General features: G+C 45.9%; 2 protein-coding genes across 7 annotated transcripts; one reads left to right on the top strand and one right to left on the bottom strand.

Annotated features, from left to right (window-relative positions):
• Positions 1–48056: 48056 nt before the first annotated feature.
• RIDA (reactive intermediate imine deaminase A homolog) lies at positions 48057–78058 on the bottom strand. Of its 3 annotated transcripts, none has more exons than XM_040434310.1 (6): positions 71937–72093; positions 63680–63785; positions 58303–58357; positions 52145–52213; positions 50424–50479; positions 48057–48299 (listed from the first exon to the last, which is right to left on the bottom strand). In XM_040434310.1, the coding sequence occupies exons 1-6, from the start codon at positions 72029–72031 to the stop codon at positions 48231–48233; spliced, it is 450 nt and encodes a 149-aa protein (XP_040290244.1). In that variant the 5' UTR covers positions 72032–72093; the 3' UTR covers positions 48057–48230. The 3 variants fall into 3 exon arrangements, with proteins under 3 accessions (XP_040290244.1, XP_040290245.1, XP_040290246.1); XM_040434311.1 differs by lacking the exon at positions 71937–72093 and adding an exon at positions 77900–78058 and having other exon boundaries at positions 48162–48299; XM_040434312.1 differs by lacking the exon at positions 71937–72093 and adding an exon at positions 67075–67208 and having other exon boundaries at positions 48162–48299.
• A 136-nt stretch (positions 78059–78194) lies between these two features.
• On the top strand, positions 78195–134362 carry POP1 (POP1 homolog, ribonuclease P/MRP subunit). Of its 4 annotated transcripts, none has more exons than XM_040432843.1 (16): positions 78195–78295; positions 84240–84389; positions 96192–96314; positions 96916–97091; positions 97425–97673; positions 98303–98390; positions 98765–98952; positions 106364–106617; positions 108723–108816; positions 111599–111704; positions 112759–112878; positions 113266–113381; positions 114678–114869; positions 114971–115125; positions 116507–116749; positions 132850–134362. In XM_040432843.1, exons 2-16 carry the CDS (start codon positions 84251–84253, stop codon positions 133478–133480), a joined length of 2874 nt encoding a protein of 957 aa, XP_040288777.1. In that variant the 5' UTR covers positions 78195–78295; positions 84240–84250; the 3' UTR covers positions 133481–134362. The 4 variants fall into 4 exon arrangements, with proteins under 4 accessions (XP_040288777.1, XP_040288779.1, XP_040288778.1 ...); XM_040432845.1 differs by having other exon boundaries at positions 78221–78300; XM_040432844.1 differs by having other exon boundaries at positions 78221–78364.
• The last annotated feature ends 9817 nt before the right edge of the window (positions 134363–144179 follow it).

Below are 144179 nucleotides of genomic sequence, written 5' to 3'. Positions count from 1 at the left end.
CACTTACCTTTGGGTGTTCATACTGGTATTCAGTCAGGATTTTGGTTAGGGTTTTCACTAGGAGGTGTCCATCTTCCTTCCCTAGTTCTCAGGCCTCCCACACCGAAGTGTGACATTATAAACCGCCAAAACCGTCATTTTTGTTTGTTTGTGTGCAGCCATGGATCCTAGGGCTGTCTTTGGAGGTAGCTGACCTCCGCACGACCGTCCTGCAGATGCAGAGATCACAGGCTGTTGGTCCTGGTGGTAGTGGTGGAGACCGGGCCTATCTGGAGCCTAAAGTTGCCCTCCCAGACAGATTCTCTGACACTTTGGGTGAAGCTAGTCCTGGGTTTATGTATGAGGACGAACCCATGCAATTAGGGAGAGCTACTCCTGGATACGCTTTTAAGCATACTGGTAATAGGAAGGGAGTGTGTTTTTTCTGCGGACAGAAGGGACATTTTATCAGAGTATGTCCATACATTTAACAGCAAAAAGAAAAAAAAGGGACATTTAATTCCCATCTGACTCTTGGAGGGGTGAGAGGAGAGTCAGAAAATGTGCATTTGTCTTTGACTGGTAGTACCCGATTTCTCCTGACTGCTGAGGTGGAGCTAGAGTCAAAAACTGTGGGGATTGAGGAGTTTATCCACAGCGGGGCCAGGGTGAACTTGATTGATGCTCAGTTCGTCCGTATGCACGGGTTCTCACCGAGTGCATTAAAAAAAAAAACATTTACATTTTTGCTATTGATTCTGCACCTCTAGCTCAGAAGTGTTTATCTCAAGTGGCGCATGATATCAGATTTAGGCCTCTTGCACACTACCGTATGCCCTCCGAGACATACGGTCTGTGAGCGGGCCATATGTCCCAGAGCAGCATTGATCGTGCGCACGGGAGTACACAGCATCGTAGATTACAATGATGCTGTGCACGTCGGGCCGCCCGCGGGACTATTGTCCCTCACTCATATGATCTTATGAGTGCGGGACAATAGTCCCGCGGGCAGCCCAACGTCCACAGCATCATTGTAATCTATGATGCTGTGTGCTCCCGTGCGCACAATCAATGCTGCTCCGGGACATATGGCCCACTCACAGACCGTATGTCTCGGAGGGCATACGATCGTTTGCAAGGGCCCTAAGAGTGGGTTTCAACAATAATTTATCTTGTGTTTTGGAGGGTCTCCCTGCTCCGGTTGTTCTGGGCTTACCGTGGTTAAGCAAGCACAATCCAACCATCGATGGCAAGCTAGACCGATTCTGGATTGGGGTGATTATTGCATTGACAATTGTCTGAATACATATTTTTCAGTTTTAACTACTAAGACATTACCCTCTTTTATATCTGATTTTGCTGATGTATTTTCTGAGAGTGGATGCCAGGATTTACCTCCGCATTGGGAATATAATTGTCCTATCAACCTTATTCCCAGAGCTAAATTGCCAAAATCTCGATTTTCTGGACCTGAAAGACTGGCCATGAGAGAGTATATTGCCAAGAGTTTGGCTAATGGACACATAAGACCTTCCAAGTCTTCAGTGACAGCAGGGTTCTTTATTGTTAAAAAAAAAGGACGGAGGTCTTCGGCCATGTCTGGATTTCCGTGAACTCAATCGGATTACTATCCGTGATCCTTACCCTCTTCCTTTGATTCCCGATTTGTTTAACCAGATTGTTGGTGCCAAGGTGTTCTCCAAGTTGGACTTAAGGGGGGCATATAATCTGGTTAGGATCAAGGAAGGGGATGAATGGGCACTTTGAGAACCTGGTCATGCCTTTTGGGTTGACCAATGCTCCTGCTTTTTTCCAGCATTTTTTGAATGACATTTTTCATCACCTTGTGGGGAGGTTTGTAGTCGTGTATTTGGATGACATTCTAATTTATTCTCCAGACGTGGAGACACATCAGGATCATGTTAGACAGGTGTTACAGATCCTAAGAGATAATAAATTGTACACAAAATTAGAGAAGTGTGTTTTTGCTGTCCACGAGGTGCAGCTTTTGGGCTACCTGCTGTCATCTTTGGGTTTTCGAATGGATCCAGAGAAAGTCTGTGCTGTATTGGACTGTGATCGACTCGAAAATCTGAAGGCTCTTATGCGGTTTTTGGGGTTCACCAACTATTACCGATAATTTATTCAGAACTATTGGACAATAGTAAAACCCTTAACTGACATGACTAAGAAAGAGACAGATGTTTCAGCGTGGTCTGATTCGGCGTTGCGATCCTTTTCTGCGATTAACCCCTTAAGGACCTCCGCCGTACTTAACCAATAAAAAAAATAAACATCATGGGCATCACCACGTGCGAAAATGCCCATACAATTAAAAAATAACAATATTAATGGCATACGGAAAATGGCGTAACAGGAAAAAAAATGAAAACAGCCAATTTTTTGTCACTTCAACTACCCAATAATTTTTTTATAAAAAGGGATCAAAAAGTCGCACACACTTCTAAGACCTCATGCACACGACCGTTGTGTGCATCCGTGTTCGTTGTTCCGTTTTCCGTGATTTTCTGCGGACCCATTGACTTTCAATGGGTCCGTTGAAAACTCGGAAAAATGCACCGTTGTACATCCGCGTCCGTGATCCGTGTTTCCTGTCCGTCAAAAAAATAAGACCTGTCCTATTTTTTTGACGGACAACGGTTCACGGACCTATTCAAGTCAATGGGTCCGTGAAAAAACACGGATGCACACAAGATTGTCACCCGCGTCCGTCATCCGTGTCCGTAGGCTACTTTCACACAGACGGATCCGCTGATCCGTCTGCATAAAAGCTTTTTAGATCTGAGTTTTCACTTCGTGAAAACTCAGATCCGACAGTATATTCTAACACAGAGGCGTTCCCATAGTGATGGGGACGCTTCAAGTTAGAATATACTACAACTGTGTACATGACTGCCCCCTGCTGCCTGGCAGCACCCGATCTCTTACAGGGGGCTGTGATCCGCACAATTAACCCCTCAGTTCCCTCCCTAGTTTTAAATTCATTGGTGGCCAGTACGGCCCCCCTCCCTCCCCTGTATTTAACTAATTGGTGGCCAGTGCGGCCCCCCTCCCTCCCTCCCCAGTATTATATTCATTGGTGGCCAGTGCGGCCTCCCCTCCCCCCCCCCTAATTAAAATCACCTTCCCCCATCATTGGTGGGCAGTGCGGCCTCTCTCCCCCCCTCTAATTAAAATCACCTTCCCCCATCATTGGGGGCCAGTGCGGCCTCCCCCCCCCCCCCCCCTAATTAAAATCACCTTCCCCCATCATTGGTGGCCAGTGCGGCCTCCCCTCTCCCCCCCCCCTAATTAAAATCACCTTCCTCTATCATTGGTGGCAGCGGAGAGTTCCGATCGGAGTCCCAGTTTAATCGCTGGGGCTCCGATCGGTTACCATGGCAGCCAAGACGCTACTGCAGTCCTGGCTGCCATGGTTACTTAGCAATAGAAGCATTATACTTACCTGCGATGTCTGTGACCGGCCGGGCGCTCCTCCTACTGGTAAGTGACAGGTTTGTGCTATAAGCAATGCGCCGCACAGACCTGTCACTTACCAGTAGGAGGAGCGCCCGGCCGGTCACAGAGGGGTTAATTGTGCAGATCACAGCCCCCTGTAAGAGATCGGGTGCTGCCAGGCAGCAGGGGGCAGTTATTACACAGTTCTCAGTATATTCTAACTTGAAGCGTCCCCATCACTATGGGAACGCCTCTCTGTTAGAATATACTGTCGGATCTGAGTTTCACGATCTAACTCAAATCCGATGGTATATTCTAACATAGAGGCGTTCCCATGGTGATGGGGACGCTTCTAGTTAAAATATACCATCGGATTGGAGAAAACTCTGATCCGATGGTATAATAGGGACTCCTGACTTTACATTGAAAGTCAATGGGGGACGGATCCGTTTGCAATTGCACCATATTGTGTCAACGTCAAACGGATCCGTCCCCATTGACTTGCATTGTAGGTCAGGATGGATCCGTTTGGCTCCGCACGGCCAGGCAGACACCAAAATGACTTTTTCCTTCATGTCCGTGGATCCTCCAAAAATCAAGGAAGACCCACGGAAGAAAAAACGGTCACAGATCACGGAACAACGGAAATCCGTTTTGCGGACCGCAAAAAAAAAACGGTCGTGTGCATGAGGCCAAATTGGTATCATTGAAAAGAACAGATTGTCCCGCAAAAATTAGCCCTCACAAAGCCCTGTACACATAACTACAAAAAAATTATAGGGGTCGGAATATGTTTTTTTTTCCCCTCAAAGATTTTAAGTTTTTTTTCAGTATTAAAACGCAAGAAAAACTATACAAGTGTGGTATCCTTGTAACCGTACTGACCTGGAGAATAAATACAACACGTCAATTTTACCGCATAGTGTACAGTGTAAAAAAAATTCAAATAAAAACCTTTATCAGAATTGCGTTTTTTCACAATTTTACCCCACTTACAATTTTTTTTCCGCTTCCTACTACATGGTATGCAACCGTAAATGGTGCCATTAGGAAGTACAACTTGTCCCACAAAAAATAAGCCCTCATAAGGCTATGTGAATGGAAAAATAAAAAAGTTAAGACTATGCGAAGGCTCGGAGTGAAAAACTAAAACGCAAAAATGGAAAATCCCCCGGTCCTTCAAGGGCTAAGGAATGCTTCTTTTCTGCCCCTATATTGGTGCAGCCGGATGTATCACAGCCTTTCATTGTGGAAGTGGACGCGTCCGAGGTGGGGGTAGGAGCAGTTTTATCGCAGGGCCCGTCACTTGGTAAATGGCGTCCATGTGGCCTTTTCTCTAAAAAAAACTCTCTTCCGCAGAGAGAAATTATGATGTGGGTAACAGAGAGTTACTGGCCATTAAGTTGGCTTTTGAGGAATGGTGTCATTGGTTGAAAGGGGCAATTCATCCGATCACGGTGTTTACTCATCACAAAAACATGGCTTACCTGGAGTCGGCTAAACAACTGAACCTGAGGCAGCTCAGATGGTCTTTGTTTTTCACCAGATTCATTTCCACTGTCACCTATCGTCCTGTGGTTAAGAATGTCAAGGCAGATGCCTTGTCACGTAGTTTTCCTGGAGGTGGTGATTTTCAAATATCCGAGTCCTATACTGTCGGAGGGGGTGGTGATATCCGCTCTATAACCTGACATAGAGGTGAAGGTGATAGAGGCTCAGGGAGACGCACCGGAGTCTTGTCCCTCTGGGTAACTGTTTGTGCCATTGGAATTGCGTCACAAGGTGTTTGAGGAACATCACTGTACGGTTCTTACCGGACACCCTGGGAGCAGATCCACTGCCGACCTCATCTCTTGTAGATTCTGGTGGCCGGGGTTGCGTAAGTGTGTTTAGGACTATGTGTCAGCCTTTAGTACCTGTACGCGCTCTAAGGTGACACATACTCAGCCTTCCGGATCTCTACTTCCGTTACCTATCCTGTCCAGACCATGGACTCACTTATCCATGGATTTTATCACTGATCTACCTAATTCTTCAGGAAAGACAGTTATTCTGGTGGTAGTTGATCGCTTTAGTAAAATGGTGCACTTTATAGCGTTGCCGGGCCTACCTAATGCTAAAACACTTGTGCAAGTGTTTGTTGACAACATTGTGAAACTCCATGGCATTCCCTCTGACGTGGTCTTGGATCATGGGACTCAGTTTGTTTCCAGATTCTGGAAGGCGTGCTGTACTCGGCTGGGGGTACAACAGTCTTTTTCTTCGGCTTTTCATCCTCAGTCTAACGGACAGACGGAGCACACTAATCAGAGTCTGGAGACTTATTTCCCCCCTTGTGCCATCAGCTCCACTATCCCCCAGTGCCATCAGCTCCACCCCGTGTCATCAGCTCCATTCCCCCAGTGCCATCAGCTCTCCCCCACCCCAGTGCCATCAGCTTCACTCCCCCTTGTGCCATCATCTCTCTCCCTTGTGCTGTATATAATCACTTATAGACTCTGCACATACATTGTATGTATTCACCTATAGACTGTGTTTAATCCGCTATAGGCAGTGGACTTGTGGATTGCCCTTCATACCAGGTGGTGTATACGGGCTTGGGGCAGAGTACACAGGGGACTCGGTACATCCCGGGCTGCAGCTAGTCATATGCACTCCCGGTTCCGTCCATTTCCGGTCCACTGATATCCTGGCCTTACCTGATGGTCTCCTTGGCTGGAAGTTGCTGTGACTCGGCCTCTGCTGCCCGGCAACAGTCTTCAGGCGACCAGCGTGCGTGGGCCCGACTGTCAGAACTGCGCGTGCGCTCACAAGTCACGCGATAGTGCCTGAGGAGCGCCTATATCGGTTGTCTGAACTCCATGCACAGAAAGGACCTTGTGTGGTTTGAAGCCGACTCCAGGTATAGAAGCGGGGTAATACAGTCAGGTCCAGAAATATTGGTACATCGACACAATTGTAACATTTTTGGCTCTATACGCCACCACAATGGATTTGAAATGAAACAAACAAGATGTGCTTTAGGGCTCTTTCACACTTGCGTTCTTTTCTTCCGGCATAGAGTTCCGTCGTCGGGGCTCTATGCCGGAAGAATCCTGATCAGTTTTATCCTAATGCATTCTGAATGGAGAGAAATCCGTTCAGGATGCATCAGGATGTCTTCAGTTCCGGACCGGAACGTTTTTTGGCCGGAGAAAATACCGCAGCATGCTGCGCTTTTTGCTCCGGCCAAAAATCCTGAACACTTGCTGCAAGGCTGGATCCGGAATTAATGCCCATTGAAAGGCATTAATCCGGATCCGGCCTTAAGCTAAACGTCGTTTCGGTGCATTGCCGGATCCGACGTTTAGCTTTTTCTGAATGGTTACCATGGCTGCCGGGACGCTAAAGTCCTGGCAGCCATGGTAAAGTGTAGTGGGGAGCGGGGGAGCAGTATACTTACCGTCCGTGCGGCTCCCCGGGCGCTTCAGAGTGACGTCAGGGTGCCCCACGCGCATGGGTGACGTGATCGCATGGACACGTCATCCATGCGCATGGGGCGCTCTGACGTCATTCTGGAGCGCCCCGGGAGCCGCACGGACTGTAAGTATACTGCTCCCCCGCTCCCCACTACTACTATGGCAACCAGGACTTTAATAGCGTCCTGGGTGCCATAGTAACACTGAACGCATTTTGAAGACGGATCCGTCTTCAAATGCTTTCAGTTCACTTGCGTTTTTCCGGATCCGGCGTGTAATTCCGGCAAATGGAGTACACGCCGGATCCGGACAACGCAAGTGTGAAAGAGCCCTTAACTGCAGACTGTCAGCTTTAATTTGAGGGTATTTACATCCAAATCATGTGAACGGTGTAGGAATTACAACAGTTTGCATATGTGCCTTCCACTTGTTAAGGGACCAAAAGTAATGGGACAATTGGCTTCTCCGCTGTTCCATGGCCAGGTGTGTGTTATTCTCTCATTATCCCAATTACAATGAGCAGATAAAAGGTCCAGAGTTCATTTCAAGTGTGCTATTTGCATTTGGAATCTGTTGCTGTCAGGGGCGTAGCTAGAAATGACTGGGCCCCATAGCAAAAAAAAAATTTGTGGGCCCCGCCCCTCGCGGATCTCCCACCCCCACACACCTCTCGGACCTCGCCGCCACATCCGCAGCTCCACATGCACTTGCGACGGTTACGCGTAGGACTGAGCACAGACAGTTGGTCACTGGCAACGTATTTGTGCCAGTGTAGGAAATGTATGAATCTAAATGTCTGTGTATTAAAGAAGATTGTTAAATTGTACAGGGGTCTGTAACATAGGAAGGTAAAAGTACATATTGTGGGGTGTGTATGTGTATTAGACAGAAGGTAGGGATATGTATCTTGTGTAGTTTGGGTATTAGGGAGAGTAAGGGGTATATATCTAGTGCTGATACACGTGTAGGTGAAGAGCGGCTCTGTATCAGCACTAGATATATACCCCTTGCTCTCCCTAATAGCCAAACTACACAAGATATATATCCCTACCTTCTGTCTAATATACATACACACCCCACGATATGTACTTTCACCTTCTTGTGTTACAGACCCCTCAGATAGGATTAGGGGGCTGTGTCTTCGCCAAAATGCCACTAACCATTACCACACTATTAAATAATGCAGCTGCGCCTCCCAGGCTTGAGCAGGTATATGTGTGAATAGGGATTAGGGAAGATGCTGAGATCCGGCTGTACCTCACTGTGAGGTACAGCCGGATCTCAGCATCTTCCCTATTCACACATATACCTGCTCAAGCCTGGCAGGCGCAGCTGCATTATTTAATAGTGTGGTAATGGTTAATGGCATTTTGGAGAAGACACAGCCCCCTAATCCTATTTGAGGGGTCTGTAATACTTGTCCACTCTAGTCTCCAGTTACAGTACTCCACGTCTGACTCCACTCACTGACTGACGCTGCCGCCTGCCGCTTTGGTCCGACACACATCGCAACAGGGACAGACTCAGTCCCACTCCCCAGCCAGCCCTCACCTCAGCCACTTGAACCGACCGACACGGTGAAGCCAAACCGTACCGCACTGCGCGTGCCGCCAAGCCAGCCACCCACACTCCAGCAGCTCGCCTCGCAGCTTCCTTGTACGTGCCGCTTCCTCCTCCTCCACTTCCGGCGAACCACCGCCCAGACTGCCTCTCTGCCTCCCGCTCCGAGTCCGACCGTCCCCTATCACAGCGCCACGCCCGGGCCTGGCCCACTCGCCACATGAATTTTTTTTTTTAAATCCTCAGTCGGCAGCAGGCCCCCAGTGGCGTAGGGCCCATAGCCATTGCTATGGCTGCTATGGTGATCCCTACGCCACTGGTTGCTGTCAACTCTCAAGATGAGATCCTAAGAGCTGTCACTATCAGTGAAGCAAGCCTTTGTGGTCCCCAATGCACATAACGGCCGTGTGCATGAGGCCTTATACTGACTGCTCGGGGCTATATTCAGAAGTCAGCATACCACTCATACAGCGCCTGTACTGTTAGAGGAACCGTTCCCCAGGTATTAGCTATTAGTCTAATTGGCTTCCATGTAAATACATAGCTCTTATGTGGTAGACACAACGCTTAATGTAGAGTTATTTTTGGTCAAGCTGATGCAATAATCTTCAGTTGCCAATACAAGCAGTGTGTTATGTAGAGATTCCTTTAATTAGACATGATGATTAAGTAATATTAGCTGCACTGGCACTGAGCAGACTAAAGGATGTGACAAGGACCCTAATCTACAACATGCTGTAGTTGGCTTGAATTTGTTCTGGATCTAGCTCAGATTTCTTTGAATTAGGCCTCATGCACATGACGGTATTTTGTGTCCGTATCTGATCCGTGGACCAGATGAGGACCCATTCATTTTTATAGTGCCACAAGAAAGTGCAGGACGCACACAGCCGGGATCCTTTTTTTGCTAATCTGCAACACAATCCAAGACCACATAGATTATGGTGCTGCTTTAATGATATTTCTACTGATGGACATTCAGTAGTTACATAGTTAATGAGATTGCAAAAAGACACAGATCCATCAGGTCTGCCCTTTATTACTACTGTGCTGATCCATTGAAAGACAAAACCCCCTATGAGATGGTCACCAATTACTGCATATTAAAGGAGAAATTCCTTCCCAACTCCAAATCAGAATAAATCCATGGATCAAAGTCTCCAGAAATCTAGTAACTAGTATCTGGTAAGAAAGGCAACAAGGACCTTCGTGAATTTGTACAGTGAGTGAACCATCACAAGATCCTGTGGGTGAGAGTTCCATAATCTCACTGCTCTTACAGTAAAGGATCCCCATCTACGTCGGTGGTGAAACCTTCTTTCCTGTAGACGTAGAGGATGTCCTCTAGTCATGGTTACAGGCCTAGGTATAAACAAGTTCATTAGAAAGATCTCTATAATGTCCACTTATATATTTTTACATTGTAAATAGGTTGCCCCTAAGCTAAAATAGCATGTCTTGGTTCTGCAGACCACACTTAATTACCTTGCCCGGTCTCCTCTGCACTTACTGTAGTTCAGCTATGTCCTTCTTATTCACAGCTGCCATTATTGTACACAATATTCCACGCATGGTGACTTGTATGGAGGTAAAATTATGTTCCTGTTAGGAGCATGTAGGACTCTAAGTTTTCATGCATCCCATGATTTTATTTTTGGCTTGGCAGCAGCTACCTGGCACTGGCTGCTGATGTTACTCTTAGGCCCCTTTCACACGGGCGAGTATTCCGCGCAGATGCCATGCGTGAGTTGAACGCATTGCACCCGCACTGAATATCGACCCATTCATTTCTATGGGGCTGTTCACATGAGCGGTGATTTTCACGCATCACTTGTGCGTTGCGTGAAAATCGCATGTTCTATATTATGCGTTTTTCACGCAACGCAGGCCCCATAGAAGTGAATAGGGCTGCGTGAAAATCGCAAGCATCCGCAAGCAAGTGCGGATGCGGTGCGATTTTCACGCACGGTTGCTAGGAGACGATCGGGATGGAGACCCGATCATTATTATTTTCCCTTATAACATGGTTATAAGGGAAAATAATAGCATTCTGAATACAGACTGCATAGTAAAATAGCGCTGGAGGGGTTAAAAAAATAAATAAAAAATTTAACTCACCTTAATCCACTTGCTGGCGCTGCCGGCATCTCTTCTGTCTCCTTCTTTGCTGAACAGGACCTGTGGTGAGCATTCATTCCAGAACCTGTGGTGACGTCACTCCGGTCATCACATGATCCATCACATGATCTTTTACCATGGTGATGGGTCATGTGATGGATCATGTGATGACCGGAGTGACGTCACCACAGGTTCTGGAATGAATGCTCACCACAGGTCCTGTTCAGCAAAGAAGGAGACAGACGAGATGCCGGCAGCACCAGCAAGTGGATTAAGGTGAGTTAAATATATTTTTTATATTTTTTTAACCCCTCCAGCGCTATTGTACTATACATTCTGTATTCAGAATGCTATTATTTTCCCTTATAACCATGTTATAAGGGAAAATAATACAATCTACAGAACACCGATCCCAAACCCGAACTTCTGTGAAGAAGTTCGGGTACCAAACATGCACGATTTTTCTCACGCGAGTGCAAAACGCATTACAATGTTTTGCACTCGCGCGGAAAAATCGCGGGTGTTCCCGTAATGCACCCGCACATTTGCACCCGCAACGCCCGTCTGAAAGATATCCTTAAGTCTTTGCAGTGGCACATACTGCTTGGGGGCATAACACAGCTAAGGCTAGTCATTGGCTGCAGCGGTACAAGTGACCCCATCCGGAAGTTAACAGGAAGGGGACAGGAAGATCCCTGAAGGGATCGGGAAGCAGGTGAGTATGAGTTTTTCAACTGAAAAAACATGGTGCAGGGGTCTATTAAAAAGTCCCCAAATCTGGACTACCCCTTTAATGACCTGTAGGGGGAAATATAAGGTAAAGAAATAGGTATATAGAAAAATACCGGTAAGGCTACTTTCACGCTGGCGTTTTGGCTTTCCGTTTGTGAGATCCGTTCAGGGCTCTCACAAGCGGTCCATAACGAATCAGTTTTACCCTAACAGCCGGTTCAGACCTGAGCGTTTTACAGCTCGTTCCTACGCGCTGTAAAACGCTCAACAAGGAGAAACCAATGCTTCCCTATCGGCATGGTTCTCACCTGGGCGTTTTACAGCGCGTACGATCGCGCTGTAAAATGCCTGACGCCCCAAGAAGTTCAGGAGCTTCTTTTGGGCGTAGTGTCGCGTGTTCCCATACATAGACTTCCGGGAACGCGCGACAATGGTCGTTCGCATACTTACGGAGCCGCATATGTCAGACGCCCGGAGAATCGCGCATACAGAGCGCTCAGGTCAGTACGCTCAGGTCTGAACCGGCTGTAATGCATTCTGAATGGAAAAGGATCTGCTCAGAATGCATCAGTTTGCCTCTGTTCCATCTCCATTCCGCTTTGGAGGCGGACACAGCGTTTTGGTGTCCGTCTGACGAAACTGAGCCAAACGGATCCGTCCTGACACACAATGTAAGTCAATTGGGACGGATCCGTTTTCACTGACACAATCTGGCACAATGGAAAACGGATCTGTCCTCCATTGACTTTCAATGGTGTTCAAGACTGATCCGTCTTAGCTATGTTAAAGATAATACAAACGGAACGTGAGTGTGAAAGTAGCCTAAGTAAAAATAAAATTCTAATAAAGTAAAAAGTCTAAATACTGCCACTGTCAAACCAAATAGTTGCAATAGCCCATTCCCCAACATATGTATCAAAAAACGCAGACTATAAATCTGAAAAATGCATTTTTTTTTACTTTTTGTACAATTTCTCCCTATTAAAAGAACAAAATAATATTGCTATAAAGGTTTGAGAAAAAGCAAAAAGTATTGCTAAACAACATGCGGAACACAGAAGGGATGGTGGGGGTGGTGTGTGTTGGGGGGCTTCAGGAGTAGGGCTGCAGTAAACGATTATTTGAGAAATCGAGTATTCTAGCAACTATTTTTATGATTAATCGAGTACTCTAATAAGAAAAAATTAATTATTAGACTGTTTTCCTTTATAAAAACTCATCAGAGCCCCTGCCATCAGTCCCCAACACCCTTCGTCCCCCCCTGTGTGATCAGCCGAAGTGCTTCAGTTCCCCCCAGTGCCATCGGCTCCACTATCACCCAGTGACAGCAGCTCTCCCCTCCTTGTGCCAGCAGCTCTCCTCCCCTTGTGCCAGCAGCTCTCCCCCCTTGTGCCAGCAGGTCTCCCCCCTCCTTGTGCCAGCAGGTCTCCCCCCTTGTGCCAGCAGCTCCCCCCCTTGTGCCAGCAGCTCCCCTCCCCTTGTGCCAGCAGCTCCTCCCCCCTTGTGCCAGCAGCTCCCCTCCCCTTGTGCCAGCAGCTCCTCCCCCTTGTGCCAGCAGCTCTCCCATCCCCCCGTCCCCCCCCTGACATTGGTTGCTATGACGCTGTGCACTCCGGGCGCCCGGCCTTAGTTGCACCAACTTACATTTCCAGCAGGGGCGCCGCCGACACTCCATCGTTACGCGCTGCTCTGCGTCTGCGTCAGGTCACGGCGTGCGTACGTCAGGAGGTCAGTGCAGCGCGGGACCATGGATGTGCTGTGGAGTGTCCGGAGACCCCCTACTGGAAAGGTCAGTATTGCGGGCCAGCGGGAGACCACGGAGTGGGAGTAATAGCAAGCGCTTCACTCCTGCTCCGTGGTCACGTGACACAAATCAAATTTTTTTGCATCGAGGATTTTTTTGTGTCGAATTACTCGATTCAATCGAGTAATCGTTTCAGCCATATTCGGGAAAGATGTAAAGGAGGATGTAGCTCGGAAGGGAGAACACTCAACTTCATGCATGGTCTAGCAGCCTCAGTGATAGGATCTGATTGGCGGGCAAGCTTTCTGTACAAGTACCTGTGTGCTGGGTGAGGTTTCTCAGAGCTTTTAGGTTTATGCTGCTTGGTCAGCATCTTTGCACTATTGTGGTGTGGAGAAGCCGGGGCCACTAACCAAGGCACTCTTTGTGTTGGAAGTTTCAGTGGTTCAAAAGACTCCTTGTCTGGGTCAGTTTTCCCCCTACCCTCCATGCTCACAGCACCTGGAGCACATGTCCGTCTGCCCCCCTACCCCATCTCAGCCCTGGGATAAGTGGTGTTAGGACCCATGCACACTGCCGTTGCTCGGTCGTTCCGTGCATTGGGGACTGCAATTTGAGGTCACAAGTGAACGGGCAACATCCGTGCAGATTCCGCAGACTGATCCAGACCCATTCAACTTGAATGGGTCCGTGATCCGTCCGCACTGCAAAAAAATAGAACATGTTCTACTTTTTTTGCGGTGCGGAGGCACGGAGAGAAACCCCAGGGAAGCTCTCAGTGGTGTTTCTATGGGGATCCGTGCCTCCATTCCGCACCGCACCTTCCGGATTGCGGACCCGTTCAAGTGATCGAGTACACATTCGTGCAGCGGTGAGCACAATGCCGGTGCCCGCATATTGCAGACCCGCTGTTTGAGGGCCGCAATACGGGCATGGCCAGACAATGGCCACTTGCATGACCCCTTAGTCTGAGAATCCCTTTAAAGTCTAGGGCACATTGGTATATGTTAAGAGATTTTCCTGCCGTATACTCTGACGGTGCACTGCAGATGGGGTGTGAATTTAGACTAACCTGTAGTGAGGTCGCTGTTATATTTTGATTTAAAACATGCTGCACGCATTTCCAATTGTCTGTCAGGCATAAGCTTTATGAAAAGCGAAAAATAACAGGTGCTAATGGTGCAGCCCATTTTGGAACTGGTCCGGCTCCTTCCTCAGACACACCTAATCAACTTTTTAAAAATTGTGACCTCCGATGACTGCAGAGATAACTGTTCTACTGTTTGTTAGTTATCAGACATGGTTAGATCGTCATAGTGCTATAATGCTGTATACATTATTACAGATATTATTGCAGGACAAGAGATCGTGCAGTAGTTAGCAGTTTTATGTTTCAGTCTAGCGAGAAAAATGGCTGTTGAAAATATTATTAAAAAAAAAGCTCAAAAACTTGTGTAAAATAAAAAAGGTAAAAAAGCATGGTGTTTTTTTTACTTCTTAGGAAAAAAAAACTATGTCTGGGAATCCTAACATAAGATTTCCTTGTCATTGCATAAGGCCTGTTTCACACTTGCGTTGTTGTTTTCCAGTATTGAGATCCAGCAGAGGATCTAAATCTAGATCCAGCAGAGGATCCATTCAGGATACATCAGGATGTCTTCCGATCCGGCAGCATTCCATTCTGTGACTGGACACAAAACCAAAGCAAGCTGTGTTTTTGTGTCCGCTCATAGAAACAGAACAAACCGGATCCGTCACTAAAAACAATGTTAGTCGGTGGTGACCGATCAGGTTTATTAGGTTACTAAAAAACCAGATCCGTTACCCATTGTCTTTCAATGTATTTAGTGACGGTTTGTTCCACTTTGATTTCACACAACCGCATCCTAACGGAACGGATGCATCCTCATGTGAAAAATCTAAAAAGATCAATTTTTTCCCGATTTTGAGATCCTCTGCCGGATCTCAAAAACGGGATTAACAACGGAAGTGTGAAATAGAATAAACTTTGCAGTGATCTTGAGAAGACTCAAATAAGGCTAGTTTCACACCTGTGGTAAGGTATCCGGCAGGCTGTTTCTGCAGTGGAATAGCTTGCGGGAGTTTACCGTATCTGGCCTAGCATTCACCACCGGTGCTTATTGACTTTAATGGGATGCAGCAGGGATTTGGCCAGTTTCAGCCGGACAAAAAACCGTGCATCCATCAGTTTTTGTCTGGCCAAAACCTGGCGCTCATGCTGGAAACTGGCTGGATACTGTTACAGTCAATGGAGTCCGGCGGTGCATACGGTGAACTCCAGCAGGCTGTTCCTCTGCCAGAACATCCTGCCAGATACCTTACCGCAGGTGTGCAAGTAGCCTTAGGCCGCGTTCACATATGCGATGTGAAGGTGGAGGAACAGACTGCCAGAATTCACTGAATCTGGATATATGCCAGAAAGCGGCCACAGAAAAATTACTATATGCAGCATTTTTTGTCCACAGGTGCATGGTGGTACCCGGCTGTGCCTGATACAGTGAACTCCGGCAGTCTGTTCCTCCGCCAGAACAGACTGCTGGAATTCACAGCACATAACCCAGCCTAAGGGCTCCTGCACACGAACGTTGTTTTGGTCCCCATCAGTGCCGCATTTTTTGCGGCTCGGATGCGGACCCATTCACTTCAATGGGGCCGCAAAAGATGCGGCACATGTGTTGTCCGCATCCGTTGCTCTGTTCTGTAGCCCCGCAAAAAAAAATAGAACATGTCCTATTCTTGTCTGTTTTGTGGACAAGAATAGGCATTTCTATTATGGGTGCCCGTTCCGTTTCGCAAATTGCGGAACGCACACGGGTGCCATCCGTGTTTTGCGGATCCGCAATTTGCATACCGCAAAACACAGCAGGATCGTGTGCATGAGGCCTAAGTCAGTGGGTTCCTTCGTCTGGGATCTGTCATATGAGTGATCCAACACAGTGACTATGACACCAGGACGGGCTTTTCTGCAGATTTCATCTTATCCATGGTTTGGTCAGCTTGATACTATTGGGTTAAGTATAAAGTAGAGGGTTGAGTAATCCGATTCAACATCTCTCTTGTAAATGTTTAATGAGTTGTCCAAGGCTAACAAGAAATCTCTCCTGTGCACAGTGGAATCTCGTTTAACAAGCATTGTCTCCCACCGGTCAGATCTTTGTAAATGTTTAACATAGGAAGTTAGACATCAGATAATGGCCTATAGTTTTAATCATGTTTTTACGCTAAAAACATATGTTAAGATTTGTTGCTGGTTTTGTTTTATGATTAATCGTTTTTATTAATTTTGCATAGCATATGTTTACAGACAGTGTCCATTATGCAGAAGGGTATTTATAGAGAGAACAATTGGTATTCTACCAGTAACATTGTAGTACAATACAGTTGAGGGAGAGGCACAAACCCTCTATTTGCCTCATAAAAATAACAGAAAATCAGGAAACAATACAAGTATTCAATTGTCATTGAACTTAAAATCCTTTGACAGAAAAACTGAATTCTGAGTTCTTCACTTTAGCAAGAAAATAAAATAAAATTGAGACTGTAAAATATAAGGTCTATTGAGCAGTGCAACAGCCATTCTAGAAGAGGATAAGTAATTCATGGTGCATAATAGGGACTCAACATCCAGGGGGACCAGGTCTTTTTCTTTAAAGTCTGGCTTAACATTGAGTCTGGGAGAAGACTCTCAAGTCTACACGTGGTATTTATAGTTTGGATTACTTCAGAGATTGCTGGCGGATTTACTGCTTTCCAATGTCTAGTGATAACCAATTTAGCACTGAGTAGGATATGTCCTATAACACGTCTGTCATCAAACGGTAGATCATCTATATTGAGGAATAGAAGAGCTAACGTCGGGGAAGGAGACAACCGTACACCAGTGGTTTGAGCTATTAGATCAAATATCGAGCCCCAAAAGGGAGTGAGTTTAGGACACGCCCAAAGTATGTGAAGAAGAGAACCGGTATTACCACATTCACGCCAGCAACAAGCCGAAGTACCAGGATAAATGATGCTCAGGCGATGAGGCGTATAGTACCACCTTAGAAGGGTTTTAATCCCGGCTTCATAATGTGTAACGCATTTAAATGTAATCCCAATAAAACGAACTGCCGCAGCCCATCTCTCCTCCGAAAATGACAATTTTAGTTCACTTTTCCACTTCAATAAGGGAGGAGATTTGCTAAAATTAGCCTTATCATTTAGTATATTATATAAATGATGAGTGGTATGATGCCTGAATAGAGAAGGTGACTGGAAAATCCTCATCACCTCTGGGTGAGATCTAGGAGGGGAGAGAAGGAAATTGCTGAGGCAGTGGTCTATTCTCATATAAGAGAGAAATTTGGAGGAAGGTAAGCAGTATAATTGGCGTAATTTATCAAAGGAAATCATGGCTGAATTCTCCACCAATTGAGCAGTGGACAAAATTCCAGCTGTGGTCCAGGCTGAGAGATCAATATTGTTTATACACAAACTTAGGGTATTCATCGATACATGCAGTAAAATGTTGAGATTGGTTGTGCCTTGTGATAAGTGGAACTTGGACCACAGTACAATAGCCTGTTTCACCATAATCAGAGGATGATCTATTCTCTTAGGTTTTAATAGAGATAGATAGAGTAAATCCTTCAACGATCCATTAGGGGTAAGTATGGATTCCATCTTAATCCACGGTTTTGTTGAAAGTGGATTCCACCACTCTCTAGTAAAAGAAAGATTAATAGATAGAAAGTAATCCTTAATGGAGGGAAGGCCCAGTCCACCCACTTGTCTCCTTCTAAACATAATAGATTGGGCCACTCTAGGACGGCTAGATTTCCATATATAGCTATTAATAATCTTTTGAGCGTCTCTGAAGAAGGAATCAGGAACTGGAACAGGTAGCGCCCGGAAAATATAGATCAGTTTGGGTAAAGTCGTCATTTGAAAAGACGCTATCCTGCCAACCCAAGAAATCTCCTGCATGCTAAAAGAAGCGAAATCCTTAGCCATAGTGGTGAGTAGTGGAACATAATTGTGTTGGTATGCGAGTGAACAAGGGTAGGACAATTTGATTCCCAAGTAAGGGAGATGTGATGTTTGCCAGTCTAGCGGAAACATATTTTTTAGGACTCTTAGCTCTGTCAGTGGGATGTTAATAGGGAGCACTTGAGATTTAGAGTTATTAATTTTATAATATGAAAGACCGCCATAATGAGAAATAATGGAAAACGCGTGAGTTAATGATTGGGTAGGATTCGTCATTGTCAGGATAATATCATCAGCATATAATGATATAACATGGGACTTTGAACCTATTCATAATCCGTGTATATCGGGCAAGAGACAAATGTGTTGAGCAAGGGGTTCTAAGACCAGGATAAATAAAAGGGGGGAAAGAGGACAATCCTGCCGGGAACCGTTAGTGATATGAAAGCTTTGTGAAAGTACTCCGTTGACAAAAATCTTCGCTATAGGGTCTGAATATAAACCACGGATTGCATGAATAATAGGGCCAGTAAAACCCATGGATTCAAGAACAGAAAAAGCATAATGCCAGTGGAGGCGATCAAACGCCTTTTCTGCGTCCAGGGTAACCGCAACCATAGGAGTGTTGCGTGATTCCGCAACATTAATAATGTTGAATAAGCGTCTAGTATTATCAGATGCCTGTCTGCCTTTCACAAAGCCTGATTGGTCATCACCTATTAATTTGGGAAGGATTATGGCAAGCCTGGAAGCAATCAGTTTAGCGAAGATTTTTATAACAGAGTTTAGAAGGGATATTGGCCTAAAATTTTGGGGCGAGTCCGGGGTTTTACCAGGTTTGGGTAAAGTGACAATTAGTGCCATCAGCATGTCTGAGGGGAAGGAAGAGCCAGACATCGTTTTTTGAAACAGTGGGAGAAGGAAAGGGGCTAGAGTAGGATAATAGTGTTTATAATATTCATTTGATAGCCCATCTGGGCCTGGAGATTTTCCCAGAGGGAGGGAGGAAACTAACTTATTTAATTCAAGATCTGTAATTGGGGCGTTTAGTTGTAATAGGTGAGACTGGGATAGTTTGGGCAGTTTAGCTTTGTCTTTAATCCCTGTTCAAGGGATTCATAATCAGTTGGGAGGAACAAGCTATCCTTAAGATTATATAAGTCATTGTAGTAAAGGCGGAATTGCTCTGCTATATCTCTTGGGTCAATAACTTTCGATTTAGTTGCGGGATGTAAGAGGAAGGGGATTCTAGATTTTGCTTGCTGGTGTTTAAGTTTTGAGGCTAGAAGTGTTCCTGCTTTGTTTCCCTGGGTGTAATATCTGGCCTTAGTGCGCATGAGGGATTTAGTAAAGTCATTGTTAAGGAGACACATTAATTTATCCCTTTCACTACGCAGGTCAGCAGTTGTCTCAACAGTTGGAAGTCGCTTATTTCTAGATTCTAGAGTCGAGATCCTTGCTAGAGTATCTATTAGTTCTTTTTCCCTTTTTTTCTTTTCAATGTGGTTTATTTGTATCAAGATGCCTCTTATAAATGCCTTGTGCGCCTGCCAAACTACGTACAGGTCAGGAACTGAGTTCGCATTCAACTGGAAGTATTCCTGTAGGGCTTTTGCAATCTCAAGTTTGTGTTTGGGGTGAGAAAGGATAAATGGATTATTCCTCCATACTGGAGGAGGAGAAGATTGCAATTGTTTCGCCAATTGGAGTAAAATAGGAGCGTGATCAGACCATTTGATAATACCAATGGATGAGTTTAAAGTGTGGAAAAGGGTTGTTTGGTCTACTAGAAACATGTCTATTCTAGAGTAAGAGAGGTGCGAGGAGGATAAGAAGGTGTAGTCCCTTTCCTGGCCGTGCTGAGCCCTCCAGACGTCTATAAGGCCTTCGGAGTGAAGAAAAGCTGCTAAGCCTATAAGAGAGCGTCTGGAGGGATTAGTTGAGTCAAGAGAGGGATCCACTATTGAGTTGAAATCACCACAGATGATTAGTTTACCTTGCTTAATTTTGTGGACTTTCTTCATAACTCTATGTAGGAAAGAAATCTGGTGTTCGTTTGGCGCGTAAATATTAACCAATGTATATTTGATATTGTTCACCACACATACCAAGACTACGTATCTGCCCCAGGGATCTATCACCTGTGAGAGTAGAGAAAAGGACACTGAGTTTTTAACAGCGATAAATACTCCTCTGTTTTTCTGTGCATTGTGAGAGTGAATTATAGTTGGAAACAAGCGGTGTCTAATCCTGTATGCATTCTTCTGTAACAGGTGAGATTCCTGAATACACAGTACATCAGCTTTGCCACACATCTCCTCTTTCCAAAGATAAGCCCTTTTCTGTGGACAGTTTAGTCCCCTGGAGTTGAGAGAAAGAATTGTCAGTCCCATGGTTTTGATCCATGGCGCCGAAGATGGCCACTACACTGCTCAAAGAGACCTGAGGGAGATATAAGCAAAATTAAATACAGCGCAAAGTGAAGCATTATTGAAAAAAATCTGAGGAAATTAAAAGAAATAAACAGAAAGTAGACATAGCAATGTGTCTACAAGTATTGGCAAAAGTTCCATGTTGAAACCAATAATAGAAATCTATTCAGCCTTGGAGAGGTATATCATAACCTAAAGTGCACCAATGGTAGACATAAATACGTATTCAGCTGAAAAGCGTATTACGCCACCTGTGGCAGATAATTAAAAAACAAAAACAAACATGTAACGGAGAACAATCACTTGACAAATCCGTTGAAGGAAGAAAATGAGGTATCTGTGTCTTTATCCTCTGAAATCTTCACGGCTTGCCCACGTAGAATCTGCAGCTGGCATTTCAGCGCGAGGGTAGATTTAGTAACTATAACTTGTAATAGAACAGGAAAAGTCCTTGAAAAGACAAAAGTGCAGATCATTTTTGATGTTGAGGAGTGTAAGGAGTATTGTGGACTGGGGTAGAGATGGTAATTTGCCAACCTTTTAGTAGAGTTTTCCCTTCTTCAAGGGATCCGACTAGGTGAGAGCGTCCATCTTTAGAAATAAGTAACTTCAAAGGGTATCCCTATTTGTAAACAATTTCATGTTTGCGCAGGGAGAGCATGATAGGTAGAAGCTCACGGCGTTGTTTCAAGGTGGCTGCAGAGAGATCTGTGTATAATCGAACAGATACGTGCTAGACCGTCTCTAGGGATATCTGGACCCAGGTGTTTCGGTTTTGGAACCCTATGGGCTCGGTCCACAATTAATTCTTGAGGGGAAAGCTTAGGGATAAGAGACACAAAAAGCTTCTGGATATAGGAAGGCAGTTCTGTGTTAGAAATATCTTCTGGGATGCCGCGAAACTTAATGTTGTTCCGTCGCGAGCGATCCTCTAAGTCTGCCATTTTCAATTTTATACTTTCCATTTCGCCATTTCATTATGCGCGTCAATTACTTCATTTTGGGATGTTGCAAAGTCCAACATTTTAGACTCAATATGCGTCACCCTTTGCTCAACGCTATGTAATGTAGCAGACATGGGAGCAATTAAAGCTGCTAAATCATGTTGCATTGCAGATTTTAAAGCTAGCAGCATTTGTTTTAGAGAGTCTTCTGACACTAGTTTGTCAGAGACAGGGTAGTTAGTGAAAAGTTCAGTCTCTTGAGGAGAGGTAACCGGACTAACCTGGATGTCCTTAGGTAGCTCTACCCTCGGTCTCCTCTTCTGTGGGCTTGAAGAAGGTGAGCTGGAAGTGCCTGCGGCGCCATATTGTGAGTCCCGGTGTCCCGATCCTGCCGCTCTGATGTCCTCAGGAGTAGCGGAGAACTGAGGTGTTGTGAGGTGAGAGGGGTCCGGTAGGATAGGGGATGAGACAGAGGGGAGATGTTCTGAGATCTGCGATGGGGACGGAGCGCTCAGTGGTGGTGAGGCGGTAGCAGTAGCGGCTCCAGGGCTCCGGGCGCCATCTTGGATTTTCCCTCTTTCAAAATATCTCTCCAAATTTTCACTATTCAGCCTTGGGAGCAGCCTTTTATTCTTCCCCATCGTGTACTGATCTGAGCGATCCTCTTTTTGGGATGGTTCAGGTGGAATTGAAGGTACAGTGCTTGATCTATGTCGCTGTGGTGCAGGAGCTGCTGGGCTATGCGTCCATCAGACTCGGCAGCCAAGCCACGCCCCGCTGGTTTTGTTTTAATTTTCCACATCACTATCTATATATTTTTTTTAAATCCAAAAATCCTGCAGTTTTCACACTGACCACTAAGCCTTATAATAATCTTACACTTCCTGTCCTGTACAGATTACTTCTCTCCGTCAACTCATTATCATAACAGGCAGGACCACAATGAAAGGTAAGACCTATATAGATAACACAGGATCCACCATTCACAATAATTGATAGTTGCAGCTCACCTCCTCCTCCCTGCACAATGACCTCTGTAGACGTCACAGACAATGTCTAGAAAACAGAAAATAAAAACAGATTAGGAAAACAAGGAATATATTTCACTATCTGATAGTAAAACTTTATTTTTTACTTTATTTTAAGGTACATTCCCTTTAAATTCATCAGTGGAAATGGTGGAAGCATATTCAATTCTGTGTATATCCAAATCCCCCCAAATTTTCTGTTGGTAAAAGAGGTTTCAGATTCTAACAGCTGAGCATTGTTGTATGAAGTTTAAGGCTGCAAACAATTTTACCCCTTTGGAGGAGCCTAGGGATGAACAACAATATAAACTCAGTGGTCAATCTAAGTCTAAGGCTACTTTCACACTAGTGTTTTAGTTTTCCGTTATTGAGATCCGTCATAGGGGCTCAATACTGGAAAAAAAATGCTTCAGTTTTGACCCCATTCATTGTCAATGGGGACAAAACTGAACAGAACGGAATGCTCCAAAATGCACTCCGTTCTGTTTAGTTGTGTTCCCATAACGGAGAGCAAACCGCAACATGTTGTAGTTTGCTTTCCATCCTGGGATGCGGAGCAAGACGGATTCGGCATGACCCCCAATGCAAGTCAATGGGGATGGATCCGTTTTCTCTGACACAATCTGACACAATAGAAAATGGATCTGTCCCCCATTGACTTTCAATGGAGTTCATGACGGATCCGTTCATAACAGATGCAGACGGTTGTATTATTAGTAACGGAGGTGTTTTTGCTGAACCCTGCCGGAACCAGTAAAAACGCTAGTTTTAAAGGGAACCTGTCGCCAGTTTTATGGTGTTCTAACTAAGGGCAACATAAATAAGTGACTGATTCTCTTAGCAAAATGCTGGGTCACTTTCTTTAATTGACCCTGTCAATCTGCCAACATCTTGTATTGAAAAGCTCCAGCTGATAATGATGAGTCATGAATATTCATGAGCTCCTGACTCTCCCCGCCTACCTGCTGCTGATTGACAGTTATTTTCCATATGAATCAGCAGCAGGTGCGCAGGGGAGTGGCTGTATCTCTGAATTAAAAAAACGCTTGACTCACTGACATCACGCTGGACTCAAATCAGCATATGGCATCTTTGTGTGTATATTATGAGGTAACCATCTGTCACACCAGTAAGTGAATACATCTAAGGTACTTTTTAGTAGTTAATGATTGTATACAATTAGTTTGATTATAATCAAATATCCACATGACAGGTTCCCTTTAAGGCTAGTTTTGCACTAACGCTGAAATGTTATGGGAGGCTGTTACAGCAGAAGAACAGCCTGCGAGAGTTCAGCGTATCCGGCATAACTGGATACTACCTTTCCCCGCCAGAGCCCATTGAGTATAATGGGACCCAGCAGTATTTGGCCGGCTCAATCTTGGCACTAATGCTGGAAACAGGCCAGATCCCCGCCAGGTCCCATTATAGTAAATGATATTAAATTCACGAAATGCAGGTTCCACATGCATGCTGAGCCTACTCTATACCTCTGCTGGTGCCAAATGACCTCCAATAAAAGCAGGGAGAGAAGGCTACAGCTTTATATTTACACTAAATAAAATCAGCCTATGGGACAGACAGGTTAATCAGAAGTGCATGACCAATGGAGACAGCCACATCTCCAGTGCAGACTGTAAAGAAAAAAAAAGCCTGCATTTCCTGAATTTAATGGAGGCCAGTATGGCACCAGAGAAGGTAGTATTTAGTGTAGGTTCCTGTCCTAGAGAGATCGCCTTGTTGTTGGCGGACAGGCACAAATAATTTTATTTTAAATGTATTTGCCAAGAATCTCACATTTATAACGTAGCATTAGCATTAGTACATTTTCTATGGGGACTATGGCACTATTGTATATATTTTGTTATTTGTGTTTGCAGAGTGCTGTTTCATTGTGTTTGTTTGTGCTGTCAGCCATGGCGATGTGCACCTGCGCATTGGGATGTGCTAACTAACCCCCATTTTATTCTTTAAAGCCATACACAGTTGAGTCCATATTGGCCGTTAAGGTTGTTCAAACTGCCCATAAACGTTCAGTGAAACCGCGCAACGGACAAAAGATCTTCCTGGAAACCTTCTTTCGAACACAAGATCTTTCGTCCAAAATATTAATCACGTCTGACTTCCTTTCAGATGATAATGGTCTGCCACTGGTCAGCTAAAATGAACGTTCATTAAAAGTCGACTGATGAATGTTAGTTTTGTCTGAAATTGTGCGTTTTGATCCAAGACTAATGTGTATGACCTTTAGTATGATATGTTATCAAATACGGTACATTACCCATTTCCAAGTATTTCATAGCTTTGAATTGATTCTCATCACATATTGTTCACTTGCAGTACAAGTGCTGATTTATTTGTGCTTCTGCTACATCACTGTGAAATTTAGTTGGTAGCATTATGTAAACCGCGCTACAATGAGCCAGAAAAAGCAAATTAAAACGTCCCAGAGAAACAAAGGATGTAAAGGGCTGACCTGTTACATGTGCACATGGCAGCTGAAGGTGTCTGTGTTGGTCCCATGTTCATATGTAGAAGAAGACGTAAGGCAGCTCTCACCTGCAATAGTAGAATCACCAGAGGTGCACGGATGCCGCTCCTGGATGCGGTATATGCAATAAAAAAGAGAAGAAAATCTCTTCGGTGAAAAAATGAAAAACTTTATTCCAGCGAATTAAAATCCATACAGGTGTTTGTCATGAGGAAGGACCCACATTTCTTTGAAGTCTGAAATGCATTGACTGTTTCATGTACACCTGTATGGATTTTAATTCGCTGGAATAAAGTTTTTCATTTTTTCACCGAAGAGAGCCGGATTTTCTTCTCTTTTTTATTGCATGTTCATATGTGCCCGCATTGCTGAGAAAAATGATGTTTTACTTAAATGAGCCTCTAGGAGCAATGAGGGTGTTACCATTACTCCCAGCGGCTCTGCTTTCTATGCGGATTGACATGGCCAGGCCGGTGTTGTGATGTCTTCACTGCCTGTCAGAGGGAACGTCAGTTGCAGAGAGAACAACGTCTCTAGGTGTAATGGCAACATAAAAAAATACATAATGTGGACATATATGAACATGGGACCAACACAGAGGCCTTCAGCTTCCAAGTGCACATGTAGCAGGTCAGCCAGTGTCATGGGTACAAACCTGCTGACAGATGCCCTTTAACACTTTGTGCATCCACTCCAGCTGCCATTGTCAAAAGCAACCACAGCACCTGAGAGGTTTGTCAGAGGAGGGACTAAAGGACTATTGAGAGGGGTTTCCGATACTGAACCCTGGCAGTTCTGTATCCTTAAAGGTGTGGACCTTCTTGTTAAAAGGGTCTTTTTGACAGTAAACTTATCAGAGGTTTTCCTGCTGCCAGAAGCTCCACTGATCAGCTGTAATCTGTGAGGGGAACCCTGCAGGAGAGCTGTGCCGCAAATATGAAACTAGCCTTAGAGAGAGGCAGAGTGCTCCCTCTATCAGCTTATTGCCTCCCCTCTGCCACAATTGCAGGTTGCTGAAGGGTTAGCGTGGCAGCCATGGGCCTAACAATGGACGATACGTGCGTCATGTTCGCCTTTGGTGGGGCCTAATATGCATTCTGTAAGTTTTACTGAAAGTGACTTAATGCACTGCAATATAGAAGTATTGCAGTGTATTATATTGGTGATCATAGCATCACAGCCCCCCTACTTGGACTTAAAAAAAGGTATCCGTATTTTGGTCCGCTAACCACGGATCCACAAAACATGGATACCGTCCACGTGCATTCTGCAATTTCCCCACTCTCATTAATAAGAAATAGCTATTTAGGTCTACAATACATGTTCTATAGTTTGCGGATTGGCCATACTGATCCACAAAAAATGCAGATAGCACATGGATGAAAAATACGGTTGAGTACGTGAGGCCACAAACTCATAGCACACTAATGGAAAGTGAACAGATGATATCCCGTCATTTAACTTGTTTAAAATGTGCAATAGAATATCATTTTTTACTGCCTTTGCATGGATGCGTGTAATTATTGGTTCAGCTGGTAAAGCACACCAATGTACTCTAAACCAAGCATTTTACTTTTTTCAGCACCATCAGAAGTCAGCGACCAAATCATAGACGACATTGAAACGATTCCAGATCAGACAAAACTGGTTCCATTGACAGAGAATGAACCGTCAACGAATGGAATACCACCAGAAGACGAGCAAACCGAAGCCGTGGCAGCTGTAGAGTTAGATCCAGAAGAAACATCAGAGCCTGCAGCAGAAGACAGCAGGACCAGCTGTCCATCAGCAGAGGACGAACCTGGGCATGTTGAAGAGTCTGCAGACCTGATCACTGGTCAGGACAGCTCGGTGGTGGAAGGTTGGTGGCTGCTTGAATCAGTATGGATAATGTATTATGTTAAAGATACTAAACGTTGCCTTAAAGTCAAAGGAGTGGTCCATATATATAGGTGAAACTCGAAAAATGTGAATATCGTGCAAAGTTCATTTATTTCAGTAATGCAACTTAAAAGGTGAAACTAACATATGAGATAGACTCATTACATGCAAAGCGAGATATTTCAAGCCTTTATTTGTTATAATTTAGATGATTATGGCTTACAGCTTATGAAAACCACAAAGGCACAATCTCAGGAACCCTTTGCTCAGGGGGTATGGATTAATCAGCTGACTAGAGTGTGACACTTTGAGCCTAGAATATTGAACCTTTTCACAATATTCTAATTGTAAGCTGCATTAATGCAATTCCTTTTAAGTTGCATTACTGAAATAAATGGACTTTTGCACGATATTCAAATTTTTTCGAGTGTCACCTGTAGACAGCCACTTCTAAAATGCTCATTGGGGCATGTGTACCTACTTGGGGAATGTTGAGTTCCCCTGTGAGCTTGGGTTCATGCATGGCTGTAGAACCTCACCTTATGTCATGTACCGCAATAGTGTAGATGTTAAAAAAGAAAAAAAAGAACCAAAAAGGAATTGATTTGATGAAAACCCATTATCACAAGTAAAGAGCAGAACCTGCTTTATATCAATGCAGTATAAGGCTTATTCACACATCCATTCTCTCACTAAAATCAATGGATGCACACGCATGGAGGTTCCCTGTGTGCAGTCCATAGTTCACGAACCAATCACAGGACTCAGCTTGAACAGTACATCATTGCTGTGACATAGCATTCAAACCACAGTGACCACTGATTGGTTGTAGCAGTCACAGGACCAAGCTGCTTTCTGGTCCTCTGGGAACATAGCAGCGGCGGGACTGCAGACAGGTGAGTGAGGCTTGTTATGTTCAGTGGGACAGGGGAGGACCCCAGGGGTTCTCAGCTGCAGGGACGGACAACCCATTTAAAAAGTGGCATTTATCGCAACTTTTTCAGAGTCCCATTTCTTAAATAACTGGCGTAAACCTATAGTTAACCATGCCTACTTTCCAGAAATTTTCCCGAAAGTGGCGAGAGTAGCGTAAAATAGAAACATAGACTGTGTCTGCAGATAAGAACCATTTGGCCCATCTAGTCTGCCCAATATACTGAGTACTATGGATAGTCCCCGGCCCTATCTTATATGAAGGATGGCCTTATGCCTATCCCATGCATGCTTAAACTCCTTCACTGTATTTGCAGCTACCACTTCTGCAGGAAGGCTATTCCATGCATCCACTACTCTCTCAGTAAAGTAATACTTCCTTATATTACTTTTAAACCTTTGCCCCTCTAATTTAAAACTGTGTCCTCTTGTAGCCGTTTTTCTTCTTTTAAATATTCTCTCCTCTTTTACCTTGTTGATTCCCTTTATGTATTTAAAAGTTTCTATCATATCCCCTCTGTCTCGTCTTTCTTCCAAGCTATACATGTTAAGGTCCTTTAATCTTTCCTGGTAAGTTTTATCCTGCAATCCATGTACCAGTTTAGTAGCTCTTCTCTGAACTCGCTCCAAAGTATCAATATCCTTCTGGAGATATGGTCTCCAGTACTGCGCACAATACTCCAAATGAGGTCTCACTAGTGCTCTGTAGAGCGGCATGAGCACCTCCCTCTTTCTACTAGTAATGCCTCTCCCTATACACCCAAGCATTCTGCTAGCATTTCCTGCTGCTCTATGACATTGTCTGCCTACCTTTAAGTCTTCTGAAATAATGACCCCTAACTCCCTTTCCTCAGATACTGAGGTTAGGACTGTATCACTGATTGTATATTCTGCTCTTGGGTTTTTACGCCCCAGGTGCATTATCTTGCACTTATTAACATTAAATTTTAGTTGCCAGATTTTTGACCATTGCTCTAGTTTTCCTACATCCTTTTCCATTTGGTGTATCCCTCCAGGAACATCAACCCTGTTACAAATCTTTGTGTCATCAGCAAAAAGACACACCTTACCATCGAGGCCTTCTGCAATTTCGCTGATAAAGATATTAAACAAAATAGTCACACATTTTTTTACAAAAATTGTGTCCGCCAAGATTTACAACTTTTTTTTTGAGAACCTGCATATAGGGCTTCATAAATGTTTTGCCTTTATTTGACTGACAACAGTAGTACTCTTCCAGGTGGCTGTAATGCAGGCACATTTTATCCTCTTACAGCTACAACATACAGGCGTCCCGAGGTTAAGTTGAATTAATTTAGCTCAATATAGGGTTCTATGGTGATGTGATTACAGCTTAGTTGAACAGTAGGAGGTCTAGGTAGTCCATTTGTATTATAGCCATATGAAAGTGGGCTTAGATTAGAGATGAGCAAAGCAATTCTAACATAGTAACATAGTATATAAGGCTGAAAAAAGACTTTTGTCCATCCAGTTCGGCTTGTTATCCTGCAAGTTGATCCAGAGGAAGGCAAAAAAAAAACTGCGAGTTAGGCCTCATGCACACGACCGTTGTTGTGTTCCGTGTCCGTTGTTCCGTTTTCCGTGATTTTCTGCGGACCCATTGACTTTCAATGGGTCCGTTGAAAACTCGGATAGTGCACCGTTTGTCATCCGCGTCCGTGATCCGTGTTTCCAGTCCGTCCAAAAAATATGACCTGTCCTATTTTTTTCACGGACATCGGTTCGCGGACCCATTCAAGTCAATGGGTCCGTGAAAAAACACGGAGGCACACAAGATTGTCATCCGCGTCCGTGATCCGTGTCCGTTTCTTTCCTATCATTTGCAAGGCAAACTTTTTTTCACTTTTCATGTCTGGTGATCCTCCAAAAATCAAGGAAGACACACGGAAACAAAAACGGAAAGGTATCACGGAACAACGGAACCCCGTTTTGCGGACCGTGAAAAAATACTGTTGTGTGCATGAGGCCTTAGAAGCCAATTTTCCCCACTTAAGGGGGAAAAAATTCCTTCCCGACTCCAATCAGAATAACTCCCTGGATCAACGACCCCTCTCTAGTAGCTGTAGCCTGTAATATTATTACACTCCAGAAATACATCCAGGCCCCTCTTGAATTCCTTTATTGTACTCACCATCACCACCTCCTCAGGCAGAGAGTTCCATAGTCTCACTGCTCTTACCGTAAAGAATCCTTTTCTATGTTTGTGTACAAACCTTCTTTCTTCCAGACGCAGAGGATGTCCCCTCGTCACAGTCCTGGGGATAAATAGATGATGGGATAGATCTCTGTACTGACCCCTGATATATTTATACATAGTAATTAGATCTCCCCTCAGTCGTCTTTTTTCTAAAGTGAATAACCCTAATTTTGATAATCTTTCAGCGTACTGTAGTCCACCCATTACAGTTATTACTTTAGTTGCCCTCCTCTGGACCCTCTCCAGCTCTGCTATGTCTGCATTGCTCACAGGAGCCCAGAACTGTACACAGTACTCCATGTGTGGTCTGACTAATGATTTGTAAAGTGGTAGAACTATGTTCTCATCACAGGCATCTATGCCCCTTTTGATGCAACCGATTATCTTATTGGCCTTGACAGCAGCCTCCTAACACTGTTTTTTACAGCTTAGGCCCCATTCACACGTCCGCAATTTTGTTCTGCATTTTGCAGAACGGAATTGCGGACCCATTCATTTCTATGGGGCCGGCTCCGGAAATGTGGACCCGCACTTCCGGGTCCACATTTCCATTCCCGAATGAAATAGAACATGTCCTATTTTTGTCCGCAATTGTCCATTAGTGCCGGCAATGTGCGGTCCGCAAAACGCACGTGTTTTCACAGACATGGCAATGTGAATTGTGAACGTGTGAATGGAGCCTAAGTTTGCTGTTTATTAAAATTCCTAGATCCTTTTCCATGTCAGTGTTACCGAGTGTTTTACCATTTAGTATGTACGGGTGACTTGCATTATTCCTTCCCATGTGCATAACCTTACATTTGTCAGTGTTAAACCTCATCTACCACTTCTCTGCCCAAGCCTCCAGTCTATCCAGATCCCTCTGTAGTAGTATACTGTCCTCTTCAGTGTCAATAACTTTACACAGTTTAGTGTCATCTGCGAAAATTAACAAATCGATTTGTCTCATCAACAGGGGTTCATCCCCTGTGGGGAGCTGTCCCTGCAGGTGAAGAAACGCCCACCTGCCGCTAGATTGTCAAGGCTGGAAATTTAACGTGACCCTGAAAATTTCCTGCCTCATCAGCAGGGCTTCTTTCCCTGGGGAGCGATGTCCCCACAGATGAAGAAGCGTCCACCTTCCGCTAGATTGACAGTGCTAGAAGTTTAGCCCAGCCCTGACAATTTCCTGACTTAGCCGCTTCTCCGATTAGAAGAATAAGGCAGAGGCTCAACTCCAGAGCTGCCACTGTGCAGGCGCTGCTCCCAGAATTGATACGCTCATCTCTACTCTAGATCATGTAACAACGCTGTACATAACCTGCAGTAGTAAACAGAGGGCTAATTGTATATCTCCATGATGATTGTGCACAGGTGAGATAGAAGAAGCTGTGGAAGCCAACATGCATGAAGAGGCAGTGAGCGAGGGGCCGGAGACAAAAGAGGATGAAACAGGACACCCCGTGGTTGAGGCAGAACCAGAGATGGGTATGTTGACAAAGGAGTGAAGGTCCTCCTCTTTGTTGCATTGGCTAGGCGAACTTTATAGTCCACGTAATGAGAAGATTCATCTGTCACTACTGCTCTCCTGTTACTTGGCTTGTAAGGGGATACTCCAACTCACATATATGTCCAGTGTGTACAGGGGAACTGGTTTGTTTGTTGGATAATTACAGCCATATTCTGAATAGGAGGTTACTTGTATGCCCATCATCCATGTATTGTGTTACTTTTTATGACTTTCTTTCCTTTGTAAATCACCGTTGACATTGTAGGGGAGAAAAGCTGCTTTCATTGGATACAGGTCAGGACCTCTGTAGGGTCTCCAACAGTCATGCAAATTGTCATCCTAAAATCAGGAATACACAGTTATGATGCACTGAGCTTGTCCGTCATTTGGCTAGGCTGAAAAAAGAGTTTGAAAACTAACACATCATCTCCCTGAGCCTTTCTAAAAAGGCATTCTGTCAGCAGTTTTGACTATGGGAAACTGGTGACATTACTAGTTAAGGCTGGTGACAGCAGGAAAAATATACCTCTAGTGGAGTTTTTTTTTTATCAGGAGTAGTGTGAATATAAAGTTTTATTCTGATCTAGCAAGTGCTCAGGAGGTGGGGCTTCACTGTGGAGTGCTGTCTGCATTGCACTGCTATACGCCCCTCACCCTCTGGACTGAGTGACAGCTGTAGGGGTGTTCTGCTCAGAAGCTACAGATGTCATTAAGAGCAGAGAGAACGGGCTGTGAAGCAGAGAAAGAGAGCATTTCATGTGAAGCTCTGAAGGATCTGTCAGACGCCAGTGATGTCCAGCATATTCTGGATATGTCAATTCCAGTATTCTGTTCCTATTCCGAAACAGAATATCGGAACTGCAAATGCAGATGTGGATGTAGCCTTATCTGTCACATACATACTGTATGTGGACTTAAAGGTAACTGGATGCGTCCAGTGCATGTGCACATACATGGAGCAGAATCCCCTGCATCTGCACTGGACACATCCACTTACCATTCAGCGCCTGCATCAGAGTACTGGAAGCCAGGAACACCAGAGGCAGACTGGGAACTTAGAGCAGCCCTGGAAAAAAATGTATAATTTAGGCAGGTCCAGATTGACACAAGTAAAATGTGGCCCCATATTTTAGGCAGGTCCAGATTGACACAAGTAGGGTGGGACAACAGGAGTGGTGGTGGTGGTGGTGGGGGGGGGGGGGGGGGGGGGCAATACTGTAGTGCAGCACAAAATACCACCCCAGCAGGAAAAAAAACTGTGCAACACAAAATACTGTCTCAGCAGAAAAAAATACACAAAATACTACCTCAGCAGAACTTAATACCACAGTGCAGCACAAAATACTTCCTCAGCAGAACTTAATACCACAGTGCAGCACAAAATACTTCCTCAGCAGAACCAAATATCACAGTGCAGCACAAAATACTTCCTCAGCAGAACCAAATATCACAGTGCAGCACAAAATACTGCCTTGGCAGAACCAAGTTCCACAGTGCAGCCCAAACTACTGTCCCAGCAGAACCAAATACCCAAGTGCAGCACAAAATAGTACCTCATCAGAACCAAATACCAGAGTGCCCCTGTGGCAGTATTCATTGGTATCACCGTCCTGAGGATGGCAATACAGTTGAATTCAAAAGGGCAACTTCAGACAATGGTCATATGCATAAGAACCTGATACTCCTAGCATTAATTGCAGCTGTGAGGAAGTCTCAGGTGGCTCCCTGGGAAATTTCCCTGTGGGGTCTATGGCCAGTCCACCCCTGAGTCACATGACCACCGCCATCTTGCATACTATGGACGCAGAGGATGCCAGGTCTCTCTGTTTACACTGCCGATACTTCTCCCTTTTGTACCAATACTGGGTTTCGCTCAAAAACATCCACAAAAACTGCCATGAAAACTGCACAAGTGATTCCAGCCTGAAACACCCTCGGGTCCAGATTTACTAATGTGTCTGCTCCAAACATCTCTCTAAAAAGTGGCTCAAATTGGCCCAACTAGGGTTTCTACATTTTTTTCCAACATGCTTTACAAAGGACACGGCTAAGCGGGAGAGGGCCTAAGAGTCGCTATTTTGTCCCAAAATTCTGTCGTAAAATTCTGTCTCAAAGTAAGCCAACCAATGGTTGTTATAAAGTCAGGGTATAGAGCTAGACAAAAGTGTCTATCCCTGGACCACATGTATCATGCAGCCTGAGCCCGATAAATCTGTCTAAGTTTACACCATCTTTATGATTAGTAAATCTTGGTCATAGCGCTGTTTGGAACAATTTTCAAAGTATTTTTCTTGACTTTTTTTTTCTTACATTTTTTGGGGGAGAAAAAACTCTGCAGCCAGATGTTAGCTAAACGAGAACAGTACAGATAAAATGCACTACAAACAATTTCAATTTTGTGGCATTTTCTGGTGTTTTTAGGGTCCTTTTCTCAAAACTGTGTTTCATAGATCCACCCTTAAGGGGCTTGTCTAGTACTTACTTTCTGATGATCTATCCTTAGGATAAGTCATTAATATCAGAGTGGTGGGGTCTGACTTCTAGTCCCCCCACAGATCAGATGTTTTCACAAGTTACATTTATCCAGAACTACGCAGCTCCGTCCATTGTGTGGTGGCCGTACCTGATCACAGCAGTGCTTCTCCCATTCACCATAGTTTTGGTGCCTGATTTTGGCTTCGAAGTTTGTGAAAACTGCTGATTGGCGGGGGTTCTGATATTAATGGGAAGTTAACTTGTTGCATGATTCAAGAACATAAGTGAACAGCAGGAGCAAACGATTCATATTTATTCTTTTAATTGCCCCTACGTGGGAAGGACTCTATGATAAGGGGTTTGTGCACAAGTTACAAAATGGGCTGTTTAAATGCTGCTGGCAAACGCATTTACTACTATGGGCTGAGTATGCAGAGGCCTTGTGCAAAGCAGTGTTTTATCCTACTTTTACAATAAATTAGGTATAAGGACCCCGTACACAAGACCGTATCCGGTTTTCAGATGATCCGTGTGCTTTCTGCAAAAAGATAGAATATGTATGCAAACTGCAGACCACGGACCCATTGAAGTCAATGGGTCCGCAAAAAATGCAGATGCAATGTGGACTACATCCATGTTTTGCACGATTTGTGTACTGCGAAACAGATACAGTGGTGTGCATGAGGCCTAAGCAATATCATTTGAAAAAAATATATACTGTGTATATATATATATATTTATATATTTATTTTCAATTTTTTTTTGCAGATACAGCTGGTGTAGAAGAGTAAAGTCATTCCGAAACCTTCATGATCTGGACTTTTTTTTTGTACTGGAACATTTCTGGAGATTCTTTAGATGTTTATGTGAGAGTTAAGCCCCTCAGAACTCATGCCACATTGCCAAGACTTCAGCATGTAGTCACATAAAGATTTGTACTACACCACAGTTTTGTGCCTTATAAATAGAAACTCGGTGAAGTGAAGAGCTACTGACCTTTGCGTGATATCAAGGTTCCTCTGTATGTGGTGTCAAGAAGAAGGAAAGAGCCTCAAGATGTGTGGAAATGTTGTCACCTTGTGGTCTGAAATAGAATACACTACAATGTGTAGAATCGGTTGTCATTTTCTAGCATTAGATGATGTAGACATTACTTACAAAATATCAGGTTTTCACATTATGTCTTCTAGTTTTCATTGGGCTAGGATAAAAGAATATGTAGGAGGTAAGTCACAAACATGAAATAAGTTTACATGCTCATCTGGTCCTGGTAGAATCATTGATACTAGAGAGACATATCCAGATTATACGAGTGCAGGGATTCGGGGTTGGCTAGCGAAGTGAACAAACAAACATGAAAATCCATATTTTATTCCAAAATGATATCCTTAAGTGTCTGACTTGAATGGAGCTGTACTGCAGTTTCCATGTACAGTACATTGCCTGGTGTTGCAGTGCAGGGAAAGACTATGGGGGAGGGGGGCTCCAGCGCTGTGATCTCTTCAGTCTTATGATCGGCAGGGGTCCAAGAGGTCAGATCCCCAGACCCCACCTATCATACAGTGATAACATATCCTAGTGATAAGCCTTAACTTTATGAGATGGGAACACTACTTTAAAGGGTTCGTCCAGGATTAGAAAAACATGTATGCTTTCTTACAGAAACGGCCCATACCTGTCCATAGGTTGAATGTGGTATTGCAGCTCAGCTCTATTCACTTCAGTGGAACTGAGATGCAATACCACACACAACCTATTCCTGGAAGAAAGCAGCCATGTTTTTCTAAGCATGGACCGCCCCTTTAAGCTTACTAGCAGTGATGCATAAATTACAGATCATGCATTGTATTGCATAAATAACATGATGTGTGTCACACTCAATAAAAAGAGTTTATTTTATATGTCACTCTTGCAAGCATATTTGCTTACATTGCACCTATAACCTCTGCATTTTAAAAAAACAAAAACAAAAAAAACTTGGTGCAACAAACCCGCCGTTTGAACTGGAAATACAAAAGAACGTACCGTCATGTTTTGCTTGTCTGTGCTACACAGTTGCATCCTTCTTTATTGATGTAATTCAGCTTTTTATCCTGAAAGAGAATTGGTATGCTTTTGTAAAAAAAAAAAAAATTTAAATAGTAAACGGAGTCTGTCTGCCCCCCACTGGACATCTGGCGTCACCTGTGAGTCGCTAGATATAACAGTACTGTAATGACTTCTTGAGCCTTCAGGGCACACTGCTCGTCCCATTCACATAGGTGTAAAAAAAAAAAACAACAACTGTTGCTTTTGTTCTCCTGGGCCTGGCTTGGTTTACCCAGCTACGGCAGTGACGTCACGACGATAACACGACAGTTGCAGCCAATCACTGGTCACTTGGAGAAACCAATCGAAACAAGGAGTTTACACAAGCGCCAGGGCTGCCATCAAGAACTTCAGGGCACCATACAGGCAAACCATCTGGGTCCGCCAGCTTGGCCCTTATCACATTCAAAGCCATAACAGTTATAACTAGAGATGAGCGAATTTCATATTTTGAAATTCGTTAACGCTTAGTTTGGTGGTAAAAGCAGAATTGCGTTATGTATTTCTTTACCACGGACCATAACGCAATTCTATGACGGTGCAAAACGAAGTCTATGGGTGGAAAACGGATCCGTCCCGTTTCAGTTATGCAGGGGAGTCCTCTCCTGCATAACGGAAACTGGACGGATCCATTATGCAGCCCATAGACTTCTATTATGACAAAATGAATAACAGAATGCCTCTAAAGGCATTCTGTCATAGAATTGCGTTATGGTCCGTGGTAACGAAATCCATAACGCAATTCTGCTTTTACCACCAAACGAAACGTGAACGAATTTCATAACATGAAATTCGCTCATGGTTATAACCAGAATTTTTGCGTCAGGTCATTTTGTGCCATACACATAAGTAAGATTTTAATTTCTTCTCAACTTTTATTATGGATTAAGTGAAGTGAAGAAAAAAAAATTGCTACTTTTTACGTTTACTGATCACCATAAATAATGTGTTCCCTATATTGGACTGCTCTAGTGTAAGAAAAGGATTTTCTCTGCCTAAAATGCTACTAAACATCGTTACTATTTATTTAGTATTACACCTGTAAACAAAAGAGTAAGGCCCCTTTCACACGAGCGTGACGGATTGTCTCCGGATGCGTTCAGTGAAACTCGCGCCATTTTGCAAGCAAGTTCAGTCAGTTTTGTCTGCGATTGCATTCAATTGTTCAGTTTTTTTCCACGCAGGTGCAATGCGTTTTGATGCGTTTTTCACGCGCATGATAAAAAAACTGAAGGTTTACAAACAACATCTCTTAGCAACCATCAGTGAAAAACGCATTGCATCCGAACTTGTTTGTGTATGCAATGCGTTTTTCACGCAGCCCCATTCACTTCTATGGGGCCAGGGCTGCGTGAAAAATGCAGAATATAGAACATGCTGCGATTTTCGCACAACGCAGAAGCGATGCGTCAAAAACAAACCACATGTACACAGACCCAAAGAAATTAATGGGTCCGGATTCGGTGCGGGCGCAATGCGTTCACGTCACGCATTGCACCCGCGTGGAAAACTCGCTTGTGTGAAAGGGGCCTAATACTGTTTAGTATTTTTTTAGGTATAGAAAGTCCTACCATTGCAGCTGAGCACTTCTATAGAGTAGTGGGTAAGGCTGCTGCGTGCTATACAGAAGGTCTGAGGTTCGCCTCCCTGCCAAGACTTGTGAATTATTTTTTTTTTGTATAAGTTATGGCAGAGTAATGGGAACTTTAATTTTCAGTTTTTTTCTTTTATGGCAAATTAGCATTTTTCGGCAAAGTCAATGTTACTAAAAAATAACAGCACAAACTATTACAATAAATTAGTTTTTGTAACGTATTTAGTATGAAATATCACAAAACAATAGTATTTAGTATCAATCTAATTATAAGCTGTACAATATAGTGAGCACATTATTCATGGTGGTAGGTAAAAAGAATTAAAAAAAATGCCGAAAAATATTTTTCCTTCATATCAAATGAAGACAAAGACCTGTAAAATAATTACTTAAGTAAAAGTGTATGTGCTGGGAGAGAGCGGGACCCCATATCCAGCCAAAGGGCCACACATCTTAATGCACTGAAGTGAATACAAATGAGGTGCTGGGCCTCAGGGCCCCTGACTGCACTACAACCAGTACTGCCCTGATGGCGGCCGTTGAAAGCATATGTCTTGCAGAAATTTCAGTGATTGAACATTCACGTGAATAGATTTTTTTCTTCGATATATGCAGTGATTTATGCAAGACTTTCAGATAAATCAGACAGACAGAAATTTATGCAATAAATCTGCTATGTGAATCATCCCTTGCTGCACTCGGATGTACAGGGTGGGCCATTTATATGGATACACCTTAATAAAATGGGAATGGTTGGTGATATTAACTTCCTGTTTGTGGCACATTAGTATATGTGAGGGGGGAAACTTTCCAAGATGGGTGGTGACCATGGCGGCCATTTTGAATCCAACTTTTGTTTTTTCAATAGGAAGAGGGTCATTTGACACATCAAACTTATTGGGAATTTCACAAGAAAAACAATGGTGTGCTTAGTTTTAACGTAACTTTATTCTTTCATGAGTTATTTACAAGTTTCTGACCACTTACAAAATGTGTTCAATGTGCTGCCCATTGTGTTGGATTGTCAATGCAACCCTTTTCTCCCACTCTTCACACACTGATAGCAACACCGCAGGAGAAATGCTAGCACAGGCTTCCAGTATCCGTAGTTTTAGGTGCTGCACATCTCGTATCATCTGAAGGCAATCGTCTATGCTGTGAAGATACGAGATGTGCAGCACCTGAAACTACGGATACTGGAAGCCTGTGCTAGCATTTCTCCTGCGGTGTTGCTATCAGTGTGTGAAGAGTGGGAGAAAAGGGTTGCATTGACAATCCAACACAATGGGCAGCACATTGAACACATTTTGTAAGTGGTCAGAAACTTGTAAATAACTCATGAAAGAATAAAGTTACGTTAAAACCAAGCACACCATTGTTTTTCTTGTGAAATTCCCAATAAGTTTGATGTTTCCTATTGAAAAAACAAAAGTTGGATTCAAAATGGCCGACTTCAAAATGGCCGCCATGGTCACCACCCATCTTGAAAAGTTTCCCCCCTCACATATACTAATGTGCCACAAACAGGAAGTTAATATCACCAACCATATAAATGGCCCACCCTGTACATTTGGCACCTAAGGATTTTAATATGGTTTAAATCTACAAAAGTACTAAACTGTACCTATATGGTATCAATGCTTATTCAGTGAACACCTTAAAAACCTGTGCCCCAAAAACTGTGCCGTTGAAAAATATAAATCATTCTGCAAAAAAACAAGGCATCACACGGCTACATCAACAGAAATATAAAAAAAAGTATCTCTCTTGAAATAGAACAAAACAAAAAAATTGCTAGGCCCTTAAAGGGGCTATCCCAGAATGACAATTGATCAGGTGGTATCTGAACGTTGGGGTATGACCACTTGGACCAGCACTGATCATAAGAACAGGGGTCCCATGTTCCCTATGTGAATGAAACGGCAGTCGGGCAGGCCAACGGATCAGTGCTGGTCCAAGTGGTCGTTTAAAGAGGTTGTGCCATCTCGCTGTTTCCACCGTGGGATAGGACTAAGCACCAGCCCTAGGTGACTGAACTTCTAGAAACGAGGAAGCGGCAGTTCCGCTATTTCCATAGATCCCACCGAAGTGAATGGGAGCTACGCAAATAGCATAGCACAGCAAGCTATGTTGTCCCAAGCTACGGATGCAACATAGCTTGTTCGCTGTACTGTTTGCGTGGCTCCCATTCACTGCAATTAGAATTACTTAAACAACAGAGTGTTGGCCTGCTCGGCTGTTTCCGTAAGCCCGGCCACCAAGGGCTGGCACTTAGTCCAATGTCACTGTGAAAAAGGCGAGATTGTACAACCCCTTTAAGACACTTACAGGGTGAAAAATACGGTAGGTAATAAGACACACCTATTTTCCCCCAAAGTGTGAGGAAAATGTCAGTGCGTCTTATGGGGCGAATACTAATAAGCAGGTTCTATTATGGAAGCGCTCATTAGTACAGGACCGTGAGGCAGTGAATGCAGGACTCCGCGGGCTCTGTACTCATCGCTTCCTGGTTTTCCTTGGCCGCTCACTGTGACTGCACACAGCATGAGGATGTTGGCACTCTGTGACCTCATGCTGTGCGACTGGTCACAGCAAAGTGAGCGGCAGGAAGAAGAAGAGTGTGGATATCAGGAGCAGAGACGGCATCCGCAGCAGGAGAGGGAAGTTAATTTTTTTATCTGATCTGAGGATGGGGGTCATTCACATGGAGGGCTGATTGGGGGGTCATTCACATGGTGGTCTGATTGGGGGTCATTCACATGGAGGTCTGATCTGAGGGCTGATTGTGGGACTTATTAACATTAGGGGTCTGTTTAACATTGGGGGTCTGAGCTGAGGTCTGATTTTTTAAATAATATTTTTATTCTTATTTTCCTCCTCTAAAACCTAGGTGCGTCTTATAGGGCGAAAAATATGGTATCCACATTTAAAGGATTATAACTTTTCTATTTTTCCTTTGATTTAGCTATATCTGTAAAGAATAAATCAAGGCAACTGGACTTACTGTAGATTTCTTGAAAACGTTTCACTCGTTCTTCCAACGAGCTTTCTCAATTCTGAGTTTGATTTAGCTGTATGAGGCCTTGTGTTTTGGTTTCCTTTTTTTCACAGCACTTAGTGTGGGATAAATAACATGTTCATTTTATAATATGGGTCGTTATGGTTGAGGTCCTGTATATATATTTTTTCTCATTACAACAAATTTGTAAAGGAAAACAAGTTTTTTATGTACTTTGTATTCTTTTCAGTAAATGTTATTCATCCTTTTAAAATATTTATTTAAATTTCACTTGGAATCCTGTGATAGATTTGGTAACACAATAATAATGAGTAAAACACACCTCTGGTAGTTAAATTTCACCAGTGTGTATGCCGACCCTGTGCCTTATTTATTACATGTTTTTGCTCAGATTGTGTTCTTTGTGTAATCATTGACTGAACTAAATAGAGACAATGCATTCTCTGCCAGTGCACTTAGGCCTCGTGTCTGTATTACAGTCTGCAAACCATGGAGCCCCAAAATATAGATACAGTCATGTCCGTAAATGTTGGCACCCCTGAAATTTTTCAAGAAAATGAAGTATTTCTCACAGAAAAGTATTGCAGTAACACGTTTATTCCCTTTGTGTGTATTGGAACAAAACCAAAAAAGGGAGGAAAAAAAGCTAATTGGACATAATGTCACACCAAACTCCAAAAATGGGCTGGACAAAATTATTGGCACCCTTAACTTAATATTTGGTTGCACACCCTTTGGAAAAAAAATAACTGAAATCATTTGCTTCCTATAACCATCAATAAGCTTCTGACACCTCTCACCCGGAATCATGGACCACTCTTCCTTAGCAAACTGCTCCAGGTCTTTCTTATTGGAAGGGCGCCTTTTCCCAACAGTAATTTTGGAATCTCTCTACAGGTGTTCAATGGGATTTAGGGTGCATTTCTGGGTGCTTTTTGACATACAGTCAGGTCCATAAATATTGGGCCATCTACACAATTCTAACATTTTTGGCTCTATACACCACCACAATGGATTTGAAATTAAACAAACAAGATGTGCTTTAACTGCAGACTGTCAGCTTTAATTTGAGGGTGCCTCCCACTTGTTAAGGGGCCAAAAGTAATGGGACAATAATAATCATAAATCAAACTTTCACTTTTTAATACTTGGTTGCAAATCCTTTGCAGTCAATTACAGCCTGAAGTCTGGAACACATAGACATCACCAGACGCTGGGTTTCATCCCTGGTGAAGCTCTGCCAGGCATCTACTGCAACTGTCTTCAGTTCCTGCTTGTTATTGGGGCATTTTCCCTTCAGTTTTGTCTTCAGCAAGTGAAATGCATGCTCAATCGGATTTAGGTCAGGTGATTGACTTGGCCATTTCATAATAGTCCATTTCTTTCCCTTAAAAAACTCTTTGGTTGCTTTTGCAGTATGCTTTGGGTCATTGTCCATCTGCACTGTGAAGCACCGTCCAATGAGTTCTGAAGCATTTGGCAAATAATATTGACCAAAACACTTCAGAATTCATCCTGCTGCTTTTGTCAGCAGTCACATCATCAATAAATACAAGAGAACCAGTTCCATTGGCAGCCAAACATGCCCACTCCATGACACTACCACCACCATGCTTCACTTATGAGGTGGTATGCTTAGGATCATGAGCAGTTCCTTTCCTTCTCCATACTCTTTCTCTTCCCATCACTCTGGTACAAGTTGATCTTGGTCTCATCTGTCCATAGGATGTTGTTCTAGAACTGTGAAGGTGTCACGGTGGGGAGTGGGGGAAACCCCCCACCGTGCGGTGTCAAAGGGTAAAAGGGGATCAGCCTGGCCAAAAGGAGTAATAAGGGAGCAGGTCACCTCCTACAGCATCCCTAATCCTCTCCCTGACTCCTCACCATATTAGCAGACCCCGATGGTAGGACGACTCATACTCAGGATTCCTAGAGACCCTAAGTCGCCCTGGTAATCCCTCACCAAGGAGCAGGGAAGAGACGACCTGTTCATCCCAGTAATGGAGGAACAGGAGTCTCTATCTGAGGCCAGGCTGCAAGGAGAGGGGAACACATACAGCATAAGGAGATAGCATGTAAGCAAAACCATGCTATCCTCACTTAGAGTATTGTGCTCAGTACTGGAGGCCATATCTCCAGAAGGATATAGATACTCTAGAGAGAGTTCAGAGAAGAGCTACTAAACTAGTACATGGATTGCAGGATAAAACTTACCAGGAAAGGTTAAAGGACCTTAATATGTATAGCTTGGAAGAAAGAAGAGACAGAGGGGATATGATAGAAACTTTTAAATACATAAAGGGAATCAACTTGGTAAAGTAGGAGAGCATATTTAAAAGAAGAAAAACTACCACAAGAGGACACAGTTTTAAATTAGAGGGGCAAAGGTTTAAAAGTAATATCAGGAAGTATTACTTTACTGAGAGAGTAGTGGATGCATGGAATAGCCTTCCTGCAGAAGTGGTAGCTGCAAATACAGTGAAGGAGTTTAAGCATGCATGGGATAGGCATAAGGCCATCCTTCATATAAGATAGGGCCAGGGACTATTAATAGGATTCAGATATATTGGGCAGACTAGATGGGCCAAATGGTTCTTATCTGCCGACACATTCTATGTTTCTATGTAACACACCTGCCACAGACACACTGACTGGAACCAGTGCACTAGTGCTGCTGTCCACACCAACATTAAAGGACACAGCACACACCACAAACCACACAGGAACCCAGGACACCATAGCTGCAATAACATGAGACCGGGGAATGTCTAGCAAACATGACACCAAACATGTAACACCAAACTAGACATACAAACACCCTGAACATAACCCACTCCATACAAATAGGGACAGAAAGGGAAGGAGACACCGGGATAACATTGGTGACCACAAGGGTGGCCCTCACTGGACAGATGGACCACCCTGGACTGGAGCAGAGCTCCAGCACCAACAACAGCTGAAGTACAACTGACTCCAGCCAGGAAACCACAGAAGATATAAGCCAAGTGACCACACCCAGTCAGGGAGTAAACCCTTACAGCACCAGACAGAGGAAGGCTACAACTTAAAGGGGAAGTGCACACACAAGCATACCAAACACGTAACCACCGGCAGCAGCATGCGTGGCAACCATGTCACGGCAATTAGCCAGACGGCCGAGACACTGCCACCGCATGCTCTCACAGCAACACGTTGCCGCGGGCAACCGCAAGTGTGGCAACAGTGTCACAGCGTACACCATAGGCCGTGACAGAAGGCTTTTTTAGATGTCGTTTGGCAAACTCTAATCTGGCCTTCCTGTTTTTGAGGCTCACCAATGGTTTACATCTTGTGGTGAACCCTCTGTATTCACTCTGGTGAAGTCTTCTCTTGATTGTTGACTTTGACACACATACACCTACCTCCTGGAGAGTGTTCTTGACCTGGCCAACTGTTGTGAAGGGTGTTTTCTTCACCAGGGAAAGAATTCTTCAGTCATCCACCACAGTTGTTTTCCGGTGTTGCTGAGCTCACCGGTGCGTTCCTTATTTTTAAGAATATTCCAAACAGTTGTTTTGGCCACGCCTAATGTTTTTTCTATCTCTCTGATGGGTGTGTTTTGTTTTTTCAGCCTAATGGCTTGCTTCACTGATAGTGACAGCTCTTTTGATCTCATCTTGAGAGTTGACAGCAACAGATTCCAAATGCAAATAGCACACTTGAAAGAAACTCTGGACCTTTTATCTGCTCATTGTAATTGGGATAATGAGGGAATAACACACACCTGGCCATGGAACAGCTGAGAAGCCAATTGTCCCATTACTTTTGGTCCCTTAACAAGTGGGAGGCACATATGCAAACTGTTGTAATTCCTACACCGTTCACCTGATTTTGATGTAAATACCCTCAAATTAAAGCTGACAGTCTGCAGCTAAAGCACGTCTAGTTAGTTTCATTTCAAATCCATTGTGGTGGTGTATAGAGCCAAAAATGTTCGAATTGTGTCGCTGTCCCAATATTTATGGACCTGACTATGTTTGGGGTCATTGTCCTGCTGGAAGACCCAAGATCTCAGACGCAAACCCAGCTTTCTGACACTGGGCTCTACAGTGCGACCCAAAATCCGTTGGTAATCCTCAGATTTCATGATGCCTTGCACACATTCAAGGCACCCAGTGCCAGAGGCCGCAAAGCAACCCCAAAACATCAATGAACCTCCACCATATTTTACTGTAGATACTGTGTGCTTTTCTTTGTAGACCTCATTCCGTTTTCGGTAAACAGTAGAATGATGTGCTTTACCAAAAAGCTCTATCTTGATCTCATCTGTCCACAATACGTTTTCCCAGAAGGATTTTGGTTTACTTAGGCTGCGTTCACACGGGCGAGATTTCCGCGCGGGTGCAATGCGGTAGGTGAACGCATTGCACCCGCACTGAATCTGGACCCATTCATTTCTATGGGGCTGTTCAGATGAGCGATGATTTTCACGCATCACTTATGCGTTGCGTGAAAATCGCAGCATGCTCTATATTCTGCGTTTTTCACGCAACGCAGGCCCCATAGAAGTGAATGGGGTTGCGTGAAAATCGCAAGCATCCGCAAGCAAGTGCGGATGCGGTGCGATTTTCACGCATGGTTGCTAGGTGACAGTCTATTCACTGTATTACTTTCCCTTATAACATGGTTATAAGGGAAAATAATAGCATTCTGAATACAGAATGCATAATACAATAGGGCTGGAGGGGTTTAAAAAAATAAACTCATTAACTCACCTTCTCCTCTTGATCTCGAAGTTCCCGGTCTCTTCTTTACTTGAGTTGTGGGCTAAAGGACCTTTGGTGACGTCAGATCTCATGCTCCAATCACATGGTACATCACCGTGGAGAAGTTCGGGTCTGGGTACCAGTGTCGGTTTTTTATCACGCGCGTGCAAAAAACATTGCACCCGCGCGATAAAAACTGAACATCGGAACGCAATTGCAGTCAAAACTGACTGCAATTGCATTCCTACTCGCGCGGTTTTGCCGCAACACACCGGGACGCATCCGGACACGCTCGTGTGAACCCAGCCTTAAAGAGGACCTTTCACCAGAATCAAGTATGTAAACTGACTATACAGACGAGCCTGGCTATGAGCTGAGCGCTGCGATTGGCCAGCGCTACAGCATAGGAGAAGAAGACGCCGGCAGGTTCCCCTGGGTGGAGCCTAACTATGACTATACTGGAGGCTATAACCGGAGAACGGAGCGGCGCCCGGGGATAATAGTAAGTGCAGGGGGATCCCTGGGCGCCGCTCTACACGTCTGTATAGTCAGTTTACATACTTGATTCTGGTAAAATTGACACACCTCTTAATCATCAAAATTCAGGTGTTTCATTTAGTCCCGTTGCCACAGGTGTATAAAATCCAGCCCCTAGCCCTGCAGTCTGCGATACATACATTTGTGAAAGAATGGCTCTCTCTAAAGAGCTCACTGAATTCCAGCATGGTCCGGTAATAGGACCACAACAAGTCAGTTTGTGAAATTTCTTCTCTCTTAGGGCTCATGCACACAAACGTATGTCTGGTCCGCATCCGATCAACATTTTTTTGCGAGACGGAGGCGGACCCATTCACTTCAATGGGGCTACAAAAAAAATAAGGTCAGCTCACCCGTGTGCTGTCTGTTCCTTGGCCCTGCAAAAAATATAGAACATGTCGTATTCTTATCCATTTTACGGACAAGGATAGGACAGTTCTATAGAGGGCAGAACGTTCCATTCTGCAAAATGCTGGCCGGTATCTGTTTTGCAGACTGCAAAAACTGCAACACCCATGTGCATGAACCCTTACATATTCCAAGATCAACTGTGAGAGGTATTATTGCAAAGTGGAAGCATTTAGGAACCACAACAATTCAGCCATGAAGTGGAAAACCATATAAAGTTACAGAGCGGAGTCACCGAGGGGCATACTGCACCAACGTTCTGCTAACTCAGTTACTGCAGAGTCCAAACCTCATCTGTCATTAACATCAGTACAAAAACTGTGTCCAGGGAGCTTCATCATACGGGCTTCCATGGCTGAGCAGTTACATGCAAGCTTTACATCACCAAGCATCGGATGGAGTGGTGTAAAGTATGGATGCCCAACATGCGGCCCTCCAGCTGTTGCAAAACTACAACTCCCAACATGCCTGGACATCCTACAGCTAGTAGGGCATGCTGGGAGTTGTAGTTTTGCTGGAGGGCCACAGGTTGAGCATCCCTGGTAAAAAGCATGCTGCCACTGGGGAGTGATGAATCACACTACTCTATATGACAGTCTGCTGGATCAATCTGGGATTGGTGAATTCCAGGAGAACGTTACCTGCCTGACTGCATTGTGCCCACTGTAAAGTATGGTGGAGGAGGGAGAATGCTGTGGGGGTGTTTTCCAGGGATTGGCCTAGACCCCTTAGTTCCAGTGAAGGAAAAATCACTGGAAAATCATAATGTTTCAGCATAGCAACACATTTTGGACAATTGTATGCTTCTAACATTGTGGGAACAATTTGGAGAAAGCGCTTTTCTGTACATGACTGTGCCCCAGTGTACAAACAAAGATCCATAAAGGCATGGTTGGGTGTGTTTAGTGTGGAAGAACATAACTGGCCCATGCAGATCCCTGACCTCAACCCCATCAAACACCTTTGGAGTGAAAAAAAAATAAATAATGAAACTGGTAGAACAGAAATTGTCAAACTTGCTTGGTTAAAATATACCATTTAGTGTATTCAGCTCCTATAAAGACCAATGTCTACCAAGTTGATGCAGCTGCTGCCACAAGGTCTCAGTCCAGAACAAACCCCTGTGTGTTGTCTGTCCCTCCGGCCAGGATATACCGCCATGCGCTTTGACAGCATACGTTAGAATTATTCACATTCAGCATATTGTGTAAATGCAGAGGAATGTGACACAGGCATCCTCTCTTAGGCTGGGTTCACACCAGAGCGTTCTGAAAGGAGCGCTCTGTATGCGCGATTGTACGGGCGTTTACAAGCGCGCATACAGAGACAAGCAAACACACATTGTCGCGCGTTCCCGAAAGTCTATGTACGGGAACGCGCGACAAACGCCCGAAAAAACGCTCATGCACTTGTTTGAGCGTCGGGCGTTTTACAGCGCGATCGTACGCGCTGTAAAACGCCCAGGTGAGAACCATTCCCATAGGGAAGCATTGGTTTCTCCTTGTTGAGCGTTTTACAGCGCGTAGGAACGCGCTGTAAAACGCTCAGGTGTGAACCCAGCCTTAGGCGATCTGTTACATGCTGCAGTAAAAGTGGAAACAAAAGGGCGTAGCATGACAAACCGCACAAAAGAAAAAAATTCCAGTGTCATGCGCTGCCCTCCTGTTCACACAATGCGGCATTTCTCCCCAAAGTGTTTTTGAAGCGTTAAGCAAACAGTAAAAAATAAAAATTCCACAAGAAAAGTAACATTTATTCCAGTCACAAATACCTATGTTAATGCACAGCTCAGATGTCATATGCAGTGCCCTGAAGGCATCTTGGCAAGAAACATTAGGAATGTCTAAACTGCTGTATAAATGGTCTATGAAATACTAAGGAAGAGACAATTCCTTGTGCTTGATCTTTATAGGCAGCTGGAAACCTCAGTTATGGGTCCAAGGACAGCGACAGCTTCAATCTCTACTCTTCCTCCCTTAAAGAAAGAACACACTAAAGAAGTTATAGTGGAACAATCCTATATGCAAGGATACAGTCAAATTCTGATGTATAAGGGCAGACTAGATGGGCCAAATGGTTCTTATCTGCCGACACATTCTATGTTTCTATGGGTACGGTTGCACGTCGTCATGTATCGCGCCAGAAGCAATTCGCAGAAAAGTCGCACTTCACAAAAGGGTATGGCTACATGGCGACATTTCGTACAGTATATTTCAATGGTGCCACAATGCAGCATGCTGCGACGTAATACTTACAAAAAAGCCAACTTGGATGGATCTTTGCGATTGTCGTGTTGCAGTCGCAGCATGTCGCTCCGCAACACCATTGAAATACATTAGATGAAGTGTTGCCGTGTAGCCGTACCCCAGCCTGCCCCCCAGACCCCAGTGACTATAATGGGATGCTGCCTTTATCTGGCCGCTCTCGGGCATGCAACAGGCGAATCCCAGCAACTGGTGAGATCCCCGCAGCATCCCATTATGGTCAGTGGGGTCTGGCAGGCACATGGCACTATCTGGCTATGACAGAACTGGAGAATTCCAGCAGGTTGTTCTCTACTGGAACAGCTGGCTGCATTTCTTTGATGAATGTGTGAAAGTAGTCCTCTTCTAACAGCAAGACTGCCATGGTTTCTCTAAAGGGGTCATCTCTAGACAGCAGTCCTGGTGATCAGCCGACTGTAGCATTCATAATCTTCAAATAAAGGTCCGACCATATACAGCATGGGTGGCCCAGGTCCATCAGAGCTCCTCGTCACTAACAAGTTTTACATCTTTTCCTATGATCGTCCAATAATCCAGAATGTCACATTATCCATCATCTATTGGGTCCCATTAATGCCAGCCTTAAGTAATTTTAATTATAAATCAAATCAAAAAAGCTTTATTGGCAGGTCTAAATAGGAGTCTGTGGCGTATCATGACGAGGGGGGGGGGGGGGGGGGGGGGGGGGTGCAGACACACTCCGGGTCAGAGTATAGGAGTCCATGGTATAATCACGCTCCTCTCAGTCTGTGGCAGGCACTGATATATTGTGCTGCTATGTCCACAGTGTTCTCTTCCTCTCCCAGCAGGATGGGCAGTTTCTCTTCCTCCTCCATGGAGCTGAAGTCTGGGCAGAGATCAGACAGTCTCCTAAAGTGGATGTCCCTCACTGCTGAGTATTTGGGACAGTATACACACACACACAAACAAACAGGTAAGAAAACTGGAATGGGGCAACTACAGTACCCTGAAAGATTATCAAAATTAGGGTTATTCACGTTAGAAAAAAGATGACTGAGGGGAGATCTAATTACTATGTATAAATATATCAGGGGTCAGGACAGAGATCTCTCCCATTATCTATTTATCCCCAGGACTGTGACTGTGACGAGGGGACATCCTCTGCGTCTGGAGGAAAGAAGGTTTGTACACAAACATAGAAGAGGATTCTTTACGGTAAGAGCAGTGAGACTATGGAACTCTCTGCCTGAGGAGGTGGTGATGGTGAGTACAATAAAGGAATTCAAGAGGGGCCTGGATGTATTTCTGGAGTGTAATAATATTACAGGCTATAGCTACTAGAGAGGGGTCGTTGATCCAGGGAGTTATTCTGATTGCCTGATTGGAGTCGGGAAGGAATTTTTTATTCCCCTAAAGTGAGGAAAATTGGCTTCTACCTCAGTTTTTTTTTGCCTTTTTCTGGATCAACTTGCAGGATGACAGGCCGAACTGGATGGACAAATGTCTTTTTTCGGCCTTATGTACTATGTTACTAAAACAGTCCTATGCGACTGGAACCGGTCTTTAGGATTCATATCCTGTTGCAGCTTATAAACTAGTATAGTATATAAAATTCAACCCCTATAATGCCCCTCAAAATGCCCAGGCCCCTCACACAGGTTATACTTATCTTGCTCCCCGACACCCGCGTCGCGACGGGGGTGGGTGGTGTGCAGCCAATAGCAGGATGCGACAGGAACAAACCTCCCTAGCGTCACCCGCGGGTGCCGGAGAGCGAGGTAAGTATAACCTGTGAGAGGAGCCCGGGCATTTTGGGGGGCATTATAGGGGGTTGGATAACCCCTTTAATGTTAAAAAATATATATAATACTTACTCTTGGCAAAGCAGCAACCTGATAACAAGCTCTTGCTGGGAAATTATTCTGAAAAACTGAAATAAAACAGGTAATTACCACAGCAGAAAATGCAAACATTAAAACCATCTCTGTTGTAAATATCAGGAGTGTTTAAACCACTGTAGAAATGGTGTTTATATCAAATACTAAGGAAGAGACAACTCTGTGTGATTGGTATGTGATAGGAAACTAGAATTCTCATTAACGGGTCCAAGGACAGCGACAGCTGGAAAATACCGATCAGGAAGTGGCAATGCTGCTTCCTGCTCCGATCATAGCGATCGTGTGATCACTGGGCGGCAGGTACCTGGGTCTAGGCAGCCCTAGATCAGCCTGGTGGCTGTATTCTGCTTGTCACTGGGGCTAATAGGTCAGCCCACGTTACAGGAGAAAGCAACAATAAAATAAACATGTAATGTTATAATACCCCTAACAGCTTGTATGACCTTATGGGCGGCACAAAGCGCAAAAAAATAAAATAAATAACAAAAAAGAAAACTATGCCACCATATGCCACATTGCAGCTCCTAGCCCTGCCCCTTGCAACCATAATCTATATACTTTTTACAGTAATTATATTTTTTTTTTAGCTACACTCTGTGCTCCTATAAATATTTAAAACATGAGAGCTGTGAAAAATAGACTACTGTACTCCCCCCCCCTTAACATTTTTGTTTAGTATAAAAATACAAACAAAAAAAAATACTGAAATAAAAATGACATAAAAATAAAGTCCCATGTATCACTGAAAGATGACTAAAACTAGCGTATTAAGTCTGGGAAACGTGCTGCATGTGAGGGCTGTATTTTCCGGACTGAACACTGCTTCTCTAACGTGAATGATTTATGATGCTGTGTGTTCCTCTCTGATCGCGGGTCTACCGAACTAGTCACATAAAGCTGTCAGTACAGTTCAGTAGATCCGCGGTTAGACAGGAAGACACAGCGTCATAAATCATTATAATACTGTGAGTTCACATCAGAGGGACAGTGTTCACCCTCTACCTGGACTGAATACGCTCGTGTGAAATTGCCCATAGAAGAGAAGGGGAAATCTGAAGAATGGGTTGTAGTGAAGAACTCAGTGGTTTTCAGGCAGCCACTTTTCCAACAAAACGGTTTGCACAGTTTAGTATGAAAGAACTGATTGCACTGAGCATGAAGATCATCCCTTTCCATGTGCTGTATTAGGGCACACAGATGCCATATAGGGGGGCTCCCCAACTAAGCCCCCCTCTACCACCCATAGTAGTTCTGGCAGACGCAGCTTGGCCATGAACAGTTTTCCCCTTGTATTCTGACAAACATCCAATTCTGCAAAACTGGATTAAGGGCGACTATTTTAGCAAAAATGTATGAAGAAGAGAGGTCGCTAAAGATATGGCAGCAAAGAATGGGGACATTATTTGGAATGAGATATTCATGAAAGGTCTATAGAGATGATGTCGAGGTGCCCACGTGATTGACTATGTACTGACCTCCTGCAGCACTGCATTTAACCAGGGGTAGGCTCATGGCACATGGAATATTCTGTGACATCCGGGCTTTGGGACTATAATGGGTACGTGACCGTTCAGCTGGATGTTCGGGTTAGTGATGACCTAGCCTCTGGTTAGGTCATACTGGTTTTTGTTACTGGTTACTTTACTGCTTCTGGTTACATAATTGTACCTGACGGTGCCATGTACATGAATACTTACATTGCTTGTAAATTTCATTAACATCATTAAAATCATTGATATCTGCCAATAACACAGTTGTCTTCACAACTAGAATAAAAAAATAAAAAAAAATGAAATTTAGCAATACATGCATGTGAAGTACATCAAGAAAAGCTCCGACTATTAAAGGTTTGCTTTGTTTCTTTTATGGCATTAAAACAGGGCAAAACGGTGACAGCAATGTCAGCACACATAACAATAAAGTCAGGTATGTACGGCAATATACAGTCTCCTCTGGCATCACTTATGTAGCAGACATACTATACCTACAGCTGCAAGGGGATCCACCACATTGGCTTTTATCACATAATTTTACTTAAATAATCAAACTAGTTCAAAATTATGTGATTATTTCAGAGTATATTGTTATAGGGTTCAGAGATGAAGCTCAGAAAGTCAGAAAATCCTCCCCTTCATGAAATTATAAAGGTAACACTGTAGCTGCCTAAAGCAGACACTAGGGGGCGCTCAGTTGATATACAGGTGAAACTCGAAAAATTAGAATATCGTGCAAAGTTCATTTATTTCAGTAATGCAACGTAAAAGGTGAAACTAACATATGAGATAGACTCATTACATGCAAAGCGAGATATTTCAAGCCTTTATTTGTTATAATTTGGATGATTATGGCTTACAGCTTATGAAACCCCAATGTCTCAATTTGAGGTACCCTTTCCTCAGGGGGTATGGATTAATTAGCTGACTAGAGGGTGACACTGAGCTTAGAATATTGAACCTTTTCACAAAATTCAAATTTTAAAGGATAACTGTCACATTTAGACCCTAATTTCAATTTTCATATATGTAGTTACTAATAACATGATATTCCAGAATCGGTTACTATTAGACTGACTGACCCCATATTTAATAAGATTCAGCCCTTAGCAACCAGTCTGCATAAAACTGCAGTTTCACTATTCAGTTAAGATGGCCGCCACTGCCCTCACCCTGAGGCTAATCCCGCCTGCCCTCACTAGCCAGTAACAATAGCCCCCCAAAAGTGTCAGTAACCAGAGCTCTCCCCCCTAAAGGGTTAATCTCCTGCAGCACAAAGGGGTCCTCTTACCACATGTGGCTTTCATTTATACACTGAGCAGACGGCAGATCTCCCTTCCCTGCTCTGCGCTGCTTCCACTCTGCATTCTCCAGATCTGCTGAGTGAGGGAGCGTCTGCCAAGTGCAGAGACAGGGAGAAGTGCACACAGCCCAGGCACTGTTATCAGCTGCTGGGGAGGACCTGGCTTTAATCATTTACTTACAGTCCCTGGCTGTCAGTAATGTGAGCCTGCACGCAGCGTGCTCTGTCTATTTGTTTAGCAACCCTATTTTAAGCACAGGTAAGGCTACTTTCACACTTGCGGCAGAGAGATCCGGCAAGCAGTTCCGTCGCCGGAACTGCCTGCCGGATCAGGCAAAATGTATGCTAACTGATGGCATTAGTAAGACTGATCAGGATCCTGATCAGTCTTAAAAATGCCTGATCAGTCGAAAAAATGCATTGAAATGCCGGATCCGTCTTTCCGGTGTCATCCGGCAAAAACGGATCCGGCATTTATTTTTTACACTGCGTTGTTCTTTTCCGGCATAGAGTTCCGTCACAGGGGCTCTATACCGGAAAAGAACTGTTCAGGTATGTCCCCATGCATTCTGAATGGAGAGTAATCCGTTCAGGATGCATCAGTATGTCTTCAGTTCAGTCGTTTTGACTGATCAGGCAAAAGAGAAAACCGTAGCATGCTACGGTTTTATCTCCGGCTAAAAAAACTGAAGACTTGCCTGAATGCCGGATCCGTCCTTCCGGTATGCGCATGCGCAGACTGAAAAAAAGGTGAAAAAATAAATGCCGGATCCGTTTTTGCCGGATGACACCGGAAAGACGGATCCGGCATTTCAAATGCATTTTTTCGACTGATCAGGATCCTGATCAGTCTTACTAATGCCATCAGTTAGCATACATTTTGCCTGATCCGGCAGGCAGTTCCGGCGACGGAACTGCTTGCCGGATCTCTCTGCCGCAAGTGTGAAAGTAGCCTAAAAGTAGTATATATATATATATATATATATATATATATATATATATATATATATATATATATATATATATATTATATATATATATATATATACACATATACACACATCTATACGACAGTTATACTTTAAGCTGCATTATGCAACTCCTTTTAATTTGCATTACTGAAATTAATGGACTTTTGCAAGATATTCAAATTTTTAGAGTTTTAACTGTACTTCCTGAGTCCAACGAGAGCTTTAAAAAGGACTATGTATTTCCAATTGCAAGAAAATGTAGTAGGTACTACAGTATATGCAAATTATGTACAAAGTGCCCAGCCGGGTTTTTCCCAGAGTCCAAGTCCGCTTGAGCAGCTCCACAATGACAAAGCCAGCTGCGCTGCACATGAACAGTGAGGCCAATGCCTGCAGTATTTTATGTGGTGCGCAGGGCCAGGCACACTGCCAGTCTGCACCTGCGCAGGAAGTAGACACAGCAGAGAAGCAACATCGCAGATTGGGAGAACAGGGCTCCTTGAAGAGGCGGACTTAGGCTCTGAAACATTGGAGACGTCCTGCTGGACACTTTATGCCTCATTTGTATATAGTACAAAAATCATTATCTTGTGTACACAGATCATTAGAATGAAGAAGCCCCTTTCCTAACAAATCTGCTAGAAGGAGTCCACCTAAGTCTGCTCCTGCTATACATAGTACTATGCTCGTCTTGCTCGAGATTGCGGTGAGGGAGGGAAGGGCCTCATTACACTGTGCTCCAGTGCCGCATTCACTACACACTGCTGAGATTTGCTGTCAGACTACTCAGCCGACTGCATATCTTATTACTACCCATTACAGTGGAGGAACTCTACAACAGATGGTAACGATGCAAGCCTACTCTGTTCCTCTCAGGCTGCTCAGCCATCACAGTATATAACATACAGTAGGGGTGGGGAACCTCTGGTCCGCGGGCCGTATGCAGCCCGTGGGACCATTTCATGTGGCCCCCGCCAGAAAATGCTAATGATCGCTGCCATTATAGAAGCAGTCATTAACATGTGGGAGGCACAGGAAGGCGAGAATAGCACATTGCTAGCTGTACTCACCTTCCCTGGTCTTCTTCCGATTCCACACTGTGTCCCGACACGTACAGTGTCAGGACGTAGTGCACGTACAGGGCGGCAGGAAGAAAAGGGAGGGTAAGTGAATCTGCTAAGTGGCAGCGCCGTCCGGAGCTGGAGAGGCAAGTTTTTTTTTGTTTTTTTTATGTCTGATCTGAGGTCTGATTAGGGCTGATCTGAGTGTGGGGAGGGTCAGATGGGGTGTGATCTGAGGCTGGGGAGGTCTGATCTGGGGTTGGAAGGCCTATTGGGCGTCTGATTTGTGGCTGGAAGGCCTATTGGGGGTCTGATTTGAGGCTGGAAGGTCTGATCTGAGGCTGAGAAAGGGACAAAGGTAGGAACAGTGTCAGGGAAAGTAAAAGCTGGGTGAACCCCTCTCTGGACCCCACTGGGATGAGCTTGGCTGCTATTAATGCCAAATAAATATATAACATTCTCAACTTAAATATTAGATTGCTATATGTGGTCAAAATGGCACCTGTACTATTTGTAATCCATAGTGCAGGCGCCATTTTGTGCTGCGAAAATACAGCGCTCTAGATTTTTTTTTAATTGAAGCACAAATTCTGTAACTTACCCCTAAGTCACTTATATGTTTGACCAAATATAGCTGTCAAATTTTTAAGTTGAGGATTTTGTATGGCCCCCCGAACGATGTTACAAATATCCAAATGGCCCTCGGCAGCAAAAGGGTTCTTACCCCTGACATAGAGGATAGCATCATTACCATTTATTGGAGAGCAGAATTTCTGCCCTACAATACATAGTATTGGAGTGCTCATACAGGAGATACGCTGTCAGGCTGAGCAGCCCGACAGCAAATCTCATCAGTGTGAAGTGAATGTGGTGCCAGAGTGCATTATAACAAGACTCTACCTCTTGGCAAAGGTGGAGAATGGATACAAAGAAATGAGGATCCCGAAGAGGGGTCCCTTATTATTAACTCAAAATTACTTAAGGTATACGAAAATGGGTTTTCAAAAAAATGAGACAACCACGTCAACAAAAAATGTTCCAAGCCTGTATTAGCAGGTTCACTTGTAAATGAAAATTAAAAACAAAAAAGTTCTAATTAGCAGCTTACATAAGGCATTTTTCACACGTCTATGAATCATGGCCATATGCCGTCCGTGGTCTCAATGGACTGCTCACGCATCCAGTGACTTTGGGTCCATCGTGATACAACAGAAGCATGCCTTATTTTGTCAGATATTTTGGATCGCTTACACACATTATAGTCTGTGTCCATGAAATCCATGGACAAAACCATAGATACTATCTGTGTATGGTCCATGGTTTTCATGGACCATTGGTAGGAGATGCTCTGGAAACAAATTTTCAGCTTAGCAGTTCCCATGGAATAGGGATGACACACAGACCAAACACAAATCGTTCATGGACATCTTCAGGGATGAGCCACTGACCATCCTGTCACGGATACCATCACAGACGTGTGAAAGAGGCCTAATTTTGTTATCAGTGTACAGATCACTTGCAAACAAGTCATCTACACCCATGACCATGACTAAAGGTCCTTTTACACGGACATATGTTTCAGACAATTATCGCAAACTAACTGAACGATCCAGATAATTAAACCAGACATACTGCCTGGTAGGTTTGATCATTCTGAGTATAACAATACCTTTCTTTTGTCAATATGTTAAATAGCTGCAGAGATATCTGCATTTCTATTCATATGCAAATGAGAACATTGAAGCACCAGGGAGTAAGGCCGAATCCTGAAGCACTGCTTTTGTAACTCCCCTGTGCTCTGAACACGCCCCCTCCCCTTGATTGACGAGGCTAGACATCAGCATGTTGATGGCAAAACAAGAGCTGTGTCATAGCATGTACTGTATCATATAAACTACTTATTATACCTTTACCATGTTGAGAATAGAGGTTTTCTATGGATATAAATCTAATACAGTACATATTACCGGTTTATTCACAGGCACAATATACAGTATGATTAAAAAGACACCAGTAATATGTATTAGCTTTCTAAGCACAGGAAAGAAAGGAAAGAAAGGAAAGAAAGGAAAGAAAGGAAAGAAAGGAAAGAAAGGAAAGAAAGGAAAGAAAGGAAAGAAAGGAAAGAAAGGAAAGAAAGGAAAGAAAGGAAAGAAAGGAAAGAAAGGAAAGAAAGGAAAGGAAGGAAAGGAAGGAAAGGAAAGAAAGGAAAGAAAACACAACTGAAGAAAAAAAATCTAGAAGTTACTCCTGTGATTTGAACCTGGGACGTCTACATGCAAGGATGACCACTTACCTCCAGTGATAAGTATTAGCTTTCCAAGCATAGTAAACCTCTATTCGCAACATGTTAAGTCTATAAAGTAATAACTGGAATGAGGGAACTACAGTACCCTGAAAGATTATCAAAATTAGGGTTATTCACTTTAGAAAAAAGACAACTGAGGGGAGATCTAATTACTATGTATAAATATATTAGGGGTCAATACAGAGATCTCTCCCATCATCTATTTATACCCAGGACTGTGACGAGGGGACATCCTCTGCGTCTGGAGGAAAGAAGGTTTGTACACAAACATAGAAAAGGATTCTTTACGGTAAGAGCAGTGAGACTATGGAACTCTCTGCCTGAGGAGGTGGTGATGGTGAGTACAATAAAGGAATTCAAGAGGGGCCTGGATGTATTTCTGGAGTGTAATAATATTACAGGCTATGGCTACTAGAGAGGGGTCGTTGATCCAGGGAGTTATTCTGATTGCCTGATTGGAGTCGGGAAGGAATTTTTTATTCCCCTAAAGTGGGGAAAATTGGCTTCTACCTCACAGCGTTTTTTTTTTTCCCTTCCTCTGGATCAACTTGCAGGATAACAGGTCGAACTGGATGGACAAATGTCTTTTTTCGGCCTTATGTACTATGTTACTATAATAAGTAGTGTATACGATATGTACATGCTATGACACAGCTCTGCCTTCAGTCTGCTGATGTCTAACCATGTTAAGATACAGTACATATCTATGACATACATACCATTGTTGTAATCACATCCTGCTGCTTTAAGAATTTCACCCATATTCACCAAGGCCTGGAGACAATGTAAACACGTTAATGCTAGATGTATTCTGGATATATGGCACCATTTTACATTATAAAGTCATTTCACCAGGCAGTATCTGAGACATTAAAGGGGTCTTCCGGGTTCAGAGCTGAACCCGGACATACCCTTATTTTCACCCATGCTCCGATGCGCTCCCTTGCTCTGCGCTAAATCGCGCAGGGCAAGGTCTCTTTTGTTTTTAATAGAGACGATTACTCTGACCGGTAATTGGATTTTCCAATAGCCTCCACAACGGCGCTCCAGGAGGGTGTCCCCGCCTCCCCAGGACAGGAAACAACGTAGAAGCTTAAGTTTAAAAGGCCCCCTCCCCTTACCTGCTTCAGTTAATGATATAGGACTCGGTTAGTTAGTTCAAGAACTGTATTGATATAATGATAACATAACATAACAACTCCCACAATAATTACACAACTTGGGTAGGGAAGCCAGCGCCGTTGTGGAGGCTATTGGAAAATCCAATTACCGGTAAGAGTAATCGTCTTTTCCCCGGCGCCTCCACAACGGCACTCCAGGAGGATTAATAGAGAAACAAACTCTAGGGTGGGACTACTGCAGATAAGACTTTTCTGCCATACAATAAATCATGATTTTGGAGTACATCTAATTTATGTATAAAGAAAGTATTTGGATTCTTCCACGTAGCTGCTCTGCATATTTGCTCTACTGAGGCAGAGGCATTTTCTGCCCATGAAGCCGACACGGCTCTGGTAGAGTGCGCATTGATCCCTTTAGGGGGGGGGGGGGGGGGTCAAGATTCTCTGCAGATAACAGAACTCGATGGTGTTTCGGATCCATCTAGATATGGTACTCTTGCTTGCCTCTGATCCCTTATGCTGGCCCTGACACTGAAGGAGGAGATGGTCCGATTTTCTGAATACTTCTGAGACTTCCAGGTAAGTTTGCAGACATCTTCTGACATCCAAATTATGGTATTTTCTCTCTAAGTCAGAGGCTGGATTTTCACAAAAGAATGGAAGCGACACCTCCTGTTGGCGATGGAATTTTGAGGCCCACTTGGGTAGGAACATCGGGGTGTGTCTAAGGATAATACGGTCCTCTAACAGTGAGATAGGGTGCTTTGCAGGAAAAGGCCTGAATCTCGCCTACCCTTCTGGCAGATGTTATTGCCAGTAGAAAGGCGGTCTTTAGGGTCAGGAGCTTAAGTGGGATCTCCTGCAAGGGCTCAAAGGGTGCTTCCTTTAAAACCTCTAATACTAAATTCAGGTCCCAAGGAGGAATGGTAGAATGAATAAATAGGCATTTTCTGAATGCTGCTTTTATGAATCGCTTTATTAATGGTAAGTCTGCTAGCTTTACTTCAAGAAAGCTACTTATGCTGAGACTTGCACCTTTATGGTGTTAGGTCTGAGACCTTTGTCAAGGGCAGCCTGCAAGAAATCCAGTATGAGTGGAATATTAGCTTCTTGACTGTGGTATAGTCTGTCTCCTGCAAACTCCAGGAATGTTTTCCATGTTTTTCTGTAGATCCGTGAGGTAGAGTCCTTTTTACTACAAAGTAGAGTGGATATTACGGATTCTGATAGGCCTCTTTGTTGTAAGTGGACCCGTTCACTTTCCACGCTGTTAAATGAAGTCTTGCTACATCTGGATGGAGCACTGAATTGACCTGCCAAAAGATTGTAGAGGAGGGGAAACCAGGACCTTTTTGGCCAAAATGGAGCAATCAATATTAATTGTGCCTCTTCTATTACCTTTACTAGCACTTTCGGAATTATACTGTAAGGGGGAAAGGCATACAGGAGGTCTTTCGGCCATGGACAGGACAGAGCACCCACCAATAGTGGGTGATCCCTGCTGGAGAGGGAACCGAATAACCAGAGTTGTTTGTTCTTTTGATTTGCAAAGAGATCCACTTTTGGTAACCCCCATCTGAGAGATATTTGCTTGAACATGTTGGAATCTAATGACCATTCTCCCACTCTTAGAACCTCTCTGCTGAGATAATCCGCTATTCTGTTTTCCTCGCCTTTCAGATGGACCGCTACCAGGGACTTTATATTCCTCTCTGCCCAACTGAAAATTTTCCATGACAACTGTTGTAATTCTTTGCTTCTGGTACCCCCCCTGTCGGTTTAAGTAGGCTACTGTGGTAGCGTTGTCGGACAGTATCTTTACGTGATACGTATCTTCTTCTTACGTTTGTAAAAGTAAGAACTTCCAGCACTGCCGACTGTTCCCTTATGTTTGAAGAGGCTGCTGACATCTTTGGGCTCCAGGTGCCCTGAACTACCTGATTTCCTGTATGGCCTCCCCACCCTCGGCTGCTGGCGTCGGTTGTTATGATGATCTGATCCGCCGGTCGCCAGAAAACTCCTCTTTGGAGATTTTCTTTATCTTCCACCAGAAGAGAGACATCTTCACTCTTAATGGAACTTCAATTCTTTTGTTTAAGGAGCTTTGATCTCCGTCCCAGGATTCCAGGATAAATTTTTGTAATGTCCTTGTATGATGCTGGGCCCATCGCACTGCGGGGATGGTGGATGTTAGATGTCCTAACAGTCTCATGATGGCCCTTATGGCCACTCTTTTGGCTTCGCAGAATTGGGAGATCTTTTGACTTATGATCATTTGTTTTTCTGGAGGTAAAAAGGACATGAGGTTGTATGAATCTAACAAGATTCCTAGAAATCTCTAAGGCCTGCTGTTTTTCTGATCTTTTTAACGGCTTGTTGATGGTGAAGTGTTCCGGAGGAGCCATATTGAACTCTAGTTTGTACCCCATGGATATGGTGTTTATAACCCAAGGGGCAGAAGAAATCTTTTCCCAGGCCTTGGAGAACATCTTTAACCTGCCACCTACTTGAGGCCTGGCGTCATTGTCCGGGTTTAGAAGTGGATTCGGGGTTGAATAGGAACCCCCTCCCTCTTCCTCTGGAGGATTGCCATCTTCCGGTACTGTCTTTTCTCTTCTGGTCTGGTCTATTTCTCCTCTGATTCCAAAAGGACCGACACTGCTGATAAAACTTTGATTCTGAAGGAAATCCCTTCTTTTTGTCTGATGCTTTTTCTAAAATGTCCTCAATGACTGACCCAAACAGCTTATCTCCCTCACACGGAATAGAGCATAGCCGACTCTTTGAACTGGCGTCACCGGACCAAGATCTAAGCCATATAGCTCTTCTTGTAGAATTGGAGACGGCTGAGGATCTAGCAGAGAGTGTCACCAGGACTGTGGATGCATCTGACAGGAAATTACAGGCATGTTTTAGGGTAGGTATTGAGGCCAGGATCTCTTCCCTTGGAGTCCCTACCACCAGGTGTTCTTAAAGCTGTGTTAGCCATACTGACAGGGATCTTGACGTGCAGGTAGCGGCTATACTGGGCCTAAGCATGGCTGTGTTTGTCTCCCATGCACGTTTTAACAGACCCTCGCATTTCTTATCCATAGGATCTTTTAACAGGCCCATGTCTTCGAATGGAAGAGAAGTTTTTTTAGATATCCTGGCGACAGGCACATCAATCTTAGGCGTCTTGTCCCATAGAACTGAATCCTCCTCAGTAAATGGATATTTCCTTTTAAAGGAGGCAGGGATTAAATTATTTTTCTCAGGATCTTTCCATTCCTTTTTAATCAACGTTTTAATGTTACTATGAACAGGAAAGACCTTCCTCTTCTTTTCTCCCAGCCCCTGGAACATTCTGTCCTGCACGGACTGAGGCTCCTTAGTCTCTTCTATTTTCATTGTGGCCCTAATGGTCCTTAACAGCCTTTCTGTATCTTCGGGGCTACAAAGGGGTCTCCCTGAATCCTCGTCAGAGCATTCAGTTTCCTCAGGGATAATACTTCTCCCTCCTCAGAGTCAGGCTCCGGCTGACGGTCCGACAACTGAGATCTTTGAGAGGTAGAGGGCTGAGGAGAACACGGAGGGAGCCTTGTGTCAATTGCTGATTTAACCTCTTCCTTAATCATGTCTCGGATTGATTCAAGGAAAGAGGGCGATTCCTCCGAAACTATCTTGTCCGTACATTTTGGACATAGTGACTTCTTTGATTTAGAGGGCAGGGATTTTCTACATATTGCACATCTTTTCTTGGATAAAGACTCCTCAGATCTTCTGGTGCTGGTGTCCTTGCCCTGAAAGATAACATTTGAATCTTTTCCGGGCTCTGTAATAGGGCTACACTATAAACACCAGCACCACACCAGTGAGGAAATAGTAATGTGCCTTCCCCCCCTTAGCAGGGTCAATATCAGACAGGAAGGCGGCTTACTGGGCTCTGGGCGGCAGGATCCACAGGCTTACGGGACTCAGGAGCTTCCACAGGAGCCGACATGTCACGGTCAGCGATGCAGGACGCCGAACTCCGCGCTCCCAGCCCTATATCAGCCAGTCCTCTGACGTCACCCGCCACCGGAAGTGACGCCGAGAACTGGTAACTTAACTCCCGGCCTGTGCGCGCGCGCGTGATCCCTCTTTCCCGCAATGAGCCAGGTAACGGAAGCCCGGGGCTGCCTTCACCGAAGGACTTATGCCGAAGGAACGGGGACAGGACCTGTCAACCCTCGACCTCTGCACGGCCCTCCCGGATGGGGCAAGTTATCCAGGCCGTGCGCGATGAACCCCTATCGGCTTCCACGCGATCCCGAGGACAGGAAAGAACAAACTGAAGCAGGTAAGGGGAGGGGGCCTTTTAAGTATGAGCTTCTACGTTGTTTCCTGTCCTGGGGAGGCGGGGACACCCTCCTGGAGTGCCGTTGTGGAGGCGCCGGGGAAAAACACACTGCCGGGCGGAAACTTCCGCCCGGCAGTGTGTTCGGCAACGTCACCGGCTCTGATGGGCGGGCTTTAGCGCTGCCCTAGCCGTTTTACTAGCTAGGGCAGTGCTAAATCACGCCCATCAGTGTCGGTGACGTCACCAGGCTTCCTGGCAGCCGTATGGAGAGCCCCGATATGTCACCGGATCTCCAAAAAATGCCTTTGCCCTGTGTGATTTAGCGCAGGGCAAAGGAGAGCATCGGAGCATGAACTGCTCCGATGCTCAAGTCAGGGGGGTTGCCGGAGTGAAAATGGAGGTATGTCCGGGTTCAGCTCTGAACCCGGACAACCCCTTTAAAACACAGGATGCATCTTAGACTGTCCATGCATTACCTTGTCTGAGACTGTGGACATCATTTTGTGATGAAGGCAGGATGGATCATTAGGAGAGCATAGGTATGTTGATTATACATTAGTCTGGAACTGAGGGTACCTTTAAGACTCCCCCGAACAGTTACATGGCAAAGTTTTGATAAGCATGTGAACAAATACAAGAGAAATATTATTTTACCTGCTTTGCCTCATTCTTAACCCCGCCGGGGACAAGCTGTCCACTTGCAGGATCCATGCCGATCTGGCCAGACACATACATGGTTTTATCCACCAACACTGCTTGGCTGCAACAAAGAACACAAGCCGTCCATTACCTAACATTTATGCCGTACCAAACATGTAGAAAGTCAGGTTTTTATTAAAGTATTGAAAAAAGGTATTTTCTATTGGGGATCATTGCTAATTGCCGGGCCGCACCACCATATCTTTCTTCAAATCTCATGTACAGGTGCGGGATGGCAAGTACAGGTGCTGCCCAGCAACTAGCGGTGATCTGCAAGCAGATCCCCTTGATGGACTGCATTGTGTACGGAAAGACTTAGGATACTTTCAGACGAGAGGGTTCATACCGGGAAACACACCGAGTGTGAGTATTACTTTCCAGCCTTATTGCCGCTCTTGCGATACAGACTCACGGCATTATACTGATTTATAACGCTGTGGGTTCTTGCCCAACCTCGGATGTAATGAACTCTACTGTCAGGTTTATGTACAATTCATTCCAGTGAAGGTCAGGCAGGAACCCACAGCATTATAAATCAGTATAATGCCGTGAGTCCTGTATCACAAGAGAAGTGTTCAGGCCAGGAAATAATGCTCACGGACGGAGCTGGAATGAACACACCTGTCTGAAACTAGCCTTGAGGTGCGGACACACTTCACGGCTGTGCATGCGGTTTCTGCGACATCATAACAGCGTTTATGCTGTGTTTTCTTCCAGCAAAGGGAGGGAAAAAAAGAAAATCACACACAGCAAAACTGAATTACTTTAATTACAAAATTAAGTTATATTATATATTATATATTAATATTTAAGTTTGCTGTGCGATTTCCCGTACTGTAAGGAAATGCAGGATAAACACGGGTTTGTTGTTGCAAAAGCTGCACGTGTTTTATTAACGCGTTTTTTTGCCACATCCTAAATGCAGCACCACTGTGATGCTGCGTTTTTACAGCCAAATCACAGCTCTTAAATAGTAGTCAAAATGTTTTTTTTTTGTTGAACGACTTGAGATTTGCGGTCTCAAAAAAGCCTAAAATATATTAGAAAAAACGGCATAACTTTTTATTAGCCAGGGATTCAGCATTATTTCTTTATATGTTTTTCTTTTCTGTGGTGGATGAATTTCGGAGCAGTCACATTGCCTTTATTAATGATGACTCAGCTACGAAGAGTTAATAATTACCCCAATATCCAGACTGCTTACGACGGGTGAATGGTTAATGTATTAAGCATTCCCTTAGTTTTCCTCTACCAGAGAAGTGATGTAGTGTCACACTGAAATGCAGTGTCAGCGCAGCACTAAGGCAGAGAGGACCCTGGTGGAGGAAGGCGGAGGACTCCCATATGACTGGACCGTGCACAGCAACTCCCCATGGATATTGTTTTACTTATTTACAGAAGGTTCAGAGGTCGGCATGTCCCCGGCTGGAGGTAAAATTATACAGCCTGTCATGTTCAGCTACTGGTACACAAAGTCTGCACTACAAACATTAAAGATGTAGCAGACCTGAATATTTCATTTTTCACATGAGATTGATGGTGTAATTTTACTAGTTAAGGGGGGGGGGGGAACTGACAAGCCTATAATGTCAAGAACAAGAGGAATCTCACCACAGGCGGCGCTCTACCAGGACTGTGAGAGGTGCCACATTTATTCTATTAGGTTCCGTTGACTCCCTAATACGGTATTTGAAGAAAGTTTCGAAAACCAAATGGTCCACTCAGGGCCCCTTTACATGGGGTAAGGATTGAATCAATTATCGGGAATGAATGCTCCTATGGGCGCTTGTTACTTGGCCTGTGTGAAAGTGACTCAATCGATTATGTGGCGCATAAAATCATCATTTGTCACCGAGGGAATAAGAGATGTGCTGCCGACAAACAATGAACCTGTATGTGGATGAATGATCACGGTAACGATTGTTCATCCCCATATAGAGGAGATGATTGCTGCATGTAAATGCAGCTACATAAGCGGGCAATGATCGGGAATGTACAGTTGGTTTCCGATCATAGTCCTGTGTATCAGCCCAAGCAAATGGGCCTTTAAAGGCCATGTACTTCTTTAGAGGCAATTTTTGTTTATAACTGCATTTCACTAATTTTTCTCTCAAAATTATATTTTCAATTGACCTTTATAAAAAATATTGAGCCATTCTATCACAAACTGTTTTTGTAACTGTGTGACTGGCACTTTCACTTTGTGCCGGTCATCTAATAAACCTTATCCCTAAACTACTAAGAGGTCATAAACACTTATTTAAGCCACATTCTTATCAGTAAGATAAGGATTGAGCTATAAGTGTTTATAATGTCAAATAGCAGAGATAAGGAGCCCATCAGCTCCCCAACTGACGGAAAAGAGAGAAAATCCATAGGCTGCTACTAACTAGAGCATATCAGCTATGTACAGAAAAAAGGATTCCCACCAATCTGATACTGTAAATAGGTAATCAATATCTAGGTCCCAGAAAACTCCTGATTTTAAAGCAGTTGTCTCATGAAGACATCTCCTGTCTAAATATACTCTTATGGCGTATGGACATCACAGTGAAGGGTTTCCCCGCTCAGAAGCTGCTCTTTAAAAAGGGACTCCATCAGCAGTTTTGACCATGCTAAACTACTGATAGTATTAGGTAGGGGCTGGGGAGAGCAGCACAAACATACCTTTTGTGTAGCTTTTTTTTTTTTTTTTTAAATCAGGAGTAGTGTGAATAAAAAGTTTTATTCTGCCAGATTCTGCAAATGCTCAGGAGGCAGAGCTTCAGTGTGAAGTGCTTTCTGCACTGAGCTGCTTTACAGACCCTCCCCTCTGCTCTGAGTGACAACTGTAGCATACAACAAGGAGACCACTACAGCTGTTACTTAAAGCCAAGAGGAGGAACTACAAAGCAGCACAATGCAGAAAGCACTTCACAGCGAAGCTCTGCCTCTTGGGCACTTAGAAGAATCTGGCAGAATAAAACTTCATATTCTTAATACTTCGGATGAAAAAATAAAAAAATAAAAAAAAATAAAAAGCTCCACAAAAGGTATATTTGCCCTGCTCTCCCCAGCCCCTACCTAGTGCAGTCAGCAATTTAGCATGGTTAAAACTGGTTTAAGAGCACCTCCTGTTCTGGCAAACTTACAGAACCTTACATTGATCTAGGCTTGGTTCAGTGGAGCAGTGAGCAAGGGTCCAAGTGTTGTATCAGATAACATACCAGCTATTATGACACATATTTCTATATTACACAATATAAAGCTGTAAAACAAGACACACAGAACGGTGTAAAGCCAAATGCAACTATAAACAGGTATACAACAATCTGTATGGTTCACCTCTGACCGGCATGAAGACCTCATACCTGTAGACATCCCTGCGGACAGGGGCGGCTGGTGTATAGATAATGCGCCTCAGCGTACTGGACATGTTCCGCTATTGTGTGTCCGTCCGGACATACCGAGTCTCTGCTCTCAGTGAAAGTTGTAACCTTTGATTTGTATTGACTCCGAGCACCAGGCAGAGATAGGTTCATTGATCCTGCAGCGTTACTGCTATACCAGAGAGCACACTGACCCGCAAACCTGGTATCCGACAGTATCACCGTTACATAGGGGTACGCTTTCTTCACGCACACCGGTGAGAATATATGCACTGTGTGGAGCCATGTTGAACAACATGGGCACAATTTGCAGAAGAAGTTTAGTATATATGCACCTTTGCTCTGTATAATCGCATTGATGGCCAGTTTTGTTTTATGAAAACTAATGAGCTCAAATCAACCAGTGTTTCTTGCTTGTTCAGTGTCTGCACAGACCTGGACAGTTATTGGGTGTACAAATGACTAACTTTCTAACCCAGATTACAGAGAAGCAAGTATTATACCAGGGATCAGCAACCTTCAGCACCCCAGCTGTTCTGAAACGACAACTCCCAGAATCCCCCTTTCAATTCTATGGGAGTTACAAGAGCAAACAAAAAAAAAAGTGTGGATGCTGGGAGTTGTAGTTTCACAGCAGCTGGAGAGCCGAAGGTGGCTGATCCCTGCATTATACAGTAGAGGAGCTGTTAAAGGGGTATTATCACCGGAAACATTTATGGCATAACTGACGGAAAATATACGCCCTAGCAGTTGATTCTGGCACATGAAATACGCGCCAAATACGGATTGTGAATGCACTCATGTGAAAGGGGCCTCTCAGTACGTTTTTGGAGTGTAGGAGGAAACCGCAAGGTTCTGCTCATGTCTAGTTCAGCTACACGGTAGGTTGGCATTTCTGGCCTGACATATTGCGCCAGCAATAGTTTTGCAGAAGAAGCAATTGCTTTATTAATCCAAATTCACCAGAATTCTGGTTTCATGTGAGTAGTAAAGAGGTGTACATGCTTTGCACCCCTTTTATTATGTATATTTAAAGGGAACCCGTCAGGCTACTTTCACACTAGCGTTCGGGGCTCCGCTTGTGAGCTCCGTTTGAAGGGTCTCACAAGCGGCCCCGAACGCATCCGTCCAGCCCTAATGCATTCTGAGTGGATGCGGATCCGCTCAGAATGCATCAGTCTGGCACCGTTTGTCCTCCGCTTCGCTCAGCAGGCGGACCCCTGAACGCAGCTTGCAGCGTTCGGGTGTCTGCCTGGCCGTGCGGAGGCAAGCGGATCCGTCCAGACTTACAATGTAAGTAAATGGGGACGGATCCGTTTGAAGATGACACAATATGGCTCAATTTTCAAACGGATCCGTCCCCCATTGACTTTCAATGTAAAGTCAAAACGGATCCGTTTGCATTATCATGAACAAAAAAAATATATACATTTTTTTTTGTTCATGGTAATGCAAACGGATCCGTTCTGAACGGATCTAAGCGTTTGCATTATAGGTGCGGATCCGTCTGTGCAGATACCAGACGGATCCGCACCTAACGCAGGTGTAAAAGTAGCCTCACCGGGATTTTGTGTAGCTGAGGACATGGGTTGCTAGATCGCCGCTAGCACATCCGCTATACCCAGTCCCCATAGCTCTGTGTGCTTTTATTGTGTAAAAAAACCCGATTTGATACATGTGCAAATTAACCTGAGATGAGTCCTGTATGTGAGATGAGTCAGGGACAGGACTCATCTCAGGGTAATTTGCATATGTATCAAATAGTTTTTTTACACAATAAAAGCACACAGAGCTATGGGGAGTGGGTATTGCGGATGTGCTAGCGGTCATCTAGCAACCCATGTCCTCAGCTCTATACACAAAATCCCGGTGACAGGTTCCCTTTAAATATGTTTTGCACCTCGCCTAACAAGGGGGTATTTTTTGGCAGGGAAAGGGGGTGGCCTGGCTCCTGAAATGACAAAATCTGGGTCCAAAGCAAGCCAACCAATAAGTGGTGCAAAGTTAGACAAAAATGCGAATTTACCACCCAGCATGAAACACTATAAGTTTAGACTAGACATAATCTATCTAAATATAAGGCTGGATTATAATCTAAACCACATACCTTTGCCTAGTGAGGTGCAAATAGTGTCAAACATATAATAAATGTGGTGCAAAGCATGTCCACCAATATGTTTTACACAAATTACGCTAAGTAAGTCTCCTTCAGCGTTTTCAGGGATTGATAGGGCAGCAGATATCGGACTGAGGACCAATAAATAAGTAATCTCTACTATAAATGACAGAGCAGCTAAAGGTCACACATAGCGGTCATGCAATACTATATACCAGGGACCAGCAACCTTCGGCACTCCAGCTGTTCTGAAACGACAACTCCCAGAATGCTCCATTCAATTCTATAGGAGTTGCAAGAGCAGCTGAGCCTGTGTGAATGCTGGGAATAGTAGTTTCACAGCAGCTGGAGTGCCGGAGGTTGCTGACCACGGCTATATACACTGGTGCTATGGAAGATTGGTGGCAATTGCTGCTGCCATTCTGACGCTGCCCTCCACTTCCAGAGCAGGAGTGACCCGCCTAGTCCCGTCATTGGCTGAGCAGTCCTTTCTTGTGCATAGAGCAGACACCAGCAAGTGGCGAGAATGAGGGACTAGCGCAGCATTGGAAAGGCAGCGGTGGAGTATCACTGAGGGCATCCGTCAGCAGATTTGTACCCGTGACACTGTCTGACCTGTTACATGTGCACTTGGCAGCTGAAGACATCTGTGTTGGTCCCATGTTCACATGTGGCTGCATTGCTGAGAAAAATGATGTTTTATTATATGCAAATGAGCCTCTAGGAGCAACGGGGGCGTTACCGTTACACCTAGAGGCTCTGCTTTCTCTGCTGCCCAGTGCACATGTAACAGGTCAGCCAGTTTCATAGGTACAAAACTGCTGACAGATGCCCTTTAAACTGTGAGCAATATGTACATATAAGAATTAAAAGGGTTTTCCAGGATTTTAATACGGATAACCTATCCTTATACTGATAACTCTGGGACCCCCGCCAATCAGCTGTTTAAGAGCGCCGCAGCCTTCTCTCTGCTCAGCACAGCAACGAACATTGTATAGCGCAGGGATCAGCAACCTTCGGCACTCCAGCTGTGGTGAAACTACGACTCCCAGCATGCACACTTGCTTAGCTATTTTGAGAACTTCCATAGAAGTGAATGGAGCATGCTGGGAGTTGTAGTTTCAACACATCTGGAGTGCCGAAGGTTGCTGACCGCTGGTATAGCGGATGTGCTTGGTATCACAGCTCAGCCCCATCCAATTGAACGGGGCCGAGTTGCGCGTAGGCTACGTGACGTCACATGGCCTAGACTAAGCGGTACTGCGAGCGGTGGTACCTTCTCAAACAGCTGACCAGCGGGGATCCCGGGTGTCGGACCCCCACTGATCAGATACTGATGACCTCTCGGAAAACCCCTTTAATGCCACTAGACAACCTCTTTAATAATAATTATATCATAAAATTTTTATATTATTGAAACCGCTAGATGCATTCACAGTACAAGCTACCGTAAGTGAGAATTATTTTGCATCAAAGCCCCATATTGTTATCGGAATATTCTTAATTAAAACTAGAATAATTCCTACAACGTTACAGTGGGGAACTATGCAATTCCCACACACTAAGGTCTTCTGGAAGACGGAACTTCAATAAAATATTCTTTAAAGACGGACAACTCAGGACATATTGCAATGATGATACCATGGACAGGTCTATGACTTCTAGTGTTACAAAATGCACACAAGGATAGAAGAAAAAAATAAAAAATAAATAAAATAAAAATCGGCGGCACTGCTGCAATACGCCCAAAAACACCCCAAATAAGAACAATGCAACCACGGCTCAACAGCTGCTGACCGGATCGTGTGGTGCTCAGCAAGGAGCTCAAGCAGACTCTTTGTGAAGATTATGTGGCAAGTAGAAAAGATTGCGGCACTCGCCACTGTCATGCGAAAAACTTCAATGCTTTATTCATTCGTAGAACATGAAGGTTGGCAAGCTGGGGAGCGGGTATGCCCTTCACTGCTGGTCGGCGGTGACGGCCGTTTCGCGCTGTAACTTGCGCTTCCTCGGACCGCTGTGACGTCTCTGCGCACAGCCGGGCTACAAATTGGCGTCAGCCCGACCATTGCCATGGTGACGGCAGTGATCCGTCGTGCCTCTCCTTTGCAGGCATTGAGGCTGTGGGGCCCATCCCTAGGGGATCATCAGAACTAAGGCCATGGGTCCGCAAGGCCTTAATGACAAAAATGACATGGCCGTGTCTCTCTAAACATATTCTGCATGCTTGTATATGTACAAATTTACCTTCTCTTTAAGTCCTGTTCCCTCATGCATCCCTATCTTGAGCTTTTTTGCTTATATATACATTGTTGCGCCTGCGCATACGCGGTCTTTTTGTTTTGTTTTCCTTTGGTTTTAATTGCATCTCTGTTCACCTGTGGAGCGTCTTGACGTCACCATAGCAATGGTCGGGCTGACACCTATTTGTAGCACGGCTGTGCGCAGAGACGTCACAGCGGTCCGAGGAAGCGCAAGTTACAGCGCGAAACGGCCGTCACCGCCGACCAGCAGTGAAGGGCATACCCGCTCCCCAGCTTGCCAACCTTCATGTTATACGAATGAATAAAGCATTGAAGTTTTTCGCATGACAGTGGTGAGTGCCGCAATCTTTTCTACTTACCACATTATCTTCACTTCTAGTGCTACGACCCCATTATTACAGCGCAGGCGGTACATGGGTAGAACGCAGACGATTGGGTACACTGTGAAGAGGCGGACTTCATACCTGAAAATGCCCTTGAAGACAGGAGCTCTTGGTGTATGAATGATGCGTCTTGGTGTGAATGCCATGGTGTACTCCGGAGCCTCTACACGAGCCATGACTCCAAGATCTGAGATTCCGGTAGAGATCTAACCTTTGATTCTTATTGACTTAGGGAGTCACCCAAGTTATGATCGGGGATATAACTGGCGGAGCCTGACCAATAAAAATAACATCAAGCACTTGTGGCCTTCCGAAACCGTACAGTCAGAGGTAATATGATTAACCATTTACATCCCCCACATCACCAGCAGAAATACATTACATATAAATGGGTGCAGGGTGGGAGAGCGCTGAACAAGCTCCTCTGACTCCAACCACCCAAAAATGACTCAGTCACTGTTTTTTAATAAATAAGGGCCTTAGGGTACTTTCACACTTGCGTTAAACTTTTCCGGTATTCAGTTCCGTCACAGGGGCTCAATACCGGAAAAAAAACTGATCAGTTCTATCCTAATGCATTCTGAATGGAGAGCAATCCGTTCAGTATGCATCAAGATGTCTTCAGTTCAGTCACTGTACGGTTTTTGGACGGAGAAAATACTGCAGAATGCTGTGGTATTTTCTCAGTCCAAAATTCCGGAACACTTACCGGAATGCCGGATCCGGCATTATTTTCCATTGAAATGCATTAATGCCGGATCCGGCCTCAAATGTTCTGGAAAAACTGATCCGGTTTTGCGGACTGCGCATGCGCAGGCCTTTAAAAATATGAAAAAGATAAATACCAGATCCGTTTTTCCGGCTGACAACTGGAGAGACGGACCCGGCATTGCAATGCATTTGAGAGATGGATCCGGATCAGTTTACAAATGGTGTCTGTTTGCATACAGATTGCCGGATCCGGCAGGCAGTTCTGGCGACTGAACTGCTTGCCGGAATCCAGCAACGCAAGTGTGAAAGTTCCCTTAGAGAAAATAATATTTATATGATTAAAATTTCTAAACTTTTTTTAAATTCATATGATAGGACGGTAAATATGGAAGATTTTCACATTTGCAGCAGGGAAACCCGACAGGTTGTTCACGGAGTGCTTCTGTCCGTGTCTCCGCACCGCAAAAATAGAACATGTTCTATTTGTTTTACGGTGCGGACGAATCACGGACCCATTCAAGTTGAATGGGTCTCGATCTGTCCCGGCCACCGCACGGATGTTGCCCGTACATTGGGGACCGCAAATTGCGCTCCCCAATGCATGGAACGGCCACACAATGGCCGTGTGCATGAGGCGTAAACCATGGAATATGGAATTTTCCGTTCACAGAATCGGCGCTTTACTTACTTAAGTGGCTCTTTGTTTTTGTAAATCCATGGAGAAATCCGAAAACAGACAAAGGCTACTTTCACACTCGCGTTTTGGCTTTCTGATCCGTTCAGGGCTCTCACAAGCGGTCCAAAATGGATCAGTTTGCATTCTGAATGGAAAAGGATCCGCTCAGAATGCATCAGTTCAGTCTCCATTCCGCTTTGGTGTCCGTCTGATGAAACTGAGCCAAACGGATCCGTCCTGACACACAATGTAAGTCAATGGGGACGGATCCATTTTCACTGACACAATCTGGCACAATACAAAACGGATCCGTCATCCACTGACTTTCAATGGTGTTCAAGACGGATCCGTCTTTGGCTATGTTACAGATAATACAAACGGATCAGTTCAGAACGGATGCAGATCGATGCACTATCTGAACAGATCCGTCCATGACGGATCCGCATAAATCGCGAGTGTGAAAGTAGCCTAACTTTCGCATTTTCATAATGGATCTGGCCATTTTCTGGCCAGTTCTAGAACTCCTGACATGTCTGTTTTAAAAGCTTTGTGCATTCCCCAAGTAATTCTATTCTGGAGCATCTATTCTTATGGCTCTTTGTTGTACCATGCCTTTATTATTTCTACTAGAAGCCATAAGAATAGATGCTCCAGAATTGTTATTACATGGGGAACGCATGAAGCTATTAATACAGACATGTCAGGAGAGGTGAACACGCCAGGAGTGGACCCGGAGGAGCCCGGCGCCGAGAAGGCCCACGAAGCACCCTTTCCACTGCAAATGCTCCTGAGAAGGTGGCTTATGGAAATAGACTTTTGATCCATCACGCTATAAATTTGTCTGCCGACTTGCCTTCAGCTTGCTATGGCGTGCCGATGATTCTAATATTATTGCGATCCTCAACTTGAGTCACGTTCCTTTGCTGCACCCTTTACCTTAGGTTTTGCAAAGGATTTTACATCCACCTTGACCTCCTCAAATCTGCCTGTTAGATAGGTCTGCAAATAGTTAGGCCTCTTTCACACGGGCATCCCGGATTTGCTCCGGATGCGTCGCATGCGCATTGCGGGAAACCTGCGCGACTGCTCACGCAATTTCAGTCAGTGTTGTTCAGTTTTTATTGCGTGCGTTTTGCACGAGCGTGATAAAAAACTGAATGTGGTACCCAGATCCGAACTTCTTCACTGAAGTTTGGGATCGGTGTTGTTGTGTAGATGTTATTATTTTCCCATATAACATGGTTATAAGGGAAAGTAATAGCATTCTTAATACAGAATGCTTACTAAAATGTGGATTGAGGGGTTAAAAAAACAAAAAAAAATTAACTCACCTCATCCACTTGATCGCGCAGCCGGCATCGTCTTCTTTCAGGACCCGCCAAAGGACCTTTGATGACGTCATCGCGCTGACCACGTGGTGAGCGCGGTGACGTCAGCGCAGGTCCTGCTGAATGAAGATAGAAGATCTGCAACTGAAAAGTCTGTTTTAGGCCTCTTGCACACGAACGTTGTGCATCCGTTTCATGCATTGGGGACCGCAATTTGTGGTCCCCAAGGCACGGGCAACGTCCGTGCGGAGGCCGGGACGGATCGAGACCCATTCAACTTGAATTGAATGGTCCGTAATCCGTCCGCACCGCAAAAAAAATTAAATAAAAAAATCAAACAAGGCCTGGATAGAAACACCACGGAAGCACTCCGTAGTGCTTCTGTGGGGTTCCAATCCGTGATTCCGTCCTGCATCTCCGTGATTGCGGACCCATTCAAGTGAATAGCTCCGCATCTGTGATGCGGAGTGCACATGGGTCGGTGCCCGTGTTTTGCGGACCTGCCGTATGTGGCCCGCAATACGACCACACAACGTTCGTGTGCAAGAGGCGTTATCTGAAAGGGGCCTGCAGAAATCCTTGGGCTGCCCGACAAAATATCCCCTCTCAGGTCTTTCATTTGCAGAGGCCCTAAACAGGTGACAAGGACAGCTGCTTTTCAAGCGGAAAATCCCAAAATACTTTGAAAATCATACAGTCCCTGTACGGAAGACCTTGCAGACATATGGCACTAATAAAGAACTTAAAGTGCAGTCTGTACATCTGTATGGAGTACCGTACAGTACAGATTTGTCATACAGTTGTGTGCATTGGGCATAACTGACTCTCCAGATCAGGGGAGGTGACAAGCGTGACGCACATGTTGCTGGACCCTACGTAACAGATGTTTGCAGAAGTCAACAACTATTGCTGCCTGTATACATGCACACTCAGCTGAGCATGCAAGTCTCCGTGAAGAAAATGGAGTAAGGCTAGTATACACCTGCGGTGTGAATTCCGGCAGGCGGTTCTGGCAAAGAACAGCCTGCTGGAATTCTCCAAATCCGGCACTGCTGGATATAAACGGACGATCCGCCTGCCTTCCGGCAGACAATGCGGAGAATCGGTCGGACATAAACCGCCGATTCCCAGCCTCGTCTGCCGGAATTTACACCGGAGGTGTGAAACAAGCCTAAGGGCTCTTTCACACTTGCGTTCTTGTCTTCCGGCATAGAGTTCCGTCGTCGGGGCTCTATGCCGGAAGAATCCTGATCAGTTTTATCCTAATGCATTCTGAATGGAGAGAAATCCGTTCAGGATGCATCAGGATGTCTTCAGTTCCGGAACGGAACGTTTTTTTGGCCGGAGAAAATACCGCAGCATGCTGCGCTTTTTGCTCCGGCCAAAAATCCAGAACACTTGCCGCAAGGCCGGATCCGGAATTAATGCCCATTGAAAGGCATTGATCCGGATCCGGCCTTAAGCTAAACGTCGTTTCGGCGCATTGCCGGAGCCGACATTTAGCTTTTTCAGAGTGGTTACCATGGCTGCCAAGACGCTAAAGTCCTGGCAGCCATGGTAAAGTGTAGCGGGGAGCGGGGGAGCAGTATACTTACCGTTCGTGCGGCTCCCCGGGCGCTCCAGAGTGACGTCAGGGCGCCCCAAGCGCATGGATCATGTGATAACATGGATCACGTCATCCATGCGCATGGGGCGCTCTGACGTCATTCTGGAGCGCCCCGGGAGCCGCACGGACTGTAAGTATACCGCTCCCCCGCTCCCCGCTCCTACTATGGCAGCCAGGACTTTAATAGCGTCCTGGGTGCCATAGTAACACTGAACGCATTTGGAAGACGGTTCCGTCTTCAAATGCTTTCAGTACACTTGCGTTTTTCCGGATCCGGCGTGTAATTCCGGCAAGTGGAGTACACGCCGGATCCGGACAACGCAAGTGTGAAAGAGGCCTAAGTCACTACTGGAAACCTCTAGAGATGGCTTATGTCCAGTGACAACAGGGGGAGCGGGAGACCCCCATACACATTAGATTTCCTTAGGAAGTTGCCGGGTTCTGCCGCCATGTATCTGGTATGGAAATCACTGCTACTCTAAACATTGCAAATTTGCACAAAACGGGCAAGAATAAGATATTCTATTTTTTGGGGGGGACGCGGAACTGACATATGGATGCGGACAGCACACTGTGTACTGTCCACATCTTTTGCAGCCCTACTGAAATAAATGGGTTCACAACCGATCCGCCAAAACTGCAGATCAGATGGAGACCAAAACCATTGTCGTGTAAATGACCCCTAAGGCTACTTTAACACTTGCGTTTACATTTTCCGGTATTGACATCCGTCATAGGGTCTCAATACCGGAAACAAACACTTCCGTTTTGTCCCCATTCATTGTCAATAGGGACAAAATGTAACTGAACAGAACGGAGTTCTCCAAAATGCATTCTATACAGTTTGGTTGCGTTCTCATACCGGAGAGCAAACCGCAACATGCTGTGGTTTTCTTTCCGTCATTGACCCACAATGCAAGTCAATGGGGACGGATCCGTTTTCTCAGACGCAATAGAAAACGGACCCGTCCTCCATTGACTTTCAATGGAGTTCATGACGGATCCGTCTTGGCTATGTTATAGATAATACAACCGGATCGGTTTAGAACGGATGCAGACGGTTGTGTTATCAGTAACGGAAGCGTTTTTGCTGAACCCTGCCGGATCCTACAAAAACGCTAGTGTGAAAGTAGCCCAAGACGGAGAACATCTTCTCTCTTAGATTTGCCTTAAAGGGGTTGGCTCATCTGGGACATCGATGGTATATCGCTAGAATATGCCATGAGTGTCAGATAGGTGCGGGTCCCACTTGCCGTTTTTGTTCATTAGGCAGTGTGTTTTTTTTTTTGTCATTCTTGCTTCATTTCAAAAAAAGGGCATGCTGGAGCTCCTGGTAGTTTTTTCACATCACCTTCTCTATGGGGGAAAAACACCATGAAGAAAATGCTCATGGTGTCGGCACACTGGGGGTCATCTACAAGGGCCGCAAAAAGTCACAATCCACAGGTCCCCGGTTTTTTAAACACCACTGCATTTAATTTAGGCACAAGTCGGGTTTCTATGCCAACCTCACCACTTCTGCTACAAAAAAAAAAAAAAATGCACTAAAAACCTAAAAAAGCTTTTAAAAAAAACACCTGAAAGTGCAGAAAAACGCTACTGAGAACCTGTGCATGCAAGCAGTGGAGATAAGCACTAGAAAACTACTGCCTGCAGAAGAGGTGACAGCAGCGACAACTGTCCAGTCACACAACGTCTTCTAATCTTGCAGAAGGAGCATTACCTGTACGGTCCAATTGCAGCAGGAGCCTTCGCACTGAAGATGATTTTCCTGACCACGGAAGCCATGACTGACATTTGCCGTCTTTCCACCTGCACTGTGCACTACGTACTTCCTATCGCCCAGTCTAAAGTAAAGTAAAAAAAAAAGAAAAAAAAAAGAAATCCACATGGCATGTGCGCATGCGCAGTGACAAAGAGCTCGCGCTCCCTGGGAAACGTTCTAACGACGTCACTCCACCTCCAAGTCCACCAATCACGTTCCCCGCCTGTGTTCTAGACTGAGGCTTGGAACGCAGAGCGCCTCCTCCACGTGTGAGCGGAGTGTAGTCCCTGAACCTGGAAGTTCGGTTGCCTCTGCTCAGTGACTTGCGGAGAGTCCAGCACTGAGTCCTGTCTGGTGCGGTAAATTCGTGTTTTTATTGTAGCATGGCGCATGTGTTGTATTGCATTACAGCTGCATAGTAAGGTAGTTTCTCTTTCTGTATCTTAGGTTGTGATGTGGAGGCCTTAAAGGGATTCGGTCATCAGATTTTACCCCTCTAACCTAAACATATGCTCATGTCTAGACTAATACGAAGAATCCTAAGTTGGCCTTATTAAACCTCACTGTGGCTCTATTTGCCCAAAAAACTGGTTTTTATAACCTGTCAATCACTTACTTAAGGTGCCCAAGGGGAGGTCCGTTAATACAGGGTGCCCAGCCACACCCCTCGCCATCCGGTGCCCAGCACCGCCTTCCCTGTCTTCAGCGCCACCTCTGCAATCCTCCCCGTCCCTCTGCCAGATCCCGCGCCTGAACACTAGGCTCAGCCAATCTGCAGGTCATATCGGGGTTGAGCGAAGTACGCATCAGGCCGGCGCATGCGCACTTCGCTCAACGAAGCCGCTGCCAGGAGTCCGCACAGGCGCATCAGTCTGAGCCTAGTGTGCAGGTGCGGGATCTGGCAGAGGGACGGGGAGGATTGCGAAGGCGGCGCTGAAGACAGGGAAGGTGGCGCTGGGCACCGGATGGCGAGGGGTGTGGCCGGGCACCCTGTATTAATGGACCTCCCCTTGGGCACCTTAAGTAAGTGATTGACAGGTTATAAAAACCTGTTTTTTGGGCAAATAGAGCCACAGTGAGGTTTAATAAGGCCAACTTAGGATTCTTCGTATTAGTCTGGACATGAGCATATGTTTAGGTTAGAGGGGTAAAATCTGATGACAGAATCCCTTTAAAGAGGACCTTTCACCACTCCTGACATGCCTGTTTTAAAAGCTTCATGCGTTCCCCATGTAATAGCAATTCTGGAACATCTATTCTTATGGCTCTATGTTGTGCCATTCCTTTATTATTTCTACTAGAAGTTATGAATGAATTGCATTTGCTAGCAGTCTGCAGTAAGGGTACAGAGGGGAGGTAACAAGTTGGGGGGGGGGGGGGTACCTACACAGACTCACTCTATCCAATCAGTCCTGCCATTTTCAGACTGTGCAGGTACACCCCCCCCCCCCAACTTGTTACCACCCCTCTGTACCCTTACTGCAGACTGCTAGCAATTCATTCATAACTTCTAGTAGAAATAATAATGGAATGACACAACATAGAGCCATAAGAATAGATGCCCCAGAATTGTTATTACACGGGGAATACATGAAGCTATTAATACAGACATGTCAGGAGTGGGGAAAGGTCCTCTTTAAAGGGACTTAAATATGGCCTCTACTGTATCTGCTTTTGCATTGCTTTTTAATGCAAGCTATTGTCTAGATAAGGCTGGGTGTTATCGGGATTACTGAGTCCAGAATGTGTGGCCTCATGATCGCTATTGTGTCACATAAGTCTTCTTCAGAAACATTGCATGCTGAAATCTATTAGCAGCTTCTCCTGTAAGTGTTACCTTCATTCGTACTAGACTTGTAGTGTTTAGAATTCTTTCGGTATTTAAAGGGCATCTGTCAGCAGATTTGTCCCTATGACACTGGCTGACCTGTTACATGTGCGCTGGGCAGCGGAAGACATCTGTGTTGGTCCCATGTTCATATGTGCCCGCATTGCTGAGAAAAATGTTTTAATTAGGGCTGAAACGATTACTCTATTGAATTGAGTAATTCGACACAAAAAAATCCTCAATGCAAATTTTTTTGCATCGAGGATTTGTTTGTGTCATGTGACCATGGAGTGAAGCGCTTGCTATTACTCACCGCTCTGTGGTTGCTTGCACCGCGCTGCACTTTCTCGTGCATGGCATTGGGGGACACAGCACCATGGGTATATGCCCAGCTGCCACTAGGAGGCTGACACTAGAAACAAAAAAGTGTTGGCTCCGCCCAGGTGGGCTATACCCCTCTGCAAGAGCCGAGATACACCAGTCTAGTTTTAGTGTCCGTAGGAGGCAGACATGACCTGTTTTGCAGGTCATCCTGCTAATTTTATTTTTTATTTTATTCTATTATTTTCTCTTTTTTTCTGCAGGTTTTTTCCCGATGCAGGGGTGGCTCCATCGTGTTCCACTTTAGTTGCCCCCCTGCGGGCGCGTACTCAGGTACCCGGCAGCCACCCAGTCCCCACTTATCTGCTTCCGCAGTGGAATTCCGGCGGACCCACGGCTCCCGTGTTGAGTCCGCCGAGGGGGTGGTCATTGCTGCGCCTGAAAACGTCGGAAGGTGAGTATGGCAGTAACCTGTACTCCCGCCGGGGATGTTCGTTCCCGCTCTGGTACGAGGTCCAGCAAGCGACCTCGCACAGCCTCGGCCGGGTCCCATTCTTCCTCAGCTACCCCGGATCACTCCCCGGTTAGGTCTGAGTCGGGCGAAATTTCTTCTTCAACCGCTTCCGCCGTTCCTGGGGACTCCTCCGATTCTGAATCAGAGCGGTGCTCGGCGATGTCTGCGGCCATTCAGGACCTCATCAAAGCCGTCCGTGACGCGCTCTATGTGCAGGACGTTCCCTCCTCCTCCTCCCTGGAGTCGGTGTCCTTCCGCCGGGCTAGACGTTCCACTGTGGTCTTCCCGAATCACGAGGATCTGGACGCGCTTCTGGCTAAGGAGTGGCGTCATCCTGATCGGCGCCTTCATCTTACCAAGGCCTCTGACATCCCCTATCCTTTTTCTGAGGAATCTGTCAATACTTGGACGGTTCCTCCTCAGGTAGACCCTCAGGTTGCTCGCCTGGCGAAGGCTACTACCCTTGCCCTGGCTGACGCGGCTTCCTTGTCGGATCCCGCTGACAAACGGGTCGACTCTTTGGCCAAGTCTGTTTTCATCGCAGCGGGTGCCGCCATCCGCCTTGCGTTTGCCGCCTCCTGGGTGGCTAAGGCCTGCGCTATCTGAGCAAAACAGCTTGTTCGCGCCTTACCCCCAGACTCTGATCATGGGGAACTGGCAGTGCTTGCCTCTCAAATTTACCAGGCGTCCAAATTTCTTTGCGATGCCTCTATGGAATCGGCCCGCCGATCCGGCCGTGCGGCCGCTAACTCTGTGGCCATTCGCCGCACCATCTGGCTTCGTTCTTGGGCGGCAGATTCCGCCTCCAAGAAGGCTCTGATTTCCCTTCCCTTTCTCGGTGGGAAGCTCTTTGGGAAGCGTTTGGAGGAGCTCATCTCGGAGGCCACTGGCGGTAAGAGCTCTCTTCCCCAGAATCAGCCTCGCCGCCGTCGCTTTCCTGGGTCGTCCTCTCGGGCGCAGTCCTTTCGGGGCCCCCCCTGCCCGATCTGACAAGAAGGCCTCCAGGCCTTCCTTTAAGGCCAAGCCCTCCTGGCATGCCAAGCCCAAACCTGCTCGCCCCCAGTCCACTAAACCTCCTTCCGCATGACTCTGTCAAGGTGGGAGGGCGTCTGCTCTCCTTTCAGGACGTCTGGCAAGCAAGTGTAGAAGACGCTTGGGTTCTGGAGGTAGTCTCCTCCGGATACAGGATCGAATTTTCCGATCTTCCGCCCAGACGGTTCTTCCTGACGTCGCCCCCCAGGTCCCCCTCCGGGGCAGAAGATTTTTTTATAGGCCATTCGTTCCCTTCACTCTCCAGGGGTCATCGTTCCGGTTCCAGAATCAGAACGCTTTCGGGGGTTCTATTCGAATCTGTTCACGGTTCCCAAAAAGGACGGTTCGCTCCGTCCTATCCTGGACCTGAAGGCGCTGAATCACTTTGTCCGGGTCCGTCACTTTCGTATGGAATCCCTCCGGTCGGTGATCGCCTCCTTGGAGTCGGACGAGTTCCTGTCGTCCATCGAAATTCAGGACGCCTATCTCCACGTCCCCATTGCCCCCTCCCACCAAAGGTTCCTTCGCTTCGCGGTAGGTTCTCTTCATTTCCAATTCGTAGCACTGCCCTTCGGCCTGGCCTCTGCTCCGAGGGTCTTCACCAAGGTGTTGGCGCCTCTCATGGCCCTTCTACGTGCCAGGGGGGTCGCCTTGGTACCTTACCTGGACGATCTTCTGATTCGGGCCCCGTCGTTGGAGGACAACCTGTCCAGCCTGCACATCACCCTCTCAGCTCTTGCCCAGTTCGGGTGGCTTGTCAACCACTCCTAGTCCTCCCTCGTCCCATGGCAGAGGATGCCCTTCCTGGCATGATTTTCGACACTCGCCTCGGGCGGGTGTTTCTCCCCCCAGAGAAGATTGCCTCCCTTCAGGCGGGGGTGACGCTTCTCCGCGGCCCGTCCACCCTGACTATCAGGACGTGTATGCGCGTCCTGGGGAGGATGGTGCCTACCTTCGAAGCCATTCCCTATTCCCAATTCCACTCCCGGGACCTTCAGTTGTTTCTCCTATCCAGGTGGGACAAGTCCCAGGCAGGTCTCGATCGCCTGGTTCGTCTCCCTCTCCAGCTTTGCCAGGACCTTTCCTGGTGGCTGCTTCCTCGGACGGTGTCCCTGGGCCGTTCCTTTCTTCCCCCCAGTTGGCGGGTGATCACGACGGACGCCAGCCTCTCGGGTTGGGGAGCGGTCCTCGACTCTCTCACAGTCCAGGGTCTTTGGTCTGCTCAGGAGTCCTCCCTGCAGATAAATGTGCTCGAGCTCAGGGCAATTTTCCTGGCACTGTCTCACTGGACCCCACGTCTTCGCGGTCTCCCGGTCCGGGTTCAAACAGACAATTCCACCGCCGTGGCTTATCTGAACCACCAAGGGGGCACCAGGAGCGTGATGGCTTTGCAGGAAGCCTCCCATATCCTGCGCTGGGCGGAGACCCACGTTCCCGTCCTCTCCGCGGTACACATTCCCGGGGTCGACAATTGGGCGGCAGACTTCCTCAGTCGTCAGCTAGTCGACCCGGGCGAATGGTCTCTTCACCCAGAGGTGTTCCTCCAACTTTGTCACCGATGGGGAACTCCGGACGTGGATCTTTTCGCGTCATGTCTCAACCACAGGATCCCGCGCTATGTCGCGCGGTCCAGAGACCCTCAGGCTTTCGCGGTAGACGCCCTAGTTCTGCCTTGGTCTCAGTTCAACCTTCTGTACCTGTTCCCCCCCCCCATTCCCCTCCTGCCCCGAGTGCTCAAGCGTCTCAAGGCAGCCCGGGTTACAGGAGAGATAAGTGTTTTATTTCACTGGAGCGGAGGACATGGCTTGGGGGTGGGGCAAGCTGGTGGCACTGTGGTGGGGCAAGCTGGTGGCACGCGGGGGGGGGTTGTTATTAGAGTGCCCAATTAATCGATAGAATATTCTATTACAAAAATAGTCGATAGCTGCAACCCTAGTTTTAATATATGCAAATTAGTGTCTAGGAGCAACAGAGGCGTTGCCGGTACACCTAGAGTCTCTGCTCTCTCTGCAACTGGAGCACCCTCTGCACTTTGATTTGCACTACCTGGTCCTGTCATTCAAAGTGGAGAAGGCGCGGCAGTTGCAAAGAGAGCTGAACCTCTAAGAGTAAAGGTAACGCCCCTGTTGCTCCTAGAGACTCATTTGCATATAATAAAACATAATTTTTCTCAGCAATGCGGGCACATATGAACATGGGAACAACACAGATGCCTTCAGCTGCCAAGCGCACATGTAACAAGTCAGCCAGTGTCATGGGTACAAATCTGCTGACAGATGCCCTTTTAAAGTGAACCTCCAGTTGCAGTCTCCCTCCTGAGCCAACATGGGGTGGTAATATGCTACTGAATGCTGGGCACCAACCCTGGCATGACAGCTGTACAGTGCCAGTAGTGATCCCACTGCAAATATGCCACTCTGCTTGCAGTAGTATCTCTCTGTGACCCATGTGGGGTCAGGTGGGAGATCACAACCAGTCTAGGGGAGTGGATCCACTCTCCTTTTTCACTGCTGTCTGTGTGAATCCCAGCCTTATTAAGATCTTGTGTTTTAATCACAGTTTCTGTCCAGTAAACGTTCGCTGTGTGACTGTTTTATCTGCAGGATGCCATCCAATGAATAAAATCATGTCTACGGCAAAAGAAAAGAAATATGCAAAACGGATGCGAAATCAGCCCGCTAATGTGAGCCTAGAGCAGAGTCATGGAGCTCCCCCCCACCATGGAGGACGCGGCTCCTATCAACCATACAGTGGTAAATAAGTACCGGTATCTCTTGTGACACAAAGGGTCATAAACAGTTTAAAGCGATTTTCCCATCTATGCAACTATGGCCTAAAGAGGCTCTGCCGCCTCTCCTGACAGGTCTCATTTGTCAACTACCTGCATCTATTCTTATGACTCTATGATGTGCCATTCCTTTATTATTCCTTCTAGAAGTTCTGAATGAATTGCTAGCAGTTTGAAATAAAGGTCCAGATAGGTGTTACCAGCTCTGGGTGTGTCCCTGCACAGTCTGACCATATCCAGTCAGTGCTTCCAGTTTGTCTGTGCAGGGACCTCCCCCCACCAACTGGTTACTACCATCTAGACCTTCATTGCAAACAGCTAGTAACTCATTCATACCTTCTAGCAGGAATAATAAAGAATAGATGCTCCAGAATTGTTATTACATGGGGAATGCAAGCAGTTACAGAAATGGACACGTCCGGAGAGGAGGCAGCTCTTCTTTAAAATATAAGTTGCCTTACTTTGCCATGGCGGCTTCCTGCACCTCCACGGCCTGCCCAGTCCAGGTATTCTTTGCTTTTGAAATTGTGCCTATGTCCCGTAATATGATTGCAGAGGCCGATCACCTTCCAGTGATGTTTCATTAAGGCGACATTACTTCTATTGGCATCAGTGTGTACATAAGGTCACAGGGGAGTGTGGCAATTGGCCGCAGGGGTAAGGCTACTTTCACACTTGCGGCAGAGCGATCCGGCAAGCAGTTCCGTTGCTGGAACTGCCTGCCGGATCCGGCAAAACGTATGCCAAGTGATGGCATTAGTAAGACTGATCAGTCTTTAAAAATGCATTGAAATGCTGGATCCATCTTTCCGGTGTCATCCGGCATTTACGTTTTTCACTTTTTTTCGGTCTGCACATGCGCAGACCGAAAGGACGGATCCGGCATTCCAGTATTTTGAATGCCGGATCCGGGATTCAGGCAAGTCTTCACTTCTTTTTTTTTCGCCGGAGATAAAACCGTAGCATGCTACGGTTTTCTCTTTTGCCTGATCAGTCAAAATGACCGCACTGAAGACATCCTGAACGGATTACTCTCTATTCAGAATGCTTTAGGATAAAACTGATCAGTTCTTTTCCAGTATTGAGCCCCTAGGACAGAACTCTATGCCGGAAAAGAATAACGCAAGTGATAAAGTACCCTTACTCTGCATTACACGGACGTGGCTTTACCAATTCATTTGGAAACAAAAGGCATGGTGACAGTGGAATGTAGGAGGATTGGGAAGTTGAGTACTTCTTTTTACCTAGGGTGTCCAGCCCAGGGGCGGATTAAGTGCATCATAGGCCCGAGGCTGTTTACCGAACTTGGGCCCCTTTCTATTTATCATAGGCCACCCCCCTCCTTCTGTGTTCTGCCCCATAGTTATTTTTATATATATAATGTGCATGTATGTTCCGCGATCACTCAAAAACACAACCATCGATTTCAACGAAACTTGGTATACACATGCCTTGCTACCTGGAAATAAATCTTGTGGGGGTCACAGCTCTCTAGGACGTACCGTTCCTGAGATATTCCCAAAAAATGACCTCCATTAGCCAATACAAGCCTGCGAGTCTTTCTCTTCATATGCCAACTGCCATACACATGGTCACATGTCCTTTATCAGCCAATAGAAGCTCGCAGGCCCTTAGTCCCCACATACACACAGTTTTACTTCAGGTTTCCATAACAACCCAGCCATTTTTCTTCACTGCTGTAGGTCAGCTTTAGGCTAGGGCTACACGACAACATGTGTCGCACGACAATTTTTATAATGATAGGCTATGGTGTTGCACTGCGACATGTGACATGCTACGACATGACAGTCGCAGAAAAATCCCATCTCAGATGGATTTTTTGCAGCTGTCGTGTCGCAGTATATCACATGTCGCAGTGCAACACCATAGCCTATCATTATAATAATTGGTGCGACAAAATGTCGTCGTGTAGCCCTAGCATTAAAGAGGCAGGGCGCTGTGGAGGTCACTGTCAAGGGAGTGGGGTGCTGTGAAGGTCAAAGTTAAGGGGATGGGCTGCTGTGGAGGTCCCATTTTAAAGTGGCGGGGCACTGTGGGGGGGGGGGGGGGTCAGTGTTAAGGGGTGGGGGACTGTGGAGTTCACCGTTAAAAGGGACGGGGTGCTGTAGAGGTCACTGTTATGGAGGATACTGTTTCTTAACGACACACTCAAACATTAAATGAAATGGATGAAATATACTCGTGCTAAACCGGGTCCTTCTGCTGGTAGTAAATATTTAAAATAACTATACAACATGAAATTCTTTGCTAACTTTGACCCTTTATTAAACAATAGGAGATAGACATCCAAAAAGCAATTATATTAAATTAGTTTTTTTAAATATTAGAGGAGATTTATCAAAACTGCCGTAAAGGAAAACTGACTTGGTTACCTATAGTAACCAATCGGATTCCTCTTTCTTTTTACAAAGGACATCTGAAAAATGAAAGGTGAGATTTTGTCCCTCTCTTCCCAGGTGCCCAGCATAAGAACACACACACACTGGATTAGTAATCGAAAAGGCTACTTTCACACTAGCGTTGTTTAAATACGGCGTTCAATTCCGACACCGGAACTGCCCGCCGTATCCGGAAAAACGTGTGAAAACGGATTACATTTGAATCCTGATCAGGATTTTGATCACAATTAAAAAATGCATTGGGAAAAACGGATCCGCCATTTATGGACTTTAACTTTTTTTTTCACATTTTTCGGGTTTAACATGCAAAAGCCGGATCCGGTCTGACTGAACACACGGCGCCGGATCCGGCGTTAATGCAAGTCAATGGGAAAAAGACCGGATCCGGCGTTCAGTCAAAGTGTTCAGGATTTTTAGCCGGAGGTAAAAATACTGCATGCTACGGTTTTCTGAAAAGCCTGATCAGTCAAAAATACTGAACTGAAGACATCCTGATGCATCCTGAACGGATTGCTCTCCATTCAGAATGCATGGGGATAAAATTGATCAGTTCTTTTCCGGATTTGAGCCCCTAGGGCGGAACTCAGCGCCGGAAAAGAAAAACGCTAGTGTGAAAGTACCTTTAGAGACACCCGCTGGAGCTTTGGCTCACTCTACCCAAAATTGAGGATGGCGGCGGCTGCTCTGCCTGACTGAGAGCCTTCGCACAGACCCAGCCCTGCGCGTCCCCAAGCCGGTGCATGGCAGGAATTCTCTGCTTGAAAGAGATTGGAGGAGGTGTGCAGTGACACCGGTCCCTCCCTCCTCACTCTCGCTCCTTCCACTCGGCCCCGGCTGTTATTATCGCAGCAGTAGCGCTGTGTATACATATCGTATGAGAATGTGTTATAGTGCTATGGGTCTGGGCCCGGGACTGCTGACCCAAACGTCTCTATTATAATATGCCATTGGTCCAGCAAGTAAAAATGACTTTTAAACCAGGCCAGGGGTTTTGCTCCGGTAGACATAGAAACATAGAAACATAGAATGTGTCGGCAGATAAGAACCATTTGGCCCATCTAGTCTGCCCAATATACTGAATACTATGGATAGCCCCCGGCCCTATCTTATATAAAGGATGGCCTTATGCCTATCCCATGCATGCTTAAACCCCTTCACTGTATTTGCAGCTACCACTTCTGCAGGAAGGCTATTCCATGCATCCACTACTCTCTCAGTAAAGTAATACTTCCTTATATTACTTTTAAACCTTTGCCCCTCTAATTTAAAACTGTGTCCTCTTGTGGTAGTTTTTCTTCTTTTAAATATGCTCTCTTCCTTTACCGAGTTGATTCCCTTTATGTATTTAAAAGTTTCTATCATATCCCCTCTGTCTCTTCTTTCTTCCAAGCTATACATATTAAGGTCCTTTAACCTTTCCTGGTAAGTTTTATCCTGCAATCCATGTACTAGTTTAGTAGCTCTTCTCTGAACTCTCTCTAGAGTATCTAGGGTTGTTGCGGGTATCGAAATTTCGATACCCAATCGATACTTTTGTCCCGGTATCGATACGATACCGGGATTTCCGTTTTTTCGATACTGGGCTGCGCTGCTGCGCAGTCTAGTATCTCTGAACATGAGCGCGCTGCTATCGGCGCGCTCATGTTCTCTCTCAGCAGCACGGGGAGAAGGAAGCTGTCCTCCCTCCCCCTGTGCTGCTGCCGCTGCCACCAATGAGAAGAGAGGGGCGGAGGAGGGGCGGCAATGAGAAGAGAGGGGGTGGAGGAGGGGCGGCAATGAGAAGAGAGGGGGTGGAGGAGGGGCGGCAATGAGAAGAGAGGGGGTGGAGGAGGGGCGGGCGCACTGCGCCACCAATGATAGGATTACTATCGGAGCGATGGGAGGAGACATCAGCTTCACTAGTGGGCGTTCCTTTTCCCTGCGCTGCGATTGGACAGCGCTACAGCCAGGGAGAAGGAACGCCCACTAGTGAAGCTGATGTCTCCTCCCATCGCTCCGATAGTAATCAGCAGCATGTGGAGCAGGAGAGGAGACAGTAATGGGGCACTGCTAGGGTTGCCACCCGTCCGGGATTGACCCGGACAGTCCGGGTTTGCAATCCTGTGCCCGGGTACAAGCCTTTCTTAGACCCGGACACAGGATTATTCTATTCTATTCATTGAAACTGCAGACAGTCAGTGTGGAGTCCGTCCGATCGCATATTTAAGCTGCTGCTGTCTGAGTGCACTGCACTGTCACTGATGATCAGCTGAGCGGAGCGCTCCCTCCCCCAGTCCCCCTCCTCCTCCAGTCTACAATCACTACAGTGATGCGGCTGCCAGGCAGGCAGCGCAGCCGCAGCAGCTCACTCACTGTTTAGTAGTCTCCAGTCTCCTCGCTCCTCCTCTGCCTCTCAGTCCCTCCCTCCTTCTCTCTGATAAGGAACTAAGTCAAGTCCACAGGAAGTGACATCAGAGAGAGAGGCAGGGAGGGAGATTTGAAATCATTCTTCCAGCAGCTCCAGGCTCCAGCAGCCTGCCCAACTAGTGCCCAGCCCAGACTGTGCCCGCTGTGCCCTGCTAGTTTTTCAACATGACCAAGACTGAGTCTGACTGTGACACTAGGTAATCACTTACTTTACTTCTAAAAAGGTATAAATATAAAACATTTGAATCATGTTTGTAACAGTGTTTAAACAGCCTCAGGTTTCTGAATCTGTCAATCAGAAAAAACATTTATGTTATGTAGCTGATTGACATTAGCGATGGGCTGATGTCAGCAGTGCATAACAGTGTGTTTTATAACTCCCTGCCTGCTGCCGTTCTCTTAAAGGGCTTCTGTCACCCCACTAAAGTGTTGTTTTTTTTTGGGGCCAGTTAAATTAGTTATATTGCGATATATGAAAATATAATGGTGTTACTTACTTTGATCCAGCAGTTTATTCAAAAAATGAAGTTTTATCATATGTAAATTCGGTCTCTACCAGCAAGTAGGGCGGCTACTTGCTGGTAGCTGCTGCAGAAATCCGCCCCCTCCTCGTGTTGATTGACAGGGCCAGCCGGCATTTCAAAAATCGCGCGCCTGTGTTGATTCGGCGCAGGCGCTCTGAGATGAGGAGGCTCGTCTCCTCAGAACTCCCTCAGTGCGCTTGCGCCGATGACATCACCAAAATAGAAGACGTCATCGGCGCAGGCGCACTGAGGGAGTTCTGAGGAGACGAGCCTCCTCATCTCAGAGCGCCTGCGCCGAATCCACACAGGCGCGCGATTTTTGAAATGCCGGCTGGCCCTGTCAATCAACACGACGAGGGGGCAGATTTCTGCAGCAGCTACCAGCAAGTAGCCGCCCTACTTGCTGGTAGAGACCGAATTTACATATTATAAAACTTCATTTTTTTAATAAACTGCTGGATCAAAGTAAGTAACACCATTATATTTTCATATATCGCAATATAACTAATTTAACTAGCCCCAAAAAAAAAAATCACTTTAGTGGGGTGACAGAAGCCCTTTAAAATAAAGACATGATATGCTAATGAGCCTCTAGGTGCTATGAGGGCGTTGCTGCAGCACCTAGAGGCTCCGTCCATTCACCTTTGGCAGTGGCACGCCCATGTTTAGTTGATTGACGTCCGAGTTCTCCTCTTCGTCCCGTAAATCCTGCGTCTGCGTCGAATACTAAACAGTACGGCGCAGGCGTGGGATCAGGGGCGTAACGATTGCGGTGCGACAGCAATCAGGGGTGGAGGTGGGACATGGGCGTGGTTGGAGGCGGGGCATGGGCGTGGTTGGAGGTGGGACATGGGTGGGGCCTGGAAAGGGCCCTCCCTCCCTTCTGTTCGGGTTTGGCTTGAAGAAAAGGTGGCAACCCTAGGCACTGCGGGCGAACGGAGCGGCGCCCAGGACTAAATGGTGAGTGCTGAGACATCGCTGGGCGCCGCTCTGTGTGGCCTAATAGTGAAAGTCTGGACTCATATACAGTAGTCAGTCTTTAACACATACAGGAGGCGGGTGCCGGCAGCAGAATCGCATTGCCGGCACCCTGCCCCTGACAGGGAGCTGCGATCAGCGGTGGTCCAAAATCATTGGTGGTGCAGTGTGCCCCCCCCCCCTCAATCCCCCCATCCCATTAAAATCATTGGTGGCACAGTGCGCCGGCCCCTCTCAACCCTCTAGTATTAAAATCATTGGTGGCAGTGGCCACAGGGACCTCTCCACTCCCCCTCATTGGTGGTGCAGTGGCAGCTTCTGATCGGAGCCCCAGCTGTGTAAGCCTGGGGCTCCGATCGGTTACCATGGCAGCCAGGACGCTACAGAAGCCCTGGTTGCCATGGTAACATCCCTGATGCTGTGTGCACAAAGCACAGAGCAGCAGGGACAGTGTGGAGTCCTATTCACCCTGATAGAGATCTATCAGGGTGAATAGGAAAAGGGATGAAAGATCCCAGGTTCTCGCCCCTAAGGGGGGAAATAGTTATTAAATAAAAAGTGAAAAAAAACAAACACTAAAATATGAAGTATAAATCACCCCCCTTTTCCCAATTTCACATATAAAATATATAAATAAACATATTACATCGCCACGTCAGAAAAGTCCAAACTATTAAAATATAAAAAAAAAATCTAGGTGGTGAATGCCGGAACAGAAAAAATAAAATAAAAACTGCGCGATTCGCCATTTTTAAAAATGAGGAATGCACGTGGCTTTTTTTGTTTATTTTTTTCGCGTGGTATCGAATGGTATCGAGTATCGCAATACTTTTTCATGGTATCGAAACCGAATCAAAAATTTGGTATCGCAACAACTCTAAGAGTATCTATATCCTTCTGGAGATATGGCCTCCAGTACTGCGCACAATACTCCAAGTGAGGTCTCACCAGTGTTCTGTACAGCGGCATAAGCACTTCACTCTTTCTACTGCTTATACCTCTCCCTATACATCCAAGCATTCTGCTGGCATTTCGTGCTGCTCTATTACATTGTCTTCCCACCTTTAAGTCTTCTGAAATAATTACTCCTAAATCCCTTTCCTCAGATACTGAGGTCAGGACTGTGTCAAATATTCTATATTCTGCCCTTGGGTTTTTACGCCCCAGGTGCATTATCTTGCACTTATCCACATTAAATTTCAGTTTCCAGAGTTCTGACCATTCTTCTAGTTTTCCTAAATCCTTTTCCATTTGGCGTTTCCCTCCAGGAACATCAACCCTGTTACCTATCTTTGTGTCATCAGCAAAAAGACAAACCTTACCAGCGAGGCCTTTTGCAATATCACTTATGAAGATATTAAACAAAATCGGTCCCAGTACAGATCCCTGTGGAACCCCACTGGTAACATGACCTTGTTTTGAATGTTCTCCATTGACTACAACCCTCTGTTGTCTGTCACTCAGCCACTGCCTAATCCACTCAACAATATGGGAGTCCATGCTCAATGACTGCAGTTTATTGATAAGTCTTCTATGTGGGACAGTGTCAAAAGCCTTACTAAAATCTAGATATGCGATGTCTACTGCACCTCCACCGTCTATTATTTTATTCACCCAGTCAAAAAAATCTATAAGATTTGTTTGACATGATCTCCCTGAAGTAAACCCATGTTGTTTTTCATCTTGCAATCCATGGGATTTTAGATGTTCCACAATCCTATCCTTTAATAGGGTTTCCATTAATTTGCCTACTATTGATGTCAGACTCACTGGTCTATAGTTGCTCGATTCCTCCCTACTACCTTTCTTGTGAATGGGCACGACATTTGCCAATTTCCAATCTTCCGGGACGACTCCTGTTACTAATGATTGGTTAAATAAATCTGTTAACGGTTTTGCCAGCTCACCACTAAGCTCTTTTAATAATTTTGGGTGTATCTCATCAGGCCCCTGTGACTTATTTGTCTTCACCTTAGACAGCAAACTTAGAACATCTTCCTCTGTAAAGATACATGCATCAAACGATTTATTAGTCATTCTTTCTAGTGGAGGTCCTTCTCCTTTTTCTTTTGTAAAAACTGAACAGAAGTATTCATTAAGGCAGTCGGCTAGCCCTTTATTCTCTTCTACATACCTTCCGTCCTTTGTTTTTAATTTAGTTATTCCTTGTTTTAATTTCCTTTTTTCATTTGTATATCTGAAGAATGTCTTATCCCCTTTTTTCATAGACTGAGCTAGTTTTTCTTCTGCCTGCGCTTTAGAAGTTCTTATAACTTGCTTAGCCTCTCTCTGCCTAATCTTGTAGATTTCCTTATCTTCATTGCTCTGGGTTTTTTTATAATTACAAAATGCTAGCTTTTTATTTTTAATGATTTGGGCCACTTCTGCTGAGTACCACAGTGGTCTCTTCCTTTTTTTGCTTTTACTGACAAGTCTAATGCAATTTTCTGTTGCCTTCAATAATGCACCTTTTAAGTAGTCCCATTTCTCCTGGACTCCATGTAATCCGTTCCAGTCTGATAAGGACTCATTTATGACTAATTTCATTTTTGAAAAGTCTGTTTTTCTAAAATCTAAAACTTTTGTTTTTGTGTGGTGGGACTCTTTCACAGTTCTTATATTAAACCACACTGACTGGTGATCACTAGATCCCAAGGTTTCGCCTACAATGACATCATATACCGAATCCCCGTTTGTGAATACCAAATCCAAAATGGCCTCCCTCCGGGTTGGCTCCTCAACCACTTGTTGTAGAGATAACCCCAGTAGGGAATTTTGAATATCTGTACTCCTGGTAGAACTTGCTATTTTGGTTTTCCAGTTTATATCTGGAAGATTGAAATCTCCCATAATGATAACTTCTCCTTTCATTGTCATTTTAGCTATTTCTTCAACTAGTAGATCATCTAGTTCTTTAACTTGACCAGGTGGTCTATATATCACACCTACACGAGTTACTGCATGGTTAGCAAACTGCAACGTAACCCAAACTGACTCTATGTTGGCCTCACCAACTTGTATTAGGTTAGATTTAATGCTATCTTTCACATACAGGGCCACTCCTCCTCCTTTCTTGCCTTCTCTGTCTCTTCTGTATAAAGAGTACCCTGGTATGGTTATGTCCCAGTCATTTCTTTCATTAAACCATGTCTCCGTAACAGCCACTAAATCTACATTCTCAGATGCCATTATTGACCCAAGTTCATTGATTTTTTTACCTAAACTGCGAGCATTTGTAGACAGGACTCTGAGCTTATCATTTCTTAACCTCTGTGCTTCTGACCTGTTCTGGCATTGTTCCGGGGGGCAATTGGACTCTTTTATTTTCACTCTTTTGCCCCCCCTTACTAGTTTAAATACTCTTTCGCAAATTCTTGGAGTTGTTCACTAAGTACATTTGTTCCTTTGAGAGAAAGATGCAAGCCATCTTTTTTGTACAGTTCCTTTCTATTCCAAATAGAGCTATCATGAGAAACAAAGCCAAATCCTTGCTCTTGACACCATTTACCAAGCCATATGTTGAACTCCTTTATGCGCCTCTGCCTATCATTCTGAACATTATGCACAGGCAGAACTTCAGAAAATGAAATGGTGGATGCAAAATCCTGTACGTCATTACCAAGTGTGATAAAAGATTTTTTCACCTCTGACACTTCATTGCAAGCCAGGTCATTTGTCCCTAGATGGACAAGAACATCCACGTCCCCTTCCTGCTTTGCTTGCTTAACAATATTAATAATACGTCTTCTATCTCTTCTAGCAGTTGCCCCAGGGAGACATCTCACAAAACCATTTTCTTTAAGCTCCACACTTCTTATGATTGAATCACCCAGCAACAGCTGCTTCCTTTGAGACTTCACTTTATCTTTTTTGTTGCATACATTAGACATAGGAGTCGATGGTTTCTCACCCTCTGTGCTTGAGTCCATATCCATGTTGTCCTTACATTCTGAGAGTGCTGCAAATGAATTATGGAGAACCACCGACTGTGGGACATGTCTTCTATCCACCACTCTAAGTCTTCCAGAACCTACAGTAACCCATCTGCCATTTCTGGGGGTCCTCTGTGGCAGTGGCATTGCAGCGGTCCTAGCTGGAGTTTGTTTAACAGATAATTTAAATATTTCAGCTTTCAAAAATGCAAATTCCTGCTGCAGTAAGGAGAACTGTCTACAGATCTGACAGTATCCGAATCTCCAAAGAGTGGAACATGAAATAAATGCACAACAATTCCTGCACTGAACCAAGTCTGCCATTTTAAAGAGGAGAAAAAAATAAAAAAATAAAAATAAATTTGTAACTTTAAATCAAACAAATCTTACCTTTTTTTTTTTTGTATTGTTTCCACCTTCCAGCCTACCTCCTGACTATCTCCTGCAATATCTCTTTACTAGTACTTAATGTAGTACTTGCAGCTAATGAATTAGGCCAGCTAATGAGTCTGTCTCTATATATACACACACTCCTTTCCAAACTCCTCCCCCAGCAACAAATGTAACACCTTAGTGAGATAGGCTCATTAGCAAACGCACAATAGCAAACAGCTGACCGAATTCCTTTACCTCTTCTCAAGCAATGATCAGCAAAAACAACACAGATGAGCCAGTTGGAGACTCTAAGCCAATCTCTTGCAGTATCTCTGGAATCTCTTCTTGTCTCCTGCAATATCTCTTTACTAGTACTTAATGTAGTACTTGAAGCTAGTACTTGCAGCTAATGAATTAGCGGACGCAGTATAGAGGCAAGAACAAGTTCTTTGGATCAAACAGTTCAGTGTTTTATTCACACTTTAGGCAAGTGACAAAACAAGCAGTCCTAATCAAACAAAAAGTCACCTTGCGGTGTTGGTGGTAATTCACACCATGCAGCAATTCTGCCTCTGAGTCCTCATAGCAGCACCAACCTTTTTTTATGCCAAACAGGTAGCAAGTCTTCATCCAGACACAAGCCTCTCAGATCCCAACACAGAGACATGGCTTCTGAGCCCAGCTGCCTATTTAAGGACAACCAGCATTTAAAGTCCGGTATTTGACCTCACCTGGCTGTAAATCAACCCAGCAGCACATGCTGGGAGGAAAATATCTGTTTTCCCAGACACAACCTCTCTGTCACACATGGTTATCGCCAATCTCGCCAATCCTCCACCACTTCCGTTCTGACGCTGCCAGGATCTCCTGCTGCTTTCTATGCTTTGTGGTCGATACCAGTGAAATGTCCGCTGCCTCAGCCAGTGATAGGCTGAGTGGACATTTCCTGCATGTTGAGAGACAACAGAGAACATTGGGGGGCCCGGACAGTATCAGAAAGGTCAGCGGGGTACTGGTGAAGTGAATGTTCTTTTATTTAGTTTTTTAATTGCACCGTCATAACTTTTACTCGGCCAACAATGCGGCTGATTACACAGATGGACCCATTGTTAATTCTTGTTACTTTTTGTAGGCACTAGCCCTGGCTCCTCTGGGCAGCAGCATAGGGGTGCCCACCAGTCACACTTCCACTCTAGGGGTGGTAGAGGAAGGGGAGCACCCAGCGAGTCTCAGCCAATTCCAAAATATGTGACAGGTAAGTGCATGCTGTGTGTGTTTCTTTTCTACTATGCATAGATACAGTGTGTGGTTTTATATTCTGCCATCACATTGCTTTTGTAGTTGTTCGCAAGTTTAAAATGATTGAAAATTAAAGGTGAATGTCATTAAAGGCATCTATACTGATGACCTACCCTCTGGATAGGTCATCAGTATCTGATTGGTGGTGGTCCGACACACAGGACCCCCACCGATCAGCTGTTTGAGAAGGCACCAGTGCTCGCTGTAGCGCTGCGGCCTTCTCTCAGCTTTCTGAAGGCCATGTGACGTCACGTTCATTGGTCACATGGTCTCCGCACAGTTCAGCCCCATTGAAGTGAATGGGGCTGAGCTGCAATACCAAGCCCAACCGCGATACAATGTATGGCACTGTGCTTGGTGAGCAGGGAGAAGGCTGCGGCACTCACAGGCTGATCGGCGGGGGTTCCGGGTGTCTGACACCCCCTCCCCTGATCAGATACCGATAACCTATCCAGAGCATAGGTCATCTGTATGCAAGTCTCGGAAAATGGACCGTATAATCACTGTATTGAGTTACTATAATTTGGCACGTCTGTCATGTGTTCGTTCTTCTCCAGCATCAATGTTTGCACAGGCCCGAGCTGCAGAAATAAACGCCATGGTGAGGGCCGTCTCTCAGAAATCTTCCAACTCCCTGGTGTTTCAGTCTTTACCCAGACACATGCGCAGACGAGCCATGGGGCACAACATTAAGCGGTTGCCTAGAAGATTACGTGAAATTGCTAAAAAAGAGGTATGTTTAGACATTTTATGTTCTTAAATTTTGCATTTGTTATGGTTGACCTTGCAGCCTATAGAATATTTTGGCAACAATATATCTCTTGGCTACTGTTAACCACCATTCACATATATTGGATCATTTCTGCAATGTGTGAACTTACGCTTGGCTAGTATAATTTGTGTTGCTTCCAAATATTTAAGTGGTTGTCCAGTGTTTACTAAGTGATGGCTTATCCTCAGGATAGACCATGCAGGGTGTCGAACCCCCGCTGATCAGGTGGGAGAGACCATCACTTAATAAAGCTGGACAACCACTTTAAAGATTCTTACACTTATCTGTACTTAGATGGAGAAAACCATGCACCAGAAGAAAGAACAGTCCAAAAGCAAATGTCGGAAGGCACGGAGACGCCACGGCAATCTTCAGCTCGAGTTTAACCGAAGGCAGAGGAAGAACATCTGGCTGGAGACCCACATATGGCATGCTAAGCGTTACCACATGCTGAAGAAATGGGGGTACTGCTTGGCACACCGACCTACGATGAAGAGCTACAGAGCATGTTACCGGGCCATGTCTACTCATTGTCTACTTCAGGTGATAATTTTATAAGCTCACTTAGTCTGGCCTTGCTGTGTTGGTTACAATGAACTGATGGCTCTTTCACATTGTCGCCTATGTGTTAAAACTAAAGTGAGTGCTAGAAACCTGAAGAACCTCATTACCAATTTACATTTACCAAGCTTGTTAGATTTATTTTTTTAAAGGGCTCAAATATTGCAGGAGTATTCCTTGGATAGGCTACCAGTCCTCGATTTGCCAATGGCATGTCTGCTTTTAACTCTAGAGGTGGCTAGCATAAACTGCTGTGGTAGAGAAGTGCCACCAACCTTGTCTCCTGTCTTCTCCACTCGGCCCCTTGTGAGCTGCCGCCTGGCCAAACATAGCGGTCATCCCTGTGACCCACTGGAACAGCGGAAGTGGCATGGTGTTCTGTCCTAGCACCGATGCAACTCTGTGCTAGCGGTAGCAGAGCTCCTCATCATTGGAGATTAACCTATTGAGTGTCCCTTGTTGGAGCATGTACAGATCAGCAAGGGTTGTCCACCCAAATAATCTCCCTTCTTTTCGAAGACTTTGTTTTCAGCAAAAAGGAAATGGAATTAAACCAACTCGGTGCTATGGTGACCAATATTTTGTATGACAATTCTGCTCTGATTTTCTAGGACCTGACTTACTACTGTTGTGTGGAGCTATTGGGAAAAGAAGAAGATCTCTTGTTGGCACTGTCAAGGCTTTGCAGTGTAGATGCAGGTATTAATTAGCTTTCAACCATCCTTTTGTCCTCTGAATTGATGTTCTTATACTTGATGTGTAGAAATGGTATTAAAAATGTCATGAGTTGTGGCCTTTTCAGTAGTGAACACAACTTGGGATCAGGTCCAACTGGGTTCGACTTACACGCTTTCTGGGTTGCACTGTTGGGACACGCCTTGAGGAAAAACCGTGACTTATACACTGACGTGCCCTTAGTCTAGTGGTAGACATATGTAACTGTATTGGCGTTCAGTTGTGTACATTCGGAGGGATGATCCTACTGAGCGTTAATTCTAAATGTGGTGTAAATTAAGCTTTAGTAACCTTACTACTAGAAGTCTGATTTCTGATCTTTTTTTTTTTTTGCCCAGGTCCAACATTTATGGCCGCCCCATGTATATCTGGGAAGCGACAGGGCTCCCTAGTTCTCTACAGAGCTGATAAATACCCAGGGGAGGCGCTAGGTCACATCACCTTCATATGGAAGCCCCGAAATGTTTCAGAAATGGCATGTGATAAGAGACAGCTTTGGATATGGATGCACCCAGCCCTCAAAGAGGTAATGAAATGCAGACTCGCTGAGCGTTACACCATGGCACAGCTGTGTAGGTCGTGTGGTGACTGGAGGGGAGCAGCTTGGTAGCATCAATGTTTCGGTCCTCATCTCCATCTGTGTTAGGGCTCATGCACACGACCGTATGTGTATTGTGGTCTGCAACACACAGATCTGGCCCCTAATAGAACAGTCCTATTCTTGTCCGTTATGCGGAAAATAATAGAACATATTTTTTTTGTTTTTTTTGGAGAATGGACATATGGAGACGCAATGCACACACAGTCATTTCTATTTTTTTGTAGACACATTGAAGTGAATGGTTCCGCATAAGGGCCACAAAAAATTAAAAAATAAAATGGAACGGACACGGAAAGAAAATATGTTCGTGGGCATGAGCTCATGCCTTCTTGTTGCCCATATTGCATTTGTACGTTGTGCCAGTTCTGATTTGACGTACTGAGTGATATAACATGAAAATGGAAGCATGCAGTGGTTCTCGGCTGGGATGTTTTGTAAGTGGAAAAGTGGCTTGGTGGAAGGTGTTCATTAATAAGGCAAAAAGTGGTGGATGAGTTTGTGTATGAACACCATATATTTAATTCATACCATATAGGGGAAGACTTTTCAAAGCTAGTGTAAAATAGAACTGGCTTAGGCTACTTTCACACTAGTGTTTCTGTTTTCCGGTATTGAGATCCGTCATAAGGTCTCAATACCGGAAAAAAAATGCTCCTGTTTAGTCCCCATTAATTGTCAATGGGGACAAAACGTAACTGAACAGAATGCTCCGTTCCATTTTGGTTGCGTTCTCATACAGGAGAGCATGCTGCGGTTTTCTTACCCTCATGGGATGCGGACCAAGACGGATCTATCATGACCCACAATGCAAATCAATGGGGACGCATCCGTTTTCTCTGACACAATAGAAAACTGATCCGTCCTCCTTTTGACTTTCAGTGGAGTTCATGACGGATCCGTCATTGTTATGTTAAAGATAATTTCTCGCCCAGTTTCCTTGGGGGACACAGAAGACCTTGGGTATAGCTCATCTCCATAGGAGGCGTGACACTAAGTGAAGACTGTTAAGCCCCTCCTCCACAGCTATACCCTCAGCCTGGAGAGAGAGAGAGAGACTGCCAGTTTTTGCTTAGTGTCCAAGGAGGCAAGACACTCCCTGCTCTGCAGGGCTGGTTTCTCCTTGTTTAAATTTTAGATTTTTACTTTTTTCTTTTCTTTTTGTTCCAGATCATCAGGGATAACAGAGACGCACTAGACCTCTCTGTTTCTCCCGGGGTTGAGCTGCGCCAGTGCCGGTCACCCGCACTGCTGCCTCCCCCACAGAAGACAAGGTGGATCAGGGCAGCCCAGCTCCCCTACATCCCGCCAGCGCAAGGGTCGCCCGCACGCCAAGTCCCTCTTCCAGCGTCCTGCCACTACGGTGCCAGTAGCTGAAGGGGCGACCCTGCTGGAATGGACCGAGGGTGAAGACGGCTGTGGTAAGAGAGAGGCTTCTCCAGCCCTACGTCCCCCACCCCCCCACCCTGGTCTCCTGCGTGCCTGACCCCCATACTGGGCCTCTAGTCCCCTGCTGGATCTATGCTGGGCCCCCATAGACATGCAGCCAGTGGCTGTCTCCACAGCCAGCTACAGAAGCGGCAACATAGTTTATTTCTCTATCAGCACAGGCACCCGGTACATCTCCTACCGGAGTGTTGCTCCAGGCCTGAGGCTCCTGACTGCTTTGGAGTCAGGCCTCGCCTCCGGCCGACATTGGTATTCCGGTGCGGCCGGGCGCCGCAAAAATCTTAGCCCAGGCTCCGCGGCCTGCTAGGCCGCCATTCCGGGTCCCTGACTTTTCCGGCCGGCGGGGTGGGCTCCCGCGGCCGGCAAGCCGCCATTCCGAGCCCCTGACTCTTCCGGCCGGCGGGGTGGGCTCCCGCGGCCGGCAAGCCACCATTCTGGGCCCCTGACTCTTCCGGCCGGCGGGGTGGGCTCCCGCGGCCGGCAAGCCGCCATTCTGGGCCCCTGACTCTTCCGGCCGGCGGGGTGGGCTCCCGCGGCCGGCTTTGGGCTTGACTTCTAGGCCCAGCAGGCCCCGGCCGACCGTCGGTGCCGGTCGGTGGGGCTCCGCAAATTTTGGCCCAGGCTTCGCGGCCTGCTGGGCCGCAATTCCGACCGGCCCGCGGGGTGGGCACCCGCGGCCGGTTTGATGCGCCGCTCCGCCTCATGTCCCGGCGGTACATACCGGGCGCCGCAAAATTTAGACCCCGGCTTCACGGCCTACTAGGCCGCAAAATTCCAGCCTCTGGTGGAGGGGGCGGGAACTTCTCCAGGCGCGAATTCTTCCCGCCGGGAGGTTCCTCCGCCCCCAGGGGATCGCAGCGCCGCCCTCCAGGCCGGATCCATGTTAACCCTTTGGGTACAGGCCGGATCCCAATGGGCCTGTATGGCTGGCCCCCCTTTTTCCTTTTTCCTGACTACTGTGCCCCTATATGGAGGCTGTGTTTTAAAAAAAAAAAAAAAAAAAAGAAATAATATATATATATATATATATATATATATATATATATATATATATATATATATATATATATATAATAACAGATTTCTTTTGGACTGCGCAGGACGCTGCAGCCTCATCAGTAGTGCTGCATGTCTGCATGCCCTCTTTCCACAGGCGGCATAGTGTTGCGCTCCCAACCTGCGTCGCTGCTAGGGCATTTCCCCTTTTAGGCGGTTTTCCTGCCCTCTTCCAGGATACGGCGCCGGCCAAGTGCATGCGGCCCTTCCGTAGGCAGCATTCATCATCTCTCCAGTTATGGTGCCTGCCATGTGCATCCCCCCCTCCTAGGCGGGATACTGCACTCTCCCTGGCTGCCGGCTGGCCATGTGCATGACCCCCTTTTAGGCGGAATACTGCACCTTCACCGGATACGGTGCTGACCATGTGCACGACCCCCTTCCATAGGCGGAATGCTGCACTCTCTATGGATTTGCTGCCGGCCATGTGCACGACCCCCTTCTCTAGGCGGAACGCTGCACTCTCACTGGATTCACTGCCGGCCATGTGCGTGACCCCCTTCCATGGGCGGAACGCAGCGCTCTCACTGGATTAGTTGCCGATCATGTGCATGACCCCCCTTTTTAGGCGGAATACTGCACTCTCACCGGATACGGTACTGGCTATGTGCACGACCCCCTTCCATAGGCGGAACGCTGCACTCTCTCTGATGGGCTATGATGTACTTATGTACTATGTTACTATGCTGCACTCTCACTGGTTTCGCTGCCGGCCATAGGCATGACTCAGGCAGCATACATTCATCCCTCTGTCTGTGGTTGTTTTCTCGCAGGTACGTTACTGGCCATGTGCATGTACCCCATACATGGCGGGGTGCTTGCACTCTCGCTGGATCCGCTGTCGGCCATATGCATGACCCCTCTTCCGTGGGCGGTGTACGCACTCTCGCTGGATTCGCTGCCTGCCATGGGCATGCCTTCCTTCCTCAGGTGACATACACACATTCTCACTGACTGTGTTTGTCTCTCACCAGTACGTTGCTGGCCATGTGTATGACTCCCATACATGGCGGGTGCACGCACTCTCCCTGGATGAGATGCTGGCCATGTGCATTACCCCCCCTTTTTTTCTGGGCGGCATGCTACACTCTCACCGGATACCTTGCTGGCCATGAGCATGGCCCTCTAACATGGGTGGAACGCTTGCACTCCCATTGGATACGGTGCTGGCCTTGTGCGTGACCACCCCACATTCCATGGGCAGAATTTGGCACGCTCATGAGATTCACGGCTGTCCTTGTATGGCTGTGCTGGACTTGTACATGTCCCCCTTCATTGGCAGAGTAGTTGCACTCTCGCTAAGTCAGTGTTGGGTGTATTATTGCACACTCACTTAATGCTAGGATAACCCTGTGCATGTTCCCCTTTCACTAGGTGGACCTCCTGCGTTCCTGCTGGATTATAGGGTATGTCCTGCTTCTCTGAAGTAGGTACGGCCTTAGGCATCACTCCCTTTTGGGACCGGCCTTTGCACTCTTGCCGACTGCAGTTTGCCAGATACAATTTCCCCCCTTTCGGGGTGGACTGCTTGCGTTCCATCGCATGCTATACTAGGCTTGTGCATAACTCCCTTGCAGGTTGCACTTTGCAATTACGTACATGCTGTGGCACTCTGTGGCGAGCCCCCTTTTTCGCTGAATTAACCTTTTTGCAGTGAGCGGACGTTCTTGTGCGTTGTTTGGGCCGTGTATGCCTTCTCCTCCTGTAGGTGGGTTGGCCTTCTCACTGCTTACGGGCTGCTCGTACGTATGCCTCATCTGCTTCCTGCGGCATACTTTTGTTTTCTTGGGATACGATGCTTGCCGCAAGCCTTGCACTCGTCTCTAAGGAGTTAATTCTGTCCACCTGACCCGGACGGGCTCTACTTGCTCTCTGCTGCACGGAGCTGGGTGGTACTCATTCATTTAGTTGGCCCTTCATCCCAGGGAGTGTTCGTGGTTCCTAGATGCGTGCCCATTCGTCCTTCTGCGGTATTGTTTCCCTGCGCTAGTGGTCACATGGTCGAGAGTGCTGTTGTCTGGAGCGCCCCTCGAATTCTTCGTTGGCTCTGGCAGGACTGCGGTTCCCTTGCCTGCTGCAATTTCCTCCTCTTCGGATGTAGTGTGGTATGAGTCCTTCCTCTTGGCGCCTCTACGCTTCAGTCTGATCTGCTACCAGGTGCGGGCCGCTTTTCTCGGGAAGGTCACCCAAATTCGCTTGGGTGCTCGATTACCCAGGTCGGAGGACCTCCACCTTGGGTTCTTCAGGGTATTCGCCTTCTGCGAGGCGGTGAACCGGGCATCTCACAGTGTAGCAGGGTTCTGCTTTTGAGCTGTCCTATGGCTTCCCTGTTGCCCACTCCTCCGTTCGGTTGGAGGGGGTTATGCCGGCCTCTGTCTCGACTACCTTATCTCGCCGGCTCTGTTTGGCTCCCGCTCGGTACAGATCACTCCGATGTGGCTTCTGTCCCGCCAGACTTCAGAGGTTGTTCCTTCACTGTCCTCCCCTCTGGGGAGAGCATGGTTGTTCATGTGGATGGTTCCGGTGTTCCTTTTGGCCTCGTACTGTCTCCCTTGTTCACACTGGCTGTATTAGCTGTGCCTATTTACCGAGTCTACCGCGTTCTGTCCTCCCGCTGAGTGCAGATTGCGTGGTCCATTCTAAGACAATGGTCCTGCTGTAGACTTACCTTCTCGGTAACTTGGGGGGACTACCTTTCGGTCCAGATTGTCCTTTGATCTCCCACACCGGGACTGTAGAACATGGCTACATCAGCATGGACTTTAGCCTGTCTTGTCCTGGCATCTGGCGGATACTGGGCGGACCCTTTGGTTCCGTTCCGTCTGTCCTTCTGCTCCCCCACTCGGGTGGATACGGGACAACGTTGCTCGGGGGCCGACGGGACCAGTTTTGTCGACTTCTGCCCGTGTTACTGGTCTGCGCCTGATCACATTGGGTTTTCGCCCGCTTGCCAGGCGACTCCAGCGGGTTCGCTACTGTCCGCTCCTGGCTGTATTTCGTCCAGGATCTGTCGTAAGACTTATGGTTTTTTTGTCTGGGGTTCTGTGGGAAGCTGTGCATTCCCCACTCTGACTTTTTCTCTCCCCATGGTTCTGTCTTTTTTCCAGTCGGGCCTGGACCTGGGACTGGGATTCCTTTACTTGAGGTGTCAAGTGTCAGCGCTGTTCTTCCTCTTCCAGCGTTCCCCGGCCCTCTGGGCCTGTCAAGACCTTCTTACTCGAAATGGCTCTTTGGTTCCTCTGTACTGTCCTTCGGTACCGCCCTGGGAACTACATACTGAGCTCTCGGCGCTCCAATCTTTTCCTTGGAGCCGTTACAGAAGTTCTCTCTACCCTGCCTGTCCTGTACGGTTGTGTTTCCGTATCAGTCGTGTCTCTGACGGGTGCCTGAATGGCCCCTTTTTGTTCTGAGCCTTCTGTCTTTTCCCAGGACAGGGCTGTTTCTACATCCCGTTCCTTCCTTCTGAAGGTGGTGTTGCCTTTCGCTTCAACACTTCACCGATTTGGACGTTGTTTGGGCCTTGCCGGTTTTACTTGGAGATCTCCGACTCTTGTCGACGTTCGGTCTCTTGGGTTTCCTGGAGGTCCGCGCTTAGAGTTGATGGACTCCAGGGTGGTTTTCCTCCGCTTTATCAGATTGGCTATTACTGAGGTTACCGCACCGAGGGCAGGATTCTGCCTTTGCTGTCACCGTTCATTTCACCAGAGCGGTCGGTGCCTCCTGGGCCGGAGGCTTTGGGCTTCGGCCATGCATTTGAGCAAGGCGGCCACAGGTCTTCCTTGCACGCTTTACAGAGTTCTACAGGGTGCATACTCTGGCTTCTGCGTATGCTGCCTTGGTCCGCCTGGGTCTGCAGGCGGCGGTTCCTTGATGCCTTCGGGTGCTTCGCCTTGGAGCTGTGGTCCCTCCCCTTTTGGACTGCTTTTGAACGTCCCAAGGTCTTCTGTGTCCCCCAAGGAGACTGGGCGAGAAAACGAGATTTTTGTATAACTTACCAGTAAAATCTCTTTCTCGCTCTTTCCTTGGGGGACACAGCACCCACCCATTCATTGTTTTTCTCTACACGGTTTCCGAGTTTGTGTTACCCGTTGGGTAGTTGGCTTGTTGGTTCCTTGTTGGACTTTGCCTTTTCTCACTGCTTGGACACGCAACTGGCAGTCTCTCTCTCCAGGCTGAGGGTATAGCTGTGGAGGAGGGGCTTAACAGTCTTCACTTAGTGTCACGCCTCCTATGGAGATGAGCTATACCCAAGGTCTTCTGTGTCCCCCAAGGAAAGAGCGAGAAAGAGATTTTACTGGTAAGTTATACAAAAATCTCGTTACAACCTGATCCATTCATAACGGATGCAGACGGTTGTATTATCAGTAACGGAAGCATTTTTGCTGAACCCTGCCGGCTCCAGTAAAAACGCTAGTGTGAAAGTAGCCTTCGTTGCCCATATCAACCATACAGATTCCACCTTTCATTTTTCACAGCTCCTTTTGGAAAATGAACGGTTTGAATTCCCACAGTGGATAATGGAAGTTTGCAATGTAGGGGCATTTTGACCATGTGCCTCCATGTCTTCTGATCTGATGTGAGACATATGGACCACAAGGACACAACGCTGGTTACTGTCTGTTGGCAGCATCAGTTGTTACCCTTATGCCCCCACCATCGTTATAGTCTACACACTTCTCCTGTCACCCACTGGTAATCTGAGTTTTAATTGGTCCCATCAGTCCCCGCCACCTTTGGGATCACAATTTCCGTGTTTCATACTGACTCATAGGATTAATACCAATGGCCTCCCAGTATGTGTTAGTTTTCACTATTTTTTTATTTTTTTTGTCAGGATGTCTTAAAGGAGCTCAGGCTTGTATGTGTATGCGAAGACAGACCTGACAATTTTGTATGTATCCCGGAACCAGCACCACCCCCTGTGAAGGAAGAGCCGCCAGCAACTGCAACTAAAGCCGGGAAGAAAAGGAAATTGCAGAATAAAGAGGGAGAAAAGGCTGTTCCTGTCAAAAAGATCATTGGGGATGGAACGAGAGCTACCCCCGACCCTTATTACTGGACCTCAACACAGACTGGCATTACTATTCGGTACGTGCGGATAGTTTTCATGTTCTGTCATTGAAAGGAGCTTTCCCATATCAGACAATGGGGGCATATCGCTAGGCTATGCCCCCATTGTTTACTCTGTGCGGGTCCCACCTATCTCCTAAACGGAGACGGCAAAGTGAAGAAGGGTGCACTGAGCATGAGCGGCTGCCCTCTATTCATTTTTATGGGGCCGCCGAAAATGGCCGAGCTCTGCAATTTCACTCAGCCCAATAGAAGTGAATGGAAGTGGTGGCTGCCCAGGTGCAGTGCACTCCCATTCATTTCTATTTTCGGCGGGCCAATAGAAGGGCTTGGTGGTGGCCGGACCCAGCACTGCCAGGCCACTACTTTGCCGGCTTTGTTTTCGGCTGCGTTTGCGAGACCTGTACCTATCAGACAATGTGGGCATATCCCTTTAGGCTATACCTGACAGCCATGATTGAATATGTCCTATTTAATCGGCTGCCAGAGCACAATTTAGCACATGTAGGTAAAAAGGGACATGGCTTTCTTTTTAAAAGTTTTTTTAAACCATGCACACGTCAAACATACATGCACTCTGGCCAAATTTCTTCAGAGATGCGGTGGGACTCAAATTTTGGATGAGAGGGCCTGACTTGCAGTCGCCATTCTACTTCATCCCATGTGTGTAGGATTGGGTTAAGGTCGGGGCTCTATGCGGGCCAGTGAAATTCTTCGACACCAAATTCACCCAACCGTATCTCTACATGTCCTGTTATTGTCCGCATTACGGACAAGGATAGTACCCTTCTATTAGGGTCCAGCTGTTCCGTTCCACAAAATACGGAATGCACACGGACGTCATCCGTATTTTTTGCGGACAGCAAAATACATACGGTTGTGTGCATGAGGCCTAGCTCTAATAAATATGACCGTTACACTTTAAACATCTTGCTTAAGTTGAGCACTTCTATCGGATATTATTATTAATATTAATTGCCCTATCGCACATGGAGGTGACTCACCATATGTGCAGCGTCTGCGCTCCTGAACATAGAAGCCCAATGGCTTAGGTAGGTTTAGCGTAGGACTCGCCTGACCTGAGACCACCTTGGCACTTGGTAGGCGGGCTCAGATGTGTTTTGATCAAAATATATTGGCTAAGTGTCTCAGATATTATCATATCAGAGTGAGGACTTTGTCCATATATAATGCTTGCATCTACTTCACTAAGTGCATTATTATCTTATTTCTGTGATTTTCTTTAATTGCCCTATTGAGAAAAGAAGCGAGGTGGATCATACGATCTCAAGCTATGGGCTCTTTAGGTCTAAATGAGAAAAACAACCTCTGTGTGTTTTTTTTAGATGTATATTTTTTCTTTATGCTCACATTTTGGTCTTTAATGGTAATTGTTTTTATAGTGTTCATGTATGCAGCTAGCCGATTCATTGGGAATTACATTTTGTGCCGCCCACTAAACCGGCGTATATAGGGCGAGACGCAGTGACGTCTTGACGTCAGTGGCCTGAGGAAGCGCAGTGTGCGTGAAACGGCCGTCGCCACGAGCTGCAAACTTGCTTGGTAGGCTTGTCCGGCCCCTGCGTGATGTAAACCTGTATCTGGCTTGAATAAAAAGTATTTTTCTCTCCTTATGTGCATTAATAAAAAGTTATGGGTCAGCAGCGAATGAAATTGTCATGTCATTCATGCCACAGGGAACGTTGCAAAATTTACAACTTAAAAAAAAATGTCAGTATTTGATGTTTTTCCCATCCCCCTCCATTAAGAATTAATGAAGTTAAATAATGAGTTATATGGATACCAAAATAATTCCATTTAAGATTACAACTCGTCCCACAAAAAAACAAGCGTTCATATGGCTAGGTAGATGGAAAAAGAAATCTCTTGGAATACGATGATAAAAAAATATATATCTTTGGATTGGGCAATTGAAATCCAACTTGCCAACCCTTATCTACTGTGGAGGCCACATTCTCATTAGAGGGTCATCCAACATAGGTCTAATGTGTCTGGCCAGATTTTTCTGGTGTGACATGGAATCATTTCTTTGTTCCACTTGAGTGTAACCTGCTTCAACAATGTAGTAAACAATAGAAATTGACTTTTTCTTTTTTTTTCAGTGACCTGACCATGGAAATTGTACGCTATAGACTTGTTGGCCCATTGTCTAACTGTGTGCTTGGTGATGCTCTGCATGTTGCCCCACTTCATAAGGTATGTAGTGATTGGTATTTCTGCCATGGCACTGTATGTCCACGTGGCTTCATGGTTCAGTCTTTATCTTCTTTTGACCTCCTTTATGTCATAGGCCCCATGTATTGGGGTCAAATTCATAGGAAGGTATGCTGCGTGTTTTTTTTTTTTTCCTTTGAGTGTTGGAGGACATGGTCTAAAATTATGTAAACATAATATAGAACATATAGACTCCATTCAGATGTTGCCTTCAAACAGATCTGAAGCCAGGTCCCTAGTTTTGCAGTTCTAGCTACTGAGCTGTATGGACTTGGTGCTTGCAGGGATTGTAAATGAGGTCTGCTATGTGATGTATTCTGTGGGGGAGATTTATAAAGGCTTTTACCCCACCATTGATTTGTAAAAGTTGCAAATTATGACATGCGCCATATCTGTGCCATCATCTGCGCCTATTTGCGCTTCTCGCCACTTTTTCTATAGTTGCAAGCAAAGGAACAGGGATTTAGCAGGAGGGGATGGAGCCGCCCTCTGCCTGCTGGATTTATCCAGCCCCTAGCTGACCCACAGAGATGTCCTGATTTAGGCCTCCTGCACACGAACGTGTGAGCCCCGTGGTCGTGCTGCGGCCTGCAAATAGCGGGACGCAATGCACGAACACCGTCCATGGGGCAGCCACAGCGGATCGCGGACCCATTCACTTTAATAGGTCCGCGATCCGGCCGTTCCGCAAAAAGATAGAACATGTCCTATCTTTTTGCAGAACGAAAGTACGGGACGAAACCCTACAGAAGCACTCCATACTGCTTCCGTAGGGTTCTGTTCCGCGCTTCCGTTCCGCACCATTCCGTATCTCCTGATTTGCGGACCCATTGAAGTGAATGGGTCCGCATCCGTGATGTGGAATGCGCACGGAACGGTGCCCGTGTATTGAGGATCCGCAATACGGCCATGGGAAGCATGCGTTCGTGTGCAGGAGGCTTTACTAAGGGGTGTGCCGCTTAATAAATTGGCCACATCTCATTCCAGCACACGAGATCAAGACTGGCATAGGAAACTCCTTTCTTGATGAATCTCCTCCAATGTCGTCATCTGTCCAGAGTCGGCAGATCACCTACAGTGTTCATTATGAGGGTTGTCCAGACTACAGATGTTGATGACCTACCCTCCTCAGCTAGCTTTCTACAGTGGTTTGTCCCACTCAATTCAAAGGAGATGGCATGCAGGTAAACAATGAAGGGGATGCAGCACTTGCACCGCAGCCCCTTCAAACAGCTGATTGGGGGTGCTGGGAGTTGGACCTGCACCGATTTTTCATATTGACGATAGGTTTTCAGTCAGTATCTGTACTTCAGACAATCCCTTTAATCTGTCAGCATGTACCTATGACACTGGCTGACCTGTTACATGTGCGCTTGGCAGCTGAAGGCGTCTGTGTTGGTCCCATGTACATATGTGCCCGCATTGCTGGGAAAAACAAAGTTTTGATATATGCAAACGATCTTCTAGGAGCAACAGGGGCTTTGCCATTACACCTAGAGTCTCCGCGCTCTCTGCACTAGGGGTGGGTGGTATAGGCGATATAAATTTGGGCCACGATATGGATTTTTGCCATATCGCTTATTTCGCCGGACCGCGATATGATTGCGCTCTCTGCGCGCACCATTTTCTCCTGAGCCGGCCGGCACAGTGGAGGGAGAAGGAGGGAGACCCTCCCTCCCCACTGTGCGCGGCTGCCGCTGAACACCAATGAGGACAGAGTAGGAGGAGGAGGGGAGGGACTGTGGCCACTGCGCCACCAATGAATGTGCCGGCCATATCCCACAGGGTCCCCCTCCCCCCCATCATTGGTGGCAGTGGGCAGCTCCGATCGGTTACCATGGCAGCCAGGAGTCACACTACTGAAGTCCTGGCTGCAATGCTGCTCACTAACATACCATGGCAGCCAGACTTCAGTAGCGTCCTGGCTGCCATGGTAACCGATCGGAGCCCCAGCATTACACTGCTGGGACTCCAATCGGAACTGCCCACTGCCACCAATGATGGAGGGGGGGGGGGACCCTGTGGCCACTGCCACCAATGATTAATACTGGGGAGGGGGGGTGGGTTTGAGTTACCATAGGGGGCAGATGAGAGGCTGGGGGGGGGGGGGGCAGATGAGAGGCTGGGGGGCACATGAGAGGCTGGCTGCCATGGTCAGCTCCCTGCTGTTGTGTGCACAAAGCACAGGGCAGCAGGGAGAGTGTAAAGTCCTATTCACCCTAATAGAGCTCTATTAGGGTGAATATGACAAGGGTTCTAGCCCTTAAGGAGGCTAATAGTTATTAAATAAAAAGTAAAAAAAAAAAAAAGTTTAAACACCCCCCCCCCCCCCCAATATAGAAAACAATATATCGCAATATATATATCGCATATCGCACATGCTTAAAATTATAAATTTTAGGCCATATCGCCCACCCCTACTCTGCACTTTGATGTTTTCACTGCGTGGCCCTGTCAAAATTCGGTGTGGCATTGGCAGAGCCTCTAGGTGTAACCGTTTTTCCTAGAGGTTCACTTGCATATATTAAAACATAATTTTTCTCAGCCATGCAGGCACATATGAACATGGGACCAACACAGATGCCTTCAGCTGCCAAGTGCACATGTAACAGGTCAGCCAGTGTCAGAGGTACAAATCTGCTGACAGATGCCCTTTAATGGTCTGCTGTACAATCATAATGTGAACATACGCTTTGTGGAAAGTCTCATTGAATTATTTATCACTTTTTTATATTTTTTAATGAATAATCTCCTTCTTACACAGGAAAGTGAAGATTCAGGACCGCATGGCTGGTGGGCAGGTTATTGTGAAAATCCAGATCACATTCTCCGTCATAGCAATCAGGAATCCTTGTTTAAGCTACTAAAAGGTAAGTTTTTGTGTTCAGTGTGTATTTCACAAGTGTTTGTATACTTCATCTCCTGTTCTGTGTTTGTGCACTAATAACAGGCACCAGAAGAGCTTTCATCCTGTTGATCTCATTGGAGAGGTGGTCAGCCATGTGCAGCTGAAGTAACTACCTGCACCTACTGGTTCACCACCCTTGGGGTCCATTCACACGCCCGCAATTTCGTTCCGCATTCTGCGGAACGGAATTGCAGACCCATTCATTTCTATGGGGCAGCACTTGGGGCAGCACTTCCAGGTCCGCAATTCTGATCCCGAAAATTGCGGACAAGAAATTGCGGCCAAAAAAAGGCATTTTCTATGAGAATGCCGGCGATGTGCGGAACGCACATGGCCGATGTCCGTGTTTTGCGGATCCGCAAAACACTCAATGACGTGTGAATAGACCCTTACTGTTGTCTCCATTCGTCCCACCTCCCCCGATCTTACTCATTGACATGAGATTTAGAATACCCCTGGCTTTAGATTCATATGCCGCTTATCAGTATTAGGACACATCTGTTGTGTTCTTGGTGGTATTTCGACGGCCTGCCACCTGTAGCCAACGCCATTGATATTATCCCACTGCCCTTTTGTACAGAACCTCGTCTCAGTTTCCTTGCTGCAGAACAACCAATGAAATGTTTAACAATTGTAATTATTTTAATAAAACATGTTCTTCAATGGTAAAAGAAAAAGAAAAAATAATAATAATAATGCCCCACACCTGTCCATGGGTTATGCATGGTATTGCAGCTCAGCCGCATTGACTTCAGTAGAGGTGCGCTTCAGTACCAGACACGGCCCATAGACAATAATGGTGCTGTTTCTGGATTATTTTTATTTTTTTAGTAATTTTGTACAACCACTTTTAATATATACGTTCTGTCGAAGAGTCCCTGATTTATTACAACCTGTTTGGAGATTCTGCTCTGTGCATCAAAACATGTCATTTTTTAATTTATTATATTGACAAATCTGTGCTTCCTGTGTAGAATTGTCCAAGGTTATATAAGCCTATTTTTGTATGTTTCCAGGCTTGGAGTCTCCGGCACAGATACCATCTGGAACCATTTTAGGCCTCACTCTTGGGGATCCAAGACTGAACTTGCCTAAAAGGAGGACAAAATCCTTTCCAAATCTAGAAAACTATGAAGGTGAACCTCATAACTGTGTCTGAACAGTCATATGCCTATTCCGTTGCATTGCCTTTTCTGTTTCTCTACTGGCCTTGTGCTCGTTGGGAGCCTCTGTCTTTCCATACAGATGACCCAGGTTCAAGTCCTGGCAAGGCCAACTAGAATGTGTGATCCAGACTTGACTATTTTGTTGCCTAATGTGTCGTCTTATATGGTTATCATTCCCAATGATGTGCCAGGTTAAATTATATGCACGTGGTTTCTGGTGGTGACCTGATTTTCCCCTTTAAGGGCCATGTTGTTATTTGGTGGACTGTTTGCTGTGATGTCTATGGACGCACAGGACTTGGCAGAGTTTGCCTCTTGATGGATGGAATTTGTCCTCTCTGTGCTCTGATTCTGCAGATAGAGATAAAGTGAAGTCCTTAATGTTGGATGGAGTTCCCGTGGAGTGCAGTGACGGTCTTATCTGGTCGTCTGATGTTCGATCTCGTGTAACGGATAATAAAATATCGGAGCAGGTAAGTGCAGGTTAATATCTCTAGTTTCATGTTGTACATTGCAATATATGCTGAAGTTCAACTTAATGTGCAGATTCATTTTGCAATATATTTTTATTGGAGACATGAGTCTTATGCTTAGCTCCATAGGATAGTGATAAATGTGTGATCATGGGGGGCTCACCTCTGGGACCTCAGTGATCATGGAAACAAGGGTCCCCCCCCCAAGTCCTCTGATGTCTGTTCCAGTCTTCCATTTTGCGTTCCACATAAGACACAAAATACTTGGTGACTATGGACATCCTTGCACTGATTTATTTGTTCATTTGCTTCCTAACAGCAAAATGAAATAACTTCTAGAAATACATTACAAATTTCCTACAGTTTTGCTCCTGCAGTGTGTGTAAGTTCTTCATCTACTGGTGGTGGTGCTGCTCTATACTTGCTTTGATGGCTTTTCCTGCTCTCCCCTTCCCTTCTCTCAGACAGCAGGAGAGAAAGGAGATGGCACGTGCGCCCTAGGTGCGCTGTCTGCTCATGCAGCTGATTGGTGGGGGTGCCGGTCTAATATTGATCACCTATCCTTAGGATAGGTCATTTAATAATAAAAGCCTGGCAAAGCTCGTTAAGATACCTTCACATCTGTGGCATTGTAATCCGGGAGTTGGCCGAATGCAAACTGCAGTGCGCAGCTGTTTCTGTCCGGCCTATTCTCTGCATTTTTCCGGATTGAGGACCAATCTCCTCTGGACCCCATTGTAGTTAATGGGGTCGGCTTGCATTCCAGTTGCATCAGGCAGTGCTGGAATTGCTACTGCAGATGTCAAACTAATCTTAGAGATAGAACATGGGTAGGCAACCTCCGGCACTCCAGGTGTTGTGAAACTACAACTCCCAGCATGCACACTTGCTCTGCTGTTCTCATAACGCCCATAGAAATGCATGGAGCATGCTGGGAATTGTAGTTTCACAACAACTTTAGTGCCGAAGGTTGCTGACCTCTGAGATAGAGGATGGAAAAAGGGGAGAGGATTCAATGAGGCAGCTCATATAGCCTGTAGATATGGAGGAAAACGACACAATGTAGTCTGTAGGGGCAAGACGGCAGCATCCTGAACACCGATCCAGCATGTATTACTGAGGGTGGGGAATGTGTCCACATAAGTTGTACATTTGGGGTTGAAAATGAATTAAGGAATGAAGATTGCAGACTAAAACTTTTTTATTTATTTTTTCTTAATGTAACAACTAGTGTGTGTGTGTGTGTGTATGTATGTATATATATATATATATATATATATAACTGTTCTATTACAGGAAATTAACAGACTAAGAAGTGAGCTGCTTGTACCGGGTTCAAAGCTAGATCTTGGCAATAATGAATCTAAAATCCCAGTCCTGCTAATCCAGCAGCCTGGTAAGGTCACTGGTAAAGATCGCCCAGGGTGGGGGAGCGGATGGGACATTTGCCTGCCAAAAGGATGGGGAATGGCTTTCTGGATTCCACTTGTAAGTTTATGCTTTTTCCTCCTTTTATATAGAATTACACAATTGTATTTGTGTATATCTTACTCTTATTCAGTATAGAGTCTATAATGATAACCTCTCAGATTTACAGAGGTGTCCGGGTTGGAGGTCTACAGCAAGGACTGCAGCACTACCAGTATATGGGGGCTCCAAATGTTCCTGGTGAGTTCCCCGACAGCCCAGCTGGAGCTCAGTCTGCACAGGAGGCTAAGGCACAGTTGCTTGAAAAATACACCAGGTAAGACTTTGTGCTGAGAGTAGACCATGGTATATTGAGCATTGAATAGACTGTGCATTTAGGTATCCTCTCTGCTCACCACTCCTGTCCATGCACAATAGATTAATAGGTCTTGTTTTCATGTTGTTGTAGCTGGTATGGATAATGCCGCATTTACATGACTGTGTGACGGCCTTGTCTGTTTTGTGGACTGCGAATCTGCAAAAAACAGGCTTCGGCCCTGTTCATCCCGCATTGCGGTGCAAACCCATTCACTTACCGGTAAATTATAAATGGATGCAGTCGACAGATACTGAATGGTGACTACTGATGCACCAAAGATACTTGCTGGACTTCTGACTATGTCCTGCTCTTACCACAAAAGTGTGTATTACCAATGCTCAAGTGCAGACAGAAAAGAGTGGAATATTCAATATTTTATATACTTTGTGGCCACTTACATTAGGCTACTTTCACACCTGCGTTAGGTGCGGATCCGTCTGGTATCTGCACAGACTGATCCGCACCTATAATCTAAACTCTTGTATCCGTTCAGAACGGATCCGTTTGCATTATCATTTGTTTATGATAATGCAAACTGATCCGTTTTGACTTACACTAAAAGTCAATGGGAGGCGGATCCGTTTTTAATTGCACCATATTGTGTCAGTGAAAACGGATCCGTCCCCATTGACTTACATTGTAAGTCAGGACGGATCCGTTTGGCTCCGCATCGTCAGGTGGACATCAAAACGCTGCAAGCAGCGTTTTGGTGTCCGCCTCCAGGTCGTAATGGTGACTGAACGGAGGAAAACTGATGCATTCTGAGCGGATCCTTATCCATTCAGAATGCATTGGGGCTGAACTGATCCATTTTGGGCCGCTTGTGAGATCCCTGAAACGGATCTCGCAAGCGGACCCAGAAACGCCAGTGTGAAAGTAGCCTTACCCTGACAATTACTGCCATAGCTCATCAACTTGTAATTCAGAAAATTGTGGCTTAAAACAATAAAAAAAAGCCATGAATTGAAGTGCTGCCGCACCAATACACATCAAGCCTCATGCACACTGTACTACAACTCTCTAGGCTATCTGTAGGCCGCCTTGGTGGTGCGTCGCACAATATCCTATTGTAATGTGACGTCTAATTGAACGTGTCCTGTTTTCATCCTATGTGGATTCATACAGAGTGGGACATAAAAATGCTTCAAATGAAATGCAAGGCATACATAGCACCCCATAGAATTACTGTGAAGTCTAATTCCCAGAAATCTAGTGTAAAGTACATGAGCCATGCAGTAAAATGTGCAGCCCAGACGTTATTGGAGAATACAAAATTGTAGCTGGACCTGCCCTGTATTATGACATGGCTATAATGTTGTGTTCCCGATATCTACTCCAGACGTCCACCCGCAAAGAGAACCAACTTTATTAAACATGGCGTTTTGGCCCCTTTCCATTGCCCCTGGGATCAGCTGACTAGAGAATGGGAGATGCGGCCTTCTATGATAGATGACCCCGAAACCAAAGAAAAGACCTGTGAATCACCAGAAGAAATGAAAATGGAGTTATCTCTTGCAGTAAGCACTGAGGAGACTGTGCTGGAGGAAGACAACCAGGGTAGAAAAGACTTCTCTGTGCTAAGGTTGGTGGAAGTGTGAATGGTTTTACAGTGTAAACTAAGACATGAAGCTGAGCTCTCTGAGCAGCCACCGACTCGATGTGGTTGTATGGTTCTGCCGGTCTTAAGTCCACCTTTCTGGGCTTATCTGGCTGGAATACCTGAATCCACATTCTGAGATCTCAATAGTCATTGTGATTGTGAAACCCGGCTGCATACTAAAACGGTTATGTCTATGGCCAGTCTTGGGACCAAACATGCACACACGACACTAAATGGTTAGTAATTGTTAAATCTGATTACGTAGACAGTGCTCATTAAAGGGATTTCTCGCCCAGTTTCCTTGGGGGACACAGAAGACCTTGGGTATAGCTCATCTCCATAGGAGGCGTGACACTAAGTGAAGACTGTTAAGCCCCTCCTCCACAGCTATACCCTCAGCCTGGAGAGAGAGACTGCCAGTTTTTTGCTTAGTGTCCAAGGAGGCAAGACACTCTCTGCACTGCAGAGCTGTTTTCTCCTTGTTTAAATTTTAGATTTTTACTTTATTTCTTTTTGTTCCAGATCATCAGGGACAACAGAGACGCACTAGACCTCTCTGTTCTCCCGGGGTTGAGCTGCGCCAGTGCCGGTCACCTGCACTGCTGCCTCCCCCACAGAAGGCAAGGTGGATCAGTGCAGCCCAGCTCCCCTACATCCCGCCAGCGCAAGGGTCGCCCGCACGCCAAGTCCCTCTTCCAGCGTCCTGCCACTACGGTGCCAGTAGCTGAAGGGGCGACCCTGCTGGAATGGACCGAGGGTGAAGACTGCTGTGGTAAGAGAGTGGCTTCTCCAGCGCTACGTCCCCCAACCCCCACCCAATGGTCTCCTGCGTGCCTGACCCCCCATACTGGGCCTCTGGACCCTTCCCCTGCTGGACCTAGGCTGGCCCCTGGGGTGCCGCAGAGCGGCAATCTGCTCCCTGCCTCCCCCCCCCTTTTTCCTGGCCCTCATAGTACACGCAGCTAGTGGCTGTCAGCCGTCGCCTGCCTTCTCCTCACGGGCACCCCGTCTCTGGGTCCCCCCCCATCTCGCCTGATCACATTGGGCCTTACCGGAGTGTGCAGGACGCTGCAGTGGAGTAAGGCCTCGCCTCCGGCCAGCACTAATATTCAGGTGCGGCCGGGCGCCGCAAAAATTTTAGGCTCCGCTGCTTGGGGTGGGCTCGAGGTGGGCTCCCGCGGCAAGCCGCCATTCCGGGCCCCTTACTCTTCCGGCCGGCGGAGTGGGCTCCCGCGGCCGGCAAACCACCATTCCGGGTCCCTTTCTCTTCCGGCGGTGGGGTGGGCTCCCGCGGCCGGCAAACCGTCATTCCGGCCCCTGTCTCTTCCGGCCGGCGGGGTGGGCTCCCGCGGCCGGCATTGGGCTTGACTATGCCCCAGCAGGCCCCGTCCGACCGTCGGTGCCGGTCGGCGGGGCTCCTCAAATTTGGTCCCAGGCTTCGCGGCCTGCTGGGCCGCAATTCCGACCGGCCCGCGGGGAGGGCTCCCGCGGCCGGTTTGAAGCGCCATTCCGCCTCAGGTCCCGGCGGTATAACGGGCCGGGCGCCGCAAATTTAGCCCCCGGCTTCGCGGCCTACTAGGCCGTAATATTCCGGTCTCTGGTGGAGGGGGCGGGAACTTCTCCAGGCGCGAATTCTTCCCGCCTGGAGGTTCCTCCGCCCCCAGGGGATCGCACGCCGCCCTCCAGGCCGGATCCCTGTTAACCCTTTGGGTACAGGCCGGCTCCCAAATGGGTCTGTATAGTTGGCCCCCCTTTTTTTCTCAGGTGCCCATATATGGTGGCTCCCCTTTAGCCTCAGAGAGGCTGTGTTTAAATATATAAAAATAAAAAAATTATAATAATAAAATAAATAATAATAAATCACTGATTTCTATTGGACTGCGCAGGACGCTGCAGCCTCATCAGTAGTGCTGCATGTCTGCATGACCTCTTTCCACAGGCGGCATGGTGTTGCGCTCCCAGCCTGCGTCGCTGCTAGGGCATTTCCTCTTTTAGGTGGTTTTCTTGCCTCTTCCAGGATACGGCAGCATTCATCTTCTCTCCAGTTATGGTGCCTGCCATGTGCATCCCCCCCCCCCTCCTAGGCGGGATACTGCACTCTCCCTGGCTGCCGGCTGGCCATGTGCATGACCCCCTTCTTAGGCGGAATACTGCACCTTCACCGGATACGGTGCTGGCCATGTGCACGACTCCCTTCCATAAGCGGAACGCTGCACTCTCTCTGGATTTGCTGCCGGCCATGTGCGTGACCCCCTTCCATGGGCGGAACGCAGCACTCACTGGATTCGCTGCCGGCCATGTGCGTGAGCCAGCCATGTGCGTGACCCCCTTCCTGGGCGGAACGCAGCACTCTCACTGGATCTGTTGCCGATCATGTGCATGACCCCCTTTTTTTTTTTTTTTTTTTTTTTTTTTTTTTTTTTTAGGCGGAATACTGCACTCTCACCAGATACGGTACTGGCTATGTCCACGACCCCCTTCCATAGGCGGAATGCTGCACTCTCACTGATGTGCTATGATGTACTTGTGTACTATGTTACTATGCTGCACTCTCACTGGTTTCGCTGCCGGCCATTTCATAGGTGGTATGCTGCACTCTCATTGGATTCCCTGCCGGCCTTGGGTATGCCTCCTTCCCTCAGTCAGCATACATACATCCCTCTGTCTGTGGTTGTTTCCTCGCAGGTACGTTGCTGGCCATGTGCATGTACCCCATACATGGCAGGGTGCTTGCACTCTCGCTGGATCCGCTGTCGGCCATATGCATGACCCCTCTTCCGTGGGCGGTGTACGCACTCTTGCTGGATTCTCTGCCAGCCAGGGGCATGCCTTCCTTCCTCAGGCGACATACACACATTCTTACTGACTGTGTTTGTCTCTCGCCAGTACGTTGCTGGCCACGTGTATGACTCCCATGCATGGCGGTGTGCTCGCACTCTCCCTGGATGAGATGCTGGCCATGTGCTTTACCCCCCTTTTTTTCTGGGCGGCATGCTACACTCTCACCGGATACATTGCTGGCCATGAGAATGGCCCTCTAACATGGGTGGAATGCTTGCGCTTCCATTGGATACGGTGCTGGACTTGTACGTGACCACCCCTCATTTCAAGGGCAGAATTTGGCACGCTCATGAGATTCACGGCTGTCCTTGTATGGCTGTGCTGGACTTGTACATGTCCCCCTTCATAGGCAGAGTAGTTGCACTCTCGCTAAGTTCAGTGTTGGTGTATTATTGCACATTCACTTAATGCTAGGATACCCCTGTGCATGTTTCCCTTTCACTAGGTGGACCTCCTGCGTTCCGGCTGGATTATAGGGTATGTCCTGCTTCTCTGAAGTAGGTACGGCCCTAGGCATCACTCCCTTTTGGGACGGGCCTTTGCACTCTTGCCGACTGTGGTTGGCCAGGTACAATTTCCCCCCTTTCGGGGCGGACTGATTGCGTTCCATCGCATGCTATACTAGGTTTGTGCATGATTCCCTTTCAGGTTGCACTTTGCAATTCCGTACATGCTGTGGCACTCTGGGGCGAGCCCCCCTTTTTCTAGGTGGGTTGGCCTTCTCGCTGCTTACGGGGCTGCTCGTACGTATGCCTCACCTGCTTCCTGCGGCATACTTTCGTTTTCTTGGGATGCGATGCTTGCCGCAAGTCTTGCACTCGTCTCTAAGGAGTTCATTCTGTCCACCTGACCGGACAGGCTCTATTGCTCTCTGCTGCACCGAGCTGGGTGGTACTCATTCATTTAGTTGGCCTTTCATTCCAGGGAGTGTTCGTGGGTCCTAGATGCATGCCCATTCGTCCTTCCGCGGCATTGCTTCCCTGCGCTAGTGGTCACATGGTCGAGAGTGCTGTTGTCTGCAGCGCCTCTCGAATTCTTCGTTGGCTCTGGCAGGACTGCGGTTCCCTTGCCTGCTGCAATTTCCTCCTCTTCGGATGCAGTGTGGTATGAGTCCTTCCTCTTGGCGCCTCTACGCTTCTGTCTGATCTGCTACCAGGTTCGGGCTGCTCTTCTCGGGAAGGTCACCCAACTTCTCTTGGGTGCTCGATTACCCAGGTCCGGAGGACCTCCGCCTTGGGTTCTTCAGGGTATTCGCCTTCTGCGAGGCAGTGAACCGGGCGTCTCACAGTGTAGCGAGTTCTGCTTTTGAGCTGTCCTATGGCTTCCCTGTTGCCCGCTCCTCCTCCTTTCGGTTGGAGGGTGTTATGCCAGCCTCTGTCTCGACTACCTTATCTCGCCGGCTTTGTTTGGCTCCTGCTCGGTACAGATCACTCCGATGTGGCTTCCCGCTAGACTTCAGAGGCTGTTCTTTCACTGTCCTCCCCTTTGGGGAGAGCATGGTTGTTCATGTGGATGGTTCCGGTGTTCCTTTTGGCCTCGTACTGTCTCCCTTGTTCACACTGGCTGTATTAGCTGTGTGCCTATTTACCGAGTCTACCGCGTTCTGTCCTCCGCTGAGTGCAGATTGCGTGGTCCATTCTAAGACAATGGTCCTGCTGTAGACCTACCTTCTCGGTAACTTGGGGGGACTACCTTTCGGTCCAGATTGTCCTTTGATCTCCCACACCGGGACTGTACAACGTGGTTACATCAGCATGGACTTTAGCCTGTCTTGTCCTGGCATCTGGCGGATCCTTTGGTTTCTTTCCGTCTGTCCTTCTGCTCCCCCACTCGGGTGGATACGGGACAACGTTGTTCGAAGGCCGACGGGACTAGTTTTGTCGACCCTTCTGCCCGTGTTACTGGTCTGCGCCTGATCACATTGGGTTTTCGCCCGCTTGCCAGGCGACTCCTCGCTACTGTCCGCTCCTGGCTGTGTTTCGTCCAGGATCTGTCGTAAGACTTAGGGTTTTTTTGTCTGGGGTTCTGTGGGAAGCTGTGCATTCCCCACTCTGAATTTCTCTCCCCATGGTTCTGTCTTTTTTCCAGTCCGACCAGGACCTGGGACTGGGACTCCTTTACTTGAGGTGTCAAGTGTCGGCGCTGTTCTTCCTCTTCCAGCGTTCCCCGGCCCTCTGGGCCTGTCAAGACCTTCTTCCTCGGAGTGGCTCTTTGGTTCCTCTGTACTGTCCTTCGGTACCGCCCTGGGGACTATATACTGAGCTCTCGGCTCTCCAATCTTGTCCTTGGAGCCGTTACAGAAGTTCTCTCTACCCCTTCTGTCCTGTACGGTTGTGTTCCGTATCAGTCGTGTCTCTGACGGGTGCCTGAATGGCCCCCTTTTTTTGTTACGAGCCTTCTGTCTTTTCCAGGACAGGGCTGTTCTACATCCCGTTTCTTCCTTCCTTCCTTCTGAAGGTGGTGTTTGCCTTTCGCTTCAACACTTCACCTATTTGGACGTTGTTTGGGCCTTGCCTTTTTTTACTTGGAGATCTCCGACTCTTGTCGACGTTCGGCCTCTTGGGTTTCCAGGAGGTCTGTGCATAGGGTTGACTGACTCCAGGGTGGCTATTGCTGAGGTTACCGCACCAAGGGCAGGATTCTGTCTTTGGTGTCACCGTTCATTTCACCAGAGCGGTCGGTGCCTCCTGGGCCAGAGGCATTGGGCTTCGGCCATGCATTTGGGCAAGGCGGCCACAGGTCTTCCTTGCACTCCTTACAGAGTTCTACAGGGTGCATACTCTGACTTTGGCAGATGCTGCCTTGGCCCGCCTGGGTCTGCAGGCAGTGGTTCATTGATGCCTTTCGGGTGCTTCACCTTGGTGCTGTGGTCCCTCCCCCTTTTGGACTGCTTTGGAACGTCCCAAGGTCTTCTGTGTCCCCCAAGGAAACTGGGCGAGAAAACGAGATTTTTGTATAACTTACCAGTAAAATCTCTTTCTCGCTCTTTCCTTGGGGGACACAGCACCCACCCATTAATTGTTTTTTCTCTGTACGGTTTCCGAGTTTTTGTTACCCGTTGGGTAGTTGGCTTGTTGGTTCCTTGTTGGACTTTGCCTTTTCTCACTACTTGGACACGCAACTGGCAGTCTCTCTCTCCAGGCTGAGGGTATAGCTGTGGAGGAGGGGCTTAACAGTCTTCACTTAGTGTCACGCCTCCTATGGAGATGAGCTATACCCAAGGTCTTCTGTGTCCCCCAAGGAAAGAGCGAGAAAGAGATTTTACTGGTAAGTTATACAAAAATCTCGTTTTTCCGATACTTTATAAATGATGACCTATTCTTTGGATAGCAAGAACAGTAAGGATCGGCACTCACTGAAGTCGTCTGCAAAACTCTTGTTTATTGTCACATAATCAAATATCCTGTGACGTGTTTCGACACTCGCAGGTGTCTTTGTCAAACGGCAATACACATATTACAAAAAAACACCATTAAAAAGCCCAGCCCCTCATTAACCCCTTAAGGACTCAGGACATACCGGTACGTCCTAAGTTTAAAAGTAGATTGCGGCGCGGCGGGGGTTAATTGTGACAGGATGCCCGCTGAAATCATTCAGCGGGCATCCTGTCACAACGCCGGGGGGGGTGTCATGTGACACCCCCCCCCCCCCCCCCCCCCCCCCGTATCGGCGATCACCAAAAAAACGCAGGTCAATTTAGACCTGCGGTTTGCGGCTTTTACCTGGTGCAGCGGCGGTGGTGCCATCGGGTCCCCATGCAGCTGTGGGGGGGGGCCCGATGGCATGGAAGGCATCGCGCTGCCTTCCGGTGACGAGCCTGTGAGATCCAGCCCCCTGGATCTCACAGGCCAGAAGCTGTATTGAGTAATACACACAGTATTACTCATACAGCCAATGCATTCCAATACAGAAGTATTGGAATGCATTGTAAAGGATTAGACCCCCAAAAGTTAAAGTCCCAAAGTGGGACAAAAAAAAAGTGAAAAAAAAAGTTGGAAACCCCCCCCCCCCCAAAAAAAACTACGTTTCAAGTAAAAATAACCAAAAACGTCATTTTCCCCAAATAAAGTTAAAACAAATTGGTAAAAAAAAGTATACATATTAGGTATCGCCGCGTCCGTATCGACCGGCTCTATAAAAATATCACATGACCTAACCCCTCAGATGAACACCGTAAAAAATGTAAAATAAAAACTGTGCTAAATAAACCATTTTTCCACTTCACCACCATGACGGCCCAGAGAGATTGACCCCTGACCTCTGTAGGGGCAGGAACAGAGATTGGTGGTGGGAGGGGTCCTTTTAACCTTTTCACCAGTGTGTTCCTGCCCCCTTTAGTGGCCAGGACAGAGAAAAGTCCTCTCTGGCATTCAGGGAGGTGAAGTGGACCTCTTTTCTTTCTTTTTTTTTTCTATACCTGGGTGACCGCATCGCCGGTGAATATTGCCTCCCTTGCGGTTTTTTTTTTATCCAGGACCGCATCCCCTGCTCTCCGGCGGACGTAGTTCCTAAGCTGACAGGCAGACGCCAGGGTCACGCTCCCTGTTGTGGGAAGCCTGCCCTGAGCTGCCGCTGGGTCGCCTACCTCCCCGTGTAGGTAGCTGACTGGAAGGACGTTCTGCACAGGCGCGCACGTCTGACATCACTTCCGGGCCACCGGACGAAACCCGGAAGTGGGCTTTTTTTTTTTTTTTTTTTTTTAAAGAGCTCACAAGCACTTTCCCGCTGCGCTCTCTGCATCGCTCTCCGCATCACCGGACATGTCGGACCAGGAGAAGGAGCCGCAGCAGAAGGAGCTGACCGCTCCAGAGCGCCCATGTGTGAGTAGCCCACCTGGGCATACCGGCAGCTTGACAGATGTGAGGTCAGTGGGAAGGGAGCCTTAGTATACTGTTCTGATAACCACTGGTATGAGCCCCCCTCCCCCTGGGGGCTTCTGGTATACTGCATCTAAAGGTTTATGCACCTATACTAGATCAACACAAAATTGATGGGCTGCTCTCGCACTTTAGGCCAAACTTGCTTTAAAAAAGCCGAGGAAGACCGCCAGATGCATCCAGTGCTCCGTCAGGCTTCCCGATAATTATGCTAAGAAACTTTGCAAAGATTGTATTGCCAAGTTGGTGAGAGAAGAACAACCCTCAATTATGCAGGAATTTAGATCTATGATTCAGGAGGAAGTTAAATCTTCTCTAGCCTCCCTCCGGGAAGATACCCTGGGGGCTTGCCCACCCAATCGGCCCAGAATGGCGGACATTTCCTCAGACTCCGAGGATTTGGAGGGCGATGCCTCATCCTCCAAAAAGGAGGATGACTAGTACCCCCTATCTGAGGGCGAGATCGTCGAGGACTCTAAAAAATTCTTCTTCACTCCTAGCTCGATGAGTGACATAGAAACATAGAATGTGTCGGCAGTTAAGAACCATTTGGCCCATCTAGTCTGCCCAATATATCTGAATACTATGGATAGCCCCTGGCCCTATCTTATATGAAGGATAGCCATATGCCTATCCCATGCACGCTTAAACCCCTTTACTGTATTTGCAGCTACCACTTCTGCAGGAAGGCTATTCCATGCATCCACTACTCTCTCAGTAAAGTAATACTTCCTTATATTACTTTTAAACCTTTGCCCCTCTAATTTAAAACTGTGTCCTCTTGTGGTAGTTTTTCTTCTTTTAAATATGCTCTCCTCCTTTACCGAGTTGATTCCCTTTATGTATTTAAAAGTTTCTATCATATCCCCTCTGTCTCGTCTTTCTTCCAAGCTATACATGTTAAGGTCCTTTAACCTTTCCTGGTAAGTTTTATCCTGCAATCCATGTACTAGTTTAGTAGCTCTTCTCTGAACTCTCTCTAGAGTATCTATATCCTTCTGGAGATATGGCCTCCAGTACTGCGCACAATACTCCAAGTGAGGTCTCACCAGTGTTCTGTACAGCGGCATAAGCACTTCACTCTTTCTACTGCTTATACCTCTCCCTATACATCCAAGCATTCTGCTGGCATTTCGTGCTGCCCTATTACATTGTCTTCCCACCTTTAAGTCTTCTGAAATAATTACTCCTAAATCCCTTTCCTCAGATACTGAGGTCAGGACTGTGTCAAATATTCTATATTCTGCCCTTGGGTTTTTACGCCCCAGGTGCATTATCCTGCACTTATCCACATTAAATTTCAGTTGCCAGAGTTCTGACCATTCTTCTAGTTTTCCTAAATCCTTTTCCATTTGGCGTTTCCCTCCAGGAACATCAACCCTGTTACATATCTTTGTGTCATCAGCAAAAAGACACACCTTCCCATCGAGGCCTTTTGCAATATCACTTATGAAGATATTAAACAAAATTGGTCCCAGTACAGATCCCTGTGGAACCCCACTGGTAACATGACCTTGTTTTGAATGTTCTCCATTGACTACAACCCTCTGTTGTCTGTCACTCAGCCACTGCCTAATCCACTCAACAATATGGGAGTCCATGCTCAATGACTGCAGTTTATTGATAAGTCTTCTATGTGGGACAGTGTCAAAAGCCTTACTAAAATCTAGATATGCGATGTCTACTGCACCTCCACCGTCTATTATTTTAGTCACCCAGTCAAAAAAATCTATAAGATTTGTTTGACATGATCTCCCTGAAGTAAACCCATGTTGTTTTTCATCTTGCAATCCATGGGATTTTAGATGTTCCACAATCCTATCCTTTAATAGGGTTTCCATTAATTTGCCTACTATTGATGTCAGACTCACTGGTCTATAGTTGCTCGATTCCTCCCTACTACCTTTCTTGTGAATGGGCACGACATTTGCCAATTTCCAATCTTCCGGGACGACTCCTGTTACTAATGATTGGTTAAATAAATCTGTTAGCGGTTTTGCCAGCTCACCACTAAGCTCTTTTAATAATTTTGGGTGTATCTCATCAGGCCCCTGTGACTTATTTGTCTTCACCTTAGACAGCAATCTTAGAACATCTTCCTCTGTAAAGATACATGCATCAAATTATTTATTAGTCATCCTTTCTAGTGGAGGTCCTTCTCCTTTTTCTTTTGTAAAAACTGAACAGAAGTATTCATTAAGGCAGTCGGCTAGCCCTTTATTCTCTTCTACATACCTTCCGTCCTTTGTTTTTAATTTAGTTATTCCTTGTTTTAATTTCCTTTTTTCATTTATATATCTGAAGAATGTCTTATCCCCTTTTTTCATAGACTGAGCTAGTTTTTCTTCTGCCTGCGCTTTAGAAGTTCTTATAACTTGCTTGGCCTCTCTCTGCCTAATCTTGTAGATTTCCTTATCTTCATTGCTCTGGGTTTTTTTATAATTACAAAATGCTAGCTTTTTATTTTTAATGATTTGGGCCACTTCTGCTGAGTACCACAGTGGTCTCTTCCTTTTTTTGCTTTTACTGACAAGTCTAATGCAATTTTCTGTTGCCTTCAATAATGCACCTTTTAAGTAGTCCCATTTCTCCTGGACTCCATGTAATCCGTTCCAGTCTGATAAGGACTCATTTATGACTAATTTCATTTTTGAAAAGTCTGTTTTTCTAAAATCTAAAACTTTTGTTTTTGTGTGGTGGGACTCTTTCACAGTTCTTATATTAAACCACACTGACTGGTGATCACTAGATCCCAAGGTTTCGCCTACAATGACATCATATACCGAATCCCCATTTGTGAATACCAAATCCAAAATGGCCTCCCTCCGGGTTGGCTCCTCAACCACTTGTTGTAGAGATAACCCCAGTAGGGAATTTAGAATATCTGTACTCCTGGTAGAACTTGCTATTTTGGTTTTCCAGTTTATATCTGGAAGATTGAAATCTCCCATAATGATAACTTCTCCTTTCATTGTCATTTTAGCTATTTCTTCAACTAGTAGATCATCTAGTTCTTTAACTTGACCAGGTGGTCTATATATCACACCTTCTTCACTCCTAGCGAGATGAGTGACCTTCTAAAGGCGGTCAGGGATACAATGGGGGTGGAGGACATCCAGCGACCCCATACAGTTTAGGAAGAGATGTTTGTGGGATTGAAGGTCAGACGCTCCCGTGTATTCCCCATAAATGAAAACATTAAGGAGATGGTGATGGATGAATGGGCCCATCCAGAAAAGAAACTAGGGATTTCCAAGGAATTCAGGAACCGTCTTGTATTTGACCCGTCAGACTCTAAGATTTTTGACGACGTCCCGAGAAATGACGTCCAGATGGCCAAAGTTAATAAGAAAACCTCGCTACCATTCGAGGACTCCTGTCAGTTAAGGGACACCATGGAAAGGAAGGCAGACAGTTTATTAAAAACATCCTGGGAGGCAACTATGTTTAGTGTTAAGACCAACATAGCCGCTACTTCAGTCGCCAGGTCTATGTACCTGTGGCTGAATGGATTAGAAAATCATCTAATTAACAAGACGTCCAGGGAACAGATACTAGACTCTATTCCCTTGTTAAGATCCGCCACAGGGTTCCTAGCGGACGGGTGAATACGTGCTCGGTCCTGTATTGGACAAGATTCTCGAGAAGGCTACTGCTAAAAAGAAAGGGTCCCCTGGAGAGAAAACCCTTAAAAAGCAACCCTCCTTTCGTAGTCAATACTCCCAAAATAGCTCCTTTCGTGGAAAAGGTAAATCCGGACGTTGGAGTTACCCAAAAGGGGGGAAGGGTAGAGGGTACCTCCTTAATCCCCAGAACAAGGGCGGTGAGAAACAGTGACGCCAGGATAGGGGGAAGACTATCCCAATTTTTTGCTCAGTGGCAACAGACTTCTCCCAACCCCTGGGCGCAAAATCTTATTAAAAAACAGCTACATGATAGTTATTCCCACCCCTCCAAATGTATTTCTGATTTCTCACCACTCTTCTCCTTTTCAGCACAGCCAAATTTGGAAGGAGGTCCAGAATCTTTCTGGACTTAGGAGTAGTGGTTCCTGTTCCCGAGCTTCAACAGGGGCAGGGATTCTACTCCAACCTTTTCTTAGTAAAGAAGCCGGGGGGTTCCTTCAACATGATTATAAACCTCAAGAGGCTAAACAAATTCATAATTTACAAAAGGTTCAAGATGGAATCCCTAAATTCTACCATTCCTTTAATTCAAAAAGACTTGTTCCTTTGTACAATCGACCTGAAGGACGCATATTATCATGTTCCTATTCACACCCAGTCTCAGAGGCTCCTGCGTTTTGCATTGTTGGATCACAGAGGGTCAGTTCACTATTTCCAGTTCATGGCTCTCCCCTTCTGGCTGGCCTCACCCCCAAGGATTTTCACGAAGCTGGTGGTAGAGATGGTTGCCTCCCTGAGGTCGCAGGGGGTGACTGTCGTTCCTTACCTAGACGACTTTTTACTGATTTCAAACACGGTGGATCAGTCTATAGCAGATCGAGAGATCTTCTGTTCCCTTCTGACAGCTCTAGGTTGGGTGATAAACCTAAAGTCATCCCTAGTTCCAGATACAAAGGTAAAATTCCTAGGGGTTTTGCTGGATTCGGTAAAACAAGAATCCAGAACCTTCAATCATCAATCAGGGCCTTCCTAGGACGTCGCTCCTTCTCTTTCAGAGAAACAATGAGCCTTTTAGGTCAAATGACAGCCTGTATGGTAGCAGTCCCTTGGTGCCAGGCCCATTACAGGGCCCTTCAGTCCTGGCTTCTAAGAAGATGGGACAAGCATCTGTCCTCTTTGGACAGGAAAATCCTGATCCCGGGCCACATAAAATCTTCAGTCCGGTGGTGGCTTCAAACAAAAAATCTAAAAGGCATGGTCTGGCTCAAAACCCCAGCAGTGCATGTTCAGACAGATGCCAGCGTAAAAGGATGGGGTGCAAAAATATACTCCGACCTCTACCAGGGAGACTGTTCTTTGAAAATTGCAGCTCAGTCCTCAAACTACAGGGAGCTCAGGGCAGTTTGGGAGACAATACGAGCAGCCGCTCCAAAACTAAGGAACCAACATATAAAGATCTATTCAGACAATGTAACGACCGTGTCCTACCTCAAGCATCAGGGGGGCACACGGTCTCAAAAACTAGAAGGTCTGTCCAGAAGAATCTTCCTTTGGGGGGGAAAAAATGTAAAGTCAATATCTGCAATTCATTTAAAAGGAAGCCTAAACAGCGTGGCGGACTTCCTCAGCAGGACCACCATAGACCAGGGGGAATGGTCTCTAAGCATCGACATCTTCAATCTAATTGTCCAGAGATGGGGCCTCCCACTGGTAGATCTATTCGCTACAAGGAAAAACGCAAAGGTATCAACCTTTTGCTCCCTAAACCCGAGGGACAGGCCTCTAGCGATCGACTTCTTCACCCTGCACTGGAACTGGGATCTTGCATATGCCTTCCCTCCGTTCCCGTTAATCCCAAAGGTTCTCCAAAAAATCATCAGGGACAAGGCCAGAATAATCCTGGTCACCCCGTACTGGCCCAAGAGGAGCTGGTTCTCGATTCTAACCAACCTCTCCCCACAGGAAGCATTTATTCTCCCAAGGAGGAAGGATATCCTGATCCAGGGGCCGGTTCTCCATCCTCATCCGGAAATCTTCAACCTCTCTGCTTGGATCCTGAGTCCGACCTTCTAAGACGCAGAGGTCTCTCAGAGGGTGTGATATCTACCTTGAAGGCCAGCAGAAATAAGGTGACTAACTCCATTTATTTAAAAATCTGGAGAAGATTCTGCACCTGGTCAGGTGACGAAGCCCCAGACCAGACTAAACCAAATATTCAGAGGATCCTGGACTTCCTGCAAAAAGGACTAGAGTCAGGGTTAAGTCCGTCTACCCTTAGAGTCCAGGTCTCAGCGCTTAGTGCCTATTTCGATTCAGAATTAGCTAGCCATAGATGGATCCAAAGATTCCTGAGGTCTGCAGCCAGACTAAGACCGTCTCTCAAATCAAGGGTGCCTACCTGGGGATCTGTGGATGGCACTGTTATGGGGGATCTGTGGATGGCACTGTTATGGGGATCTGTGGATGGTACTGCTATGGGGTGGGATATCTGTGGATGGCATTGTTATGGGGTGGGGGGATCTGAGGATGGCATTGTTATTTGGTGGGGGATCTGTGGATGGTGCTGTTATAGGGGATCTGTGGATGGAACTGTTATGGGGAGGATCTGTGGATGACACTGCTATATGTCATCCACAGATCCCCCTCATAACAGTGTCCCCCAATACACCGGGCCCCGCCGCTCACCGAAGTATTTATAAACGTGAATCCTTATCCTGTTATTAAGTTGAACGAACGCTGCCCTCTCCCATGTTCCCCTGTATCCCCCTGTATCCCCACAGCACTTACTTAAGCTTCCATAGCAGGCAGAGCAGACGGCAGCAGTAACGTCACTCACTGACGTCGCGCGTCTGCTCCGCCTGCTTCACTCATAAAGTGGGCGGAGCAGGCGCTCCACGTCAGTGAGTGACGTTACTGCTGCCGTCTGCTCTGCCTGCTATGGAAGCTTAAGTAAGTGCTGTGGGGATACAGGGGGATACAGGGGAACATGGGAGAGGGCAGCGTTAGTTCAACTTAATAACAGGATAAGGATTCACGTTTATAAATACTTTGGTGAGCGGCGGGGCCCGGTGTAAGAGTACAGTGACTGCACCGGGCCCCGCCCATAGTTACGCCCATAGTATTCTATTTATGTATCGGGGCGGGGTATCGGCGGCTGAGTACCGCCGAGAAAACTCGGAATCGGTCCCGATACCGATACTAGTATCGGTATCGGGACAACCCTAGTGTGTACACTGTTCGAGTGTCATCAAAAGCCCTTACATCACTCATCCTAGATCAGGGGAGCATATCCCTATTAAAGGCTTCTTTACATGCGATAGTAATTACGTTGTATACATTTAAAAATGTCATTGCGGTCTTTTGTATGTAGGGGAAACGTCCACAAGAATGAAAGATCGATTCCGTAAGCACAAGTCTACGATCAGGAAGGCTAATCTGCTACTACCAATACCACAACATTTTCATCAAGCGAGACACAATATATCGCAGTTGCGATTTCAGATCATTGAAGGGGTTAAACAACCCAGGAGAGGTGGTGACAGAAACTTAATATTGAGAAAAAGGGAGGCTTATTGGATCCATAGGCTCCAAACTTTGGAACCTATGGTTCTAAACCGTGACTATGAACTAAACAGCTTTTGTATAGATTTTTTTTTCAACAGTTTTAATTTTAATTAAGTTCTCATGTTTTCGTATGTGGTCTTGCCATTTAAAATGATCGAATTGAGCTGCTACCAATATTCGCATGAAAATATGGGTGAATTCTATAATGATATTGACATGCTTCTCTGTAGGTGAGATGATGCGATGGTATGTGGCAACTTATGGATACGAACAGGAGAAGACCAGAATCAAGCTGAGATGTATTATTTTGTTTAAATGAATATTAATTTAAAGTGTGTGTCTACACCTGTTTTTAGGAGGTGTGTCTTATGACATCACGATCATGTGATGTGTACACCTTAATGAGGGGCTGGGCTATTTAATGGTGGTTTTTTGTAATATGTGTATTGCTGTTTGACAAAAACACCTGCGAGTGTCGAAACGCGGCACAGGATATTTGATTATGTGACAACAAAGAGTTTTGCAGACTACTTCAGTGAGTGCCGATCGTTACTGTTCTTGCTTTATGGGATGCCAACCCTAGGATGCGAGCACCACAAACTACCTAACCAGCAGTGCCGACCTATTGGACTTTCTATTCTCTGGATAGGTCATCAGTATCTGATCGGTGTGGGTCTGACACTCGGGACCTCCGCTAATCAGCTGTTTGAGATGGCACTGGCACTCCTCTGATCACTGCGGCTTCCTCCAGCTTTCCTGCAAGGATATGCCCCCATTGTCTTATAGGTATGGGTCCCACCGTTAGGGCCCACTATTATATCCAGAACGGAGCCCCAAAACTGGTGGAGGGCGCACTGCGCATGCACAGCCGCCCTCAATTCATTTTCTATGGGGCCGCCGAAAATAGCCGAGCGCTGGCTCGGCTATTTCCGTCGGGCCCATAGAAGTGAATGGGAACGGTGGCCGGTTATGCGCGGTGCGCTCCCATTCACTTCTATGGGGAGAGTTCTCCAGCCACCACTTTTGCGGTGCTCTTTTCCCACCTATAAGACAATGGGGGCATATCCTTGCGATATTCCACCATTGTCTGAGATGAGACAACCCCTTTAACTCTGTTTCAGCATGTTGTCCCTAATCAGAAGCATTTCATTTATTTATTTTTTCTTTCTAATAGGAGTAAAAAGATCCTGAAGATACTTTCTGCACTTGTTTCACCAGAAATCCGTGGAGGTAAAAGAGCAAATAAGCAACCTCCGGAATTGTCTAATCAGATTACCTCTGTTCTAGTAGACTATCCAAGGTCATTGGTTTGGGTCAGGCTGTCAATGACGAAGGGCAACCCTGAGCTCCACTCCTTGATTTGCATTCCAACTGAACAGGACTTGCATCACCTAAAACAAGACAAGTCATTCCCTGGTCCCGTGGAGCCCAAACATGGGGATCAATTTAAGAAGAAAGTATTAAAACATATGAAGGACAAAAAGAAAAAGAAAGACCAGACAAATCAGGATTTGGAGAAGAACGGTGCGGCGGAGGAGGGCTCATGTGGTGATGATCTGATGCTGGGGCTCTGGCCTAGTCCTCTGCCGGAGGTCACGGGTCACTGCAGTAGAGTGCTTCTAGGTTATGTAACCCAAGGAGATTTCTCCATGGCTATGGGCTGTGGTGAGGCTTTAGGCTTTGTAAGTTTAACGGGACTGGCGCACATGTTATCTGTTCAACCGCAAGACCAGACTGGACTGGTACTAATTAGGAATCTAACATCCCTTCAGTACAGATTTGCCAAATTAACCATTGAGGTATAAATTTCAACAGGATACAGGGCAAAATATTCTAATACGCTGAGGATGTCTCTGTCGCCCACTCTGAGGTGTGCAATAATTCTACACATGCTTTAAGAAGTATCAGCCTTATGTAGATAATGAATTCCTAAGTTATTAACAGATATGAATAAATATCTGCAAGGCCTTATGCACATGGTCGTATTAACGGTCTGTAACAGGGCCTTACTGTACCTTCGTGTGCCTCCCAATTTGTATGAAGCTATTTTCTGTTAGTCTGGGTGAAAGAGGCAGGAAAAGAAATTGTGACATTCTCCATTAGACACAGTAGGGGTCATTTATCAAATACAATGTTTTATGCCGGTCTTTGATAGCCCCCGCGCAGCTGGATGATGCCCCTAATTTATGATGAGGCATGCGCATATGACCTTCTCTCCCCTCCCTGCTGGGTTTGTACAGAATTTGCCTTAAAAATTATATCGATATGAAATTGGACACATAAGGAGGTACAGTATAATGCTCCGCCACAACGGCTCAGTAAAAAGTAGCGTTATATGATGCCATGTGCATGAGTCCCAAGACCAAAAGTTTGATATATTATTTCAAATGCTTTAGCTGATGACGCACAGAAAGGTGTTACTTGGCCTTTATTTTCAGGAGCCACAATTTGGCTGAAGTTTGCAATAGACTTCTGTTTGTAGCCACTAACCTGTCAGCTGTGTCCATGTATGAATGCAGCATGTCTCCTTTACCTTTTGCCTCCTGTATATAAACATGCATAAGTATACATTCGTCCTTGTGCCATCTTAGGGCATGTATGTGCAAGTGAATATTGTAAGGCTGGGTTCACGTCACTTTTCTCCTCTCCGTATACGTTTAAAGAGATGTCTCAAACAGATACCATACACTGGTATCCGTTCCCCATAGAGTTCTATTGTTAAAAAAATAAAAAAAGTATTTTTATATTTATTTTTAAAAAAAACTAAAGCATACTTTTTTTTACTGGACTCTGCAGGGTACGAGAAGGTAGTGTGCTACGTTTTTTTTTTATAGAGGCATAAAATGTGATGTGAACCCACCCTTACTGCCGCTGTATCTGTGTGTATGGGGGCTTTTTTTTTTTCCTAACATCACCATGATTAATAGATCCAGAGATCTCCTATTTATTGGCCCAATTGCTCTGCTAGATTTTCTTCAGGCTGGCAGTGGAGGAGGTGTGCCCTTTCTCAGCGGGTATGTCCTTTCTGCTGCAGCTCTCTCAGTAACTGTCCAGCTTCTAACAGTAGATATGGCTGGTGCCAGTTGATACTAAGGTGGACAGAGAAAGTAGGGCCGTCTTTAATATTGATTGGACACTGGGAAAAAATTTACTTGGGCCCCCTGGTTCCCGCCTTCCCACACCCTAGCATGCAATCACGCCCTCCACCACAACACACACACACAAAAAAAATCCACACACCTGGTAGAGTACAGTGAATGACTGTAAATACTTCCAGTTCTGGACTCCAGCCCCTCAGGATCAGTGCTCTGGGCAGCTGGGCTCAGGGCTGGAAGTGGCACCGCTCTGCAGGACTGGGGCTCGGCTCACCCTAGCGTTACAGTGCACCCTAGCACCCCACAGTATGCAGTATAGCACCCTATAGTATACAGCACCCCACAGTATGCAGTATAGCACCCTATAGTATACAGCACCCCACAGTATAGCACCCTATTGTATACAGCAACCCACAGTATGCAGTATAGTATCCCACACTATACAGCACCCCACAGTATACAGTAGAGCAGTACAGCCCCCCACAGTATACAGTAGCTTACAGTATATTAGCATAACAGCCCCTGTCACTTTTTCCTGATGTAATCTTCACAAAAAAAGCTCCACCGTTAAGGCAAACTTCTCCTCCTGCAGCAACACTCCTGGTAGAGAGAAAGGACCTTTTGATGACCTCATAGCCATGTGACCAGTAATATTGCTAGGTTACTGGTCACATGGTGATGTCATCTAAGGTCCTTTCTCCTAAGAGAATCACAGTTCACTGCCTGGAGTGCCGCCACCGCACGCTTCGGCAGAATCTGTCAATTTGCCGCCAAAGACTCCGGCCTCTGTAATGCGGCCCGCCGAGCTCTGTGGATGAAGTGCTGGTCGGGGGATAACACCTCAAAGATGAAGCTGTGCTCCATCCCATTCTCGGGGGAGTATGTCTTCAGCCCTGTGTTAGACCGTATTTTAGAAAAGGCGGCAGACAAGAAGGGTTTTCTGGAGGAACGACCCTATAAAAGGAGATATCCCTTTCGTGCCCCCACTAGTCAGAGTAGGCCCTTCAGAGATAAAGGGAAGTCGGGGCGCTGGCTTTCGAGAACAAATCTAGTGACCGATAATGATGCCAGGGTCGGGGGGGGGGGGATTGAAGAATTTTCTAGCCCCATGGGAATCCATTACCCTGAATCCTTGGGTCCGGGAGATCATAAAATCCGGCTACCAGATAGTTTTCTTAATCTCCCCCAAACCGCTTCATTGTAACCAATCTGGGCTCTTTCAATGTACGCAAGAAGATCCTGCAGGGGGTTCAGAACCTTTTAGAGATGGGCGTAGTAACCCAAGTTCCATCAACACAGCTAGGACAGGGGTTCTATTCAAATCTCTTCTTGGTGCAAAAGAAGGAAGGTTCATTTTGCACCATCATAAACTTAAAGACTGTAAACAAGTTTATAGTATATCGGAAATTCAGGATGGAGTCCCTAAAATCCCCGATACCACTAATGGGAAGAAACGCTCTGATGTGTACAGTAGACCTAAGGGATGCCTACTATCGCGTCCCGATCCATCCGAATTTCCAGAAGTTTCTGAGACTCGCCATTCAAGATCGCAAGGTTGCAACCCTTCACTTCCAATTTACAGCTCTTCCCTTTGGGATATCATCTGCTCCCAGGGTCTTCACGAAACTAGTGGTCGAGATGGTGGCTTCCCTGAGACACAAGGGCTTGGTGATCGTACCATACCTGGACGACTTCCTCCTGATTGGAAACTCGGAAAGCCAGCTCAAAACAGACCTAGTAACCTTCCTGTCACTCATTCTGGATCTAGGATGGTTAGTAAACCCTGAAAAAAAATCAAATTTACTACCATCCAGTACAATCCAGTTTCTGGGGGTCACTCTAAATTCATGGGTTCAACATACATTCCTCCCATCGGACAAGATCGGGAACCTTCAATTAATTCTTTAAGGACACAGCCGCCTTTCACCTTTAAAGGGGTTGTCCGAGTTATGAAAAAAAATTATATAGCACTGAAAATCTGATATACAACTGAGCTAAGCAAGTTTTATGCCCAAAAAAAAAAAAAAATATATATATATATATATATATATATATATACACTGCTCAAAAAAATAAAGGGAACACTTAAACAACACAATGTAACTCCAAGTCAATCACACTTCTGTGAAATCAAACTGTCCACTTAGGAATCAACACTGAGTGACAATCAATTTCACATGCTGTTGTGCAAATGGGATAGACAACAGGTGGAAATTATAGGCAATTAGCAAGACACCCCCAATAAAGGAGTGGTTCTGCAGGTGGTAACCACAGACCACTTCTCAGTTCCTATGCTTCCTGGCTGATGTTTTGGTCACTTTTGAATGCTGGCAGTGCTTTCACTCTAGTGGTAGCATGAGACAGAGTCTACAACCCACACAAGTGGCTCAGGTAGTGCAGCTTATCCAGGATGGCACATCAATGCGAGCTGTGGCAAGAAGGTTTGCTGTGTCTGTCAGCGTAGTGTCCAGAGCATGGAGGCGCTACCAGGAGACAGGCCAGTACATCAGGAGACGTGGAGGAGGCCGTAGGAGGGCAACAACCCAGCAGCAGGACCGCTACCTCCGCCTTTGTGCAAGGAGGAACAGGGGGAGCACTGCCAGAGCCCTGCAAAATGACCTCCAGCAGGCCACAAATGTGCATGTGTCTGCTCAAACGGTCAGAAACACCCTCCATGAGGGTGATATGAGGGCCCGACGTCCACAGGTGGGGGTTGTGCTTACAGCCCAACACCGTGCATTGCGTTTGGCATTTGCCAGAGAACACCAAGATTGGCAAATTCGCCACTGGCGCCCTGTGCTCTTCACAGATGAAAGCAGGTTCACACTGAGCACATGTGACAGAGTCTGGAGACGCTGTGGAGAACGTTCTGCTGCCTGCAACATCCTCCAGCATGACCGGTTTGGCATTGGGTCAGTAATGGTGTAGGGTGGCATTTCTTTGGAGGGCCGCACAGCCCTCCATGTGCTCGCCAGAGGTAGCCTGACTGCCATTAGGTACTGAGATGAGATCCTCAGACCCCTTGTGAGACCATATGCTGGTGCGGTTGGCCCTGGGTTCCTCCTAATGCAAGACAATGCTAGACCTCATGTGGCTGGAGTGTGTCAGCAGTTCCTGCAAGACGAAGGCATTGATGCTATGGACTGGCCCGCCCGTTCCCCAGACCTGAATCCAATTGAGCACATCTGGGACATCATGTCTCGCTCTATCCACCAACGTCACGTTGCACCGCAGACTGTTGAGGAGTTGGCAGATGCTTTAGTCCAGGTCTGGGAGGAGATCCCTCAGGAGACAGTCCGCCACCTCATCAGGAGCATTCACAGGCGTTGTAGGGAGGTCATACAGGCACGTGGAGGCCACACACACTACTGAGTCTCATTTTGACTTGTTTTAAGGACATTACATCAAAGTTGGATCAGCCTGTAGTGTGTTTTTTCCACTTTAATTTTGAGTGCGACTCCAAATCCAGACCTCCCATGGGTTAAAAAAAATTTGATTTCCATTTTTTTATTTTTGTGTGATTTTGTTGTCAGCACATTCAACTATGTAAAGAATAAAGTATTTCAGAAAAATATTTAATTAATTCAGATCTAGGATGTTATTTTTGTGTTCCCTTTATTTTTTTGAGCAGTGTATTTCCTCATTTCCCTGGTTCTTTTCTGGCCCTTTGTTTACATGCAATAAAAACAATTTCTGCCCCTCCCCCTGCACTGCTAAGGGAGTGGATACAAGTGCTGCCCTGAGTGACATGTCTGCCTGCTGGGAGACTCAGCAGCATGTTGTATGTGTAGGACTACAAGTCCAAGCTGTATAATGACTGCTAAGGGAGTGGATACAAGAGCTGCCCTGAGTGCTGGGAGAATCAACAGCAACTTGTAAGTGTAGAACTACAAGTCCCAGCTGTATAATGACACTGCTAATACACACAGGATCTCCCCCCTACCTTCTTATGCAATGCTCTCTCTAGTATGTCAGCTTCAGTGCCCAGCATTGTCTCCTCACTGCCTGCAGAGATGTGTTAAGAATCCTAGCAGAGAGCAGCCCGGCAGTGAAGGTGGGCGTGGCCAGCACAGTGACGTCTCGTTTACAGGCTTGTAAACGACCTTTTATCAGAGCAGGGAGAGAAGCTGACATCACAGGTCATGTGACCCTCAGTGAAATCTGAGAAACCAGCCACTGGAGATAAAGTGAGTTAATTGGAAAGCTGTTATATTTGCTTAGTTAGGAACATAGAACAAAAAAATAACTCTGATAACCCCTTTAACCACCTCCCAACCGCCTAACGCACGGATGCGTCCTGGAGGCGGTCGATTCATTCCTCCTGGACGCATCTGTGCGTCATCTTGCGAGACGCGAGATTTCCTGTGAACGTGCGCACACAGGCGCGCGCGTTCACAGGATCGGAAGGTAAGCGAGTGGATCTACAGCCTGCCAGCGGCGATCGTTCGCTGGCAGGCTGGAGATGCGATTTTTTTTTTAACCCCTAACAGGTATATTAGACGCTGTTTTGATAACAGCGTCTAATATACCTGGTCCTCTGGTGGTCCCTTTTGCTTGGATCGACCACCAGAGGACACAGGCATCTATGTAATAAGTAGCACCAAACACCGCTACACTACCCCCCCCCCCCCCCCTGTCACTTATTAACCCCTTATTCACCCCTGATCACCCCAAATAGACTCCTTGATCACCCCTTTGTAAGGCTCCATTCAGACGTCCGTATGTTTTTTACGGATACATGGATCGGATCCGCAAAACACATACGGACGTCTGAATGGAGCCTTACAGGGGGTGATCACCCCATATAGACTCCCTGATCACCCCCCTGTCATTAATCACCCCCCTGTAAGGCTCCATTCAGACGTCCGTATGTTTTTTACGGATACATGGATCGGATCCGCAAAACATATACGGACATCTGAATGGAGCCTTACAGGGGGGTGATCACCCCATATAGACTCCCTGATCACCCCCCTCTCATTGATCACCCCCATGTAAGGCTCCATACAGACGTCCGTATGTTTTTTACAGATCCACGGATACATGGATCGGATCCGCAAAACACATACGGATGTCTGAATGGAGCCTTACAGGGGGGTGATCAATGACAGGGGGGTGATCACCCCATATAGACTCCATGATCACCCCCCTGTCATTGATCACCCCCTGTAAGGCTCCATTCAGACTTTTTTTTTGGCCCAAGTTAGCGGAAATAGTTTTTTGTTTTTTTTTTTCTTACAAAGTCTCATATTCCACTAACTTGTGTCCAAAAATAAAATCTCACATGAACTCACCATACCCCTCACGGAATCCAAATGCGTAAAATTTTTTAGACTTTTATATTCCAGACTTCTCACGCTTTAGGGCCCCCAAAATGCCAGGGCAGTATAAATACCCCACATGTGACCCCATTTCGTAAAGAAGACACCCCAAGGTATTCCGTGAGGGGCATATTGAGTGCATGAAAGATTGAAATTTTTGTCCCAAGTTAGCGGAAAAGGAGACTTTGTGAGAAAAAATAAATAAATAAGATTTCCACTAACTTGTGCCAAAAAAAAAAAAATTCTATGAACTCGCCATGCCCCTCATTGAATACCTTGGGGTGTCTTCTTTCCAAAATGGGGTCACGTGGGGTATTTATACTGCCCTGGCATTTTAGGGGCCCTAAAGTGTGAGAAGAAGTCTGGGATCCAAATGTCTAAAAATGCCCTCCTAAAAGGAATGTGGGCCCCTTTGCGCATCTAGGCTGCAAAAAAGTGTCACACATGTGGTATCGCCGTACTCAGGAGAAGTTGGGGAATGTGTTTTGGGGTGTCATTTTACATATACCCATGCTGGGTGAGAGAAATATCTCGGTCAAATGCCAATTTTGTATAAAAAAAATGGGAAAAGTTGTCTTTTGCCGAGATATATTTCTCTCACCCAGCATGGGTATATGTAAAATGACACCCCAAAACACATTGCCCAACTTCTCCTGAGTACGGCAATACCAGATGTGTGACACTTTTTTGCAGCCTAGGTGGGCAAAGGGGCCCACATTCCAAAGAGTACCTTTTAGGATTTCACAGGTCATTTTTTACACATTTTGATTTCAAACTCCTTACCACACATTAGGGCCCCTAGAATGCCAGGGCAGTATAACTACCCCACAAGTGACCCCATTTTGGAAAGAAGACACCCCAAGGTATTCCGTGAGGGGCATGGCGAGTTCCTAGAATTTTTTTTTTATGTCACAAGTTAGTGGAATATGAGACTTTGTAAGAAAAAAAAAAATCGTCATTTTCCGCTAACTTGTGACAAAAAATAACTCACTATGCCCATCAGCGAATACCTTAGGGTGTCTACTTTCCGAAATGGGGTCATTTGTGGGGTGTTTGTACTGTCTGGCCATTGTAGAACCTCAGGAAACATGACAGGTGCTCAGAAAGTCAGAGCTGCTTCAAAAAGCAGAAATTCACATTTTTGTACCATAGTTTGTAAACGCTATAACTTTTACCCAAACCATTTTTTTTACCCAAATTTTTTTTTTTTATCAAAGACATGTAGAACAATAGATTTAGAGAAAAATGTATATATGGATGTCGTTTTTTTTGCAAAATTTTACAACTGAAAGTGAAAAATGTTTTTTTGCAAAAAAATCGTTAAATTTCGATTAATAACAAAAAAAGTAAAAATGTCAGCAGCAATGAAATACCACCAAATGAAAGCTCTATTAGTGAGAAGAAAAGGAGGTAAAATTCATTTGGGTGGTAAGTTGCATGACCGAGCAATAAACGGTGAAAGTAGTGTAGTGCAGAAGTGTAAAAAGTGGCCTGGTCATTAAGGGTGTTTAAGCTAAGGGGGCTGAGGTAGTTAAGGACCAGGCCATTTTTTGCAAATCTGACCAGTGTCACTTTAAGTGGTGATAACTTTAAAACGCTTTAACTTATCCAGGCCATTCTGAGATCGTTTTTTCGTCACATATTGTTCTTCATGACACTGGTAAAATGGAGTAAAAAAATTATTTTTATTTATAAAAAAAATACCAAATTTGCCCAAAATTTGGAAACATTTGCAAATTTCCAAGTTTCAATTTCTCTACTTCTATAATACATAGTAATACCTACAAAAATAGTTATTACTTTACATTCCCCATATGTCTACTTCATGTTAGGATCATTTTGGGAATGACGTTTTATTTTTGGGGGACGTTACAAGACTTAGAAGTTTAGAAGTAAATCTGAAATTTTCAAAAACCAACTTTTTAAGGACCAGTTCAGGTCTGAAGTCACTTTGTGAGGCTTACATAATAGAAACCACCTAGAAATGACCCCATTCTAGAAACTACACCCCTCAAGGTATTCAAAACAGATTTTACAAACGTTGTTAACCCTTTAGGTGTTCCACAAGAATTAATGGAAAATAGAGATACAATTTAAAAATTACACTTTTTTGGCAGATTTTCCATTTAAATTTTTTTTTTTCCAGTTACAAAGCGAGGGTTAACAGCCAAACAAAACTCAATATTTATTGCCCTGATCTGTAGTTTAGAAACACCCCATATGTGGTCGTAAACTGCTGTACGGGCACACGGCAGGGCGCAGAAGGAAAGGAATGCCATACGGTTTTTGGAAGGCAGATTTTGCTGGACTGTTTTTTTTGACACCATGTCCCATTTGAAGCCCCCCTGATGCACCCCTAGAGTAGAAACTCCAAAAAAGTGACCCCATTTTAGAAACTACGGGATAGGGTGGAAGTTTTGTTGGTACTAGTTTAGGGTACATATGATTTCTGTTTGCTCTATATTACACTTTTTGTGAGGCAAGGTAACAAGAAATAGCTGTTTTGGCACCGTTTTTTTTATTTATTTACAACATTCATCTGACAGGTTAGATCATGTGGTATTTTTATAGAGCAGGTTGTCACGGATGCGGCGATACCTAATATGTATACAATTTTTTTTATTTATGTAAGTTTTACACAATGATTTCATTTTTGAAGCAAAAACAAAATCATGTTTTAGTGTCTCCATATTCTGAGAGCCATAGTTTTTTCAGTTTTTGGGCAATTATCTTAGGTAGGCTCTCATTTTTTGCGGGATGAGATGACTGGCACTATTTTGGGGTGCATATGACTTTTTGATCGCTTGCTATTACACTTTTTTTGATGTAAGGTGACAAAAAATTGTTTATTTAGCACAGTTTTTATTTTTTACGGTGTTCATCTGATGGGTTAGGTCGTGTGATATTTTTATAGAGCCGGTCGATACGGACGCGGCGATACCTAATATGTATACTTTTTATTTTATTTATGTAAGTTTTACACAATAACCGCTTTTTTTTTAAATTGTTTCAGTGTCTCCATATTCTGAGCCCGTTATTTTTTATTTTTTGGGCGATTGTCTAAGGTGTAGGGGCTTATTTTTTGCGGGATGAGGTGACTGTTAGATTGGTACTATTTTGGTGGGCGTACACCTTTTTGATCGCTTGCTTTTGTGATGTAAGGTGACAAAAAAATGGTTTATTTAGCACAGTTTTTTTTTTTTGTTTTTTTTACGGTGTTCATTTGAGGGGTTAGGTCATGTGATATGTTTATTGAGCCGGTCGATACGCACACGGCGATACCTAATGTCTTTTTTTTTTTTTTTTTCTATTTCTTTACTTGGGGAAAATGACGTTTTTGTTTATTTTTACTTGAAACTTTTAATTTTTGGGGGGGGGGGAAACTTCTTTTTTTTTTTACTTTCTTTTTTGTCCCACTTTGGGACTTCAAGTTTTAGGGGTCTGATCCTTTACAATGCATTCCAATACTTCTGTATTGGAATGTATTGGCTGTATGAGTAATACTGTGTGTAATACAGCTTCCGGCCTGTGAGATCCAGGGGGCTGTATCTCACAGGCTCGTCACCGGAAGGCAGCGCGATGCCTTCCTTAGGTATCACGCTGCCTTCCATGCCATCGGGTCCCCCCTACAGCCGCATGGGGACCCGATGGTCCCACCACCACCGCCGCAATAGGTAAAAGCCACAAACCGCAGTTCTGAATTGACCTGCGGTTTGCGGCGATCACCGACATGGGGGGGGGTCACGGGACCCCACCGCCCATTTAGCCGAGGTGCCTGCTCAATATTTTGAGCAGGCACCGGCTTCCGACCACGCGGCGGTGATCAGAAATACACAGGGCGTACATGTACGCCCTGTGTCCTTAAGTACCAGGACATCAGGGCGTACCTGTGCGCCCTGTGTCCTGAAGAGGTTAAAGATCCGACTGTTTCAGGGCAGGAGGTCTTGCCCCATAAGAGAAGCCATGAGCCTTCTGGGGCTCCTCTCATCTTGCATACCTTCTGTTCCCTGGAGCCAGTCGCACTTCCGAACCCTCCAGGCTTGGATCCTCAATGTCTGGAACAGATAGTAGACCTCCTTAGATCACAA

This window comes from Bufo bufo, chromosome 5 (assembly GCF_905171765.1).
Source record: "Bufo bufo chromosome 5, aBufBuf1.1, whole genome shotgun sequence".
Classification (NCBI taxonomy): domain Eukaryota; kingdom Metazoa; phylum Chordata; class Amphibia; order Anura; family Bufonidae; genus Bufo; species Bufo bufo.
Note: the sequence above shows the minus strand (reverse complement) of the source record. Positions and strands in the feature narration are given on the sequence as shown.

Bases quoted from the DNA above. Each gene is read 5' to 3' on its own strand.
- POP1 (XM_040432843.1), top strand. From the start codon at position 84,251: ATGAATAAAATCATGTCTACGGCAAAAGAAAAGAAATATGCAAAACGG. The intron at 114,870-114,970 runs GTAAGTTTATGC...ATAACCTCTCAG, and splicing joins TGGCTTTCTGGATTCCACTT to ATTTACAGAGGTGTCCGGGT. The intron at 116,750-132,849 runs GTTGGTGGAAGT...TCTTTCTAATAG, and splicing joins AAAGACTTCTCTGTGCTAAG to GAGTAAAAAGATCCTGAAGA.
- RIDA (XM_040434310.1), bottom strand. From the start codon at position 72,031: ATGGCTCGTGTAGAGGCTCCGGAGTACACCATGGCATTCACACCAAGA. The intron at 52,214-58,302 runs GTATGTATGTCA...TTTTTATTCTAG, and splicing joins AGGATGTGATTACAACAATG to TTGTGAAGACAACTGTGTTA. The intron at 48,300-50,423 runs GTAAGTATTATA...TCTTTCTTTAAG, and splicing joins AGGTTGCTGCTTTGCCAAGA to GGAGGAAGAGTAGAGATTGA.